Below are 144,179 nucleotides of genomic sequence, written 5' to 3'. Positions count from 1 at the left end.
GTTACAGTTCGCAGCTCCATACGCGAGGTGCATGTCGGCCAGTTCAACGTTTGAATACACGTTCATCCTACTGCCTCGGGAACCTGTTCGCAAATGCTGACTTCCAGCGGGATAACTGTTAACGCGCCCTCCCGTTCGACGTCCTCTACCGCATGACGAAGGCATTTCGGACCCTGCAATGCTATGTGATTCCGATTCGTCTTTGTGCCCCCTACACCTCCTGCAAGTTTGTCGCACTGGTAGTAAATCACCCTGTATATATATATTGTTTTTTTTTTCAGTTGTTTTAATCGTATTCTTTCTTACCTTTGAGAGAAAAAACCATAATCGAGTATTATGAATTATAGAAATAACACTCATTTGGCTCCGTGTTGATTCCACATGCCTAGAATAATAAAAAATAATTGCATAAAAATTGCAAGAAATAAAATCAGTGTTAAAGTAACAAACCATTAATAATAATAAAAAAAAAAAAAAATAGGGGTTCACCCGAACGTTTTTTTCATATACGCAGTTTCTGCAAATTGCGTGTGTTTTCTGGTCGATTTTCCTCTTTTGCTGCATGAAAAACCCCAGCTTCTCGGGGTACAAAACCTTGCTATCTACGCCTGAGACTGACTAATTCAGCCAAGGAGAGAAAAAAAAACCCATTAAAGTTCCACGCTATATCAACGGGATTCGAACCTGGGTCTTTTCTATATGATGTGGGGAGAAAGGTGACAATGGCACTGTGTTACCTGCGCAGACTTCAAGTGACATTCAAATAACTTAAATTTAAAATTTTATACAAAATGTGGACTTTGTTTTTCGCAGTCATCGCGCACAGTAGCTATAATCTGCCAAGTGGAAGAGAAACCGTTTCCAATACCGTCAAAGATGGGAGGACCGTTCTAATGTCTTTTTGCATACTGTAGTTGAGTTAGTTGGTCTTAGGATAGGTCGGTTCCCCCACACGGAAACTAGGATTTTTCTTCAGACAATAAAGAAAACACACAAAATATAGGACACATAAGGAAATTTGTGGGTGGGGTCAATATGATAGATTTTTTTTCTCTTCACATTTTGCATCACAGTTTATTTCTGCCATTTTTAAATTCACATCCATAATCGTTTGAAAGACAATTTTGCCCAAAGAGAGAAATGTAAAACTTAAAGTCTCCTGGAAATTAACAAAATATGCAGTATTTTTTAATGAAACGCATTTTTTTTTCAAAACTGTTTCTTTATCAGACTAGGAGCAGAAACTAAGAATCTCTTCCGTTTTCTGCTACAAAATACTCAAAAATAATAGTAATAAAGTAATGTAGCCTTCTTGATAAATTAAAGGTAGGCAAACGTTAATTGTTCTGGAAGTCACAAATTGTAGTTGTTGTAGGATTTTTAGAGCATCAGCAACTAAGTCCATATTGCTCCATATATACCGTCTGTAAATTGCGTGTGTTCTGAGGATTACATTCTGTTTGCTTCATGAAAAACCAGAGTATCTCCGAGAAAAAACCATGCTACCCTCTACTAACTTAGTCATTGTAAAAAAATACACAAAATTTCTCCATTTATTGCAGAGACTCGAACTCAGGTATTTTCTGCCAGGTGTAGTGACACAGGTGCACTGACTGAAAGGTTTCAGCTGTTGATTATCTTTATAATCTAAAGCTTCTTAACATTGATTATAAACAACTCCCGAAAGGATGGAGCTAATTTTGATATCTATACGAATTTTCCTTCTTTAGTGTTGAAAATTTGAGATTGATCAGAATTTTCTGTGACTAATGATTCTATCTCTCAAATAATGGTTGGATGGGATTATCTCAAGTTTGGCCTTGAAATTGAGAATAGATAATGAACGCTTCAAAGAGCGAAATAGGTGTTTACAGGGGTCACTAACTAAATCATTGCAATAATTATGGGTTTCCACTGTACTGTCCAAGCTATACAGTGAGGTTTTTAAAAATGGTGTTAAGGAAAATTGGAAGGATAACATCATTAATTATGACAGATATGCAAAGCAGAATAATAGGCTTAGAAATAATGTTATTTTTAATGGTGTGCTTTTGATGACGCCTGAACATGATAATAAACTTAAATCTAGAATGAACGCAGAAAAGGCGGTCTCTAATTAATGGAAAATTCGTTTAAAAGGGTACGAATTAGGAGAATGCGAAGACTACGTGACAAGGGCATTGCGATTGAGACTTGAGTCTAACAAGGAACATGAAGATATTTGGACCAATGACCTCATACAGAAATTGAGACTGAATATCACTAAGCCTAAGAAACCTGTTTTGAAAATAATATTGTACGATATAATCAAGGAAATATATAAAGAAGATCTACTTAATGAGTTATATGAAAGAAACCTAATACATATTGGTCTATTCAGAGTGTCGTCAGTGATGAGGTGAAAATACGTTTTTATAATGAAAACAAAAACAAAAACGGAGTGAACTGGATCTTGGAAATATCTTATAGAGTTGAAAAGTTCCTTGATAAACAAACACGATCCTTCATTGGATTGATGTCCTACAGGTAAGGAATTTCATTTAATTTCTATTTTTTATCATTGTCAGGGGTAAGTAAGTGTAAGTGTGTTTAGGGTCAAGTGGCACCAGGGGTTTCCCCCATCTCCGCGTAGTTCACATTGTGGTGTGTTCCAGCACGCTGTAAATGCCTGAGATTCAAACGTGTGTGGGTCTTGGATCGTTTAGTGTCGTGTACCGTTGCTCTTCTGGTCGCTCAGCCGCTAAGCCCCAATTGGGGCCCATTGTTGCCTCACCTACGCCATGTGGAGGCAGACCAGGAACCATGTAGCTTATATGTACCCTGGCAGGTCCTGCCACACAAAAAAAAAAAAAGAAAACGGGGGCACTTAAGTTTAGAAAAGCAAGGAGAGGTTCATATGGTTCAGTTTTCAGTTTAGAAATCGTTAATTTTGATTATTTGTGTGGGGCTCACGCTGGCGTATCAGTCAGAGCAGGGGTAAGAGACTGAAGACGTCGGGGAAAGACAGAAGCATAGGGCCAATAGGGAATGTAACCTCAGGTGGCCAGTAAGGCATTCCCATCCCTCACCAGGCGAAATATATGGGGTGGTAGGGGAGGGACGAAACAGGAAGACCATCTTCTCCTCCCCCCCGCTAGGGATAGGGGAAATGGTACCAGGCAAGGGAGCTGGTAGAGATCGCCATTTGGCTACATGGAATGAGGCTGCAGCAGTCATAGTGTAGTCATAAGATCATGTCCGCTAGTAGAGTCACTCGTGGGACAGTGTCCCGTTCAAGTTGAATGTCTTTGTTTTTGGTTCTCTATCTTCATTTAGTATATTTTTCAGTTTCACTTAGGTCTCATATTTGTTGGTACATAGGCAGGGTTTCTTGGTAGACAGTTAGTGGCTTCCACATAATTATTATTCCGGGGTGTGTCTGAAGGGATGTTTTGATTTCTTATCTGGCTGGTCGTCTTCACTCCTGATGTATTGCATTTAGCGTTCTCCTTCTTGAGAAGTGTTCTTGAGCGAAGTTGGTTAGGGCTCTGTATTCTTCCTCTGAATCCAGTAGGTGAACCTCTTGCCCTCTGCGGAGGTATCTTATACTCGTGATTAGAATGCAGCTGAGATCCTCGTATTGCGGACAGTCGTACATAAGGTCTCCCAAGGTTTCGATCTCTCCACATGTACAGCCTGGGTCCTCTACAAGGGCGAAGTCCATTAACTTGGCGTTAAAGGGGCCATTTCCAGTTAGCAAGTTTGTTGTTTGCAACCCCGGAAAGAACCAAGTAGGGGAATTTGGCTAGATTTTTTCAATTTGCGGCAAGAACTTGTAGGGGATTGCTCCTTTGGTTGTTTCTGCCCACCTATTCTGCCACATCTGCAGCAGGTGAGAATGAAGCCGGATCTTTTCTGCCTTATGGTTGTTTGTTGGGTCTATTGTAAATTCCAGGAAAGTGGTGGTTATTCCCTTAGATAAGTAGTAGAGGAGTCCTGTTCTTGCGATTTCAAGATCAAGTGGAAGTACTGCTGCTATAACCTGAAGCGCTGGGTTATTCACCGTTCTGCAGGCGCGGGTGGTAGTGAGGAGAATGGTGCGTTTAATTTCATCCAGGGTTCTCTTATTTACGACCAAGGCAGTTTTGTCATACCAGATTGCTGAATCGTATGTAATTATTGGGAGGAAGGTTGTCTTGTAGTATAAGGCTAGGGTACGCTTTTTTAGACCCCAGTCTCGCCTTGTGACCCTACCTACCACGGCGGAGCAGTTTCTGATCTGTTGTCTTAGGAATTTGAGATGTGGTTGGAAGGATAAGTTATTGTCCAGTATGACACCCAAGTGTTTCAGTTGACTAGCAAACTTGATAGTTGTCCCATCAATCTAATCTGGGGTGGTCGTCTTCGTTTCAGGGTTCCTTTGAGCAGCGCCGACATGTCTTTGTCGGTAAAATTGTTAAGAAATACTTCTTGGCCCACTGTTGGAGTATCCGCATGGCCTGATTAGCTAGCATTTCCAATTGGGCTCTGGAGTTTGCTTGCACTGTCAAAATCAGGTCATCTGCGAAGGCCTGCACCCCCACTGCGCCTAGGTCCATTCTCAAGAACTCATCAAATACCAAGTTCCAGAGGAGTGGGCCCAATACAGACCCCTGTGGACATCCTCTGTGTATTGTCCTTGAGATAGTTTTGTATGGAATGTTTATCTCAATTTTTCTTTGTGAGAGATAGGTTTCTATGATTTTATAGAGGGTGATGGGTACTTTATCTTTCCTGAGTCTGCCCAAGACGCTCGGCCACCAGAGTTAGTCCAACGCCCCAGCAAAGTCAATCGATATTACGAGGAAATATTTGTTGTCACATTCTTTGACCTTGTTAATTAGGTTTCTGAGGGCTTCTGTTGTGGAGGATCCCGGTTTAAATCAAAACTGATTCCCAGCTAGAAGACCAGCTGCTTCGTAGTGTTGGAGGATTCGTTTGCGCAGTAGCTTTTCAAATAATTTGCTAACTACTGAAAGAAGTGCGATGGGCCTGTAGGATTTCGGGCACTCTGATTTCTTAGTCGGACTCTTGATGATAAGTTTGATATTGGCCGTTTTCCATTTTGTTGGGAATTTCCCTATCTCTAGGCATCTGTTGAACAGGGTCAATAGAAGTTGTGGTGTATATTCTATTACTTTTTTAAGTATTTCGGGTTTTATCATGTCTAGGCCTGGGCATTTTCTCTTTCTTATCCGGGCGGCAGCAGTACTGAGCTCCTCCATTGTGAACGGGGCTCCATGATTTGTGTATTGTAGTTCCGGTTTTCTTGACAGAGATGATTTTGTTCCTGTAGAGTTGGGACCGCCGTTTCCTTGAATATGGCATTCAAGCTGTTGTCCACCAATTTTTCCCAAGTTGTTGTAATTTGACCTTGTGAGGGGTTCGGACACACTTAAAAACGTGTAAAAGTGATATGCCGGTTTGCAGTAATCGTAAACAAGCTGACGCAGCCTAGTGGTCAGGCGCGCGGCTGCATAAGTACACGTGCCTCGAGTGACCGGTGTTCAAGCTCGTGACTGCTGAATACGGTGCTGTTTCTTGAATTCTGTCTATTCTGTGAACTCGTTTGGTCGTCCCGGAGTATAAACAGAAAATTTAATTTTAATGTGATGGGTCATAATTTTAAATTCCCTAAAAATAAAAAATAAAAATGGAAACCTCAGTGTTGTTCCAATTGTAGTTCGAAAAATAGGTCTGCTGCTCATTCGGTTAGAGATAAGAAGTGTCCTGGAATCATACATATTTGCGCTGACAGTTACTAAGGAAAGAACGCTTTACGGTAATGAGCAATAGCATTCTTACCCATAGAAATAATGCGTACGACGAACTAAAGATTTTCGAATTTAATGCGCGGAATGCAAGGTCTGTAGCAGATGAACAAAGATTAGAATGTGAACGTGAAAATAGTCATATTGTTTGTGTTCAGGAACCTTATGTTTATAGAGGTCAGCTAACTGGATATCCCAACACTCTTAGAATTGAGTTAAAAAAACAGTGAAAAACTAAGGGCTGCTATACTAATTTTCAGCTCTGAACTGCCTGTGACCAGTATTGATTCCTTATGTACATCTCATGCAGTCTGTGTTTGTATTGAAGCTAATGGCGGACAATTTTTTGTTATACCAATGTACTATCAGCCTGATGCGGACCTTCATTGTTCTCTTAGCTATTTGGACGAGGCATTATTCAGATTGAAATGCAGAAAAGTGATTATCTGTCTGGATTCATTGCTAAAAATCTTTTATGGCATTCTAGATTTTCAAATGCCAGAGGCAGCTTATTGGAAGTGTTTTATCTTCTTCTAAACTTGAGATCATTAATAACTCTGCTACAGAAACCGACATTTTGGACTATTAATTGTGAGTCTAACATAAATGCAACGTTAGCCAACATACAGCCTTCAGTTTCATTTCTAATTGGGAAGTTGAGCCAGATTTAATTAACCGCGATTACTTTCAAATTAGGCTCTGCTAGAAGTAGATTTATTGAGCCTCATTCTTTAGAATTTCGAATATTCGAGATTAAGCAGTCTGACTGGGGTAAGTTTACCGTCCTCCCCACATCGGGCGGATAAGATCTGGGTTCGAATCCCGTCAATGACGCGAGGAACTTTGGTTGGCTTTTTTCATTTCGTGGCTAGTCGGTCTCAGGCGTAGATAGCAAGGTTTCCACCCCAAGAAACTGGGGTTTTTTTTCGTTCTGTAACACAGGCAAATCGACCAGAGAACACACGCAATTTACACACATGAATACGGGTTAATGTAATTATTTACGGGTGACCCACATAATAATTTGATTTTATTTGACTGGGGTAAGTTTGATCGATTTGTTAGGACAATTTTTGGTGAAATGTCAATAGCTGAGTTGGATAGGATTAATGCATTTGATTTTGGTCAACTATTTACAACAGAAGTTATTTGATGCCTGGAGGGAGTCAAAGAAATTAAAGCAAAGTAAACGTACTCCAGTGCAATGGTGGTCCTCTGATCTTACTGATTTCCGTAGGAGGTCACCAGGTCGCGTAAGAAGTTCCATTTCCAGAAATTGTGGGATAATAAAGAATCTACTACTAGATATAAAACTAAGTATCAATTGACCAAAAGAAAATATACCAGTTTAATAGCTAAAAGGAAACTTTATGCACGTAAAAGCTTAGTGGAAACAGCTGATAATGAAGATCCATGGGTTATTATTTATAAGGTATGCTTGTACAAGTTAAGGCCATCTGGGGATGTGATAAATTCTATGCATTATGGAGATTCTAAAACGGTAGATTGTTTCAGCAGTATCAATGCTATTCTTAATCATATAGTCAATGGATAATGTTGATGAGGTGGACCATTCTGATATTACTGATCGGTTAGATTGTTGTTCTGTTAGTAATATTAAAGAGGAACCATTTTTAATGGAAGATCCTAATTCACCTGTTAACAAAATTCGTAATAACAGGTGTCCTGCTATTGACATAATTGAAGGCGAAGTTATTAAGCATTTCATCAAGCTGTTTCCTGAGCAACATCTTCTTCTTCTTCTTTTTTTCAACAAATGCCTGCTTGAATGAATTTTTTCCCTCGTCTTGGAAGGATGCTCTTCTTAAGGTCATTTTGAAGTCACCTGAAAAACCTAAAACTAAACCTAAATGTGGCTTTACTTCTGGTCGTGGTTCAGAGAATGCTTTAAAATCTACGATTAAATTCATTAGAGATTCAAACGCAAAATATGATCTTGGCATTTTTGTTGATTTTGAAAGGACTTTTGATAACATCTCTTCGGACAGTGTGGTATTGATTCTTGGCCTCGCAAAATTTTACCCATCAGCTTTATAGCGTCTTAGTGTATTATTTCAAGGAAAGATCACCTAAGTTACACAAGGAATATAGTCATGTTTATATAATTGCATATACGGATGGTCAGCCAATATAAGTTGAAGGCACTCCATGGCTACAAATTGAATAACGATCTAATGAAATAATAAAAGATCTGAATGTTCGGTGTGAATTCCATAAATTAATAATATTTAGGTAAAAAACAAAAATATTATTGCTAAAGGGGAACGAATCTCTTTGTAGTGTGCTGATTGTTCTTGAAAGTTAAGTCCGTTAAGAATATTAAATATTTTGGAGTCTTCATGGATAGACGTCATAGATTTGACACGCAGTTTTCTATTTGAAAAGGTTGCAAAATTTGTTAACATGATAGCAAAAAATACTAGACAGGATTGCGGTATTAGAGGGAGGGCACTATCTCATTTTTATGACTGTGTTTCTTTCCTATATTTTTTTTTTTTCTAGAGTATATCTATATATATATATAGAAAATATAGAAAATTAATAAATTACTTATGTAAAGTAAACTAAACAAGAACTGATTAATGCCATCTATACATATCTAGATAGAACATTACATCAGTCTTATTATATATTTTTTGTATAGTTTAAGTACAATTAGTAAAATAGGTAATATATATTTCATATAGGATAAGCTGGTAGCTACTTAACCCTATATAGCCATAACTGGTCCACGAGGCCAAACCTAGTAAAGGATGATCATTAGTCAAAGCAAAAGTAAAAATAAAACAATTAATAAACATAATAATAATATATATCAAGTCAATTATAGGTAACGGGACACATTGAAAGGGACTTTATCGAGGGCTAACCCTTTCAATATGTCCCCCTACAATTAACCCGGCTATCAGTTTCTGATATCATCTGCCTGTTTAACACGGTCAAAAGGTAATTTATGCGATAAATGGATAAGTATAATTAAAGTTAGAAAATAATTGTGTTGTTAACAGGCTGGATTAGTTTAGCCAGACCGATAGCTAAGACAACAAAAGCAAATATAAAGGAAGAAGAGAATTAAAAGAGAACCAATATCCTTCAATTAATATCATATTAACAAGTACAAAAGGAGCAAAAGCTAAAAAAGGAGAACGGATTCAAGGTTTAAGAATAGCAATAGTACCTCAATCCCCCTCGAATTACTCTAATAGTTCATGAGGTAAGAAAAATAGAATATGATAGTAAAAGTTAAAAGTAAAGGAAAAGATATAATGCAAATGTACGTCGGATTTTACCGGGAGCGTAACTTCCTGTCCCTTATAGAAAGAGATCCTGGTATATCATAAGTATAATGAAGCAAAATAGGATAATATAAAATGTATATTATGGAAAAGAAGCGGACGGTGGAGAGGCTAATTCCTACATGCTTAAATCTTGGTATAACAGTACGTTAAGTATAACAAACTAGAGTATATCTACATCTATATATATATATATATATATATATATATATATATATATAGGCAAAATAAAATTTACCAAGAAAATGAACTATAAGAAAGACCACGTTGTAGAACACGTGTTATTTTATATCCAATGTTAGCAGATGCCAGCGCCCTCGCAGTTCTGACATGTAATTAGTTGAGAAATAATTAAATCAAGTAAGCCTAATAGCAAAAAAGGGGCCCAATAGCAAAATTTGGCATATGGCACTAAAATTCAGTATTATATTAAGAGGCGAAAAAAAAAAGAAGTTAGATATAAGGTTCTCAGTAGAAAAAGATCGCTAAGGGGGAAACCAATAATCATCTTAACCAGCATTACAATATATCTAAAGTTTTGCGGCATTAATATTTTAGTCTCCTTATAGGTACTTATTCAACTACAGTATTGTTGAATTTTAGCGGTATCTACAGAGCCTGTACATATGTACATAATTAGGCACTGCCTCAGGAGCAATACTAATATAGCTTACGCTCATTGAAAAAGTTGTACCTATATTTGCTTCTCAGGTAGTAATTAATACGTAATTAATAAGGGAAGCTGTTTAGACTCGATTGAAGAAAGTTTACTTTCAGCCAGCGAGTTGTTGAATACTGGAAGAAGTTGCCTCTGGTGGTAGTTGAAGTTGACAATTTGAAGAAATTCAAAGGTCAACTGGATAGCTACATTGAGAAACGAATCTCTATATTTACTTGTATACTTTTTACATTTTTTTATTATTTTTTTATATATTTATTTTTTCTGGCCGAGGCAGCAAAATCCTTTGCTTTCCTTGCGCTATACCGCTAATATCAATGCTAATAATATATTATAATTAAATATTATGTAGTGTACAGCATTTTCATACTGTAACAGAAAGATATATCTTGAAAGAGTGCGAGTATTTAAACAATGCGTTTTAATAAAATATTTCCATAAAATTATAATTAAATGGGATGTTATTTCGGTTATATATGATTAAATATTTGTGAAGATAATCTGCAGAAATTTATTCCCCCACTGAAGTCGACATTAAGATTCGAACCTATTGACAAGGAATTTCTACAGAGAAGACAGAAATGTTGATATTCATACACAAATATTTAATAATCTGATGTAAGAGCTTTGTATAGAAAACAAATTGAACTTTCATCATTAAACACGATATCGTGTGTCGTCTGTAGATTAATATAATTTTAGAAACGCCAGATGTTCGAATAAACAAAGAATCTAACTTACCAATATTTCCCTAATAACATTTTACTATTTGAATTCACTCCAGTGTTTTCCCCGGAATAGAGGTACTCCATTGCATTCGTTTCATAAATAATGTTTTTTTTGTTCTTTAAAATCAGTCTGCAGTAGTTAATAAAAAATATTCTCGTGAACAATACCTTCTATTTTCAATCGATAGCATTAATATTTACAAATAAACTTACCTTGCCATGTTTGCTCATAATTTTAACAAACTGTTCTTCACTTCTATAGGGATGATCTCTCGATAGATTCTTAAAGAAACAGTTCAAGACCTCTTTCTGCTCCTACAAGTCGTAAATAATCGGTACAATTCATTTATTATTTTGCCGAATTTTTTATCACTAATTTAGGCTTCATAATGTAATGCTGAGAACTACTGGTGTTTGCTTAATGTAAATATAGCACAATTATCTATATTAAATAATTAACATTACATTACTATTTGCATACACTGGTAAGAGTAAAGTAAAAAAAAAAAAAGTTTACAGTAAATTTCCTGTTTCTTTTCCCTGAAAATCAGCATATTACCAACTAGGAATGCTTGCCACAATTTTAAGGACAAAAATAGGGGCAAAAAAATTTCTCCGACATCCAAAACTTAAGTTGAAGATATATCCCATTCAGCGGCCTCACATTTCAATATTGTGAACTGCAAAGTGCTAATTCAAACAAAAAAAAAAAAAAAACAATAATGCCAGTTTCTAGTTTGTTAGAAAAGTCTAAAATGGACCACTTGCCTGAATATTTAGATATTGGCTAACCACTGAAATATCTGCAGCTGGTCAATCTCCAGCACATAGCTGATGTTTAGTATGTAATTTTTGGCAGTCTTTCTTTAAGTATGGAAGAATTAATGACTGGTACCAGAAAACCTGTGGAGGTAGACTTAGAAAAATAGAACTGAACGAAAACGGACCTTAGACTGTCGGAAGAAAAAAAACATGGGTTAAGATCTCCATTCGATGTGGAATGATCTCGAGTCGGCTATTGGAACTTTTCTGTTATTTCTGTTTTAAACAAAGGTTCTTGCCTTATAGTTTTCTCTATGCTAAACGAAAGATGATATGCGTTTCTTTCCACTCACTTCGTAGGAGTGACAAGATGATGTGGTATAAACCGTGTGTTATGAATCAAGTACAGATGGCAGTGTGTATCGTTTATTGATGAGTTCGGTTTTCCTGTTTAAAGTAATTGAAGAAATGCACTAATTTGGAGAATTTTGGCGCATGGCATTTCCTATATACCATGAGTACAAGATATTGTTGCGGTATTCTGGTTAAGAAAACATCTTTTGGATCGAGGTTTCAACAAGAATGAGTTTTCAAAGGGGAAATAATGCCTACAGCCCAAAGCCGAGCTTTAAGTGTGAGAAACTTGGGATACTTTCCGCTCAGAATATGATAGTGATCAACGTTTGCCTCTATCGTTCTCCCAACTCGACTACTCACTTAATTCTTTAAATTCCTCTCTCTCTGAAACTTGACTTTCTCCGCTGTAGCTTTCCTAACAGTGATGTAATTTTTCTTCGTGATTATAATATTCTCAATTCCAGCTGGCTTCCATTTTCTAGTTGGACAGAACCTGCTGGTTGCACAGATTGCTTTAATTTACCTAAAACAGTATCAGACATTGTAGCCACACAGCCAACACGCTTGATCTATTTTTTCACAAACCTTTCAAAGTACATGGTTGAGGAAATTGTTCCTCTTGGCACCTCATATAACAACTTGGTAATTGTATCCTCTTCAGTGGAGCATTTCTTTCTTATTCGTTCTCAACTTAGGGTTGTTTGGCATTATAAGAATGCAAAATGGTTGATCTGCGAAAGTTTTTTCCCTTGGTCGGATTACTGTTTCTTAAATCTTCTAATATCTTTCTCAAATTCTAATATTCTAATGTTTTCTCTGATTGCGTCAGTGAAACTATTCTTGTGGGAATGAAATTCTTTATTCCCAACCTACCTTAAAATCTCGTCCTTTATCTAAACCATGGTTTTCCAATAAATGTGCTAAGGCTGATCACGGTAAGAATATTACATATTTGAATTGGCTTGTATCTAAATCTCTAGGTTTATTTTATGCCTACACCGAAGCTCATAACAAATGTAAAGCAGTTATTACACAGTCTAGAGTACATTTCGGACATGTTAGCAGTATAAAACTTGTTCAAACGGCAGTCGATTATTCTGGCTCTTACCAACGCTATTGGCCGAAACATTTTTCCTATCTCTATTCTCAGCTCAGTTGACATCACATAGTTTTCTTTCTACTTCAGCCAAATATTAAGATGACCAGTTAGCATCCCACTTTTCTTAAAACTCGTGTATTGTAATCTTAATATACCATCTCCTGTCTTTCCCAGGACACTCCGTTGAATTCCTCCTGTTGTCTTCCGTCTTAAGGATGCAAATATGATTTTGAACACTCTTGATGTTTGAAAGCGCCAGGTCCCGATGGTATTTCTCCACTTTTTCTCAAAACCTGTGCTGATTAGTTGAATCCTTTTCTGTTTCGTCTTTTTTCACTTTTTTATTCTACTGGGGGTTTTCTCATCTGCTTGGATATTTTCTCATACCCAGCAAGTTCCTAAAACGTGTGACAAATGACACCCCCATCCCATTATCGTCACATTGCACTTACTTCTATTCTTTCTAAATTAATAGTATGAATCAGAGCTGTAATACTCAATACGTTCTAGGTTGATATTAATATTTGTAAAATAATAAGTTGTCCATTTTTCGTTTTTTCCGTTTTAATTTCTGGAGAGTATCATACGGAAGTGTTCAACGTACTATATTGAGGTAAACTCCTCTTATTATTTTACTTTACAAATATTTCTAAATTAATGGGGAAATCAAGTAACTTCCATGTATTAAACTATATAGAAACCTTCCGTTTAATAAGACCGGCACTATGTATTCCGTTAATGTCGATACTCTGGTTTTTGTTAACCATCTATGGATAAATTAAACAGAAACGTTTGGTGAAACTCAAGCAGTTGCTCTTGACATTTCAAAGACTTTAGATCGTTCTAGGCACAAAGGTCTTCTAAATAATCTCCCATGTTATGGTTTTCCAGCTGTTTTACTTTTGTAAGTGGGTATCCAGTTTTCTCTCTGAGCGGCCACTGCTGGTGCTGGAAGATTGCTGTATATCTTCTAACTTCTCCAATAATGCAAATGTTCCCCAAGTTTCAATTCTTTTTTCCACTCAGTTCAATGTTTATTAGAAAAACGTCCGAGCCTAAAATAGCGAAAATAGTGTACTTGGAGTCGACGGCATTTAGTCTTGTTAAAGGAGATAAACAGGAAGTGAATGGAAGACTAAGGTTAATTATGAGACCATTATTAGAATCGGGAGTAAATTATCTGGATTAGGGAAATGTCTATGTACTGCCAATACATAGGTGATTCTAAAAGGGAAATCAATACACACAGACCGGTAAATCTGACTTCACAGCCAGGAAAAATCATGGAGGTAATAATGACGAATCCAACACAGTATGGTTTTATTAAGCGGGCTTCATCGCATTGAGCAAGAGATTATGCCGATACAAAGAGAGCTCTCAGAGGAAAATAGTCAACCGAATCTTCGATGAGGAAAAGAGAGCGTTCTACAGAAATCTTGGAGGAGTCGAAAACCGTAACCGGTCACCCGAAAACCATCTACCCATATATTTATTATGTCTGTAAATTGCGTGTGTTCTTTGGCCGTTAGGGCGGACGAAAATAACCCATTTTCTGTGGGAAAACCTTGCGATCTACGCCTGAGACCGACTAACTCAGCCACGGAGTGAAAAAAGCCCACTAAAGTTCCTAGCGTCAGCGACAGGATTCGAACCCTAGTCTTTTCCAACCGGTGTGCGGAGGACGGTAACGATACCGCTGTGCTACTTGCGCAGAAGGAGGAGACGGTAAAGACGGAAACGGATCACCCGAGCAGAAAACAATCGAGGAGTTCTGGGGCCTACATCACGAGCCTACACAGATTACCGCGAGCGCTTCGGCTCCCTGCCTCATAGTAATCAGAGACGCTGAAGAACTACAAAGTCCATTCCGTAGTGATAAACTTCGTAGAAGCAAACATGTCGAAATGGAGTACAACCATCACGGCCGATAACATCGCAACCAGACCGATCCCCATCAGGAGAGGAATCTTTCAGGGAAATGCCTTGAGCCCACTGTGATTCTGTCTAGAACTCAACCCACTATCCGCCTTGTTCAACAGCAGAAAGTATGGATAAGTATGGATATAACCTCAAAGAAGGAAGGAAAAAGCTGTACACCCTCTGCCACCTAATGTACGTGAATGAAATCAAGCTCTACGCAGCAACCGAGAAACAACCCCAGCAACGACTCCGGATCACCGAAGAATTCAGCAATGATATCAGGATGGAATTTTGTCTAGACCAATGCAAGGACAACAGATTGCATCAAGAAAAATTAGTCGACCGAATCTGCCAGCTGAACACTGATAACGAGATCGATGCCACAGCAGAGGGAAAGACCTAAATATAGCAAGTATGATGCGGGCTCAGCAGTTATAGCAGCAGGAATCAAGGCCGGACTAACAGAAAAACACCATCAGCCAATCAGAGGCTTGCTGAAAACAAAGCTGAACGGAGGGAACACAGTCAAACCCACAAACACCTATGCATTCCCAGTGCGAACATGCTCCTTCGTCATTATAGTTTTGGACTAACAGCAATCTGGAGGATATCATGAAAAAGACAAGGACAATGTTTAACAAAAGCTGCTAACATCACCCGAATTCAGAGTGGAGACTCACAGTAGCAGGGAAAGAGAGGAGAAGAGGCCTGTCTCACAGAGCAACAGCAAACAGCGTTAGCTGACCTGAAGGATTATTTACAGAAAAGCACAGCAGCATTTACAGCCCGTAAGGAAGTTAGACAAGCGACATACCCACACAACCTAGGCGAGGAGTCCCCTGCCGCCCAGACGGCAAAAAGGAATCTAGAAAATGGGCAAAGAAGACACTCAGTGGCAGACACTGCAATGGCCTCCATCAAAAACACATAGATAAAATGGCTTCCGATGCGTGCTCACGAGTGAGACGCTTTTCCCCGAGACTGATCGATTCATGATCCCCATCTAAGACCAGGTAAACAATATCATAAACTATAGAAAATACATCGCCAAGGAGCCCAGAGTGTGAGATGGCATGTAAATGACTCCATCTGCCCTCAGATACGATCCATCACGTCACGGCCGGATGTAAAGTGATCACCCAGAAAGAGTACACTCGTAGACACGACCCAGTATCCAGGAGAATACATCAGAAGCTGAAGAGAAAATACCAGTTGATCAAAAAAAGTGCACCGTACTACAACTACGAATACCACACAGTACTAGAGACCCCAACCCATAAGCTGTACTTTCACTGCGACATAATAATCACGGATAAGACAATCCAGCACAACAAACCGGACATAACCCTTGTGGACAAGGAGGAAAATGCTGCCATTCTGTTGACATAGCCGTATGAGGAAAAGATCAGTAAGTACACAAACATAAGACATGAAATCAAAGAGATGCGGCATAAGCAAGAAGAAACGACCATCCGGATCATTGTTCAGCTACCGGTATAATGCCAAAGATCCAAGATAACAGCATAGCAGCAATAGGTCTCCCAGCGAACATCATCTTCAAGAAACTCCAGAAACTCGCAATCCTGAACAACTGCAGGATAGTCAGAGTGCTTCTCGACCAAAAATAGCACCAGATATAACAATTCCCCCTTGTACATGGTAGCAGTACTCGTCATTGTGTCAGAACCCCACAATCAGGGAGAAATAATAATTATAATAATAATAACAACTTTATACCAATTAGTTTTATAAAATTGATTTTATTATTAAAGTTATCGTTGACATAATGTAAAAACGTTATCCTAATTTGTAAGCAACTTCAGTCAGAATTAATTTTATAAAATATACGTATTTCATTGACAATAAGACGGAGACAGGGACCTTCTGATGGTGTCAGAGTAACTTTATAAATAATAAAATCTGCTTCTTACTTTAGGAAAGTGGCCACAACTGCAGTCCTTCCAAAGACCAGTGCAGGAGAACTTCACTATATCACGAATGGTGGGCCATCGAACACAGTTATTGCTTTTAACCATGCATCTCGCGTAAGTCTCTAAATACTAAATAAATAACGAGAATAATAGAATAAATAAATGAGGTCTGTATAATATAGGATAAATTTGTAAAATGTAAAACTTAGTTAAATGAAAGCAGAGAGTAAATGTATTAATCAAAGTGAACCCTATCATAGGTCGGTTGTCATTACATTTGCTTTGAACGAAACGTACATATTTATATTCAAGGCAAAATGTATCAATCATAATTACGTAAGGTGTCTTGAACGATGCCCACTCTTGCCTACGAGCCATTCACTATATTCTATTGATAATTATCGGTGTATTTTATATATCATACATTTTTGCATTTATATTAATTAAGTTTTCTTCTTGATGGCCACTTCGTTCTAATAGGAATCATGATATATTTCATGGCACCTTATAAAGCAACTCTGCTGCAACGGCATATATTATGCAGTACAGAGAGTTTAGGGTGAAGCGCCACCGGTGGCGTCCCACAACTTCTGATTTATCGACTCTTTTAATAATTAATAAAAGTTATGCAGCAAAACTTTAATTTGTCTGCAATGTGTGCTGCTTTTTATTTCGCTTTTGGAATCCAGTCTGTTAATTAATTTCACCAAGGCGTTCAACACTTTCGAAATCCTCATTTGAAACGCTTCAAATTGTATATCGCACTTATATGCTAATTTGAGACAGAATTGCACAAAGTTAAATTATAACTAATTTTAGCTGCAAATTTGTTAAATTTAAACCTACAATTTAATTCATACATTTTTTGATTTTTGACCTTTTACGATATAAGATTGCCGGTTATAATATGCCCGTGAAATGGATCCACGAATTTGAGATATTCAGTGCTATTACACAGGCAGGGAAGATCTGCCTCTTTTATTATGCACTAGAGATTTATAGTTGCGTAAATAATATTCCTAAAGGTGGACAAAGTTTAAATCTAATGTAATTGTTCAAAGCAAGTGTCCTGGGATTTTGCTGCGTGTATTAGTTGAACATTTGTCTTCATTTTATCAGGTCATGCATGTATATATTAGAAGGGTAAAGATGACAGTACAAACGTACCAGTTTAAATAGAATGTTTTCTGTCCTTTTTATACAAAGGATGACATTTCCATGCAATACATGTTTAAGACGTATGTAGATGTATGAGACTGACAGATGTATATGAAAGATGCGGCTAGGAATAAAATAAAAATATTTTTAAATCATTTATTATTCAAATTCAACAATTTCAATGTTCAACGTACTCTCCCTTCAAAGTACTCTCCAGCCTTCCCTATAACCCGCTCCATTCCCAATTTTCACGATATAAAACAGCAGCGTTGGTCCCCGAATGATGCCGCCTTTGAGGTGAATTTTAATTTTTGGGAATTGAAAAAAGTCACGCTGCGCCAGGTCTGACTAATAGGGTGAGGGGCTTAAATGTTGTGATGATGTTTTTCGTTAAGAACTCTTTCAGTGCGACAAAGGAATAACAGAACACACTGTCATGATGCATAAACCATTTGTCCGCCATAAATTGGGCCCAGTCTTTCGAATTTTTTCACGATGTCTACCTAAATTCTCAATGTACGGTGTCTGATTAACAACCCGATTTTGGCGGGGAAAATAATGATGAAAAACACGATGACAATAAAAGAAAACGGAGTAAATTGACTTGATCTTCGATCGAGGCAGTCTTTTTTTTTTTAAAGGGGCCGATGAGGGAGTTTGACACTGCATGCTTTGACCCTTGGTTTGTGGCTCATACTGAAAGGATTCATCTCCAGTTATCACTGAATCCAAAAATATAATAAAAATGCTTTGCTAGAAATCACGATAACTGATTTTTCCGCGGAAGGATAAAAATACTAATTCACTTAAAGAGCCCCAGTTTAATCAAAACTTAGCCGAATGCAACGAAACAAAGCCTAATCTATAGAAGAAAAAACAAGCTACAGCAAAATATGAAAGATGTTGACATTCGCAGTAGTACATCTTTGGTAAGAGCGATTCTCCTTTCATTTCAGCAGTATCTTGCAACATCTTATGAACGTGTTTCTCTTTGTCTCGATCACCAATAATCCTTATCGGTGATAAAATTTTCAAAGCATCGAGAGTCTCCGCGCTTCGCAGTTACGAATTCATCGTAACAAATCGTAACAACAGCGGCACAAATCTGGTCTTCAGCTCCCGAAAGCAGTATCAAAGCCTTTCTAGGACTCGAATACTGGCTCTTGAGATGGCTGAACAGAATTTCAGCTAAGCCTTTTACCATCTCAAGAGCTATACTATACTCCAATTTAGAGGTCACACCCTGGAGACAAATAATCACGTCAAGGAACATAATGACCCTCGCTCAGCTGTTAACGGGACGACTGGACGCACCGAAAGCCCGAGTGGATAAAAATACCCGGCGAAAAACCAAGAAGAGTTTGCAGATAAAAAACCACAACTGAAATCAGCATTTACGCAGTTAGATAGCCTCGGAAGATTCTTTCCAGCAACACCATCCAGCTATTCAACAACCTCAATATCAATCCTGAAAAGCTCTGCAATTGCAAATCCTACAGAAAGGAAGTTCTCAGAAACTCTTACTTGCAAATACCGATGTAAGGATACAGTTTCAGCACCTTGTTCGGCCAGACACAAGCCACTGGGCTTTAGGAAACCCGACCTCATCAAGAAATAGATGTCAGGATTGTCCTACCTACACAACTCTAATCCCACAGAAGAAGACGACTGCTGGAAATTTGAACTTTCAATTTTTTTATTTTACTGTATCGCCGTCATTCCTGTTGTTTCATATGCTGTCCGTTGTTTGGCTGTAAATATTTGTGTTTATGTAAATACGGTGAAACTCCCACTTGTGTCGGTTTAAGCAGAAGGTATGCTTCAATTGTCATGGTATTATGTTCTTACCAGTTTACGGTAGTAAAAGCCTTTGCGGGTAATTAATAACTCAAATATTCTATATTCCAGATAATTATAAATCAGATATTATGTATTTCATGTATTTTACAACTGTAACATAGATGTATGTTTTGTAACATAGTTGTAAATGTATGTTCACCCTCTAGCCTGTGGCTGTAACCGGGTGTTCTCCTAAGAGAAATAAACTGATGATAATAATAATAATAATAATAAAGAATTTGAAATAATTTATCTACAAGATCGCGCCTTGTTTCTATTTTATAAAGCTAAGATCCAGCTCTGAGGAAACCAAAGGGAATCTGCCAACCATGTTTATTCCAAATATTCCGTGCCGACATTACACTGCGAGCACCTTATTGCCTGTAATAATTAGCATCACGCGCTGCATCTTGTCTGGTAGTCTATCGACCTCAAATGTGAGCATTGCTTTTTGTATGCCACCCAACTGAGAAGACAATATTCCCCATAAAATAGCTGTTTCAAGATAGTGCAACTGCTGATCTCCAGATTTTGACGTTATAGAGAATTTTTGGAAAAGAAATGTAATCTGCTTATCACTAAAGTATAGTAAGTTTTCTTTCATTTGTCACCTCAAACTATATAGCTTGAAGTGCAGTCTTTCCATATGGCTGTGAAACCTTTGCTTTTAGGACAACGTCCCCCCAGATCCATATCCTTTGAGGGACAGATTCGAGTACCATATAATATGAGCGTTATGGGTGTGGGATTGACCTTTTGGAAGTATGCTAACAGATTTGATTTGGAAGGGTAGATTATTAGTCCGATTTGGGCGAGGACCTCTGTCATTTAGGATAAAGTAGTGGTGTATTTCATTGGTGGAACATGTTGACTGTTGTCACGACTACTGATAGGTATCATCATTTAATATCATCATTTACCTGCGTAGCACAGAATATCTTTTCTGCCAAAGGCGAGTGTCACCAGCAAAGCCGTGAGGAGAGTTCCGAGAGGTATCCTCCCTGTGGAAACCACACTTTGATTTTACAGGTATGGGCTTTACAACGAGTTTTAACAAAAATCATCCTTTCTTGAAGGAGATGTCTGTTTCAAGGTGGAAGTCACGTCTCCTTTAAATCGAATTGTTATATGCAAAGATGGAACACACTGGTGATATGAACAGCCTCAAAACTTCAAGAGATATTTAAATTTGTGACCCATAATATAGAATTTCATAGAAAATTTCTTAGAAATTTTCATTTCTAAGTCTGAAATTGATTGACTTCGGTAGCTGTACATTGAATATTTTTCCCACGTATCTGAAAAATATTTCTTCCAACATAGATATTATGTGCCTTTGCCTCATATTTGCTGGGAGGGTGTTGATAACTGCCATCAGTTGCGTTTTATTGAAACTGCCTTCTCTGAAGATGGAAGGATTAGGATATCACTTACTACGTTGCTTCTGACATCCTTTGATATGCTCAGCCAATCTTAATGCTGCTTCAATTTAGGCATCAGTAGATTGTTGGAGTTTATTGTGCTTTTAAACGTACGGCGTATTTCTTTTCACGAGCAGTGATAGCCAATATTTTCCCTGTAAAAACTGGAGTACCATAGGGCATTGGTACTACACCTGTACCAATTGGTACTACATAGTGAATTGGCACTACACCTGAAAAGTACTGAAGCCTATAACAGCTACAAGGTGATGTGTAATAGAGCCACAGAAAAGGTTCGACAGGCAAAGGCAGTTTATGAGAAATCACTAGCAAACAGAGCAAAGAGGGGGGATAAAGAATTCTTCACATATATAAATGCCAAGAAGAGCAGGACAAACCAGATCGGACCTTTACGTAAGGGAAAGGGGATAGTAATAAATACACTAGCTGCCGTTGCAGATGAACTCAACAGTTATTTTGCATCGATATTTACAAATGAAAAGCCTTTTGTGGCAATGGGAAATTGTGGGAGCGAAGTTAAAAAATATGTAATTAATGATATTGAAATTTCGCAAGATTATTTAATGAAAAACCTTCCGAGCCTACAGACCAGTAAGGCTCCTGGAGTTGATAGAATATACCCTATAATCTTAAGAGGAGTGCATTGAACCATTGAGGCTAATTATGCGAGCATCACTAGACTCTGGGGAGATTCCATTGGATTGGAAAAGTGCAAATGTATCTCCATACATAAGGGTGACTCTAAAAGTGAGGTTGGAAATTATCGACTTGTCAGTCTGACTTCAGTAGTAGGGAAAATCATGGAGGCAATGATCAAGGGTGAAATTCAGAATCATTTGGATCGGATTGAAATTCTCAAGGATACTCAGCATGGTTTTCTAAAGGGAAAATCATGTTTAGCAAATCTGATTCGCTATTTCGAAAGGGTCACTCACGAGCTGGATTTTGGGAATAATTTCGACATTATTTATTTAGATTTTAGCAAAGCTTTTGACTCAGTCCCACATGAGCGGTTGCTTTATAAGCTGGAACAGGTTGGAATCACTGGGAAAATCCTTAGATGGATAGAAGGATGGCTTCAGGGCAGGAGGCAGAGGGTTGTGATAAATGGCTATTCCTCAGATTGGGTTGATGTAAGAAGTGGGGTTCCCCAAGGATCAGTATTAGGACCACTGTTGTTTTTAATTTTCATAAACGACATTGATGAAGGGATAGAGGGCGTGATGTCTAAATTTGCAGATGATGTTAAAATTGGTAGAGTAGTTAATGATTACTGTCAAGCTGCGCTTCTTCAGAGAGACCTAGATAGACTTCAGGAATGGTCAGAAAAATGGCAGCTGTGCTTTAATCCAACAAAGTGTAAGGTATTACACCTGGGAAACAGTAATCCCAAAAAAACTTATTCACTTGGTGGAGTTCAACTAAACCCAGTACTGGAGGAAAGGGACTTGGGTGTTACGATACGGTCAGACATGAAATTCTCTGAGCATTGTAAACAGGTTGCAAGGAAGGCCCATGGTGTCCTATCGATGATCTATCGAACTTTTGCAAGTAGAGATAGAGACGTGATAATCCCATTATGTAAGGCTTATGTTAGACCACACTTGGAATACTGTGTTCAAGTATGGAGACGTACCTAAAGAAAGACATCGAGCTTCTTGAAAGGGTGCAAATAAGGGTAACTCGCCTGGTGAGATCGGCAAAAGGGCGTCCTTATGAAGAAAGACTTCGAATATGTGGGTTGCAGAATTTGGAAACTAGACACCTTAGAGGAGATTTGATTGAGGTGTTTAAGGCTCTGAGAAGCATCAGTAAAATGAATGAGGACAAAATTTCCAAGATTATAAATGATGCTAGAACTAGGGGACATAAATTCAAGTTACGGGGGGGAAATTGAAATGTTTAGATTGGACTGCAGGAAGTTTTCTTTTAGCCAGCGAGTTATAAATTACTGGAATAAGTTGCCTTCATGGGTGGTAGAGGCCGACAGTTTGGGGAAATTCAAAGGTCATCTGGATAGTACTTTTGGGTAAGGGAAGCGCACAGGATGATAGGTTTAATTTCCTTTTTTTTTTTATTAATTATTATTATTTAGTTATTTTATTTATTTATTTATTTATTTATTATTTATTATTTATTTATTTTTTTTTATTTTTTTTTTTTTTGCATAAGCATAAGCCATAGGCTTTCTTGCACCATGCGGCCGTTACTAATACTAATACTAATACTACACTGGGTGTAACCTTTAGAAATAGTGTACCAACACTATTTCTAAAGGTTACAACCACAAAATCAAGCGAAACAGCCTCTGGTGATTTGCATAACTGCGGCTGTTCAGTAGAAAATTGGTGCACATGCAAAAATTTGAATTATGATGAGAGGGCTCACATAAACAGAAGAAAGCAGCAAGCAGTTATGTGCAAATTACCGAATGGTGAGCCGGATTGTTACATACGTTCGATTAGTTTCATACAGTGCTACAGACAACGAAATGGCCAGTACACAACATCTGGAAGACTTTACCAGGGGTTGAATAATTGGGAAGCTCGAGGAAGGTCGAAGTGCGAGTTGTGTGGCTGTCGAGTGCGGTATCACCAATAGCATCGTCTCACGTGCGTGGTCAGCCTTCAGAACGACAGATACAGCTGTTTGAAGAACCAGTGGTGGTCGTCCACGAAAAACAACGCCCAACGATGACCGCTACACGCCAACAAGGACCAACAACTGAAAACGGGATCCATTGAAAACCAGCTGCACATGGGCACATTACGAAGGATATCGCCAATTATTGTGGCCGGACCACTCCACAAATGTGGACAAATGAGCCCGACGGCTTGTACGCTGTGTTCCTTTAACACCTGACCATCGGAGACACCGTTTACACTGATGCATCGAACAAAGGACTGGACAGCAGCGCAGTGGGGCAAGGTACACTTTATTGATGCGTGTAGATTTAGTCTCAGCAGGGATTCTGGACGTCAGCTAATCTGACGAGAGGTTGGCACACGGTATCATCTCGGAAAAATCACCGAAAGGAACCTATGGGATTTAGAACGGTTGAATTAAATCGGTTCGATGGGATTTAGATCGGTTGAATGGGCAGGCCAATCCATACGAACAATGCCCTTACTTTCTAAAAGCATATCAAGAGCTGCAGTGCGATCGGGTGTGGCGTTATCATCCATAAACACGAACTTGGTGCCAACTCCAGATCCTGGAAGGCGTTACGGTAACCAGTGCACGCTATTATACTGAGGTTAATCGTCCCCCATGCGTTTTTGTTCCGAGGTGCCATTGGCCCCGAATTCGTGTTTATGGATGATAACGCCACACCCCATCGCACTGCAGCTTTTTATATGCTTTAGAAAGTGAGGGCATTGTTCGTATGGGTTGGCCTGCCCATTCAACCGTTCAAAATCCCATCGAACACATATGGGACGCTCTAGGGAGACGCCTATCGGCATGTGTACACCCACCGGAAAATGTTCACCAGCTGAAGATGGCGCTGACAGAGGAATGGACGATGTTACGGCAAGAACTTATCAACAACATTGTTCTAAGTATGAACAGGCGATGCAAACCTTCATCGACATTAGGGGGTGCCATACCTCCTACTGAGGAGCATCCCTTCCTTTTGTTCCATCTTTGGTATTGATGCATCTGTATCATGGCAGACAGTGCGATGTTGCCTTTTTTGAATAAAGTCCCTCTGTACCATTTTGTTTCAGTTGTTGTCTCGGTTTTTTCCTTCATTGTTTCTGTACCTCACGACATTCCTTTGGTATGCTTTTCCTTTATACAGGCCACTGCTATGAGAAGCTACATGTGAAAACCTGACTAGTCCTTAAGTTTTGCACACCAATGTATCATCTATTGCAACCTTCCTATATTTTTCCATGTGTTTGAACTGTAAATAAAATTGATTTTGTTCACTGGTTTCAATAGAATAGAAGATTGTTTTTAACTGATTATCTTGCATAAAAAACCACAATAACAGATGACCATTATGCCACTCGGATGCCGCAGTTCAAAAATGTAATTCAGGAAAACAAATTGCTTCTCCATGACAATGCACCTGTGAACAAAGTGCGGTTTCTACACGCTAAACTTTATGAATGATGATTTGAAAAATTAAACCATCCTCTTTACAATTAAGATCTGGCTCTAAGTACTATTATTTTTTGGAAAAGTTCAAATCCCATTTCTTGCAGTTCGCTTTAAAGGTGGCGAATATCTAAAAACAGATATGAAAACTTGGTTTGCTGCACAATTCGAAGAATGTTTTTGATGGATTAAACGCTTTTCAGATTAAATAGAAAAAGAGTATTGAATTGAGGGATGACTACGATTAAAAATAAACATTTAAAAAATTAAACAACAGAATTTTGTACCTATGCCACTTATGCACTATTTACAGAAATTTTGACCTACCACACCACTTATTTCATGATGGAATCCGCTTCTTTTTTTCTTTAAGTATATTTTTCCCCTTAATGTTCAGGCATCCTTGTTATGCACTGGAAATGGATATATATATTATATTCTAAATTTCTGTGTTCTCTGTAGATTGCATTACATTATTTGTTTTGAATTCACCACAAGGTTAAATCTCTCAAGTACCAATCTATTCTGATTTTAAATTCCATATTCAGTTTGTTTATTTTATGAATGAAACTTTCAAGTTTACAAGGGAAAAAATTGTACCACCGTCATTCTGAGATCATATAAAACAACAGGGGTATGAACAACACCTCCCACGAGGACAAAATTTGACCTCAGGCCTACTTCAAATACGGAGTGGAAGGGCAGAGATTGGGCTCATGTTGGTAGCTGTACCGATCTGTTCTAAACTACCTGATCTGAAATGCATCTTGAAAGAAAATAACCATGGAGGAATAGAGCATTCTGCCAATCATTGACATGAGATGTAAGATAAAAAGTTGTTTGCAAATAGCCTAGTGTTAAATGAAATGTCTTCCTGGTTATCATTTGATCGTAACAACAAGAAATACTTTCAGAAATTCATCGAAAGCTATAAAACACATATTTTTCTGTTAACTTACCGCGATATCATCGTCATTATTATCCAAACATAAGAAAAAGTTTCCAGTCCCCCACTCAGAAAGGGCTAAAAGTAAAAATTAAATGTTTAATGAGTAATTGATTTATAAACGCAGAAGATAATACGGATTTATTTTATTTAAAATGCGCATTTAAAATTACACGCAAATTGTATAAGCAACAAAAGCAACGAAAAATTATATAAAGTTTATATAAAAATTATATAAAGTTTATATAAAAATTATATAAAGTTTATATAAAAATTATATAAAGTTTATATAAAAATTATATAAAGCAATCAAATCTCACTTATTTTCGTTTTCGATTAAATGAAGAATGGATCAATTTTAAAAGTGCACTCACCACATGCCTTGCACAGTGAAGTTCCTACGTACTCTAAAATGCCTGTAAATGCACCATGAGGAAACGTTGTGCAGAGGAGAACCTGATAGATCACTATGACATTCATCGTATCTGTTCAACAGTTAGGAATAGAAAATCTAATCTCTGTTTTTATAAAAGGGGAAACGTAATTGATTGGACGGCGAGACTGAAGAAGGTCACAGTAAAGATTGGCCTGTGTTTGTGTAAAGGAAGTGTGCAACGTATTTAGTATCCATTTATCATATTTTATTGAAATTGCAACAGACGTTAGCCTTAAGGAATGCATAATAATTACTCAGATAAATTACCTCTCACCTTCGGTAGACCCATTAATTGTGCCAACGGCTACATCATATGACCTTGCGGATAGCAATGGGGATACGATCAGTATCCCTTCTACCATATGGTAGAACATACCCGAATTAGAATATTGTCAATAAGGATAGGGATTTTTATGGACATGTTCAAAACGTGGCTCAGTTAGATAGCCTCAGAGGAGCGGCTTTCAGGGAGGGGTGCAGTTTTTTCCTCTCAAAAACTCATGTTTCGTGCTCAATGCACGTCCAATCTAAGTGATCTATTCTATTTAATATTATAGATTACATTTTGCTTCTGGCTCATCACTTTTCCGATTATGTTTTTGTTTAAAATTTTAGAACGACACACTCCAAAATGGCAAATAGAAAGTGCTGTAAAAAATCAAAACCTCATTTCCTCATAACATTGGCTCTGTATATATCTGTATCATAAAGGTTTGAAGAAATTTAAATTACCAACTCATGTAATGATGAATCAAAGTTATCTTCATTGAATGGTTCACCAGATGGACCATCAAAGAATTGATGAGTGATGTTTCGAAGAACTAAACTATTTGGAACTGGAATAGAAACTGTAACGTGCCAATCTAGAATATCTGATGGATTCTATCTACATCGATATAAAATCCAAAAAATGAAATGTGCAGATAATTCATTTGCAACCACCAAGGAATTCTTCCACACAGTGCTCTCGGTTAACAACGGCAAGCTCTCGTATTAAAAAGAATATTTTTTATAGAACATAGAAATAATTGAAGACAATAATATGAAGTATTTATCTTTTTATATTCCTACGCCCCCCCCATTAAATAGGCGGTCGGTGCATCCGTATATTTTGATGGCTCTACGAATCCGTATCCTACCCCTAAATGGTTAGCAGCGAGATATACTTACTATCTGATGTGTTCTTATTGATTTTAATACTGATCAGGAAATCCCAGGAAATGAGAATCGTACTCATAATTGTAGATATATATTGAGCAAAATGTGACTATTTCATTAGTACTTAGATGCAGACTTAAGAAATATAAAATAAATCAGTTATTACACAAGTAAAACTATTTATATTTGTATATAATGATTGGCAGTTATTATAATTTAATGTTCAATTTCTTTCTGCATTTAAATTTCAATGATATGATTTACCTTTCTTTCACTAAAGGTAATCTAATATAGTTAGGGAAGGACGTTACGATGTTGTTTTCCATGAAAATTAATTACTATATTTAATAATCACTCTTATACCACGTGAAATTAATAATAATTTATTTTATTAAGTTTATAATCCAAACCTCTATGCATTTAAGGTGTCTGAAACTTCACCTTAAATGTACAGTGGATTCGGTTATAAGGTTAATAGACTATATTATTAATTTCACTTGGTGTAAGAGCGGTTATTAATTATAGTAATTATTCTTCATAAAATGAATTAATTAGATTAAAAATCATGTCTTTTTTTTTAATGAACATCCAAAACAGGAGAAGTATTTGAACCTGCAGTACCTTGCAAGGGTTGAAGGTTGAGAGAATGAAAGAAGAGATTTCTTGACATTAAACTTGAATTACTGTAGATTGTAGTTTTCAGAAATACATATATGAAGGAAAGTTGTTCCGTAAAACGGAAGTTGAACAAATGAATGAGGAAATAGAAAAGTTGGTTGCGTGAGTTTTAAGTTGAACTGTAAAAGGACTAGTTGCGGGTAACTAGTTGTGGCACGTGTTGGCGGATGCTTCAGAAGAGAGAGAGATCGGGAATTACAGAAGCCATTACAGTGCCCATTGAACTAACCAAAGAAAAGGCATGCCGCAGAAAAAGAACGTTTTGAGACAGAGAGTGGAGAGACTCTTTATAGATGAGTCATTAATTAATATTACTGACCTCCTTTAAATTAAATGAATCTAGAAGCCTGAGAGAAGTTTTCGGAGCACTGCCCCAGTTGTGGGAAAAATATGATAGAGCGGATTGCTGTTTCCAAAAAATGAGCAGCGGTTTGGAAGAAGAGTAACACCGAGAGCAAAAGGGAAAACCACGTTTTTTAGATGCAGAAGAAGCAATATTTGTAATGTGCTTATAGCAAGAGAGATCAGAAATCAGGGTAATCCCCAATAGAGATATATCACCTTCCCTAGAAATTGGACTGCTATCAAAGATAAGCATAGGAGCAGAAGAATCCTTTTTTTCGCGATATAAGACAAAACTAAGTTTTAAAAGGATTGAAATCAAATACGATATGTCTGCTCCACTGGAGAATTACTTGAAGTTCAGCATTTAAGGAACTGATAGTGGATGTTCCAGAAGTTGAAGCTGTTTGTGCAGCGTAAGTTTTCTCAATCTGGAAGGTGGAATGCAATATACTACCATTGGCAAACCTATGGATGGGATTTCAGATGATTGAAAGAAGTTTAATAATATACAAGAGGAAACGAGTGGGAGAAAGAACCGAACCGAACCTTGGGGAATACCAACGTTAGTGGAAGTTAGAAGACAGAGTCATCTACCATCACCCACTCTGAACGGTTAAAGAGAAATTGGATACCCAAATAAAAAAAGTGTTGGAAAACAATAAGATGGAAGCTTATTTAGAAGTTTATGGCAAAGTGTTCAAAAGCATTTGAAATTTCAAGAGTTTCTGTTTGAGTTTCAGTAACCCTTTCCATTGATTTTGTCCATAGGTGGCTAACATAAGCCATAATATCACCAGTGAATCTACATTGACGGAATCCATACTGGCACTCATTGATCAGATGGAGTTTTCTAGATAAGTTAAGATGTTTTAACTCATATCACATTTAATATTACAAACACACATTTTTTCTTACATATAATTGTCTGCGCGGGTAGGTAGAATTGTGGTATTCTGGTATGTTCACCATCCATCCCACGCGTGGTGGAAAAGGCCCAGTTTCGAATCCCATCGGTTACGTGAGGAACTTTAATGGTCTTTTTTTCACTCCGTGGCTGAGTTAGTCGGTCTCAGGAGTGGAAAGCAAGGTTTTTCTCCGATAAACTGGGGTTTTTCGTGCAGAAAAACAGACAAATCGACCGAAGCACACATGCAATTAACAGACATAACACACATCACGGCAGATGAATTTAATTATTCGGGTGTCCTAAAAAATAATAGGTTATATATATATTTTTTTACATATAATTCAATTCGCACTAATTATTCCACCAAAGTACAGTTATTTCTTATTTTATTTATTTTTTATACCTATCCCTTTATTATCACCATACCTCATTCTTGTTATGCATATTACATGCCCCGAAGTTGTTGTTATTGTTGGAGGGCTTTAGACGTTTCAGCGTCTTAGCCCGCATTGCACCATGTATATTATGTCTGTAAGTTGCACGTGTTCTCTGATTGATTTGACATGACCCATTCTGGTTATTTATAATCCATTTTGTATTGGATTTCCTCTTTAAAACATGTTCTCTGCTTTGCATTTATTTCACTTTGATCGATTACATTTAGCAGGGTATAATTCGTGGACCTGATATACAGAAGAGAACATGTGGGTGATGACGATAATGATGATAACGATTATAATGATGGGTACATTGCATTTCACTCTATGGAGGTATACGAATACAAAACTTTTTTTTTCTTTTTATTATTTTCAATGTTTCAGACTTGTAAAATTGAAAGCAACTGCTATAGATGAACATTTCGTTATATAAGTCAATTAGAAATGGTTTATTGTTTGAAGCGCTAAATTTACAGTGCGTTTCTCTTTAATTTTATCCAATTAACAACTGCCAAAAATAGCCGAAAATACCAAGTACTTACAGTGATCCTGTTACATTCCTTATTATCGATTATTAAATATATTTTTCTATTCGGATATTTCTCCTTTTTTTCAAAATCGGAAAAGAAATGACAAGGGAACATTTTTTCTTTAAAATAAAGACTTGGTGTTGAGATTTTGGAGATATTTCTCTTGTAATCGTAATTCAATTAAAATAAATTATAGATAAAATTAACAATTAAAGGAATATCAAATTCTGTTCTCCTTGTTGTAGTATTGTCATCGTGTGTTTACCCAGAGAAAATGATGAAAATACGAATGTGTTTTCCTTTTTCGAAAGCGCATATGTGGCCTTATATGAACTCCACATGTCGAAAAGAAAAAGTTCCTTTAGAAATCAAAAGAAACAATGCAGCAGAAATTTCGAAGCAAATGTTAAGTTGCATTTAGATTTTCTTTGAGATTCATTTTTTTTTATTTTGTTTTCAAATTTCAATTTTTCTTCACTTTAAAGCTGATTTAAATTTAAATCACTTTTAAGAAATTTATATCCATATAAAATACTGTATTTATTTTGTCTCTAAATTGCCCGTGTTCTCTATTCGAATTGCCTATTTTCTGGACAATAAACGCGAGTTGTTGGGGGGAAAAAACTTGCCACGGAGTTAAAAAAAAAAAACTGGCGTTTTCGACGTGATTTGAACCCTACTGTTTTCCACGGTGCATGGGTAAGGATGGTGACAATACCACTGTACTACCCACACAGATCATTTTTTCTTGACCATTTCCACATGTCTAAGGTCTCCGCACGATGGTTTCCAAGACTGCTGACGCCTTTGCAGAAGCAATGTCGAATGCAATGTGAGAGCCAATTGTTGGAATTGCGTAATGCGGATGTTGAGAACTTTTTGATCGGCTGGTGACAAATGAAGAATGCTGGGTGTACCAGTATGATCTAGAGACCAAAGACATGTCAAAGCAGTGGAAGTATTTGTACAGAGTGAAGAGCTGTTTGGAAGAAAAGTAACGCCGAGAGCGAAAGAGAAAACCAAGTTTTTTAGATGCACAGGAAGGAATATTTGTAATGTGCTTGTACCAAGAGAGATTAGAGGTCAGGGTAATCCCGAAAAGCGATATATCATTTTACCAAGAAATCGGAGTGCCACTAAAGATAAGCGAGATATAAGACATGACTGAGTTTTAGAAGGGTTGAAATCAACTGAGTTGTCCTTACCCCACTGGAGAATTACCTGGAGATCAGCATTTAAGGAATTGGTAGAGGATATTCGAAAAGTTGAAGCTGATTGATCAGGGCAAGTTTTTCTCAAAATGGAAAGTAGAATACAATGTGCTATCATCGGCAAAACTATGGATAGCAATTCCAGTCAATGGAAGAAGGTCATTAATATACAAGAGGAAAAGAGTAGGGGAAAGAACTGAACCTTGGTGGGACACCGACATTCGAGGAGAAGATAGAAGACAGAGAGCCATTTATCAGCACCCTCAGTGAGCAATCAGAGAGAAAACTAGATAACCAATTACTAAAAAAACTTGGCAAACCATAAAATGGAAGCTTGTTGAGAAGACCTTTATGCCAAACACGATCGATCGAAAGCCTTTGAGATGTCAAGAGCTACTAGTTGTGTTTCACTGAACCTTTCCATTGAATTAGTTCATAAATGGGTAACATTAGCCAGAATATAAAAAGTGGATCGACACTGACGGAATCCATACTGGAGATCGTTGATCAGACGGAAGGTTTCTAGGTACTTTAAGAATTGGCGGTTAATTGATTTCTCTATTATTTTAGAAAGAGTAGAAATAATTGCAATGGGACGATAATTTGATGGGAAGGGTTTTTCACCCATTTTAAGAACTGGCTAGATATGAGCATATTTCCAAGCAGAAGGAAAAACACCTTTAGAATGACAAAGTGAAAAAAGGCGTCAAAGAATAGGAGTAAGTTCCGGAACATAGGTCTTGAGAACAAATGGAGATTTTCCATCAGGACCTGGAGCTTTCTTAGCATCTAGATTCGTCATAATCATTCTAACATCCTTTGGACGGAAGACTACAGGTGGCATTGAATGGAGCGTGTTGGGAATGCTGGGGGCTGTTTTACAAGATCATTAGTACATGAGTGGAAAGAAAAATGGAATGCTAGCAGGTCAGCTTTATCCTTGTCTGAAGTGGCAACAGAACCATCTGGTTTGGACAGAGGTGGGAGAAGAGATGGGCAAAAGTCGCGGCCAATAGCTTTGGCAAGAGACCAGCAGGCTCGGCTACCATTGGGCAAGAAGCAAGTTTTCTTTTCTTAGCCTGTTCAAACTCTACTTTGGACTGATTAATAACTGCTTTACAATTGTTGCGAGATTTGGTGTAGGCAGAAAATGAAACTGAAGGATTAGAAATAAGCCAATTACGATATGCAATATCCTTCTCTTGAACAGCCTTAGCACATTTATTGGAAAATCAAGGTTTAGATAAAGGACGATATTTTAAATTGGAGTGTGGGATAAAGGATTCCATTTCTGCAAGAATAATTTCACTGACACGATCTGAGAAAACTTTGACATCAGAGTTTTGAAACAGTAATCTGACGAAGGAAAAGAAGAAAACAAATCTCGCATGTCATCCCATATTGCATTTTTGTAATGCCAAACAACACGAGGTTGGGAATAACGATGAGATAAAAACTCCATTGGAGAAGAGACAACGACCATGTTGTGATCTGAAGTGCCTAAAGGACCTCTCACTTCGACCGTTTACTTAGAAGGGTTGTTTGTGAGAAAAAGATCAAGCGTGTTGGGTGCATGATTGGGATTGTCCGCTTTTCTTGTAGGTAAATGAACCATCTGTGCAAGGTCATTAGAAATTGCAAAAGCCTCAGCATCTCGACGAGCTGGTTCGGTGTGACTAGAAAATGGAAGCCAGCTGGAGTTGTTAACTTTAAAATCACCAAGGAAAATTACCTCACTGTTAAGAAAGTTGGACTGGAGAAAGTTAAGTTGCAAAAAGTGGAAGTCAAAGAGCTGCAAGTGATTAGTGGAGTTGGGAGAACGGTAGATACAACAGCTGAATTTGATACGAGGTAGAGAGATTTTAAGCCGGAGAAGATCGAAAAGAGGAGACTACAAATTGCCAAGTCTCTGACAGGGAACATTGGAACGGACATATGCACAAGTACCACCTTTGAGGCGAAAGAAATGTTACTACTCATCTGAGATGAGTAGTAGTTGAGTCAACCGATAACTGAGATTCTGACAGAAAAAGTACATGGGGTTTGGCAGACTGCAAGTGGAAATGGACATCGTTGAGATTATAAGTTCTAATAACTCGTTTCATTGTTATAGTTTGGTACACACCATTACACAAAATTTTGTTCTCCTACGTCACAAGTTCCAGGAGTTACAACACATTTTCTAAATGTCCTGTTATGTTATTGTTTGCTATTTGGTTTTTAGGAGCATTAGCAACTAAGGCCATATTGCTCCGGGGATATGCGGTGGTCATTACCGGACCTTTCCGCATACTCCGTATTTGGTGGTCACGGGCTTGAACCCCGGTTAATCAAGAAGAGTGTATACACAGTGCTGCTCCTGCCCATCTGGCTGTCGAGGTGCCCTCTAAATGTTCTGTTAATTATGTCAAGCAGTAAATTTCCTGGCAAAAATAATTTCATTCCTATTATTAATCAATCCTGGTTATAACGCAAAACTGGTGAAAAATTGAACGGCGATCTAAAGCCCTTTCCATATTTCGAACCACCTCAATTTATTTATTTATTTATGTTTTTATCGAGAAGAAACTTCTAATAAAAAAATATATAATGAATATATATTATGAATATGAGATTTCAGATGAATATCAAAAGCGAATATAATTGAATCATGTATATTCCGAGTAGTCCACAGATTCCTATGGACTGTTCAGAACGGAAGTTTGAAGATGTAGTTAAGAACTGTGTGTTAGGGTCACCTGAGAAAACTTACTCATCCGTGTCAGGTTTTTCTATTTTACTGGAAGAAAAACCCACGTTTCCGGGATAAAATAAAATAAAAACGGCCTTGAATTAACTCAGTCACAGAGTGAAAAAGTCCATAAATTTTCCTTGCGTCATAGACGGGTTTCGAGCACAATCTTTTTCCACCGTGTCAGCATATTGGTGATTTTAACTATGCAGCCAGCAATTACTGAATATGGCGATATAAACTATCATATTAATGGCACATCAGAAATACCTTATATATTCATATAAAATATGTCTGTAAATTTTGTATTTTAATGGCGGGTTGCCTCTTCTGTTGGACGAAAAACCCGATTTTCTTGGGGGCGAACTCTTCGGTATCGCCTGATACCGACTAATTCAACCATGGATTGAAAAAAAGCACAAAACTTTCCTGACTCATTGACGTGATTTGAACCTGCACATAATCTACGTGGATTTCGAAGGGGCATTTGATACTGTTTGGTTGGAGGCAGCGATGGCTCAGTTAAGAAACGCTGATTGTTCCAACGAATTATATATGCTTTTCATCAGTTACTTTTCAAATAGATGTGTGCTAGTGAAGTCCAAGCACTTTGAGCTACGAAAATAGGTTGTGAGAGGGTGTCCTCAAGGCTCCGTCTTGGAACCCCTTATTTGGAACCTAGTCTTACAGAATTGGTTGGTTCGCACATTCGCTAATTGTAACCTGCTCGCATTTGCAGATGATCTGACAATTATAATTTTAGTACTATCTCGCTCACTCTTAGAACAGAGAGTTGTAGTGTGCTGACAGACTTAAGTTCCTGCGCTCAAAGCTTTAAGCTTGCTATTAGTCCTTACATAACTAAAGTGATGTTATTTCGGCGAAGTCCGGACGGTCTGTGACAGCCTAATCCTCTGCTTGCACCTTCACGATGGTGGGACTGTTAGTAATCCTGGGTATAACCTCCATGCACAAGTACATGGTGGGGGACCACCCAGGTGTGAACCAACGTAAGCAGGGGTCGAGGTGTGGCGCCCACACCACATGGAGGAATGCCGCCCCTCTATGTTACCAGGCAGTACTAGGTGGTAGATGACTCTCATCAACCGGTGAAATACCATCTCTTTGCTTATTGGAGGCTTGAAGTGGTGGAACCCATGTTTAGTCTCTAGAGCTAAGTTCCGGTCAACCCTTCCCTATCTCTTCCATCATGCAGTATGATTGATGACTTTTGAGGTTATGATGAACGTCGTGGCGAGATCCAATATTCCTTACATATCGAGGGTACAGCTCTAAAACGATTTTCGCAGGCCGGCCGCTAGTTAGTACACCGGACCGAACCCACTGATAACTCTCTAGGAGGCTTCTGGATCAGCTAGTGTATAATCTTGCTACCTCTACTCTGCCAGATAGTGACTGGAGGGAGTCCGAGTAGTGTGTATGCGGGGAGCATTGACGGGGCCACGTTATGTCAAGGATCTGGGTATATTCTTACCACATGTACGCCATATCCAAAAATTTCATTACTTCATACAGCATGTCCCACCCACTTTTTCTTACTATTGAATACACCATGAATTGTCAAACTAATAGAACAAGCTTATCTGCGAAAAGATCTAAACCTCCCAAGGATTTCCTAATTCATTTCACAAATATACGTGGTCTCAATTCTAATCTCAACGACGTCCATTTCCACTTGCAGTCTGCCAAACTCCATCTACTTTTTCTGACAGAATCTCAGTTATCGGTTGATTCAACTACTGCTCATCTCAGATGCCCAAATTATTCGCTGTATGATTCCTTTCGCCTCAAAGGTGGTACTTGTGCATATGTCCGTTCTGATATTCCCTGTCAGAGACTTGGCAATTTGGAATCTCCTCTCTTTGATCTTCTCTGGCTTAAAACCTCTCTACCTCATTGTGTAAAATTCATCTGTTGTCTCTACCGTTCTCCCAACTCCACTAATCACTTGGAGCTCTTTGACTTCCTCTCGTTGCAACTTGACTTTCTCCAGTCCAACTTTCCTAACATTGAGGTAATTTTCCTTGGTGATTTTAATGTTCACAACTCCAGCTGGCTTCCGTTTTCTGGTCACACCGACCCAGCAGGTCGAAATGCTGAGGCTTTTGCAATTACCAATGACCTAGCACAGATTGTTCATTTACCTACAAGAATACCGGACAATCCGAATCATACAGCCAATACGCTTGATCTTTTTCTCACAAACAACCCTTCTAAGTACACGGTCGAAGTGAGAGGTCCTTTAGGCACTTCAGATCACAACTTGGTGATTGTCTCTTCTCCAATGGAACCTTTATCTCATGGCTATTCCCAACCTCGTGTTGTTTGGCATTACAAGAATGCAAAATGGGATGACCTGCGAGACTTCTTTTCTTCTTTTCCTTGGTCGGATTACTTTTTCAAAACTCCTGATGTCAACGGTTGCTCAGATCGTGTCAGTGATATTATTCTTGCAGGAATGGAATCCTTTATCTCACACTCCACTTTAAAATCTCGTCCTTTATCTAAACCTTGGTTTTCCAATAAATGTGCTAAGGCTGTTCAAGAGAAGAATGTTGCATATCGTAATTGGTTTGTTTCTAATTCTTCAGTTTCATTTTCTGCCTACACCAAAGCTCGCAACAATTGTAAAGCGGTTATTAATCAGTCCAAACTTGAGTTTGAACAGGCTAAGAGTAGAAAACTTGCTTCTTGCCCTAATGGTAGCCGAGCATTCTGGTCTCTTTCCAAAGCTATTCGCCGCAACTTTTGCCCATCTCTGCTTCCACCTCTGTCCAAACCAGATGGTTCTGTTGTCACTTCAGCCAAGGATAAAGCTGACCTGCTAGCATCCCATTTTTCTTCCAGCTCATGTATTAATGAACTTGGTAAAACACCTCCCATCATTCCCAACACGGTCCATTCAATGCCTCCTGTGGTCTTCCGTCAAAAGGATATCAGAAGGATTTTGATGAATCTTGGTGCTAAGAAAGCTCCAGGTCCTGATGGTATTTCTCCAGTTGTTCTCAAAATCTGTGCTCCTGAACTTACCCTGTTCTTTGCCGCCTTTTTTCACTTTCTTATTCCAAAGGTTTTTTTCCTTCTGCTTGGAAATTTGCTCATATCCAGCCAGTTCCTAAAAAGGGTGACAAATCCCTCCCATCCAATTATCGTCCCATTGCAATTACTTCTACTCTTTCTAAAGTAATGGAGAAATCAATTAACCGCCAACTCTTAAACTACCTAGAAACCTTCCGTCTGATCAACGATCGCCAGTATGGATTCCGTCAGTGTCGATCCACTATTGATATTCTGGCTTATGTTACCCATTTATGGACTACTTCAATGGAAAGGTTCGGTGAAACACAAGGAGTTGCTCTTGACATCTCAAAGGCTTTCGATCGTGTTTGGCATAAAGGTCTTCTAAACAAGCTCCCATCTTATGGTTTGCCAACTGTTTTTTGTAATTGGTTATCCAGTTTTCTCTCTGATCGCTCACTGAGGGTGATGGTAGATGGCTCTCTGTCTTCTAACTTCTCCACTAATGCTGGTGTCCCCCAAGGTTCAGTTCTTTCCCCCACTCTTTTCCTCTTGTATATCAATGACCTTCTTCCATTGACTGGAAATCCTATCCATAGTTTTGCCGATGATAGCACATTGCATTCAACTTTCCATTTTGAGAAACCTTGCCCTGCTCAATCAGCTTCAACTTCTCGAAAATCTGCTACCCATCCCTTAAATGCCGATCTTCAGGTAATTCTCCAGTGGGGCAAAGACAACTTAGTTGATTTCAACCCTTCTAAAACTCAGTCTTGTCTTATATCTCGCAAAAAGGATTCTTCTGCTCCTATGCTTATCTTTAGTGACACTCCAATTTCTAGGCAAAAGGATATATCTCTTTTGGGGATTACCCTGACTTCTAATCTCTCTTGGCACAAGGACATTACAAATATTGCTTCCTCTGCATCTAAAAAACTTGGTTTTCTCTTTCGCTCTCGGCGTTACTTTTCTTCCAAACAGCTGCTCACTCTGTATAAATCGCAAATCCGCCCTGCCATGGAATATTGTTCCCACATTTGGGGTGGTGCCCCCAAAGCCTCTCTCTCAGGCTTCTTGATTCCATTCAGAAGAATGCAGTTAGGTTAATTAATGATTCAACTCTAACAGAGTCTCTCCACTCGCTTTCTCATAGACGTACTGTTTCTGCTGCATGCCTCTTCTACAGATATTTCCATGGGCACTGTTCTTCTGAATTGGCTTCTATAATTCCCGCTCTCTCTTTCAAAACAGTCGGAACACGTGCCGCCACCAGCCAACATCCATTTACTGTCCAACTTCAAACCCACAGAACCAACTTTTCATCTTCCTCATTTATTCATTCAACTGCCGTTTTCTGGAACAACCTTCCTTCATACGTATTTCCTGAAAATTACAATCTACAGAAGTTCAAGTCCAATGTCAACAAATATCTTCTTTCGTCTTCTCAACCTCCAACCCAAGCACGGTACTAAGTACTATAGGTTCTAATACCTCTCGTGTTTGGGGTTCAGATAAAAAAAAAAAAAAAAAAAAAATTTAAAACAGCTTTAGATATAAATCGACCTCATCAGATTAAGTTGAATGGTACACAGTTACCTATGGTCCTTGATACCAAATACCTGGGAATTATTGTGGACAGTGAGTTGTCATTTCACCAGCACTTATTATATTTAAGCAATAAAATCAGTAAATTTTCTGGTGCTATCATTAGAATTTCAAAGTCTGACTGGGGCCTATCACATAAAACACTATTTCTGTATTACAAGGCAGTATTCCTTCCTATAACTACGTACGCTGCAGGAGCCTGGTTCCATAGAGTTAAAATAGCTATTTTTCGGGCTAAACTAAATTCCATACAACGCATCATGCTTCTTGGTATTCTAAGAGTGGGCAGAACGGTGTCCACTGCCGAGCTGCAGGTGTTGGCCGGAGCGCTACCCTTGGATCTACATTTATTGTATCGTGGTTTTTGCTACCGTATTAAGAAGGAAATTTTTACAGAACTTTTTGGTATAGAGATAAATATTCGCTCTAACTGTAGAGGCGAAAAAACAATGTATGAATGAAATAATCAATTTATGGCAGACAAGATGGGATACCATACCTACTGGAAGAGTAACCAAATTGTTTATCCCGAACGTGACTTTTGTGAATGACAAAAAGGTTCGCAATTGGTTTACACCAAGTTTACAGTCGTCAGTTTTGTTAACAGGGCCCGGGTCAATGAATGAGAAATTATATGCATTAGGACTAAATAACACGTACCTTTGTTTTTGCGGGCCAGGGAAGGCTGGCGGCACATACTATATGAGTGTCGAATATATGACAATGCCAGGACAGCGATACGTGAAATTCTTGAGAGTAGAGCTCCAGGAGAAGAAGCTATATTTTTAAGAGACTGTAGTAAGTTTCAGATGCTCTAGGTATTTGCTACAGAAGTATTTGAACTAAGGAAAAGTATGATTCCAGGTGATACGAGGTTGATCAAATCCATCTGGCTGGTGGCACCTAAGTGTTTTTATGGTGCTGTTCTTACTGGTTGCACAACTGGAAGATCTACTCTTCTCTTTATCTCTCTCTTCCCCCCCCCTGGGTTTTCCCTTTTCACTTTTTGGTATATACATGGTAATTCACTACCAGTGCGACAAACGTGCAGGAGGTGTAGGGGGCACAATGACGAATCGGAATCACATAGCATTGCAAGGTCCGAAATGCCATCGTCATGCGGTAGAGGACGTTGAACGGGAGGTCGCGTGAACAGCGATCCCACTGGAAGTCAGCATTTGCGAACCGTTTCTGTTGAAGAAACCAAGCAGCAAAAGTCCACCGGAGTGGATAATACGCAGGCTCCAATGACTGAAGGCGTTGGAGATGGCATGAACTAATTTCGTTTGTTGACAGTATCCTCCATACAGTGGATTAGGAAATACCCAATCGTTGGCCTATCGCTCGAGTACTCGTACTCAGATTGCCTTCTGAAAGACGTAGGACATTCTCCTCATTGTCTGGCGTCCTCGTCGTTCGCTCTCTATTCATGGTACCTCTCGTGAAACAAACAGTCTCACGTAACCTTCTGTGTACACATGCGAAAATCGTATGTATGTTTGCGTATATATGCTAAAAAACAATGTATATATATATTTATTTATTTTATTTTATTTTTTTATTTTTTTTTCATGGTACCTCTCGTGAAACAAACAGTCTCACGTAACCTTCTGTGTACACATGCGAAAATCGTATGATGAGGAGCACACCTGTGCGGGACACGTTCCTGGTAAAAGCACAGAGCGGTGCGCCCGTTACAGTCCGCAGTTCCATACGCGAGGTGCATGTCGGCCAGTTCAACGTTTGAATACTCGTCCATCCTACTGCCTCGGGAACCAGTTCGCAAATGCTGACTTCCAGCGGGATCGCTGTTCACGCGACCTCGCGTTCAAGGTCCTCTACCCCATGACGAAGGCATTTCGGACCCTGCAATGTTATGTGATTCCGATTCGTCTTTGTGCCCCCTACACCTCCTGCAAGTTTGTCGCACTGGTAGTGAATCACCCTGTATATGTATGTATGTTTGCGTATATATGCTAAAAAACAATGTATATATATATTTATTTATTTTATTTTATTTTTTTATTTTTTTTCATATTTTTTTAATTATTTTTTTGTTATCTTAGTTAATTATTTTTATTCTTTTTTTTTTCTCTTCCTTTCGGGTTTCTTTTTCTATTTTTTTTTTTTTTTTTCACCTCATAGGCCATAACCCTTTCCTCATCCATTATTGACCTACTCCTTTGTGCATTTAATTGCATAATGTTTATATAATCATCCTCACTATGATATTTGGAGACTCCATGTTGCTCAAATAAAAATTCACTATCCATTATTAACCTCCATACTTGCTATTTCCAAAGCTCTAATATACTCTGGACAATTACTGCCCCTATCCGAATGATAGCAACTTTTACCTTTCCTTTTACAATTGACACACGTGGGACTGTTATCTTTATTAATACAGTCAGCAAACACATGCCCTCCTTAGGCAAAATGTCCACATGAAACAGTTTTATGGGAACAATAATTTGCAGAGTGTACAAAACTTAAACATTTAGCTATTACTGTGAATTTTCTAAATTTATGTGACAATAAAAAACCTATCCTCCTGAAAAATAATCTAATACATCTGAAAATCAACCCCAATTACCCAGTTTATCAACTTGCCTTTATTACCAGTATTAAACCTAAATGTTATTCCCTCATTCACTTCCTCCTCAGTATGTCCATAATTTCACAGCTTCTTACAATACAAGTCATTTACAATTCCTTCTTTTGTCATCTCCTTAGGTACATCATAAATTAATAAACTTGGATTAGTCAATTTAATTTTATCTTGTTTAATCCCCTTTTCAATCAGTGCTTCTGGCTCAATAATCGTACTTAAATCCTCCCTGTTGTCTGTTTCAATCAATAAACCTTTATTCCTAATTGTTTTAAATTCCTTATCTTTCGTTCTTTTAAATCATGTTTTAGAGTTGTAATAACAACATCCTTTATATCCTGACGTTGCAAATTTAGTATCATCCTGAGCTCTCAATATAACAATGTTATTTTGGTGTGGTTTCTTACTTTTCATAACCCTTTCTTCAATTTGAGAGTCTTTTAATACCTTAGTATTACCATCTTGTTGGATCAAAGCCTGTGAACATTGAAGTTTCATCATATCTGCATAAGTTTGACGCTGTTGCTGTTGATTCCCGGACAATTAACAGCAACAGCATCAAAGACAGAAATGATTGACCTTTAACTAAATTATCCAATAAAGTATTTCTTGTCTGCAATTCCTCTACCCTTACTTTTAGTCTTTCATTGTATATTAGTAATGCTGTGGTAATTACTTCTAAGTCTATACACTTATCCAACACAAAATTTGAAACTGCCTTTGTTATCTTGTTACTCTCACTTGTATAATCCACTAATAATTTTTATGCTTAGTAATTAAGTCATATGTTGAATTTTCATCCCCCTGCTTATATGTTTGCTCATGAATGTTACTAACAATGATATCACTCTCTCTTACATTGATTCCTGTGCTTCTCCTACTAATATCTCTTTAAAAGCTATCTATATCAACTTCAAAATCCCCTTGTTGAAAATCTGCCTCATCCAATGACTTAGGTCCCTGAGAATATTTGGAGATCTTCAATCCCCTCCCTAATTTCCTATATTTGCGCACCCTAATCAAAATACCGTCTGCTTTTCAACAGGCTGACTAAGAGCTGTAATTAGATTAGATCTACTACTCCCAATTGCTCCTGCACTTGTACAAGCTTCACCACATGATCCACCTATGTTAGCTAACTTAGGATTTATTCCTTTTAGATACTTTGCATCCATTAACTTCTTATTTTGATCTGAATGTAATTTTTGAACCCTAGAAGGAAGTGGGGGGAAAGCGCCAATCTCCTCCTCCTTTTCTTTTCCCCCTTTCAATGTCTTCCTAGTAAGCTTACTTTCCATTTCTTATAGCATAATCTGAGAGAGCACAACAAATAAACCATAAGAAACAATCAAACAAGAACTTACTGTGATCTTCCCACTGTAACGATCAGTATACTGTTTCCAACGATACTTTAGTCTATAATCTAGAATGCACTCAATAATCCGGTATTTAGACCACCAATCAATAAAACACAATCTTCTAATTCCGCAACAAAATTTATTAAACACAGCTCAGCATAAGCTTAAATAACTTCTTAGGCTTCAATATTAAAGTAGGCTCCAATATGGCCGCCTTTGCTAACAGCTGTTAGCAGAAACCTTAAATTAGTAATTGAACACTATTAAATTAATTTAACTGATACAGGAACACAAGAAACAATAAAACTTTACCCATAACAATAGGCGATAAACGTGAATTCAGTAACCCAGGTATCTCCGAGCTTGAAACCTACACGTAGACAGCGTCCGAAGTACGTGCAACATGTAAATGTGTAAATGTTGTAAAACCTATCAGACCTCTTGGGGTGCCAGAACATAATCGCCGAACAGCAGAAAGGATGCCAGCGGCTGAACAAAGGATGCAAGGAGTAATTAATCATAGATGCCGCGGTTAGGGAGCAAGCCTACAAGAATCGCCGCAACATGTACACAGCGTACATCGATTACCACAATGCCTTCGACTCCGTGCCTCATAACTGGCTAATAGAGATGCTGAACATCTACAAAGTCAATCCTATATTGACAAACCTTCTAGGAGAAACGAAGGCAAAATAGAGTACCATCATTAAGGTCGAAAACATCACTACCTGACCAATTCCCATCAGGAGAGGAATCTTTCAGCGGAATGAGCTAAGCCCATTGTGGTTCTGTTTACCACTTAACCTGCTATCCACCATTCTCAACAGTAGCAAGTACGAATATAACCTCAAAAAAGGAAGAAAGAACCTGTACACCCTCACCAAAAGAAGGAAAGAAAAACCTGAACACCCTCACCCACCTGATGTACATGGACGACATCAAGCTCTACGCTGGCACCGAGAGAACCTCCAGCAACTACTACAGATCACCGAAGAATTCAGCAAAGGTATTAGGATGGAATTTGGTCTAGACAAATGCAAGACCCACGGATTTCACCAGAGAAAATTAGTCATCCGAAAGTACTTGCTGCAGACTAGTAAAAAGATGGAAGCTGTGACAGAGGGAGAGGACTACAAATAAATGTATTTTTATTTTCTCTTTACCTTGTTTTGTGTGATCTTCATACTATGAAAATCGGGTCTGTGTACCTTTATTAATAAGTTTTGTTTCTGAATTTCAAAATCAGATTCTCCATCCGTTTGGAAGTATTTAAATATTTAGAAAGCAAAAATAATTTCGATAATTTATTATCTATGACATCATACTAAAATGTATGCGTATCATATTCAAAGGGTAACATTTGTTTCTATACCAGAAAGATCGACATTACCTGTAACTTCTCTTAGCTCTATTTCTGATGTAATTATCTTAATATTTTTTTTTCAAATTCACATTATTAATTGATCCATTAAAATTGGCTTTAGATACTGAATTGGTCAGAATTGAAATTAATATAGAATTTTGTATTAATAATGCTACAAATTTTTCATTTAAGTTTTAAACTAATTGAATTATTAATCGCCAAGAATCATTTAATTTTGATGGATAGTTAATCATGCCATCAAAATTTCGTGTTAATAAAGACAGTTTCTTATACATCTCAACATCTTCACATCTACATTGAGTTGATCTGTAATCCTACCATTAAAAGAAAATAGATTCTGAGAAAGAGAACAGTGTGGAATTGAGATCATAATCTGTGCGTTGAGTACCAGCTATCAAATGATTCTCTTGAAGTATTCATTATGCTTGAATGCTCAGGAAGTACTTTAGATGTTGATTGTTTATTCATTGTATCAGCTTTATTTAAACTACATTTGTAGGAAGTCGACTGGCATGTGACGTTTTGTGATATGACTTGATTCCACTGCATCTAAGACAAATTGATTAATTACAGATCCGCCAATTAAATGGTCGCTATTTTATTTTATACTAATCTTACAAAGTCCACAGCCGATTAGTTTTCCATGATGAAATTTCACTAAGGTAATTATTTCTTTTTCCAAATAAAACTAATTAAAACTCAGTTGTTTAATTCCTTATAAAACCCAATATTCCATAAACGAAAATATACTAATGCGATCATTACTAACTTTTTTTCTAATGAATTTAAATATTAAGTAAATTAAAAAATTAAATCATAACTCGCCTCGGGTGGACGACTCTGATTAAGGTGATTTATTTTAATTAAAACCAATCAAAACTTTGTTTAAAACAAATAATTAAAAGATAAAGCAAACAAATATCCAAAATAGCGGCTATAGACAATTTCGCCTCCTTACTTCCAAGCCGGAGAATGATCGTGAGAATCAGAGCGCCACCTCAGGTTTTTCTCTGATGTCCGTAGATTCACTGTCTATATAATTATTATACAAGAGGATAACAACCAATTTATCCCTGCTAGCAAAATTCCTGTATGTTATTGACAAGATACCATGAGCTAGACAGCTCCTGAAAGCTGTCTGCACTGTAGAAAGGTGTGAACACTACACAAATCTTCTCTTGGTTTCTGTCACAAAAATCAAACCACTGTTCCCAGATGAATATGGTATTAGATATCCACTGGGGTCTACAGATGTTCATTAAATAATCACGCAATTTAGTTGAATGATACCTGAGTGAGATATTACCCGCCATCTTCCGATTGAATTAATAACTGTACATTATTCATTCAATAATCAGTAGCAGTAGGGAAATATTCTACGATATTTCCTTACTGCTACTGATTTACTGAGTGCATAATCGATTTTACAAATGGGCATGTACAATGATTTTTTACAATAAATACACTTAATTTTTTTAAAAAAATTTTTCTGTCGTTCCAGAAATTATTTTATTACTTATAACATTATATGTTAAAACGAACTTTGAAAAATAATCAGTAATGAGCAGTACTTTTTATGTAAAAAAATTCGTGCCGGTACTCATTCTTTGCTATCAGAAAAAATTGAAAATTAAAAGGATATGAAAAATACAGTACTCTAAAAAAAAACCTTTTCTGATATTGTTGCTTTAGTAGTAACGTTTTTGAAATAATAACAACAAATTAAGTATATTAACACAGTTTATTAATCATAAATGTATTATTCAAGTATACAAAAAATAAGAAAATGTGAGTAAAATAAGTAAAAAATAATAACATAAGTAAAAATAATTTCATAATAAAGTTTTTGTAGAATATTCCAAATTTTTATTAAGTTCTCATCCGACACCCTATGCCAGGAGTCGGCAAACTTTTTTGAGTGAAGAGCTAATTTTTATCTAATTAATAGTCCATTTGTGTAGAATTGCAAGGGCAGCCTTTTGCCTCTCCAAATCCTCAATTTCAGTTTTAAGGCATTTAGTCTTGTACTCCACATGTCGTTGATATTTAAGTTTTCTAACTCCCTGTCAAATTGTGCTTCACGTGACCTGTAAAGTTAAAGAGCCGCAGGTTGCCGATCCCTATCCTATGCCCACATCTTTTCTTCCTCTTTTTTTCGGATGCTGAAGGACGTTTCCGAAGCAGCCACGAATCGACATATTTTGCTGGATCGAAGCGGGTCAGCGGCGGGCCTACAATTTTAAGAAACTGTTTTTTCCATCAACGAAGCGCTGGTTGCGCTGGCGATGAGATTCATTTGGGAAAATCCTCGTTCACATCCACTCGATGAAATAGGTATCGTACTCAGAGCGTTCATCAAATGCTTTAATTCTTCTGAAACCTTCTTATCAATTGGATATCTGCGAGTTACATCATTTTCATTTAACTGTAACCTAATTGACAATTTTCTAACTTCACTTTCACCAAATGCCAATAATTCATGTTTAGAAGGTTTAATACCTTCGTTGTCCTCGTTTTCCTTCTCTCGTCATCGGTATTGTCACTAGTTCTTAAATTTGAATTTTTTCTTTTCTTTTCTTTTTTTTTTTTTTTTTTGAAACTGTCCAAAATGTCAGTGTCATTCGGATATTCAGGTACTGTGACCCAGTAAACAGTGATAGGGAAATTTTAGGCAAAAATGTGGATAACGCACTTCTGCGAAACAACAGGTGAGTATTTGTCGGGGTAAAGAAAATCACTTTTCTATTTCTCGAACGGGGCGCTTACGTTTGAGTCACAGAGGTGTCCAACCTACGGCCCGCGAGGAAAGTGAAATAAAACAGCATTTTAAATTTTTCTAATTATCAAAAAAATTTTATCATTATATGTTTTGTTCAGTAAGTGTAATTGTGCATTGTACTTAATAAAAGTTTCGGATATTTTCAATTTTACTTTTACATGCAAAAAGATACGGAAAATATAACTCACTAAAGAAATATAACTCAATTTTTTTGAATATAGCCACTGCACGAGAAAAGGTTGGACACCACTGCAGTAGAAGGTGAACCAGAGCTCATCGCGAATACCCCTTGAACTGCTCACTCTGACTAGCGCGACTCGTCCGTATGTGGTCGGAGCAGCAGGACTAATTGCCTAAATTGCCTGAAGGCCACAAATGCGAACAGTGGGTACCTAGTTAATTCTCTCCTAATCAGTTCGCTATATGATATTAACTACATAGTATGGGTGTAAATACACCATAATTAACCCATAAACGTACGTATGTAGCGTAGAGGGCATCGTTTTAATTTTATCTCATATTGTGGCTGCCTTCACAACGAGATAGCTGCTATTGCATTACTTCAAATAAATAACGCTTCTCTAGTAGAGAAGACTACTGTTATATGTTTTCAGCGGTACCACCACCCAGACTGTCGTTTCGAAGCTATGCGTGAATTTAATGTGAAAAAAAAAAAAAAAAAACCATTGGACCAGATCTATGAAACCAAACAAATGAGTTATAAAATTTAAACCTATATCATGGAACTTTTGATGAGAGCCTAAGAGATCTACATTTTTATCAAGAAAACTGAATTTTGTAATAAACGAAAAAAAAAACCCAGATGCTTTTTTTTTTTTTTTTTTTCAAATAACTAAAACCAGTACTTTATATGAACCTCATCTCCAACCAAACTGCACAGAAGAGGCGGCTCTCCCTACATTTTCAGACACTTATCAGACCCTAAAGACCATTTTTCCAACTGTAAAAACCTTTGCATGGAAGCAGACATTGTTTGTTTCAAGTCCCAAAGAGATCCCCTAAAGGTCCCAAACCTTTTCCGTTTTCGAAGCTTCCACACATGATATTTTGCCTCTGTAATTAAAAATATCGTGAGCATTTTTTTCTTACCCAAGGGATGATCGAACTGCAAGTAAATTACCTCTTCTAGTGTGAACTGAGAAAATCTTATCCTCAAAAATCTACAAATTCTTTTCCAAACTTCCTGCGCGAATCGACAGTAATAAAATAAATGGTACACTGTTTCAATTAGCATATCTGTTGCCTGTCTGATTAAATCTATATGTGATATCGTTCACTGGTATATTTCCGTAACCAACCCTCCACGAAAAATCAATATGCGACGGGTAGTTTCCGCTAATTTTTAGATTTAAAAAAAAAACTGCGCATTATGGTTTCCTAAATTCGGCTTTTCGGGATTTTCTTAGTTAAACAGTGTCCAACAGAGTCGTTTTAAACCACCCTTAAAAGGATCTATATCTTTCTCCCTTAACTGTGTGCACGTATTCCGAAAATTTTTTTTTGTAATATATAGGAATTTTCTCTGCTTTTGGCCCTAGATAATTGCCGCCTTTAATTAAGGCTGTATTAAATCCCATAAAATATTTTATCAGTACCGCTACTGAATGGTTACATTGCACCATATTAGCCACGTTCAGCAGTCTCTTACAACCTCAAATTAATTTTTGGAATACTTATTCCCCCCTCTTCACACGGTAAAAATAAAAAATTCTGCGCTATCTCTTGGCGTTTTCCTCCCCATAGAAACTGAAATGTTGGAACGTAAAATCACCTCATTGTCCTAGCTGTGATTCCTGTTATAAACATCGTGTATAAGATTATAGGAAGAATCTAGTGGGCTTCATCATCATCATCATCAATACAACAAGCCATCACAGTTGCAAAGTTATATCCACAATATGAGAGATGCCAAAAGGGTGTTTTGGTAATGTATTTCGAAAATGAAATGCACAGGGCATAATTCTTATTGGTTTTGAAAATTAACTATATAGTATCGCCATATGATATGAAAATTTTCTTCTCTCAACGTGTTTATGTAATTTCCAAAGGGAATTCCAAGGGGAATACTGTTTTTATATATCTTCCAAGAAGAGTTCAAAATAATTCGCTATAAAAGGACTTCGTTAAACAGAGGCTCGACTGAGTAATTTAGAATTATAAAAATGTTATACAGTTTTATATAGAAAATATCTTAAAGAGAGACAGTAAAAAATGCAAATTTAATTAAATTATTTTAAGCTTATTTGAATAGTAGGTGAACATGTGAGAAAACATTTACGAAATATTACAAATTTTGAAGTGCACTGCATTCAAATGTCACACGTCACTGTTAATAAAGGTGCCGGTACGCCGTACCGTTGCGTACCGTCCCAAAAAAAGCACTGGTAATGACATATTTCAAAGGGTATAAAACTGTGCAGCTCTTTTACATAAAATAAACAAATAAAACTATTAAACTGTTTATCACTTTTTATTTTCAATAATTTTCTGAAAAAAAATCAAAATATCTGCATTAGATTGACTACTGCGCTAATAGTAAATTATAAAAATGAAATATTTTAATGTTAAATTTACTTGCTTAAAATATATTAGAAATGTGAAAAAATGTAATATAATCCAAAACAATTTCGTCGTCCATAGTACCATTCTTATAACAAAAGCTCCAGCTAAGTCTATTCTTCTCTATTCCGATATTTCTTCCTTTTTCATATCTGATAAAAAAAAAATTAGATTACCTAATAATGAAAATTAAATCATGGGTAAATAAATATTTGTGTGCAAATCAGTATTAATTTTTTATTATATACCTTCTTCAGTTATTTTTTTTTTCTATTTAAAAGGCCAAAATTACTAAATCGTTACATAGTGAATTATACAAGAACTGAAATATATATATATATATTTTTTTTTTTCAGGTGTTTTAATCGTATTCTTACCTTTAAGAGAAAAAAATCATAATCGAGTATTATGACTTAGAGAAATAACACTCTTTTGGCTCCAGGTTGATTCCACATGCCTAGAATAATAAAAATTAATTGTATAAAAAATTGCAAGAAATAAATTCAGTGTTAAAGGAACAAACTATGAATAATAAAAAAAAAATAGGGTCACCTGAACGTTTTTTTCATATACGCAGTTTCTACAAATTGCGTGTGTTTTCTGGTGGATTTGCCTGTTTTTCTGGACGAAAAATCTCAGCTTCTGGGGGTGTAAAACCTTGCTATCTATGCCTGAGATTGACTACCTCAGCCAAGGAGAGAAAAAAAAGCCCATTAACGTTCCACGCGACATCAATGGGATTCGAACCTGGGTCTTTTCTACCAATATGGGGAGAAAGGTGACAATAGCACTTTGTTACCTGCGCAGACTTCAAGTGACATTCAAATAACTTAAATTTAAAATTTTATACAAAAGATGATCTTTGCTTTTCGCAGTCTTCGCGCACAGTGGCTATAATCTGCCAAGTGGAAGAGAACCCGTTTCCAATACCGTCAATGATGGGAGGACCGTTCTAATGTCTTTTTGAACACTGCAGTTGAGTTAAGTAGTCTCAGGATTGGCCGCTTCCCCCCCACACAGAAACTAGGATTTTTCTTCAGGCCATAAAGAAAGTATACAAAATATAGGACACATGAGGTAATTCCCGAGAGGGCTTAATATGATAGTTTTTTTTGTAGTTGGTGTAGGATTTTTAGAGCATCAGCAACTAAGTCCATATTGTTCCGTACATACTATCTGTAAATTGCGTTTGTTCTCAGGGTGACATTCTGTTTGCTTCATGAAAAACCCGAGTATCTCGGAGAAAAAACCATGCTACCCTCGACTGAGACCGACTAACTCAGTCATTGTGAAAAAAGAAACAAAATTCCTCCAGTTATTAACGAGGCTCGAACTTAGGTATTTTCCACCAGGTGTAGAGACATAGGGGTACTGACTAAAAGATTTCAGCTGTTGATTATCTTTATAATCCAAAGCTTCTTAACATTTATTCTGAACAACTCCCGAAAGGATGGAGCTAATTTTGATATCAATACGAATTTTCCTTCTTTAGGTGATGAAAATTTGAGATTGATCAGAATTTTCTATGACTAATGATTCTTTTTCTCAAATATTAGTTGGATGGAAAGTTGGGAAAGTTTGGCCTTGAAACTGGGAATAGGTAATGAACGCTTGAAAGAGCGAAATAGGTGTTTAGAGGGGTCACTAAATAATAATTGCAATAATAATGGTTTTCCAGTTTATTGTTCAAGCTACACAGTGAGGTTGTTAAAAATGGTGTTAAGGAAAATTGGAAGGAGGGATATAATGTTAGTTTTAAAGGTGTACTTTTGATGACGCCTGAACATGATAATAAACTTAAATCTAGAATGGATGCAGAAAAGAAGATCTCTAATTAATGGAAAATTCGTTTAAAAGGGTAGGAATTAGGATAATGCGAAGACTACGTGACAAGGGCATTGCGATTCAGACTTGAGTCTAACAAGGACCATGAAGATATTTGGACCAATGACCTCCAGAAATTGAGATTGAATATCACTAAGCCTAAGAAACCTGTTTTAAAAATAATATTGTATGACGTAATCAAGGATATAAATAAAGATCTACTTAATGAGTTATATGAAAGAAACCTAATACATATGGTTTTATGCAGAGATGTGTCAGTGATGAGATGAAAATACGTTTTTATAATGAAAACAAAAAGAAAAACGGAATTAACTGCATCTTGGAAATATCCTATAGGGTTGAAATGTTCCTTGATAAACAAACACGGATCTTCATTGGATTGATGTCGTACAGGTTTTAGGAATTTCATTTAGTTACTATTTGTTATCATTGTCAGGGGTACGGACACACTTCAAAGACGTGTAGAAGTGATACGCCGGTTTGCAGGCATCGTAAACAGGTGGCCGCAGCCTAGTGGTCAGGCACGCGGGGGCATAAGTACACGTGCCTCGAGTTACCCGGGTTCAATCCCGTGACTGCTGAATACGGTGCTCTTTCTTGTATTCTGTCTTTCTTGTGAACTCGTTTGGTCGTCCCGGAGTATAATACAGAAATTTTAATGTGACGAGTCATAATTTTAAATTCCCTAAAAATAAAAAATAATGAAAACCTCAGTTTTGTTCCAATTGTAGTGCGAAAAATAGGTCTGCTGCTCATTCGGTTAGAGATAAGAAGTGTCCTGAATACATATGTATTTGCACTGAAAGTTACTAGGGAAAGAACGCTTTACGGTAATGAGCAATAACACTCTTACCCATAGAAATAATTAGTACGACGAACTCAAGGTTTTAGAAATTAATGCGCAGAATTAAAGGTCTGTTGCAGATGAACTGAGATTAGTTTGTGAACGTGAAAAGAGTGACATTGTTTGTGTTCAGGAACCTTATGTTTATAGAGGTCAGCTAACTGGATATCCCAACTCTATTAGAATCGAGTTAAAGAATTGTGAAAAACTAAAGGCTGCTATACTATTTTTCAGCTCTGATCTGGTTGTGACCAGTATTAATGCTTTATGTACATCGCATACAGTCTGTATTGGTATTGAAGCTAGTTGGGGGAAAATGTTTCGTTATATCTATGTACTGTCAGCCTGATACGGACCTTCCTTGCTCTCATGGCTATTTGGAAGGCATTATTCAGATTGAAATGCAGAAAAGTGATTATCTGTCTGGATTCAATGCTAAAAATCTTTTATGGCATTCTAGATTTACAGATGCCAGAGGCAGCTTATTGGAAGAATTTTATCTTATCTAAACTTGAGATCATTAATAAGTCTGCTACAGAACCGACATTTTGGTCTACTAATTGTGAGTCTAACATAAATGCAACGTTAGCCAAGAGTACAGCCTTCAATTTCATATGTAATTGGCAAGTTAAGCCAGATTTAATTAACAGCGATTACTTTCAACATAGGCTGTGCTAGAGGTAGATTTATTGAGCCTTATTCTTTACAATTTCAAAGATTTCAGATTAAGCACGCTGACTAGGGTAAGTTCACCGTCCTCCTCACACCGGGTGAAAAGGTCCGGGTTCGAATCCAGTCAATGACGCGAGGAATTTTGGTCGGCTTTTTTCACTTCGTGGCTGAGTTATTCGGTCTCAGGCATAGATAGCAAGGTTTATCCCCCCAGAAACTGGGGTTTTTTTCGTCCAGCAACACAGGGAAATCGACCAGAGAACACACGAAATTTATAGACATGAATACGGATAACCCTAACATAATAATTTGATTTGATTTGACTGGGGTAAGTTTGACAGATTTGTTAGGGCAATTTTTGGTGAAAGTCATTAGTTCAATTGTATAGGATTAATGCATTTTATTTTGTTCAACTGGTACAACAGAAGTCATTTGATGCCTCGAGGGAGTATTTCAGCAGTATCAATGCTTTTCTTAATCACAGTCAATGGATCATGTGGATGAGGCGGACCATTCTGATAGTACTGCTCGGTTAGACTGTTGTTGTGTTAGTCATATTAAAGAGGAACCATTTTCAATAGAAGATCCTAATTCACCTGTTAACAAAATTCGTAATATCAGGTGTCCTGGTATTGACCTAATTGAAGGGTAAGTTATTAAACATTTCATCAAGCTGATTCCTGAGCAACTTCTGCTTCTTCTTCTTTTATTCAACAAATGCCTGCTTGAAGGAATTTCCCCCCCCCCCCCCCCTTGGAAGGATGCTGTTCTTAAGGTCATTTTGACTCACCTGAAAAACCTAAAACTTAGCTTAAATGTGGTTTTCCTTCTGGTCGTGGTACAGAGAATGCTTTAAAATCTTCGATTAAAATCATTAGAGATTGAAATGAAAAATATGTTCTTGGCATTTTTGTTGATTTTGAAAGGACTTTTGATAACATCTCTTCGGACAGTGTGGTATTGATTCTTGGCCTCTCAAAATTTTACCCATCAGCTTTTAGCGTCTTAGTGTATTATTTCCAGGAAAGATCACTTTAGTTACACAAGGAATATAGTCATGTTTATATAATTGCATATACGGATGATCAGTCAATATAAGTTGAAGGCACTCTATGGCTACAAATTGAATAACGATCTAATGAAATAATAAAAGATCTGAACGTTTAGTGCGAATTCCATAAATTAATATTGAGATAAAAAAACAAAAATATTATTGCTAAAGGGGAACGTATCTGTTTGTAGTGTGCGGATTGGTCTTGAAAGTTTAAAGTCCGTTAAGAATATTAAATATTTTAGAGTCTTCATGGAGAAACGTCATAGATTTGACACCCATACCAGATTTATATTTGAAAAGTTTGCAAAATTTGTTATGATGAGAGCAAGAATTACTAGAAAAGATTGCGGTATTACAGGTAGGACACTATCTCTTTTTTATGACTGTGTTTCTTCTCTCTCTCTCTCTCTCTGTATATATATATATATATATATATATATATATATATATATATATATATATATATATAAGTGTCATCGATGAAAGTAAAATAAAATAAAATAAAAATAAAAATAGATGGAGAAGTTATTAAACACAAAATGCCGAGCCTAGTTGAAGAAAAAAAGAAAAAAGAATGTTAAGAACCTATATAAAATTAAGTAGAATTAAATCTGAATTAATGCCGAATTAACAGGCCAATCATATGTACAAAAGCTGAAAGAAAAGGAAGGGAGGGTAATAGAGATAAAAATTATAAAATAAAAATTAAAGAATTAAAAATTAAAAATTGGTACATAGATCAGGTATTTCATCAGGGGGCTACACCTGATCATGTACCAAACACTGTGTTTCTATGCAAACTCATGCTGATGGAGAAGCTGTAGAAATGAAATGGATATATAAAAAAAAAAAAAATTAAATTAATTTTTTCAATTTTTTTAAATTTTTTAAGACTCCACAAACATGAGTGAGGTAGCCCCAACGCAGTGTATTTAGATTAATAAATTATGTAACGTAGTGTATTTAGAAATAAATTGAGTCGATAGTATGTAAGAACGCAAACGCAGTGTGTTTAGTAAATTAAGTGTGTAAGAACGTAAGTTTAAATCAAAAGTATGTAAGTTAAATAATAATGAATAACAAGATAACAAGAAAGCGGTATAGAAAAAGGAAGTAATGCAAGGTAGGGGAGGGAAAAGAAGTTAAAAATACAGAGGCGAAGATAGTGAGAAAGAGGAAAGTGAGAATGTCCGAATCACCCTCGTATTACACTAATAGTTCAACGGACGGAAAAACGAAGATCAGAAAGTAGAAAGATGTAAAGAGAAGGAAAAGAGTTTAAAGGATACTAGGCAAGCTGGGTGTGTAAGTACCCAACCTCATAGAGAGGGCCTTGGCTATGAGAGTGTTAGTAGAAGTGGAAATTAATACCGCTAGCTTGTAGTGTATGTTTTGAGTGATAGACATGAAATATAATAAAAAATATGAAGAGGAGAAAAATTAAAAATATGAAGAGGAGAAAAATTAAATACCTATGATATTTGGCAGAAATAGGTTGAGTGAGATATAATCAAGAAATGAAGATACAAATTTGCGATCATGATTAATAAGATACAATTATGCGAATATGATTAATAAGAATGGAATGTACACAGAGGGAAAACTATGACAACGATGGTGGAGTTGCTCAGAAGAGAAGAACTGTGGGAGCCCTCTGTGGTTAAAATAGAGAAAATAAGATTTTATTTATTTAAGAAACATAAATAAATACTGATATTAAATTACGAAAAATGAAAAGAAAAACTTAGGAAGTGAAAGAACACGAACATCGTTCTAATAGAAGTCATAATGTGTGATCACTTTCCAAGCAGTGGAAATACCACCATTCAAATGTACAACTATACAACTATACAGGTATCGAATTAACCCTAATCAAGGTGGAGCAAGGTGAAACCGAATTTTTCTTTAATGAAATCAGAGAGATTTTTTATAATAAAATTTAAAAAAAATTCAATATATAAACAATATATAGACAATTTATAAACTTATATATATATATATATATATATATATATATATATATATATATATATATATATATATATATATATATATATATCTGTGTATATATATACAGTACTCTAGAAAATAAAAACACTGACTGGAAAATTAATTAGAATTACAAGATGTGCATGGGGCACTAAGCCCCATTGAAATGCATTAAAATAACAGTAAAATAACATTAAAATGCATTATGGAAACATATTTTTAGCTACAGTGTGCTATTCAGTAGGTGCATGGGGCGCTAATATTAGTAAATGCCTGGTAAAAAGTATTTTATGCAAGCTCAACTGTAGTTTTTATTAGCGACATTAAGAGCATGTCGTACAATTTCGACATCAGCTCTCCAGGTACTAAGAGGTAAATTGCCCATTCATTTGAAATAATATGTAATTACTTACAGTATTTTAGGCCGAAGGATCTACATGCTGTTATTGACCACTACATACTTAATCTAGATTCATGAATTAAGGAAGATGTGCAGAGAATTCGAAATCAGTTCTTTGAAGATTGGCAGGATGAATGGTCTAATGATACTAAAGGTAGAATAACTAACTAATAAATCCAGGCATAGGATGATAGAATTAAGTAAACGAAATCTGCTTTAGTTTAATCGAAGCTTAAATTTAACTTTCTTGATTTAGGTCAAGGAAGTTTATATTTTCAATTACATACTTTTGGCTTTGCTGCTTCTCCACTCTCTAACTGCAGAAGCCTGAAACAGTACCGCATTTAATCTTTGAATATAACTGTTACTTAGATTATAGAACTGACTTGAAAATATTGACTAATATTTACGAGGAGAAGGACCTACCTAGATTTCTTGACAGTAAATAAAATTACTTTTCTTTCGCAGAATTTGCAGTTAAGATTTTTAGGTGTAGGAAAAGTCTGATCAGAACTGATCCCTAGCAAAACCACTTGTGTTCCTTGAGAACAATAAAATGTTCTCTATTATGTTGTACGGAGCACAGAACTTGCACCTGGTATTTTGATTCCTCAAAAGGCTTGGGAAAAATTAGGAATAATGTAAAAATTTAGAGACTGTTTTAATTAGAAATTAATGGGAAAAATTTTCATTGCTGACGTTTATAGCAATTTCTAGCATGACTTAACTAAAGAAAAGATTGGATCAAGTCAACTAAAGATTGGTGACAGTAAAATGTGTTAAAAAAAGTATGTATGTTTTTAAATAATGAACTTTTGAAGATTATAAAATGACTACCTTGTGGGTTCGGCCAGTTGGCCTTTGCGTTCTTTGTTTTCTTGTGTTCTGTGTGGCTCCGGGTATAATTGTCGAACTGACTTCCCACATGGGATGACAGGTTTTGGAAATTTAATTTTGCCTTGCAGCTTCGTAATGCTGAAATCTCAGATTGGTTGTAATATTTTGAGTGTAGTATATTATCTGATTTACTGTTCTTTTTGTTGTGAGCTAACGATTTCTCACTTTTTTAAATTTAAATCACTGTGAAATTTTGTTCGATAAATATTGAGTTGTTGGATGAAGAATTTTTAATCTTAGGTTGAGATTAAAGTTCACTAGAGTTGACCTGTACTGATGGGGATAAAGAAGTTAATCAATTATCACGAGACAGTGATACAGTGATAATTCACTGTATCACTGTCTTGTGATAATTGAATAACCTTTGCACGGTCTTGTGTTAATTTTACGTCTGGGGTGTCTTTTTGTTTCAAACAAGTCAATTGCAAATCATGTTTTGGTATCTGATTGTCGCAGTTCTGACATGTTAATTTTCTTGATACTGCTGCCAAGTAGGCAGTTATTGTTCTAAAATTAAGATTAATTATATTATTTAATAATTGACTGTCTTTTCCACTAATATCTTTTCTCTTTTCTACTTACTTTGATTCTTTTCCGGGAATGCCTTTTTCTCTCATCCCCTTGCTTTCTGTCCACTTTCATTCCCTCCATTACTCATACTACTCCCTCTATATCCCATTTCCTTTTTTTAAACGCCTTGGGGCTCTTAGCCTTGCCTGATAGCTCCAGTAAGTCTCAGCTTCCCTGGCGCGCCTCCACGTGGCCGAAATTGGGAGTCAGGGGACAGAGGATCAGGTGTCCACTGCCCGCTGGCTGTAAAGTCGCGAGATTCCGGCACTCAACACATAACGTAACACATTCTTACACACCATACATATACTTGACGGCCTTGGCCTTTTTGCTTTTCAGATGCTGTAGCGATATATAGGAGCAACCCGGGAGACTGCAATTAAAACAAGCACATTTTGACCTTGACCTTGTTATAAAAAAATCCAGAACTAGGGGATAATAAATTGATATTATAAGGGAAGGTGTTTAGACTCGACTGAAGAAAGTTTTCTTTCAGCTAGCGATTTGTTGAATACTGGAAGAAGTTGCTTCTGTAGGTATTTGAAGTTGACAATTTGAAGAAATTCAAAGGTCAACTGGATAGTTACATTGAGAAACGAATCTCTATATTTAATTGTATAATTTTTACATTTTTTTAATATTGTAATTTATTTATTTTTGGCCGAGCCAGCAAACGTCTGTGCTTTCCTTGCACTATACGGCTAATACTAATGCTAATAATATATTATAATTAAATATTAAGTAGTGTACAGCATTTTCATACTGCAACAGAAAAATATATCTTGAAAGGGTGCAAAATATTTCCATTAAACTATGATTCATTGGGATGTTATTTCCGTTATATATGATTAAATATTTGTGCAGATAATCTGCAGAAATTTCTTCCCCCAATAAAGTCGACCTTAAGATTCATTCCTATTTAAAAGGGGTTTCTACAGAGGAGACAGAAATGTTGATATTCATACACAAACATTTAATAATTTAATGTAAGAGCTTTGTATAGAAACCAAATTGAACTTTCATCATTAAACACGATATCGTGTGTCGTCTGTAGATTAATATAATTTTAGAAACGCCAGATGTTCGAACAAACAAAGAAACTAACATACTAATATTTCCATAATAATATTTTGCCAATTACATTCACTCCAGTGTTTTCCCCGGAATAGAGGTACTCCATTGCATTCGTTTCACAAATAACGATATTTTTGTTATTTAAACTAAGTCTGCAGTAGTTAATCATAAATATTCTCGTTACCAATACCTTCTCTTTTTACAAATAAACTTACCTTGCTATGTTTGCTCATAATTCGAACAAGCTCTTCATCACTATGTGGATGATCTCTCAATATATTCTTAAAGTAACACTCCATGACCTCTTTCTGCTCCTACAAGTCGTAAAAAATTCGTACAATTCATTTATTATTTTGCCGATTTTTATCACTATTTTAGGCTTCATAATGTAATGCTGAGAATTACTGGTGTTTGCTTAATATAAATATAGCACAATTATCTATATTAAATAATTAGTATTCCATTACTATTTGCATACACTGGTAAGAGTAAAGTAAAAAAAAAAACAGTTTACAGTAAATGATGCGTTTCTTTTCCCTGCAAATCAGCATATTACCAACTAGGAATGCTTGCCACAATTTTAAGGACAAAAATAGCGGCAAAAAAATTTCTCCGATCAGAACATCTAACAACTATGTTGAAGATGTATCCCATTCAACCGCCTCACATTTTAATGATGTGAACAGCAAAGTGCTAATTCGAACAAAAAAAAAAAACAATAATGCGAGTTTCCAGTGTGTTAGAAAAGGCTAAAATGGACCACTTGCCTGAATATTTAGATATTGGCTATCCACTGAAATATCTGCAGCTGGTCAATCTCCAGCATATAGCTGATGTTTAGTGTGTAATTTTTCGCAGTCTTTCGATAAGTATAGCAGAATCAATGACTGGTACCAGAAAACCTGCGGAGGTAGACTTAGAAAAACAGAACTGAACGAAAACGGACCTTAGTCTTTCGGGAAAAAAAACATGGATTAAGATCTCCATTCGAAGTGGAAGGATCTCGAGTCGGCTATTGGAAATTCTGTTATTTATGTTTCAAACAATGGTTCTTTGCCTTATGGTTTTCTCTATGCTAAACGAAAGATAACATGCGTTTCTTTCTAATCACTTCGGAGGAGTGACAAGATGATGTGGTATTAACTGTGTGTTACAAATCAAGTACAAATGACAGTGTGTGTCGTTTAATGATGAGTTCGGATTTCCTGTTTAAATTAATTGAAGAAATGCACTAATTTGGAGAATTGTGGCGCATGACATTTCCTGTATACCATGAGTGCAAGATATTGTGGGTGGTATTCTGGTTTAGAAAACATCTTTTGAATTGATGTTTCAACAAGAATGGGTTTTCAATGCGAAGGTAATGCCTACAGCCCAAAGCCGGCCTTTAAGTGGGAGAAACTTCGGATACTTTCAACTCAGAATATAATGATCAACGTTTGCCTCTATCGTTCTCCCAACTCCACTAATCACTTAATTCTTTGACTTCCTCTCTCTCTGAAACTTGACTTTCTCCGCTCCAGCTTTCCTTATAGTGATATAATTTTTCTTCGTGATTGTAATATTCACAACTCCAGCTGGCTTCAATTTTCTAGTCTGACAGAACCATTTGGTTGTACAGATTCTTCACATTTACCTAAAACAATACCAAACATCCTAGACACACAGCCAACACATTTATTTCTTTTTTTCACAAACCCTTCAAAGTACATGGTCGAGGAAAGTGTTCCTCTTGGCACCTCATATAACTTGGTAATTGTATCCTTTTCAGTGGAGCGTTTATTTTTTATTCGTTCCCAACGTCGTGTTGTTTGCCATTATAAGAATGCAAAATGGTTGATCTGCGAAAATTGTTTTCCTTGGTCGGATTACTGTTTCACAAATCTTCTAATGTCTTTCTCAAATTCTAATATTTTAATGTTTTCTCTGAATGTGTAAGTGAAATTATTCTTGTGGGAATGAAATTCATATTCCAAACCTACCTTAAAATCTCGTTCTTTATCTAAACCATGGTTTTCCAATAAATGTGCTAAGGCTGTTCAAGATAAGAATATTACATATTTGAATTGGCTTGTATCTAAATCTCTAGGTTTGTTTTATGCCTACATCGAAGCTCATAACAAATATAAAGCAGTTATTACGCCTCTAGAGTACATTTCGAACATGTTAGCAGTATCAGTATAAAACTTGTCCAAACGGCAGTCGATTATTCTGGGTTCTTACCAAAGCTATTGCCGAAACATTTTTCTTATCCCTATTCTCACCTCTGTCGACATCACATGGTTTTCTTTCTACTTCAGATGACCAGTTAGCATCCCACTTTTCTTAAAACTCGTGTATTGTAATCTTATTCTACTGCCGAAAAATCACAATTACACTCCATACATGGCATAGAGGATTAATCGCGGGTCAGCCATTATTTTAAAATCCAACATTGAAGTTATTAATACCTACAACTGCTGTTCCTACAACGTTGAAGGAATTTCTCTTCTGATCCAAGTTAAAGATTCACTACTTCAAACATATAAAATTTATATTCCGCCTGGACCTTCTGATGATATTATTAACGAGTAATAACCTGGATCATCACTGTTCATAAGTCTCAATTTAACATGATTATAATGGGTGACTTTAATCTCCCCCTGCCCAAATATAATTTATAAATGACGTTTCTGTCCGAATCCTTATTAGTTCTAGGATCTAAAAATATCAACGTGCCTGCTACAAGAGGTACTGAAGCTCTTGATCTTGTTTACTCTAATCTTCAACTTCAAGAAAAACGTAGCAGCAACATTACATTTAGATCTGACCACAGAAGTATAGAACTGCAAACAGCAATTTGCTATGGAAATCCTCGCCCCACCTCAAGAAATCACTAAAAGAATATAATCAATTAAATTCCTTCAGAAAGAAAAGTTTTTACAGCTTTCAAAATACTATCCATGGGATTCTCTTAAAAATATACCTATTCAAAACGCAACGTTTCTAATAACAAATGGATAAATCAATTAAAAACAGAGTCGGCATCCAAACTTTCATTTCTAATCTAAAATCATACTTTAAAAGGAAACAAAAATGCCACAGGCAGTGGAAGAAGTACGGCACTTCATCAACGTACATAAAGTATAAAAAGAGCAGATCATTGTTTCATCTCAAAAAAATTCAGGCGTACAAAAATTATTTAACGTTCAGGCTCAAGCATAATAAAATAGCACTTTCTTCAAAAATAAGAGCTATCTTGCAGCATGACCAGATTTTGGAATGGATAAAATTCAATATGGAAACATGCAATTTTGACATCTGCAATGAAGATAAGCAAAACAGATTTAAAGAATTCAATTCTTATAAACACGCAAATAGTGTGCAACATGAAATGCTTCCTAGTCAAGTCCTGCTAATCAACCAACTTGTAAACAAGAAAACAGTTCAGAAAATTATTAACCAATTATGAATTGATAGTAGAGAAACCTCTCACAGCATCCCTAGTTTTATTTTTAAAATGTCCAGTACATTCATCATTGATTCTTTAGTACATATTATTTCCAGATTCATCTCCCAGCGATTCCTTCCAAGACTATGGAAAACATTTAGAATTACCCTCATTCCAAAACAGGCTAGTAGTAATAACCATATAAGCTATCATCCAATTGCTGTATCGCCAAAAATCGCTAAAATTATTGATGAGATCAGACTGCCATATCTACAGGATGCGACCTTCGCTAATGCACCTGTAAACATGCATTTTGGCCTACTGGGCGCTCCACAACAACAAGCCTAGGCGACATTGATCACCAAAAAGCCATTGAAATACTGAAAAATCATTTCCTCTTTAACACAATGGTTATATCCTATCTACAGTACAGGCGAAATCATAGAAATCTCATCTTCCCCACTAATACTGATAATATTCTCGTCACAACCACAACAGGCATTCCTCAAGGAGGTGTTCTTTCCAGTGTTATAGTTTCAGCATCTCTACAACCACTTCTACAAGAAAATGCAAATCTGCTGGCTTATGCCGATGATTTAAAGTTGTTTATTAATTCCAAATCCTGTGATGACATTTCCAAGGTTAGCCATGATGCGAATTTACAGATGTGCCGAATAATCCAGAATCTGAAGAATCTCAATCTTACTATAAATACAAACAAATCTGCTCAAATAACGTATTCCTTACAGAAGCAACCAAACCACATAGAAATTAAAATTGCAAATGTTTCATTTCCCAACGTATATGCTCACAAAGACCTAGTAGTTGTTTTTGACAAAAATCTTTCATTTAATTCTCACTATGTATATGTTGTTAAAAAAAATTCAAAAATCAAAATGGCTGATCAAGCAAGAAACTGCGGCGATTCAAGATAGAAAAACAGTCATAAACCATGTTCAGAGATGCATTTTCCCATTCTGTCTTACGCCTCCGAAATCTGGTCTGTCATTCCTCAAGGTACCGTAAAAAAATTCCTTGCCCTAGAGTATTGGGTTCTTAGATGGTTGAACAATAAACTTCGTTTTCCCCATACAATATCCAGGCAAGAGCTTTATAAAAACTTAAAAACAAAGACTCTGCTACAGACGGTCAACGAGTCTGGAGTCATGCTTCTTACAAAGTAAATTACTTCTGCAACCAATTCACCAAACCTAGCCAACGTAATAGCTCCCACCAACAGAGGAAACTCAAGAAACCAACAACAATTCAAATCCAAACTCTCCAGACTAAAACAAATGGACAGAATGTCCCCAATGCATCCCTTCACCTGATAAATTATCACAACATTGATTGTAAGAGGTTGCTCAACTCAGAAGTTTACAGGAGTCTCATTTCCAAACAGATTATGAGAAATACAAACCGCTGCCTGCTTGTAACCTAGTAACTACATCCGAGAGCCAAATGTGATGTTCTGCAATATATATTTTTGATCATTATAATTCATATTCGTTGTTAATTTATATGTAGAATATGCTACGTATTTTTATATATATATATATATATATATATATATTTTTTTTTTTTTTTATAATATATATAGCTGAATTCCATTTCTCTTTCGTCGTTTTTCACTTTCTTATTCTACTGGGGGTTTTCACTTCTGCTTGGAATTTTTTTTTTATATCCAGCAAGTTCCTAAAACGTGTGATATATGACTCCCCCATCCCATTATCGTCACATTGCACTTCTATTCTTTCTAAATTAATGGAGAAGTCAAGTAACTGCCATGTATTAAACTATCTAGAAACCTTCTGTCTATTCAAAGCCCGCCACAATCGATTCCGTAAATGTCGATACACTGGTTTATGTTAAACATCTATAGATAAATTAAACAGAAACGTTTGGTGAAACTCAAGCAGTTGTTTTTGACATTTCAAAGAATTTAGATCGTGCTTGGCACAAAGGTCTTCTAAATAATCTCCCATGTTATGGTTTTCCAGCTGTTTTACTTTTGTAAGTGGGTATCCAATTTTCTCTCTGAGCAGGCACTGCAGGTGATGGCAGATTGCTGTATATCTTTTAATTTCTCCATTAATGCAAATGTTCCCCAAGTTTCAGTTCTTTTTTCCGTTCAGTTCATTGTTTACTACATTGAATAAACTCTCTGAGCAGGCACTGCAGGTGATGGTAGATTGCTGTATATCTTTTAATTTCTCCATTAATGCAAATGTTCCCCAAGTTTCAGTTCTTTTTTCCGTTCAGTTCAATGTTTACTACATTGAATAAACTAGCCTAAACGAGCCTAAAATAGCGCAAATAGTGTACTTGGAGTCAACAGCATGTAGTCTGGTTAAAGGAGATAAACAGAAAGTGAATTGAAGACGAAGGTTAATTATGAGAGCATCCTTACAATCGGAAGGAAATTATCTGGATTAGGGAAATGTCTATGTACTGACAATACATAGGTGATTCTAAAAGGGAAATCAATACCTGCAGACCGGTAAATCTGACTTAATGACTTAAACACAGAAAACAGGTAATAATGATGAATGCAACACAATATGGTTTTATTAATGTGGCTTCATTGCATTGAGAAAGAGACTATGCCGATACAAAGAGAGCTCTCAGAGGAAAATAAACTACCGAATCTTCGATGAGGAAAAGAGCCTGCTACAGAAGTCTTGGAGGAGACGGTAAAAACCAAATTATCATATTAGGGTCGGATCACCCGTAAACCAGCTACCGATATATTTATTATGTCTGTAAATTGCGTGCGTTCTTTGGCCGTCAGAGCGTACGAATATAACCCATTTTCTTTGGGAAAACCTTGCTATCTACGCCTGAGACCGACTAACTCAGCCACAGAGTGAAAAAAAACCCCTAAAATTCCTAGCATCAGCAACAGGATTCGAACCCTGGTCTTCTCCAACCGGTGTGAGGAGGACGGTAACGATACCGCTGTTCTACTTGCGCAGATGGAAGAGACGGTAAAGACGGAAACGGACCACCCGAGCAGAAAACAATCGAGCAAATCTGGGCCTACATCATGATCCAACACCGATTACCGCGAGCCCTTCGGCTCCGTGACTTATAGCTATCAGAGACGCTGAAGAACTACAAAGTCAATTCCGTAGTGATAAACTTCGTAGAAGCAACCACGTCGAAATGGAGTACAACCATCACGGTCGAGAACATGCCAGACCGATCCCCATCAGGAGAGGAATCTTTCAGGGAAATGCCTTGGGCCCACTATGATTCTGTCTAGAACTCAACCCGCTATCCGCCTTGTTCAACAGCAGAAAGTATGGATAAGTATGGATATAACCTCAAAAAAGGAAGGAAAAAGCTGTACACCCTCTGCCACCTAATGTACGTGAATGAAATCAAGCTCTACGCAGCAACCGAGAAACAACCCCAGCAACGACTCCGGATCACCGAAGAATTCAGCAATGATATCAGGATGGAATTTTGTGTAGACCAATGCAAGGTCAACAGATTGCATCAGGAAAAATTAGTCGACCGAAACTGCCAGCTGCACACTGATAACGAGATTGGCGCCACAACAGAGGGAAAGGTCTACAAATAAAAAGTATGATATCCTGAAAAAAGGCCTCTGAGGTTGGGCAAATTCATATTTTAGCATAAAATCAGCTCACACACCAACCATAAGAATACGTATTTACTGTAACTAAATTATTTACAAATTAAAATAAAATAAAATATACAAAGCTTCCTCCAGCATATGGACGTGCTGCAGGAAGCTTTGTTACTGCTGAGGAAGGAAGCCGATGTTTCCGAAAGCTCCAGAGATTTTTATCGCTTTTAATCCGGTTCATTTCAGTGTATTTTATCTCAAGGATTTTATCACAGTTTTAATGTTTTTTGCGTGTATATAATTTAATTTAATATAATAGCAGTTTTTGTAAATATTTATTTTATTTTAATTTATAAATATTTTAGTTACAGTAAATACTTATTTTTATGGTTGGTGTGTGTGAGTTGATTTAATGCTAAAAAAAAAAAAAAAAAAACAAGTATGATGCGGGCTCCGCACTTATAGCAGAAGGAGTCAAGGCCGGACTAACAGAAAAATACCATCAGCCACTCAGAGGCCTGCTGAAAACAAAGCTGAACGGAGGGAACACAGTTAAAGCCATAAACACCTATGCATTCCCAGTGCGAACATGCTCCTCCGAAATTATAGTTTTGGACTAACAGCAATCTGGAGGATATCATGAAAAAGACAAGGGCAATGTTTAACATTGTGAGCTGCCAACATCACCTAAAGATAGCCGTGGAAACTCACAGAAGCAGGGAAAGAGGGGAGAGGGGACTGTCTCACTGAGCAACAGAAAACAACGGTAGCTGACCTGAAGGATTACTTCCAGAGAAGCACAGCAGCATTCTACCAGGCCATAAAGAAGATAGACAAGCGATATACCCCACACAACCTAGGTGAGGAATCCCCTCTCGCCCAGACAGCACAAAGGAAGTTAGAAAATGGGCAACGAAGACACTCAATGGCAGGTACTACAATGGCCTCTATCAAAATCACATAGTTAAAATGGCTTCCGATGCGTGGCTCACGAGCGAGACGCTCTCTTCCGAGACTCATCGATTCATGCTCCCCATCTAAGATCGGGTAAACAATATCAGAAACTATAGAAAATACTTCGCCAAGGAGCACAGAGTGTGAGATGGCATGTAGATGACGCCATGTGGCCTCAGATACGATCCATCACGTCATGGCAGGATGCAAAGTGATCATCTAGAATGAGTACACTCGTAGACATGACCCAGTATCCAGAATAATACATCAGAAGCTGGCAAGAAAATACCAGTTTATCAAAGAAGGTGCACCGTACTACAACTACGAATACCAGGAAGTATTAGAGACCCCAACCCATAAGCTGTACTTTCACTGCGACATAATAAACACGGATATGACAATCCTGTACAACAAACCGGACATAACATTTGTGAACAAGAAGGAAAATGCTGCCATTCTAATTGACATAGCTGTATGAGGAAAAGATCAGTAAGTACACAAATATAAGCCAGGAAATCAAAAAGATGTGGCATATGCAAGAAGTAAGGACCATCCCGATCATTGTTCAGCTACCGGTATAATGCCAAAGATCCAACCTAACAGCCTAGCAGCAATAGGTCTCCCAGCGAACGTCATTTTCAAGAAACTCCAGAAAGTCGCAATCCTGAACAACTGCAGGATAGTCAGAGTGCTTCTCGACCAAAAATAGCACCAGATATAAAAATCCTCCTTGTACATGGTAGCAGTACTCGTCACTGTGTCAGAACCCTACAATCAGGGAGAAATAATAATAATAATAATAATAATAATAATAATAATAATAATAATAATAACTTTATACCAATTAGTTTTATAAAATTAATTTTATTATTAAAGTTATTGTTGACATAATCTAAAAACGTTATCCTAATTTGGAAGCCACTTCAGTCAGAATTAATTTTATAAAATATACGTATTGCATTGAAAATACGACGGAGACAGCGTCACCTTCTTATGGTGTCACAGTAACTTTATAAATAATAAAATGTGCTTGCTTACTTTAGGAAAGTGGCCACAACTGCAGTCCTTCCAAAGACCAGTGCAGGAGAACTTCACTATATCACGAATGGTGGGCCATCGAACACAGTTATTGCTTTTAATCATGCAACTCGCGTAAGTCTCTAAATACTGAATAAATAACGAGAATAATAGAATAAATAAATGAGGTCTGTATAATATAGTATAAATTTGTAAAACTTAGTTAAATGAAAGCAGAGAGTAAATGTATTAATCAAAGTGAACCCTATCGTAGGTCGGTTGTCCATTTGCTTAGAACGAAACGTACATATTTATATTCTAGGCATATATGTATCAATCATAATTACGTAAGGTCTCTTGAACGATGCCTACGAGCCATTCACTACATTCTATTGATAACTATCAGTGAATTTTTTATATCATAAATTTTTGCATTGATATTAATTAAATTTTCTTCTTAATGGCCACTTCCCTCTAATAGGAATCATGGTATATTTCATGGCACCTTATAAAGCAACACTGCTGCAACGGCATATATTATGCTGCACAGAGAGTTTAGCGTGAAGAGGCACCAGTGGTTTCCCACAACTTCTGCTTTGTTCACTCTTTTAATAATTAAGTTATGCAGCAAAACTTTAATTTGTCTACAATGTGTGCGGCTTTTTATTTCGCTTTTGGAATCCAGTCTGTTAATTAATTTCACCAAGCCATTGAACACGGTCGAAATCCTCACATGAAACGCTTCAAATGGCATATTGTACTTATATGCTAGTTTGAGACAGAATTGCACAAAGTTAAATTATAACTAATTTTAGCTGCAAATTTGTTAAATTTAAACCTACAATTTAATTCATACATTTTTGATTTCTTGACATTCTACGATATAAGGTTCCCGGTTATAATATGCCCGTGAAATGGATCCACGAATTTGAGATATTCAGGGCTATTACACAGGCAGGGAATATCTGCCTTTTTTAGTATGCACTAGAGATTTACAGTTGCATTATTATATTCCTAAATGTGGACAAAATTTTAAATCTAATGTTATTGTTCAAAGCAAGTGTTCCTGGCTTTAGCTGCATATATTACTTCTATATTTTCTCTTAGTTTTATCAGATCATTCATCTATATACAATACAGTCTTGTCAAAAAATTTCACAATTTATGTCAAGTATAATAGAAAGGTAAATATGATATAATAGAAAGGTAAAGATGACAGTACCAACGTACCAGTTTAAATAGAATGTTTTCTCTCCTTTTTAAACAAAGGATGATATTTCCATGCAATACATGTTTAAGACATATGTAGATGTATAAGTCTGACAGATGTATATGAAAGATGCGGCTAAAAATAAAAGAAAAATATTTTTAAATCATTTATTATGAACGTGTTTCTCTTTGTCTCGATCTCCAATAATCCTTATCGGTGATAAAATTTTCAAAGCATCGAAAATCTCTGCTCTTTGCAGTTACGAATTTGAAATTATATATCTAGAAGATCGCGCCTTGTTTCTATTTTACAAAGCGAAGATCCAGCTCTGAGGAAACCAAAGGGAATCTGCCAACCATGTTTATTCCAAATATTCCGTGCCGACATATTGCCCTCCGAGCACCTTATTCACTGTAATAATTAGCATCACGCGCTGCATCTTGTCTGGTAGTCTATCGACCTCAAATGTGAGCATTGCTTTTTGTATGCCACCTAACTGAGAAGACAATATTCCCAATAAAATAGCTGTTTCAACGTAGTGCAACTGCTGATCTCCAGATTTGGACGTCATAGAGAATTGTTGGAAAAAAAAATCTATTACTAGCGTTTGTTTATCACTAAAGTATTGTAAATTTTGTTCCATTTGTCACCTCAAACTGAATAGCTTGAAGTGCAGTCTTTCCATATGGCAATGAAAAGGTTGCTTTTAGCACAACGTCCCCCACCGAGATTCATATCCTTTGAGAGACAGATTCGAGTGCCATATATATTATGAGTGTTATGGGTGTGGGGTTGTTCTTGGGGAAGTATGCTACCAGAATTGATTTGAATCGGTTGATTATCACTCCGATTTGGGCGAGGACCTCTTTCATCTAGTATAAAGTTGTGGTGTATTTCATTGGTGGAACATGTTGACTGTTGTCTCGGCTACTGATAGGTGTCATCATTTAATATCACCTCCGTAGCACAGAATGTCTTTTCTGCCAAAAGCGAGTGGTACCAGCAGAGCCGTGAGAAGGATAGTTTTATGGTACCGGATCGATTATAAATCCCATAGTGGATATATGCTGGCTGCTTGTTAGACAAGAAATGACTAATTATTGCTGTTAATATATATTTTTTAAGAATTTTCAACAAGAGAAGTATCTTATCAATTGGACTAAAATTGATTGGCCTCGGTAGGTGTTAAATTGAATATTTGTTCCACGTATCTGAAAAATATTTCTTCCAACATTGATATTATGTGCCTTTGCTGGGAGGGTGTCGATAGCTGCAATCAGTTGCGTTTTATTGAAACTGGCTCCTCTGAAAATGGGAGGATTGGCTATTACTTACTAGGTTGCTTCTGATATAACCTTTGCTATGCTCAGTCAATCTTAATGCGGCTTCAACTTAGGTATCAGTAGGTTGATGGAGTTTCTTGTGCTTTGAAACGTACGGCGTGTTCCTCTTTTACGAACAGTGATAGCCAATATTTTCCCAACAAGTCCAATATTTTCCCTTTAAAAACTGGAGTACCCTAGGGAATTGGTACTACACTGGTGTGCAAAATTTAAGGACCAACACTATTTCTAAAGGTTACAACCACAAAATAAAGCGAAACAGCCTGTGGCGATTTGCATAACTGTAGCCGTTCAGCAAAACGGTGGTGGACTGCAAAAATTTGAATCGTGATGAGAGGACTCACATAAACAGATAAAAGCAGCAGTTCAGCAGTTATGTGCAAATTACCCAATTGTGAGCACGATTGTTACAGACTTTCGATTGATTTCATACAGTGCTACAGACAACGAAATGGCCAGTAGACAACATCTGGATGACTTTTACCGGGGTCGAATAATTGGGAAGCTCGAAAAGGTAGAAGTGCGAGCAGTGTGGCTGCAGAGTTCGGTATCGCCCATGGCATCGAATCACGTGGGTGTTCGGCCTTCAGAACACAGGTACAGCTGCTTGAAGGACCAGTGTGGTGGTCGTCCACGAAAAACAACGCTCAATGATGACCGCTATATACTCCTACAGGCCAACAAGGACCGACAGACCATAAGCAGACAGCGGGATCCATTGCAAACCAGCTGCACAGGACGAAGGATATGGCTATTTACTCTATTCAAGCGACTCCAGAAAAGTGGACTGTTTGTCCGACGGCCAGTAGGCTGTGTCCCTTTAACACCTGCCCATCGGAGACACCGTTTTCAGTGGTGCATCCAACTTAAGGACTGGATAGCAGCGAAATGGGGTAAGGTAATCTTTACTGATGAGTGTAGATTCAATCTCAGCAGCGATTCTGGCCGTCAGCTAATCTGGCGAGAGGTTGGCACACGGTATCATACCGCAACCATCACTGAAAGAGATCAAAATGACGATTAAGGTGTTCTCGTCTGGGGAGGCGTTTCCTTAGATGGACGTACACAACTCCAAATACTGGAAGACCGTTCTGTAACCAGTGCACGCTACGGTACTGAGGTAATCCTTCCCCATGTGCGTCTGTTCCGAGGTGCCATTGGCCCCGAGTTCGTGTTTATGGATGATAACGCCATATTATGTTTTGCCTTATCCCATCGCACTGCAACTGTTAATATGCTTTTGGAAAGAGAGGACATTGTTCGAGCGGATTGGCCCGCCCGTTCCATCGAAATAAATCCCATCAAACACATATGGCAAGCTCTGAGGAGAAGCGCAGCGGCACGTCAATACCACCAGAAAATGTTCGCCAGCTGAAGATGGCTCTGACAGAAGAATGGACGATTTTACCGCAAGAACATTTCAACAACATTGTTCTAGCCTTACTCGTACTCAAGCCGAGTGTATCAACCTACAATGCCGAAGAAACCTGAAATCCACAATTGCGGCCCCCTCACTGCTAACATTACAACCATCCTGGGCGGACGTTGTAGCTGCACCTCCTCCTACACTTGTGGCCCAGGTTACTGCAGTAAGCCTCGCCACCCTGAAGAGGGTAAAATGGGAACCCCAAATGTACTAAAGAGAAGGCGATCATTTAAAATGGGCACCTCGGCCACCTCCAGGCTTCAGGCGATGAATCCACCAACTGTCCGTCTTCGACGAAGTCTATTCGTTTCCCGACTGGCCCCAAATACAACTCCAGATGATATCGAGTCATACATAATGCATGAGCTGCACTTGACTGTGTCTGTCACACTTCTTAAGAAAACACCCCTGCATACATCGTTCAAAGTTGAGTGCGATGCACAGAATTTCAGCTCCATATCAGCGACTGCTCTCTGGCCGTCTGAATCACTACTCAGGACATACTATGAACCTAAATCCAATATCACCCCACGTCTAGCCATGGCTAATGGGCTATCCCACCAAGACTGCTCCCAAGCGTGACGGTTTTATAGACATTCCTATTCTCAGAAGCCCCAAAACCAGGAATCAGGGTCACACGATGATGAGCCCTATACATACCCCGATGACAAAACCTCTGATCAATCTCTGCAATACCACAGCTACAATGAAATCCACCCTCAGCTTATACCAACTATTGTAACCAACCGTGCTAAAAAGCCAACAAAGAAAATAAATAATGTCCTCGAATCAGCACTCGTGAAGGTCTCGTGTCACCTTACACTCAAGATTTTTTATCAAAATGTTCGTAGTATTCGGAATAAGCTCGAGACACTTGAGCAGATGCTTCTGTCCCAAATGGCTGATGTCATCTGCAAGTCTGAAACCTGGCTGGAACCACAACAAGAATCAATTGCCTCCACCCAAGCTGCTGGTTACAAATCTTTCTTCACCTCCCGCTCTCATACCTGTGGTGGGGGCGTTGCTGTTATCATAAATGCCAGTAGATTTGAGTTCGCACATGTAGTCTCCAGCAAATCCAATTTATTCGAAGCATTGATAGTAACGGTCAAGATCAACTCCTGCTTATTAGATCTCGGTGCAATATATACACCCCCAACCCCCGATGTTCAGACAATCAATGATATTGCATCCTGGCTAATAAATACGCTTCACACATCTGCTATCCACCTCATCTGTGGAGATTTTAACTTACCACCAAATCTCCAACATCTCCATGAGTCACTTATGGCTAAGATTGCACCTAGTGGCCTCAGGATCATAAATGAAGGCCCAACTAGAGGTCTTCATCGCCGGGATCTCATATTATCGTCTGGTTCCTGTAGCGTCGACATTAAACCCGAAACTCACTTTGAATCCGATCATGAACCCATCGTAGTCCTATTGCAGCTCCCAACGCCCAACTTTAATGTCTCCCACTACGTCAAAAAGAAGATAATCATCTCTCCCACCTTCCTACAACCGAACAGATGCCTTTATGCAACAAGATTAATTCCCTGGGAAGTTCTCGAATCAGGAGATCCGGAACTGGCACTAGACATTTTAACTAGATGGTTGCACACTGTTACCATGTTCTCAGCAGCTAAACATGTCAGTATATCCGCTAGAACTAATGCTTGGTGGTCTTCGGAGCTAAATTACAGTTTCAAGTGCAAACAGTCCCTCCATAAACAATGGAAACAGTCTAGTACAGCATATGACCGAACTCAGTACTCCAAAGCTAGAGCACTGTTTAACAGACTGAAATCGCAAGCCATTAAAGAATATACTGACAAGACCTTATCCAAAGGCAAAGTGCCATATACCCGTAACTCTGAACCAGATTCCAATTTCAGTCCAGTTGAATGGATCAACTATGTAGCCAGATTCCAAGACAACATCACACAACCATATGATTACCAACCAGACCCCATTTCTAGTCCAGATGATGAGCTGTTTTCTATTCAAATCGATCAACAGCAGCTTCGTCAAGCCATCAACTCGCTGCGTCCGTCATGCACCGCTGGCATCGATAAAGTCCCGCATTTCATCGTAAAGTGCCTCAGTCCATATATCCTTGATCCTCTGCTCTACTTGTTCAACTCCATCCTCTCTCATACAGTGTTTCCTGCATCCTGGAGCAAATACAGTCTTGCCCCACTACCTAAAGTTCAACTACCAAGCCAGCCGAAGCACTATAGACCGATATCCACTGCATCCACGCTCCTAAAGCTACTGGAAAAAGTCCTTCTTCCGCATATAACACGCCATCTTCTTCCACAATCATCAAAACAACTCCATTATGTTCTCCCTAATAGATCAACTGTCTCCAACCTTCTGGCAGTCCAAACGGAAATTTTAAATGCATTTGAGGCCAAATCGGAAATGGCGGTTGTTTATGCCGATATTGAAGCTGCTTTTGATAGCCTCAACATCTCAGCCCTTCTGAATCTCCTAACCAATTTCTTTCGGATCAAAGGTGACGTTTTCGCTTTTCTGCACTCGCTCCTCCGGAATAGAACAGTGTACCTCACTCATCGTAACCTATGCTATACCCGATCCATCAATGCTGGTGTGCCGCAAGGTGGTGTTTTATCGGGGTTACTTTTTACCGCCCTCCTTATTCCGTTTGTGTGTAACAGAGATGATGTCATTACCTACGCCGACGATATAAAGTTCCTAACGGAAATACCACCATCAGCCGACAGGGGAGTGATCACATCGGAAATCTGTAATAAGATCACAGCTTTCTCTAGCCATCTCAACCATTTCGGTCTCAAACTGAACCCCCAAAAATCCGTTATTATGGTTTTTTCTCTGAAGAAGTGTCCCACATCCATACAACCCTCACTGCAGGGTGCAGTTATTCCAAGTGTTACTAAACACAAAGATCTCGGTGTAACCTTCGACCCAAACCTTAGGTTCAACTGTCACATCAAATGTGTTCTACGCAAGATCAACCGAATGTGCTGGATTGCCCGTCAACATCTTCTTCATAACACAGACGCAAGAACCACAATCAGATATCTGGAAACCATTGTGTATCCTACCTTTCTGTATGCCTCTGAAATATGGGCATCCGCAGTACCTTCTCTCATGAAGCCCATCTTCGCCAGTGAATACTGGATATTGAAGTGGGCAACCCACAAACATCGACTACCCCCTCAGCAGAGGACCACCAGCATGGCCGACCAACTCCAAATCCCGCGGCTGCCTCAAATAATCAGCATGAGGAGAACTGTGACCACAGTCAAAATGCTGGTTGGCAAAATCAATTCCCCTGACTTCTGGGATACATGCCAGTGGCATGTTCCACTTCCTTCCTTACGAGCCACCCCTCTTCTTCAGCTACAACGGAACAGGCTGAAGATCAGTGACAGATTCCTACCTCTACAAGTACTTCCTACAGTACAAGCCCTGCTAATGATCGGAGTTGACCTCCAGAAATTCGCTTCTGATCGCAATTACAGGCGCTCGTTGGCCGAACTTGTTCCCCTTTTGTTTGGCCCCTGATGTCGACTCATACTGATATCTCCATCTGCTATCTCCTATGAAGCGCATAACGGCACGTCGCAGGCAAATGGACGAACTGTCTCACAAGAAAATGCAATACCGAACATCAATTTGGCACTGTGAAATATTCTGACTTGTGTGAATATGCTTAAATATGTGCTTTGTACATATGAACGTGTACATACCTTGGTGTACTGTCTGCCTCACAACTATGTACATACTCATATCTATTGAATGGCTAATGCTACGTTTTTAATTGTTATGTAATCTTTTATACTGTACAAATTTTTATACTGTACATATTTTTATATTACCCTATATCATTGTCAAGCCCCTGGCCTACTGGCTGTGGCGGACACATTATTGTATCTGTATCTTTACTGTACAATAAAGATTTTCTTCTTCTAAATTCTAAGTACGGACAGGCGGTGCAAAGCCTGCATCGACATTAGGGGTGTCTATATCTCCAACTGCGGACCACCTCGTCTCTGTGTTCCATCTTTGGCAGTGATGCATCTGTAACATGGCAGTACCATGTTGCCATTTTTGAATAAAGTCCCTCTGCACCGTTTTGTTTCCGTTATGTCGGTATTGTTTCCTTCATCATTTCTGTACCTCGCGAGGTTCCTTTGGTATGATTTTCCCATACCCAGGCCACTCCTATGAGAAGCTACAGATGAAAACCAGACTGGCCTTTAAGTTTTGCACACGAGTGTTCCATTTATTGCAGACCTTCCTAGATTTTTACATGTCTTCGAACTGTGTAATAAGTTGATTTTGTTCACTGGCTTCAATACAATAGAAGACTATTTTTAACTGATTGTCTTGAACAAAAAAACACAATAACAGAGGATCATTATGCCAACCAGATGCCGAAGTTAAAAACTGTACATCAGAAAAACAAATTGCTTCTCCATGACAATGCACCTGTGAACAAAATGCGGATTCTACAGGCTAAACTTTACCAATGATGATTTGAATAATTAAATCATCGTCTGTACAATTAAGATTTACACTAAGTACTAATATTTGTTCGAAAATTTCAACTCCCATTTCTTGCAGTTCGCTTTAAAGATGGAGAAGAGCTAAAAACAGATATGGAAACTTGGTTTGCTGCTCAATTAGAAATATGCTTTTGATGGATTAAACACTTTGCAGATTAAATACAACACGAATATTGAATTTCGGGATGAATACGATGAAAAATAAAAATTTAAAAAAAAATAAACAACACAGAATTTTGTACCTATGACGCTTATGCACGATTCTCAGAAATTTTGAACAACCACTGCACTTATTTCATTATGGAATTCGCTTCTTTGTTTTCTTTAAGTATATTTTTCCCCTTAAGAGTTCATGCATTCTAGTTATGCACTGGAAATGGATATTCATTATATTCTAAATTTCTGTGTTCTCTGTAGATTACATTACATTATTTGTTTTGAATTCACGCCAAGGTTAAATCTCTCAGGTACCAATCTATTCTGATTTTAAATTCAATATTCGGTTTCTTTATTTTATGAATGAAACTTTCAAGTTGAAAAGGAAAAAAATATACCACTGTCATTCTGAGATCGCATAAATCCACAACGGTATGAACAACACCTCCCACGAGGAAAAATTTGAACTCGGGCCTACTTCAAATACGGAGTGGAAGGGCAGAGATTGGGCTCAGGTTGGAAGCTGTACGGACCTGTTCTAAAGTACCTGATCTGAAATGCATCTTGAAAGTAAATAATCATGGAGGATTAGATTCTGACAATCATTGACATGCGATGTAAAATAAAAATTTGTTTACAAATATCGTAGTGTTAAATGAAATGTATTCCTAGTTATAATTTGAGCGTAACAACAAGAAATACCTTCAGAAATTCATCGAAAGCTATAAAACACTTATTTTTCTGTTAACTTACCGCGAAACCATCCACATTATGATTCATACATGAGTAAAGGTTTTCAGTCCCCCTCTCAGAAAGGGCTAAAAGTAAAAATTAAATGTTTAATGAGTAATTGATTTATAAACGCAGAAGATAATACGGATTAATTTTATTTAAAATGTGCATTTAAAATTACACACAAATTGTATAAGCAACAAAAGCAACGAAAAATTATATAACGTTTATATAAAAATTATATAAAGCAATCAAATCTGACTTATTTTCTTTTCCGATTAAATGAAAAACGGATCAATTTGAAAACGGCACTCACCACATGCATTGCACAGCCAAGTTCCTACGTACTCTAAAGAGCCTGAAAATGTTCCATGAGGAAACGTTGTGCAGAGGAGAACCAAATATATCCCTATGGCATTCATCGTATCGGTTCAATATTTCGAAAGAGAAAATGAAATCTCTGTTTTTATAAAATAGGAAACGTAATTGATTGGACGGTACGACTGTTGAAGGTCACAGTAAAGATTGGCCTGTGTTTGTATAAAGGAAGTGTGCAACGTATTTAGTATCTATTTATCATGTTTTATTGAAACTGCTACAGAAGTTAGCCTTAAGGAATGCATAATAAGTACTGAGATAAATTACCTCTCACCTTCGGTAGAACCATTAATTGTGCCGACGGCTACATCATATGTCCTTGCGGATAGCAATGTGGTTACATTCAATATCCCTTCTATTCGTGTCTTTTCCACCATATGGTGGAAAAGACACGAATTAGAATAATGTCAATGAAGATAGCGATTTTTATGGACATGTTCAATACGTGACCGAGTTAAGTCTCAGAGAAGAGGCTTTCAGGGGGGGCTGCATTTTTTTCTCTCGAAAACTCTGCTTTTTCTCTCAGCAAAAAAAAACACAGACTGGCGCCTGAGCGATGTTTGGTGCTCAATGCACATCCAACTTAAGTGATCTATTCTGTTTAATATTAGAGATTACATTTTGCTTCTGGCTCATCACTTTTCCGATTATGTTTTTGTTTAAAATTTTAGAACGACACACTCAAAAATGGCAAATAGAAAGTGCTGTAAAAAATCAAAATCTCATTTCCTCATAACATTGGCTCTGTATATATCTGTATCATAAAGGTTTGAATAAATTTAAATTACCAACTCATGTAATGATGAATCAAAGTTATTTTCATTGAATGGCTCATCAGATGGACCATCAAAGAATTGATGAGTGATGTTTCGAAGAACTAAACTTGTTAGAACTGGAATAGAAACTGTAACGTGCCAATGTAGAATGTCTGATGGATTGTATCTACATGGAGTTCAAATCCAGATAATAAAGAAATGTGTAGACAATTCATTTGGAACCACCAAGCAATTCTTCCACACAGTGTTCTGAGTAAACAACGGCATGCACTCGCATTAAGAAACATTTTGTTTATAGAACATAGAAATAATTGAACACAATAATATGAAGTATTTATCTTTTTATATTCCTACACCTTCCATTAAATAGGCGGTCAGAGCATCCGTATATTTTGATGGCTCGACGAATCCGTATCCTACTCCTAAATAGTTGGCTGCGAGATATACTTGCTCTCTGATGTGTTCTTATTGATTTTAATACTGATCAGGAAATCCCAGGAAATGAGAATCGTACTCATAATTGTATATATAGAACAAGATGTGACTGTTTCATTAGTACTTAGATGCAGACTTACGAAATATAAAATAAAACATTTATTATACAAGTAAAACTATTTACACTGATATATAATAATTGGTAGTCATTATAATTTAATGTTCAATTTCCTTCTGCATTTAAATTTCAATGATATAATTTAACTTTCTTTCACTAAAGGTAATCTAATATAGTTAGGGAAGGACGTTACGATGTTGTTTTCAATGAACATTAATTACTATATTTAATAATCACTCTTATACCACGTGAAATTAATAATAATTTATTTTACTAAGTTTATACTCCAAACCACTATGCATTTAAGGTGCCTGAAACGTCACCTTAAATGTACAGTGGTTTGGGCTATAAGGTTAATAGATTATATTATTAATTTCACTTGGTGTAAGAGTGGTTATTAAGAAGAGTAATTATTCTTCATAAAAATAATTAATTAGATTAATAATCATGTCTTTTTTTTTATGAACATCCCAAACAGGAGAAGTATTTGAACCTGCAGTGAATAATACCTTTCAAGGGTTGAAGTTCGAGAAAATGAAAGAAGATATTTGTTGACATTAAATTTAAATTACTGTAGATTGTATTTTTCAGAATTACATATATGATGGAAAGTTGTTCCGGAGAACCGAAGTTGAACAAATGAATGAGGAAGTAGAAAAGTTGGTTGCGTGAGTTTTAAGTTAAACAGTAAAATTACTAGACTAGTTGCGGGTAACTATGTGGGGCACGTGTTGTGGGCTGCTTCAGGGGAGAGAGAGAGAGAGAGAGAGAGAGAGAGAGAGAGAGAGAGAGAGTTACAGAAGCCATTAAAGTGCCCATTGAACTAATCATAGAAAGGCATGCAGCAGAAAAAGAACGTTATGTGACAGAGAGTGGAGAGGCTCTTTTAGAGATAGTCAATTAATCTAACTGACCTCTTTTTAAAGGAATATAGCAGCTTAAGAGAAGTTTTGGGGGCACTGCCCCAGATGTGGGAACAATATGATAGAGCTGATTTGCTATTTCCACAGAATGAACAGCGGTTTGGAAGAAAAGTAACGCGGAGAGCAAAAGGGAAAACCACGTTTTTTAGATGCAGAAGAAGCAATATTTGTAATGTGCTTATAGCAAGAGAGACAGAAGTCAGGGTAATCCCCAATAGAGATATATCACCTTGCCTAGAAATCGGACTGCTATCAAGGATAAGCATAGGAGCAGAAGAATCCTTTTGTTTCGAGATATAAAACAAAAATCAGTTTTAAATGGCATGAAATCAAATACGATATGTCTGCTCCCCTGGAGAATTACCTGAAAATCAGCATTTAAGGAACTGATAGTGGATGTTCCAGAAGTTGTAGAAGTTTGTGCAACGTAAGGTTTCTCAAACTGGAAGGTGGAATGCAATATACTACCATTGGCAAACCTATGGGTCGGATTTCAGGTCAATGAAAGGAAGTTTATTAATATAAAAGGGGAAACGAGTGTGTGAAAAAACCGAACCGAACCTTGGGGAATACCAACGTTAGTGGAAATAAGAAGACAAAGAGTCCTCTACCATCGCCCACTCTGAGCGGTTAAAGAATTGCATACCCAAATAACAAAGAGTTGGCAAACAATAAGATAGAAGCTTATTTAGAAGATTATGCCAAAGAGTTCAAAAGCCTTTGAAATGTCAAGAGCAACTGTTTGAGTTTCAGCAACCCTTTCCATTGAATTTGTCCATAGATGGCTAACATAAGCCATATCACCAGTGAATCTACACTGACGGAATCCATACTGGCAATCATTGATCACATGGAAGTTTTCTAGATAAGTTAAGATGTTTTAAATCATATCACATTTGCAATTACAAACACATATTTTTTCTTATACATAATTGTCTGCGCGGGTAGGTAGCATAGTGGTGTCGTCACCGACCTCCACACGCTGAATGGAACAGACCCAGGTTCAAATCCGGTCGGTGACGTAAGGAACTTTAATGGTCTTTTTTTCGCTCCATGGCTGAGTTAGTCGGTATCAGGCGTGGACAGCAAGGTTTTTCTCCCAGAAAGTGGGGTTTTTCGTCCAGAAAAACAGACAAATCGATCGAAGCACACATGCAATTAACAGCCATAACACACACCACGGCAGATGAATTTAATTATTCGGGTGTCCTAAAAAATAATAGGTTATATATATATTTTTTACATATAATTCAATTCGCACTAATTATTCCACCCAATACAGTTATTTCTTATTTTATTTATTTTAATACCTATTCCTTTATTATAACTATACCTCATTCTCATTATGCATATTACATGGCCCGAAGTTGTTGTTATTGTTGGAGGGCTTTAGACGCTTCAGCCCGTATTGCACCGTGTATATTATGTCTGTAAATTGCACGTGTTTTCTGATATATTTGACATGACCCATTCTGGTTATGTTCACTTTAAAACATTCCACTTTAAAACATGTTCTGTGCTTTGCATTTATTTCACTTTGACCGATTACATTTAGCAGGGTATAATTCGTGGACCTGATATAAGGAAGAGAACATGTGGGTGATGATGATAATGATGATCAAGATTATAATGATGAGTATATTGCATTTCACTCTATGGAGATATACGAATACAAAACTTTTTTTTTTCTTTTTATTATTTTCAATGTTTCAGACTTGTAAAATTGAAAGCAACTGCTATAGATGAACGTTCCGGTATAAGTCAATTAGAAATGGTTTATTGTTTGAAGCGCCAAATTTACAGCACATTTCTCTTTAATTTTATCCACCAATTAACAACTGCCAAAAATAGTCGAAAATACCAAGTACTTAACAGTATTCCTGTTACAATTATTATCATCCCTCATTAACCATATTTTTCTATTCGAATATTTCTCCTTTTTCAAAATTGGAAAAGAAATGACAAGAGAACATTTTTTCTTTAAAATAAAGAGTTGGAGTTGATCTTTTGGAGATATTTTTCTTGTCATCTTAATTCAATTAAAATAAATTATAGATAAAATTAACAATTAAAGGAACATCAAATTCTTTTCTCCTTTTTGGAGTATTGTCATCGTGTGTTTACTCAGAGAGAATGATGATAATACGAATGTGTTTTCCTTTTTCAAAAGCACATATGTGGCATTATATGAACTCCACATGTCGAAAAGAAAAAGTTCCTTACGGAATCAAAAGAAACAATGCAGCATAAAATTCGAAGCAAATGTTGTTGCATTTAGATTTTCTTTGAGATTAATTATTTTTTTCTTTTGTTTTCAAATTTCAATTTTTCTTCATTTTCAAGCTGATTTAAATCACTTTTAAGAAATTTATATCCATATACTGTATTTATTTTGTCTCTAAATTGAGCGTGTTCTCTGGTCGAATTGCCTATTTGCTGGACGAAAAACACGAGTTGTTGGGGGGAAAAAACTTGCTCTCTACGCCTGAGATAGACAAACTCAGCCACGGAGTAAAAAAAAAAAACCACATTAAAATTCCTGGCGTCTTCGATGGGATATGAACCGGGTTTTCTCCACATGGTATCGAGGAGGATGGTGACAATACCATTGTACTACCCACGCAGACCATTTCCCGTGACCATTTCCACATGTCTAAGGTCGCTGCACGATGGGTTCCACGATTGCAGAAGCAATATCGAATGTAATGTGAGAGCCAGTAGTTGGAATTTCGTAATGCGGAGGTTGAGAACTTTTTTGATCGGTTGGTGACAAATGAGGAAAGCTGGGTGTACCAGTATGATCCAGAGACTAAAGACATGTCAAAGCATTTGCACAGAGTAAACAGCTGTTTGGAAGAAAAATAACGCCGAGAGCGAAAGAGAAAACGAAGTTTTTTAGATACAGAGGAAAGAATTAGAAAACGAAGTTTTTTAGATACAGAGGAAGGAAGAGAGATTAGAAATCAGAGTAACTTCCAAAAGCGATATATCATTTTGCCTAGATATCGGAGTGTCACTAAAGATAAACATAGGAGAAAAAGAATCCTTTTTGCGAGATATAAGACAAGACTGAGTTTTAGAAGGGTTGAAATATACTAAGTTGTCTTTGCCCCACTGGAGAAATACTTGGAGATCGGTATTTACGGAATTGGTAAAGGATATTCGAGATGTTGAAGATGATTGAGCACGGCAAGTTTTCTCAAAATGGAAAGTAGAATGTAATGTGTTGTCATAGGCAAAAATATGGATAGGATTTCCAGTCAATAGAAGAAGGTCATTAATATACAAGAGGAAAAGAGGAGGGAAAGAACTGAGCCTTGGTGGGACACCGGCATTAGTGGAGAAGTTAGAAGACAGAGAGCCAACTACCATCACCCTCAGTGAGCGATCAGAGAGAAAACTGGATAACCAATTACTAAAATTACTTGGCAATCCACAAGATGGAAATTTGTTTAGAAGACCTTTAGGCCACACACGATTGAAAGCCTTTGGGATGTGAAGTGCAACTACTTCTGTTTCATCGAACCTTTCCATTGAATTAGTCCATAAATGGGTAACATAAGCCAGAATATCACCAGTGGATCGACACTGACGGAATCCATACGGGCGATCGTTGTTCGGACTGAAGGTTTCTAGGTAGTTTAAGAGTTGGCGGTTAATTGATTTCTCCATTATTTTAGAAAGAGTAGAAATAATTGCAATGGGACGATAATTAGATGGGAGGGATTTGTCACCCTTTTTAAGAATTGGCTGGATATGGGCATATTTTCAAGCAGAAGGAAAAACACCTTTAGAATAAGAAAGTGAAAAAAGGCGGCAAAGAATTGGAGTAAGTTCAGGAACACAGGTCTTGAAAACAAGTGGAGAAATATCATCGGGAACTGGATCTTTCTTAGCATCAAGATTCGTCAAAATTATTCTGACATCCTTTCGATGGAAGGCCACAGGAAGCATTGAATGGAGCGTGTTGGGAATGGTGGGAGCTGTTTTACCAAGATCATTAGTACATGAGTTGGAAGAAAAATGGGATGCTAGCAGGTCAGGTTTATCCTTGGCTGAAGTGACAACAGAACCATCTGGTGGACAGAGTTGGGAGCAGAGATGGGCAATAACTTGCAGCCAATAGCTTTGGCAAGAGACCAGCATGCTCGACTACCATAGGGCAAGAAGCAAGTTTTCTACTCTTAGCCTGTTGAAACTCTACTTTGGACTGATTAATAACTGCTTTACAATTGGTGGGCGCTTTGGTGTAGCCAGAAAATGAAACTGAAGGATTAGAGAGAAGCCAATTACGATACGCAACATCCTTCTCTTGAACAGCCTTAGCACATTTATTGGAAAACCAAGGTTTAGATAAAGGACGAGATTTTAAAGTGGAGTGTTGGGATAAAGGATTCCATTCCTGCAAGAATAATTTCACTGACACGATCTGAGCAAATGTTGACATCAGAAGTTTTCAAAGAGTAATCTGACCAAGTAAAAGAACGAAAGAAATCTCGCAGGTCATCCCATTTTGCATTCTTGTAATACCAAATAACACGAGGTTGGGAATAGCCGTGAGATAAAGGCTCCATTGGAGAAGAGACAATCAACAAGTTTTGATCTGAAGTGCCTAAAGGTCCTTTCACTTCGACCGTGTACTTAGAAGGGTTGCTTGTGAGAAAAAAATCAAGCGTGTTGGATGCATGATTAGGATTGTCCGGTGCTCTTGTAGGTAAATGAACAATCTCTGCAAGGTCAGTAATTGCAAAACCCTCAGCTTCTCGACCAGCTGGGTCGGTGTGACTCGAAAACCGAAGCCAGCTGGAGTTGTGAACATTTAAACGACCAAGGAAAATTACCTCACTCTTAGGAAAGTTGGACTGGAGAAAGTGAAGTTGCAAAGAAAGGAAGTCAACGAGCTCCAAGTTATTAGTGGTGTTGGGAGAACGGTAGAGAAAACAGATGAATTTTACGCAATAAGGTAGACAGAGTTTAGGCCAGAGAAGACCAAAGAGAGGAGGTTTCAAATTTCCAAGTCTCTGACAGGGAATATTGGAACGGACATATGCACAAGTACCACCTGTGAGAAGAAAGGAATCATAAAGCGAATAATTTGGGCATCTGAGTTCAGCAGTAGTTGAATCAACCGATAACTGAGATTCTGTCAGAAAAAGTACATAGGGTTTGGCAGACTGCAAGTGGAAATGGACATCGTTGAGATTAGAAGTTCTAATAACTCGTTTCATTGTTATAGTTTGGTACACACCAAATATATAGTGGTACCAAAAAATTTTGGTACCACTACAAAAAATTTTGTCCTGCTTCTTCACAAGTTGCAGCAGTTACCTCACATATTCTAAATGTTCTGTTATGTTATTGTTTGCTTTTTGGTTTTAGGAGCAAAAGCAGCTAAGGCCATATTGCTCCGGGGATATGCTTTGGTCATTTCCTGACCTTTCCGCATCCTCTGTACTTCGTGGTCACGGACTTGAACCCCAGTCTAATCAAAAAGCGTGTGCTACGCACAACTGCTCTTGCCCACCTGACTACGGAGGCGCCCTCTAAATGTTCAGTTAATTTTGTCAAGCAGTAAATTTCCAGGCAAAAATAATTTATTTCCTATTATTAAGAAATCTTGGTGATAACGCAAAACTGGTGAAAAATTGAACGGCGATCTAAAGTCCTTTCCGTATTTGGAACCACCTCAATTTATTTATTTATGTTTTTATCGAGAAGAAACTTCTAATAAAAAAAAAATTAATGAATATATATTATGAATATGAGATTCCAGATGAATATCATCGGAATATATTTGAATCATGTATATTCAGAGTAGTCCATAGATTCCTATGGACTGTTCAGAATGGAAGTTTGAAGATGGAGTTAAGAGCTGTGTGTTAGGGTCACCTGAGAAAACTCACTCATCCGTGTATCTCTGTCAGGTTTTTCTATTTTACTGGAAGAAAAACCCAAGTTTCAGGATAAAATAAAAAAAAACAAAACGGCCTTGAACTAACTCAGCCACAGAGTGAAAAAGTCCATAAAATTTCCTTCCGTCATAGATGGGATTCGATCTCAGTCTTTTACCATCGTGTCAGACTATTGGCGATTTTAACTGTGCAGTCAGAAATTACTGAATATGGCGATATAAACTATCATATTAATGGCACATCAAAATTACCTTATATATTCATATAAAATATGTCTGTAAATTTTGTATTTTGATGGCGGGTTGCCTCTTCTGTTGGACGAAAAACCTGATTTTCTTGGGGGCGAACTCTTCGGTATCGCCTCATACCGACTAATTTAACCATGGATTGAAAAAAAGCACAAAACTTCCCTGCCTCATTGACGTGAATTGAACGTGCACATAATCTACATGGATTTCGAAGGCGCATTTGATACTGATTGGTGAGAGGCAGCGATGGCTCAGATAAGAAACGCTGATTGTTCCAAGGAATTATAATGCTTTTCAACAGTTACTTTTCAAATAGATATGTGCTAGTGAAGTCCAAGCACTTTGAGCTAAGAAAACAGGTTGTTAGAGGGTGTCGTCAAGGCTCCGTCTTGGGACCCCTTATTTGGAACCTAGTCTTACAGAATTGGTTGGTTCACACATTGCCTAATTGTTATGTGCTGGCATTTGCAAATGATCTGACAATTATAATTGCAGGACGATCTCGCTCACTCTTAGAACAGAGAGCTAGCAGTGTGCTGACAGACTTAAGTTCTTGGGCTCAAAGTTTAAGCTTGCTATTAGTCCTTAGAAAACTAAAATGATGTTATTTAAAACAGCTTTAGATATAAATCGACCTCCTCAGATCAAATCGAATGGTGTACAGTTACCTATGGTCCTTGATACCAAATACCTGGGAATTATTGTGGACAGTAAGTTATCATTTCACCAGCACTTATTATATTTAAGCATTGAAATCAGGAAATTTTCTGGTGCTATCATTAGGATTTCGAGGTCTGACTGGGGCATATCACATAAAACACTGTTTCTGTATTACAAGGCAGTATTCCTTCCTATAACTACGTACGCTGCAGGAGCCTGGTTCCATAGAGTTAAAACAGCTACTTTTCGGGCTAAACTAAATTCCATACAAGGCATCATGCTTTTTGGTATTCTAAATGTGTGCAGAATGTTGGCCCCGCTGCAGGTGTTGGCAGGAGCCCTACCGTTGGATCTATCTACATTTGTTGTATCGTGGTTTTTGCTACCGTATTAAGAGGGAAATTCCTACAGAAATTTTTGGTATAGACATAAATATTCGCTCTGACTGTAGAGGCGAAACGAAAAGATGTATGAATGAAATAATTAATTTATGGCAGAAAAGATGGGATACCATACCTACTGGAAGAGTGACCAACTTGTTTATCCCGAACGTGACTTTTTTGAATGATAAAAAGTTTCGCAATTGCTTTACACCTAGTTTACAGTCGTAATTTTTGTTAACAGGGCACGGGTGAATGAATGAGAAATTATATGCATTAGGCCTAAATAAAAATAATTAATTTTTATTTAGGCCTAACGGACCTTTGTTTTTGCGGACAAAACAACGGACCTTTGTTTTTGCGGGGCGAGGGAAGGCTGGCGGCACATACTATATTATTGCCGAATATATGACAATGCCAGGACAGCGATACGTGAAATTCTTGAGTGTATAGTTCTAGGAGAAGAAGCTATACTTTTAAGAGACTGTGGTAAGTTTCAGATGCTCTAGGTATTTGCTAAAGAAGTATTTGAACTAAGGAAAAGTATGATTCCAGTGATACGAGGTTGCTCAAATTCATCTATCTGTTGGCACCGAAGTGTTTTTATGCTGCTGTTCTTACTTGTTGCACAAATGTAAGATCTACTCTTTTCTTTATCTGTCTCTTCCCCCCCCCCCCCTTGGTCTTTCCTTTTCACATTTTGGTATATATATGTATGTATATTTGCGTATATATGCGAAAAACCAATATATATACTTAGTATATATATTTATTTTATTTTATTATTATTTTTATTATTTTTTTGTTATCTTAATTAATTATTTTTATTCTTTTCTTTCTCTTCCTTTCGGGTTTCTTTTCCTTTTTTTTTTTTTCTCTCTGTGGAGTGGGCCCCAGAGAAAGATTTTTTTTTTGTCTCATACTCTGAGACCATAGGTGTCCCATCTACTGGAACTGGTCCACCTTCCCGTGGTGTCGACGAGTACCCAGAATCATCTGTCCAGGTGATTGATGCTTCTGGGTAGCCAAGCGGCCAGAACATAACAACAGAACACACATATAATACACACAAACCGACGTCACACACATATCTGGCCCATTTGTAGTGATATTGTTCTTCACGGAGATACGAGGTGGTGTTGAACTGACGTTCTAGGAGCCGCCCCTTACATAAACACATGCCCACATTAACCTGCACATTTTCTGATCAGTGGGGTGGATAGCGGTTATAAACACTGTGCTACTCACGAAAGCACATAAGATGGAGCTAACAAAGATGACAGTGGTGGGTCATTTGTATTCTGAGGAAGCTCACAAAGAACACTGTTTATACAAATATTTGGGATACTTGGGTATCAAACAAGGATGGCTTACCTTAAGTTTATTACAAGTAGAGAGAACACAGCTTTAAATAATTTTCTTCTTTGCAATAGGATGCAAAAATCTATATTTGAAAGATTATTATTATTATTATTATTATTAAAATCAGTTTATTTCCCAAGAAACCTTGGATCACCCAGGGACGGTTCTGTACCAGAAGGGTGTGAATATTTACAGACTAAGGTGCGAGGAACACATGCACAATAAACAAGAGTACATGGGTGCTCGACTCGAGACATTTTCAGCATTAAATATACAAAATATACAGTAATATACAAAATATATAATTGCATGAAGACAAAAAGTCTTTGTCAAATGCAAATAGGCAAGTTAAAAAACAACAAACAAACAAACAGTCAGTCATGTCCAGGAGCAGGTGAATATTAGAGATACATTATCTGGTAGCAGTTCTCTTTTCTTTTTGGCAGCTAACAGTAAAGCTCTGTACAGAGCATTTTGCACATAAAATGCATGTTGAACAGTATTCGAACTGTTTAATTGACTCAAAATATTATCATCAAAAGATATTTCTAAAGAATACGCAAATTTATTTCCATTTAATCCTTTTATACCAAAATCTTACATGATCAAATCCCAAATTTCTATCTAAATGGAGATCAGTCAGTAAAACATGAATCAATATGGCCCTGTGGTCACTGTTGATGCCACCAAGCACCACATCCGAATGACAAACTCTCCTGGTAAGTTGCTGATTTGCAATGATAACATCAATATTAGAACTTCCATGTAAGTTTTGAAATGTGGAGGATTCCCCCTCCACATTGAGAACGTTTAAATTATGGTTTAGATAAATTCTACCAGCATGCTACCTCTGCGGTCAATTATGGAACTGTGCCACAGTTTTGATTTGGCATTTGCATCAACAGCAAAGAAAAGGTTTCCACTACGCACAATTTCCATAATTGATTCCAGACAATGCAATATATTCTCAATATCATGAGAGGGGGACAGAAAATTTAAGCTAAACAGAATGATATCACTGGAGTTGGTAGGTGCACAGAGATAACATTCTGTGTGCACATACCAGAAATAAGTGACATTAATGCACTTATTAAAAATAACAATTGCTGATTTAGCTTTATCATTTTCTATATGCATTGCCATTGCTGTAGCAAGACCAGTCACTTTGTCTACCCCTCAAAAGCGACCAATATATGACTCTTGGAAACACACAATATCTAAATTCATCTCATAGGCCATAACCCTTTCCTCATCCATTATTGACCTACTCCTTTGTGCATTTAATTACATAATGTTTATATAATCATCCTCACTATGATATTTGGAGACTCCATGTTGCTCAAATAAAAATTCACTATCCATTATTAACCTTCATACTTGCTATTTCCAAAGCTCTAATATACTCTGGACAATTACTACCCCTAACTGAATGATCACAATTTTTTACTTTCCTTTTACAATTGACACACGTGGGACCCTTATCTTTATTAATACAGTCAGCAAACACATGCCCTTCTTGGGCAAAAATGTCCACATGAAACAATTTTATGGGAACAATAATTTGCAGAGTGTCCAAACCTTGGACATTTAGCTATTACTGTGAATTTTCTAAATTTATTTGATGAATTTTCTAAATTTATGTGACAATAAAAAACCTATCCCACTGAAAAATAATCTTATACATCTGAGGATCAACCCCAATTACCCAATTTATCAAATTGCCTTTATTACCAGTTTTAAACCTAAAAGTTATTCCCTCCTTCACTTCCTCCTCAATATGTCCATAATTTCACAGGTTCTTACAATACAAGTCATTTACAATTCCTTATTTTGTCATCTCCTTAGGTACATCATAAATTAATAAACTTGGATTAGTCAATTTAATTTTATCTTGTTTAATCCCCTTTTCAATCAGTGCTTCTGACTCAATAATCGTACTTAAATCCTCCCTGTTGTCTGTTTCAATCAATAAACCTTTATTCCTAATCGTTTTAAATTCCTTATCTTTCGTTCTTTTAAATCATGTTCTATAGTTGTAATAACAACATCCTTTATATCCTGACGTTGCAAATTTATTATCATCCTGAGCTCTCAATATAACAGTGTTATTTCGGTGTGGTTTCTTACTTTTCATAACCCTTTCTTCAATTTGAGAGTCTTTTAATACCTTAGTATTACCCTCTTGTTGGGTCAAAGCCTGTGAACATTGATGTTTCATCATATCTGCGTAAGTTTGATGCTGTTGCTATTGATTCCCGGACAATTAACAGCAACAGCATCAAAGACAGAAATGATTGACCTCTAACTAAATTATCAAATAAAGCATCTCTTGTCTGCAATTCCTCTACTCTTACTTTTAGTCTTTCATTGTCTATTAGTAATGCTGTGGTAATTACTTCTAAGTCTATACACTTATCCAACACAAAATTTGAAACTGCCTTTGTTATCTTGTTACTCTCACTTGTTGTATAATCCACTAATAATTTTTATGCTTAGTAATTAAGTCATATATTGAATTTACATCTCCCTGCCCATATTTTTTGCTCATGAATGTTATTAACAATGATATCACTCTCTCTCTTACATTGGTTCCTGTACTTCTCCTACTAATATCTCTGTAAAAGCTTTCTATATCAACTTCCAAATCCCCTTGTTGAAATTCTGCCTCATCCAATGAGTTAGGTTCTGAGAATATTTGGAGATCTTCAATCCCCTCCCTAATTTCCTATATTTGCGCACCCTAATCACAATACCGTCTGCTTTTCAACAGGCTGACTAAGAGCTGTATTTAGATTAGATCTACTACTCCCAATTGCTCCTGCACTTGTAGAAGCTTCACCACATGATCCACCTATGTTACCTAACTTAGGATATATTCCTTTTAGATACTTTGCATCCATTAACTTCTTATTTTGATCTGAATGTAATTTTTTGAACCCTAGAAGGAAGTGGGGGAAAAGCGCCAATCTCCTCCTCCTTTTCTTTACCCCTTCGCTATGTCTTCCTAGTAAGTTTACTTTCCATTTCTTATAGCATAATCTGAGAGAGCACAAGAAATAAACCATAAGAAACAACCAAACCTGAACTTTCTGTTATCTTCCCACTGTAACGATCAGTATACTGTTTTCAACGATACTTTACTCTATAATCCAGAATGCACTCAATAATCCGGTATTTAGAACCACCAATCAATAAACCACAATCTTCTAATTCCGGCACAAAATTTATTAAACACAGCTCAGCATAAGCTTAACTAACTTCTTAGGCTTCAATATTAAAGTAGGCTCCAATATGGCTGCCTTTACTAACAGCTGTTAGCAGAAACTTTAAATTAGTAATTGAACACTATTAAATTAATTTTAACTGATACAGGGAACACAAGAAACAATAAAACTCTACCCATAACAATAGGCGATAAATTGTGAATTCAGTAATCCAGGTATCTGCAAGCTTGAAACCTACACGTAGGACAGCGTCCGAAGTACGTGCAACATGTAAATGGTGTAAAATGTTGTAAAACCTATCGGACCTCTTTGGGGGTGCCAGAACATAAAGGCCTAACAGCAGACAGGATGCCAGCCGCTGAACAAAGGATGGCAAGGAGCAATTAATCATAGATGCCGCGGTTATGGAGCAAGCCTACAAGAGCGCCGCAACATGTACACAGCGTACATCGATTACCATAATGCCTTCGACTCCGTGCCCCATAGCTGGCTAATAGAGATGCTGAACATCTACAAAGTCAATCCTATAGTGACAAACCTTCTAGGAGAAACGAAGGCAAAATAGAGTACCACCATTAAGTTCGAAACATCACAACCTGATCAATTCCCATCAGGAACGGAATCTTTCAGCGGAATGCCCTTAGCCCATTGTGGTTCTGTTTACCACTTAACCTGCTATCCACCATTCTCAACAGTAGCAAGTACGAATATAACCTCAAAAAAGGAAGAAAGAACCTGTACACCCTCACCAAAAGAAGGAAAGAAAAACCTGAACACCCTCACCCACCTGATGTACATGGACGACATCAAGCTCTACGCTGGCACCGAGAGAACCTCCAGCAACTACTACAGATCACCGAAGAATTCAGCAAAGGTATTAGGATGGAATTTGGTCTAGACAAATGCAAGACCCATGGATTGCACCAGGGAAAATTAGTCAACCGAAACTACTAGCTGCAGACTAGTAAAAAGATTGAAGCTGTGACAGAGGGAGAGGCCTACAAATAAATGTATTTATATTTTCTCTTTACCTTGTTTTGTGTGATCTTCATACTATGAAAATCGGGTCTGTGTACCTTTATTAATAAGTTTTGTTTCTGAATTTCAAAATCAGATTCTCCATCCGTTTGGAAGTATTTTAGAAAGCAAAAATAATTTCGATAATTTATTATCTATGACATCATACTAAAATGTATGCGTATCATATTCAAAGGGTAACATTTGTTTCTATACCAGAAAGATCGACATTACCTGTAACTTCTCTTAGCTCTATTTCTGATGTAATTATCTTAATATTTTTTTTTTCAAATTCACATTATTAATTGATCCATTAAAATTGGCTTTAGATACTGAATTGGTCAGAATTGAAATTAATATAGAATTATGTATTAATAATGCTACAAGTTTTTCATTTAAGTTTTAAACTAATTGAATTATTAATCGCCAAGAATCATTTAATTTTAATCGATAGTTCATCATACGATCACATTTTCCTGTTAATAAAGACAGTTTCTTATACATCTCAGCATCTTCATCATCTACATTGAGTTGATCTGTAATCATACCATTAAAAGTAAATAGATTCTGAGAAAGAGAACAGTGTGGAACTGAGACCATAATCTTGTGCGTTGAGTACTACCTATAAAATTATGCTCTATATGATCCTCAGAAAATCGAATATCAGTAGATGTAGTGGAGTCTCATGAAGTATTCATTATGCTTGAAGGCCCAGGAAGTACTTTAGATGTTGATTGTTTATTCACTGCATCAGCTTTATGTAAACTACATTTGTACGAAGCTTAACTGGCATGTGAAGATTTGCGATATGACTTGATTCCACTGCATCTAAGACAAATTGATTGATTACACATCTGCAAATTAAATGGTCGCTATTTTATTTTATACTAATCTTACAAAGTCCACAGCTGATTAGTTTTTCCATGATGTGAAATTTCACTAAGGTGATTATTTCTTTTTCCAGATAAAAGGAATTAAAACTCAGTTGTTTAATTCCTTATAAAACTCAATATTCCATATATACTAATGCGATCATTAGTAACTTTTTATCTATTGAATTTAAATATTGAGTAAATTAAAAAAAATGAATCATAACTCGCCTGTGGTGGACGACCTGATAAAGCTGATTTATTTTAATTAAAGACCAATCAACACTTTGTTTAAAAAAAAACAAACAATTAAAAGATAAAGCAAACAAATATCCAAAATTGGCGGCTATAGACAATTTCACCTCCTTACTTCCAAGCCGGAGAATGATCATGAGAATCAGAGCGCCTACTCAGGTTTTTCTTGATGTCAGTAGATTCACTGTCTATACAATTATTATAGTAGAGGATAATCACCAATTTATCCCTGCTAGCAAAATTCCTGTATGTATATTGACAAGACACCATGAGCTAGACAGCTCCTGCAAGCTGTCTGCACTGTAGAAAGGTGTAAACACTACACAAATATTCTCTTGGTTTCTGTCACAAAAATCAAACCACTGTTCCCAGATGAATATAAATAATAAATAAATAAATATGGTATTAGATACTCAACTAGCTCTACAGATGTTCATTAAATAATCATGCAGTTTAGTTGAATGATACCTGAGGGAGATATTACAACGCCATCTTGCGATTTAATTAATACCTGTACATTATTCATTCAATAATCAGTAGCAGTAGGGAAATATTCTACGATATTTCCTTACTGGCTACTAATTTTTCTGAGTGCATAATCGATTTTACAAATGGACACATACAATAATTTTTTACAACAAATACACCTTAATTTTTTCAATCGTTCGAGAAATTAATTTTATTACTTATAACATTATAGGTTAAAACGAACTTTGAAAAATAATCAGTAATGAGCAGTACTTTTTTATGTAAAAAAATTCGTGCCGGTACTCATTCTTTGCTATCAGAAAAAATTGAAAATTAAAAGGATATGAAAAGTACAGTACTCTAAAAAAGCATTTTCTGATATTGTTGCTTTAGTAAGTAACGTTTTTGAAATAATAACAACAAATTAAGTATATTAACACAGTTTATTATTCAAGTATATAAAAAAAATAAGAAAATGTGAGTAAAATAAGTATAAAATAATAAAAGTAAAAATCTAATTTCATAATAAAGTTTTTGTAGAATATTCCAAATTTTATTAAGTATATCATCCGACATCCTATTCCAGGAGTCGGCAAACATTTTTGAGTGAAGAGGCATTTTTGATATAATTAATAGTCCATTTGTGTAGAATTGCAAGGGCAGCCTTTTGCCTCTCCAAATCCTCAATTTCAGTTTTAAGGCATTTTAGTCTTGTACTCCACATGTCCTTGATATTTAAGTTTTCTAACTCCCTTTCAAATTGTGCTTCATGTGAGCTGTAAAGTTAAAGAACCGCAGGTTGCCGATACCTATCCTATGCCCACTTCTTTTCTTCCTCTTTTTGTTCGGTTGCTGAATGACGTTTCCGAAGCAACCACGAATCGACATATTTTGCTGGATCGAAGCGGGTCAGCGGCGGGCCTTCAATTTTAAGAAACTGTTTTTTCCATCAACGAAGCGCTGGTTGCGCTGGCGATGAGATTCATTTGGGAAAATCCTCGTTCACATCCACTCGATGAAAATGTCAGTGTCATTCGGATATTCAGGTACTGGGACCCAGTAAACAGTGATATGGAAATTTTACGGAAAAATGTAGATTAACGCTCTTCTGCGAAACAACAGGTGAGTATTTGTCGGGATAAAAGAAAATCACTTTTCTAATTCTCGAAAGGGGTTACTTTTGATTCTCAGAGGTGTCCAACCTACGGCCCGCGAGCAAAGTGAAATAAAACAGTATTTTAAATTTTTCTAATTATCAAAAAAATTTTATCATTATATGTTTTGTTCAGTAAGTGTAATTGTGCATTGTACTTAATAAAAGTTTCGGATATTTTCAATTTTACTTTTACATGCAACAAGATACGGAAAATATAACTCACTAAAGAAAAATAACTGAATTTTTTTGAATATAGCCACTGTACGGAAAAAGGTTGGACACCACTGCAGTAGAAGGTGAACCAGAGCTCATCGCGAATACCCCTTTATCTGTTCACTCTTGACTAGCGTGACTCCTCCGTATGTGGTCGGAGCAGCAGGACTAATTGCCTAAATTGCCTGAAGGCCAGAAATGCGAACAGTGGGTACCTAGTTAATTCTCTCCCAATCAGTTCGCTATATGATATTAACTATATAGTATCGGTGTAAATACACCATAATTAACCCATAAACGTACGTATGTAGCGTAGAGGGCATCGTTTTAATTTTATCTCATATTGTGGCTGCCTTCACAACGAGATAGCTGCTATTGCATTACTTCAAATAAATAACGCTTCTCTAGTAGAGAAGACTACTGTTATTTATTTTCAGCGGTACCACCACCCAGACTGTCGTTTCGAGGCTATGCGTAAATTTAATGTAAAAAAAAAAAAACCCATTGGACCAGATCTATTAAACCAAACAAATGAGTTATAAGATTTAAACCTACATCATGGAACTGTTTTGTTGAGAGCCTAAGAGATCTAGATTTTTATCAAGAAAACTGAATTTTGTAATAAACGAAAAAAAAAAAAAACGCGGTGCTTTTTTTTTTTTTTTTTTCAAATAACTAAAACCAGTACTTTAGATGAACCTCATCTCCAAACAAACTGCACAGAAGAGGCGGCTCTCCCCACTTTTTCAGAAATTTATCAGACCCTAAAGGCCATTTTTCCAACTGTAAAAACCTTTGCATGGAAGCAGACATTGTTTGTTTCAAGTCCCAAAGAGATCCCCTAAAGGTCCCAAACCTTCTCCGTTTTCGAAGCTTCCACACATGATATTTTGCCTCTGTAATTAAAAATATCGTGAACTTTTTTTCTTGCCCAAGGGATGATCGAATTGCAAGTAAATTACCTCCTCCAGTGTGAACTGTCTTATCCTCAAAAATCTACAAATTCTCTTCCAAACTTCCTGAGCGAATCGACAGTAATAAAATAAATGGTACACTGTTTCAATTTCGGTACAAAATTCGCATAATCTGTTGCCTGTCTGACTAAATCTATACGTAATATTTTAGATTTAAAAAAAAAAAAAACTGCGCATTATGGTTTCCTAAATTTGGCTTTTCGGGATTTTCTTAGTTAAACAGTGTCCAATAGAGTCGTTTTAAACCACCCTTAAAAGGATCTATATCTTTCTACCTTAACTGCGTGCACGTATCCCGAATTTTTTTGTAATATATAGGAATTGTCTCTGCTTTTTAGCCCTAGATAATTGCCGCCTTTAATTAAGGCTGTATTAAATCCCATAAAATATTTTATCAGTACCGTTACTAAATGGTTAGATTGCACCATATTAGCCACATCCAGCAGTCTCTTTCAGCTACACCTCAAATTAATTTTTGGAATACTTATTCCCCCATCTTCCCACGGTAAAAATAAAAATTTCTGCGCTATCTCTTGCGGTTTTCCTCCCCAAAGAAACTGAAATGTTCGAATTTAAAATCGCCTCATTGTCCTAGCTGTGATTCCTGTTATAAACACCGAGTATAAGATTATAGGAAGAATCTAGTGGGCTTCATCATCAGTGGGTGGCCAGGTACCCAGCTAATACAACAAGCCGTCACAGTTGCGAAGTTATATCCACAATATGAGAGATGTCAAAAGAGTTTGGTGGTAATGTATTTTGAAAATGAAATGCACAGGGCATAATCCTTATTGGTTTTGATAATTAACTATATAGTATCGCCATATGATATGAAAATTTTCTTCTCTCAACGTGTTTATGTAATTTCAAAAGAGAATTCCAAGGGGAATACTGTTTTTATGTATCTTCCAAGGGGAGTTCAAAATAATTCGCTATAAAAGGACTTCGTTAAACAGAGGCTCGACTGAGTAATTTAGAATTATAAAAATGTTATACAGTTTTATATAGAAAATATCTTAAAAAAAGACAGTAAAAAATGCAAGTTTAATTAAATTATTTTAAGCTTATTTGAATAGTAGGTGAACATGTGAAAAAAACATTTATGAAATATTACAACTTTCGAAGTGCACTGCATTCAAATGGCACACGTCACTGTTAATAAAGGTGCCGGTATGCCGTACCGTTGCGTACCATCCCAAAAAAAGCACTGGTAATGACATATTTCAAAGGGTATAAAACTGTGCAGCTCTTTTACATAAAATAAACAAATAAAACTTTTAAACTGTTTATCACTTTTTATTTTCACTAATTTTCTGAAAAAAATCAAAATATCTGCATTAGATTGACTACTGCGCTAATAGTAAATTATAAAAATGAAATATTTTAATGTTAAATTTACTTGCTTAAAATATATTAGAAATGTGAAAAAATGTAATATAATCCAAAACAATTTCGTCGTCCATAGTACCATTCTTATAACAAAAGCTCCAGCTAAGTCTATTCTTCTCTATTCCGATATTTCTTCTTTTTTCATATCTGATAAAAAAAAAAAAAAAATTACATTACGTAATAATGAAAATTAAATCATGGGTAAATAAATATTTGTGTGTTCATCAGTATTAATCTTTTATTATATACCTTCTTCAGTTATTTTTTTTCTATTTAAAAGGTCCAAATTACTAAATCGTTACATGGTGAATTATACAAGAACTGAAATATATATATATATATATTTTTTTTTTTTTCAGGGGTTTTTAATCGTATTCTTACCTTTAAGAGAAAAAATCATAATCGAGTATTATGACTTAGAGAAATAACACTCTTTTGGCTCCACGTTGAGACCACATGCCTAGAATAATAAAAATTAATTGTATAAAAAATTGCAAGAAATAAAATCAGTGTTAAAGGAACAACTATGAATAATAAAAAAAATAGGGTCACCTGAACGTTTTTTTCATATACGCAGTTTCTACAAATTGCGTGTGTTTTCTGGTCGATTTGCCTGTTTTTCTGGACGAAAAACCTCAGCTTCTGGGGGTGTAAAACCTTGCTATCTACGCCTGAGACTGACTACCTCAGCCAAGGAGATACAAAAACGCCCATTAAAGTTCCACGCAACATCAATGGGATTCGAACCTGGGTCTTTTCTACCAGATATGGGGAGAAAGGTGACAATAGCACTTTGTTACCTGCGCAGACTTCAAGTGACATTCAAATAACTTAAATTTAAAATTTTATACAAAAGGTGGACTTTGCTTTTCGCAGTCTTCGCGCACAGTGGCTATAATCTGCCAAGTGGAAGAGAACCCGTTTCCAATCCCGTCAATGATGGGAGGACCGTTCTAATGTATTTTTGAAAACTGTAGTTGAGTTAAGTGATCTCAGGATAGGTCGCTTCCCCCACACCGAAACTAGGATTTTTCTTCAGGCAATAAAGAAAGTATACAAAATATAGGACACATGAGGTAATTCCCGGGAGGGCTTAATATGATAGTTTTTTTTGTAGTTGTTGTAGGATTTTTAGTGCATCAGCAACTAAGTCCATATTGCTCCGTACATACTGTCTGTAAATTGCGTGTGTTCTCAGGGTGACATTCTGTTTGCTTCATGAAAAACCCGAGTGTCTCGGAGAAAAAACCATGCTACCCTCGACTGAGGCCGACTAACTCAGTCATTGTGAAAAAAGACACAAAATTCCTCCAGTTATTAACGAGGCTCAAACTCAGGTATTTTCCACCAGGTGTAGAGAAATAGGGGCACTGACTAAAAGGTTTCAGCTGTTGATTATCTTTATAATCCAAAGGTTCTTAACATTTTTTCTGAACAACTCCCGAAAGGATAGAGCTAATTTTGATATCAACACGAATTTTCCTTCTTTAGTGATGAAATTTGAGATTGATCAGAATTTTCTATGACTAATGATTCTTTCTCTCAAATATTAGTTGGATGGAAAGTTGGGAAAGTTTGGCCTTGAAATTGGGAATAGGTAATGAACGCTTGAAAGAGCGAAATAGGTGTTTAGAGGGGTCACTAAATAATAATTGCAATAATAATGGTTTTCCAGTTTACTGTTCAAGCTATACAGTGAGGTTGTTAAAAATGGTGTTAAGGAAAATTGTAAGGAGGGATATAATGTTAGTTTTAAAGGTGTACTTTTGATGACGCCTGAACATGATAATAAACTTAAATCTAGAATGGATGCAGAAAAGAAGGTCTCTAATTAATGGAAAATTCGTTTAAAAGGGTAGGAATTAGGAGAATGCGAAGACTACGTGACAAGGGCATTGCGATTCAGACTTGAGTCTAACAAGGAACATGAAGATATTTGGAACAATGACCTCATACAGAAATTGAGATTGAATATCACTAAGCCTAAGAAACCTGTTTTAAAAATAATATTGTATGATGTAATCAAGGATATAAATAAAGATCTACTTAATGAGTTATATGAAAGAAACCTAATACATACGGTTCTATGCAGAAATGTGTCAGTGATGAGATGAAAATACGTTTTTATAATGAAAACAAAAAGAAAAGCGGAATTAACTGCATCTTGGAAATATCCTATAGGGTTGAAATGTTCCTTGATAAACAAACACGGATCTTCATTGGATTGATGTCGTACAGGTTTTAGGAATTTCATTTAGTTACTATTTGTTATCATTGTCAGGGGTACGGACACACTTCAAAGACGTGTAGAAGTGATACGCCGGTTTGCAGTCATCGTAAACAGGCCGCCGCAGCCTAGTACTCAGGCACGCGGGGCATAGGTACACGTGCCTCGAGTTACCCGCGTTCAATCCCGTAACTGCTGAATACGGTGCTGTTTCTTGTATTCTGTCTTTCTTGTGAACTCGTTTGGTCATCCCGGAGTATAATACAGAAATTTTAATGTGACGAGTCATAATTTTAAATTTCCTAAAACTAAAAAATTAATGAAAACCTCAGTTTTGTTCCAATTGTAGTGCGAAAAATAGGTGTGCTGCTCATTCGGTTAGAGATAAGAGGTGTCCTGAATACATATGTATTTGCACTGAAAGTTACTAGAGAAAGAACGCTTTACGGTAAGGAGCAATAGCACTCTTACCCATAGAAATAATTAGTACGACGAACTCAAGGTTTTAGAAATTAATGCGCAGAATACAAGGTCTGTCGCAGATGAATTAGATTAGTTTGTGAACGTGAAAAGAGTGATATTGTTTGTGTTCAGGAACCTTATGTTTATAGAGGTCAGCTAACTGGATATCCCAACTCTATTAGAATTGAGTTAAAGAACTGTGAAAAATAAAGGCTGCTATACTATTTTTCAGCTCTGATCTGGTTGTGACCAATATTGATTCCTTATGTACATCGCATGCAGTCTGTATTGAAGCTAGTTGGGGAACAAAGTTTCGTTATATCTATGTACTGTCAGCCTGATACGGACCTTCGTTGCTCTCTTGGCTATTTGGACGAGGCATTATTCAGATTGAAATGCAGAAAGGTGATTATCTGTCTGGATTCAATGCTAAAAATCTTTTATGGCATTCTAGATTTACAGATGCCAGAGGCAGATTATTGGAAGAATTTTATCTTATCTAAACTTGAGATCATTAATAATCTCGGACTAAATTAACAGTCCGACATTTTGGACTATTAATTTTGAGTCTAACATAAATACAACGTTAGCCAATAGTACAGCCTTCAATTTCATATCTAATTGGCAAGTTAAGGTAGATTTAATTAAAAGCGATTACTTTCAACATAGGCTATGCTAGAAGTAGATTTATTGAGCCTTATTCTTTACAATTTCAAAGATTTCAGATTAAGCACGCTGACTGGGGTAAGTTCACCGTCCTCCTCACACCGGGTGAAAAGGTCCGGGTTCGAATCCCGTCAATGACGCGAGGAATTTTGGTGGGCTTTTTTCACTTCGTGGCTGAGTTATTCGGTCTCAGGCATAGATAGCAAGGTTTTTCCCCCCAGAAACTGGGGTGTTTTTCGTCCAGAAACACAGGGAAATCGACCAGAGAACACAGGGAAATCGACCAGAGAACACACGCAATTTATAGACATGAATAGGGGTAACCCTAACATAATAATGTGATTTGATTTGACTGGGATAAGTTTGACAGATTTGTTAGGGCAATTTTTGGTGAAATGTCATTAGTTCAGTTGTATAGGATTAATGCATTTCATTTTGTTCAACTGGTACAACAGAAGTCATTTGATGCCTCGAGGAAGTATTTCAGCAGTATCAATGCTTTTCTTAATCACTTAGTCAATGGATCATGTGGATGAGGCGGACCATTCTAATAGTACTGCTCGGTTAGACTGTTGTTGTGTTAGTCATATTAAAGAGGAACCATTTTCAATGGAAGATCCTAATTCACCTGTTACCAAAATTCGTAATATCAGGTGTCCTGGTATTGACCTAATTGAAGGGAAGCTTTAAGCATTTCATCAAGCTGTTTCCTGAGCAACTTCTGCTTCTTCTTCTTGTTTTCAACAAATGCTTGCTTGAAGGAATTTTTCCCTCGCCTTGGAAGAATGCTCTTCTTACGGTCATTTTGACGTCACCTGAAAAACCTAAAACTTAGCCTAAATGTGGCTTTCCTTCTGGTCGTGGTACAGAGAATGCTTTAAAATCTTCGGGTAAAATCATTAGAGATTCAAATGCAAAATATGTTCTTGGCATTTTTGTTGATTTTGAAAGGACCTTTGATAACATCTCTTCGGACAGTGTGGTATTGATTCTTGGCCTCGCAAAATTTTACCCATCAGCTTTATAGCGTCTTAGTGTATTATTTCAAGGAAAGATTACTTAAGTTACACAAGGAATATAGTCATGTTTATTTAATTGCATAAACGGATGATCAGCCAAGGCCTGACGTAGCCCAGTGGTCAGGAGCGAGAGTGCATCGCACGCGTTTCTTGAGTGGACCGGGGTTCAAGCCCGTGACTACTAAATACGATAAATATTTGTATTGACGATTTATTGTAAACTCTACTGACTTGGTTGTCGTGCCGGAGTATAAACAGAAAATTTATTTATTTTAAGTTGAAGGCACTCCATGGCTACAAATTGAATAACGATCTAATGAAATAATAAAAGATCTGAACGTTTAGTGTGAATTCCATAAATTAATAATATTCAGATAAAAAACAAAAATATTATTGCTAAAGGGGAACGTATCTGTTCATAGTGTGCTGATTGGTCTTGAAAGTTTAACGTCCGTTAAGAATATTAAATATTTTAGAGTCTTCATGGAGAAACGTCATAGATTTGACACCCATATCAGTTTTATATTTGAAAAGTTTGCAAAATTTGTTATCATGATAGCAAGAATTACTAGAAAGGATTGCGGTATTAGAGGTAGGACACTATCTCTTTTTTATGACTGTGTTTCTTCTCTCTCTCTCTCTCTCTCTATATATATATATATATATATATATATATATATATATATACTCTAAAAAATAAAAACACTGACTGGAAAATTAATTAGAATTACAAGATGTGCATGGGGCATTAAGCCCCATTAAAATAACAGTAAAATAACATTAAAATGCATTATGGAAACATATTTTTAACTAGAGTGTGCTATTCAGTAGGTGTATGGGGCGCTACTATTAGTAAATGCCTGGTAAAAAGTATTTTATGCAAGCTCAACTGTCGTTTTTATTAGCGACATTAAGAGCATGTCGTACAATTTCGACATCAGTTCTCCAGGTACTAACAGTTAAATTGCCCATTCAGTTTGAAATAATATGTAATTACTTACAGTATTTTAGGCGGAAGGATCTACATTCTGTTATTGACCACTACATACTTAATCTAGATTCATGAATTAAGGAAGATGTGCAGAGAATTCGAAATCAATTCCTTGAAGATTGGCAGGATGAATGATCTAATGATACTAAAGGTAGAATAACTAACTAATAAATCCAGGCATAGGATGATAGAATTAAGTAAACGAAATCTGCTTTAGTGTAATCGAAGCTTAAATTTAAGTTTCTTGATTTCAGGTCAAGGAAGTTTGCATTTTCAATTATATACTTTTGGCTTTGCTGCTCCTCCACTCTAACTGCAGATGCCTGAAACAATGCAGCATTTAATCTTTGAATATAACTGTTACTTAGATTACAGAACTGACTTACAAATATCGACTAATATTTACGAGGAGAAGGACCTACCTAGATTTCTTGACAGTAAATAAATTTACTTTGCTTTGGCAGAATTTGCAGATAAGATCTTTAGGTGTAGGAAAAGTCTGATCGGAACTGATCCCTAGCAAAACCACTTGTGTTCCTTGAGAACAATAAAATGTTCTCTATTATGTTACACTGAGCACAAAACTTGTGCTTGGTATTTTGATTCCTCAAAAGGCTTGGGAAAAATTAGGAATAATGTAAACATTTATAGACTGTTTTAATTAGAAATTAATCGGAAAAATTTTCATTGCTGACGTTTATAGCAATTTGTAGCATGACTTAACTACAGTACAGATTGGATCAAGTCAACTAAAGATTGGTGACAGTAAAATGTGTTAAAAAAGTATATATGTTTTTAAATAATGAACTTTTGAAGATTATAAAATGAGTACCTCTTCGTCCAGTTGGCCTTTGTGTTCTTTGTTTTCTAGTGTTCTGTGTGGCTCCGGGTATAATTGTCGAACTGACTTCCCACATGGGATGACAGGTTTTGGAAATTTAATTTTTCCTTGCAGCTACGTAATGCTGAAATCTCAGATTGGTTGTAAAATTTTGAGTGTAGTATATTATCTGATTTTCAATCGATAGCATTAATATTTACAAAAAACTTACCTTGCCATGTTTGTTCAAAATTCGAACAAGCTCTTCATCACGATATGGATGACCTCTCGATAAATTCTTAAAGTAACACTCCATGACCTCTTTCTGCTCCTACAAGTCGTAAATAATCGGTACAATTCATTTATTATTTTGCCGAATTTTTTATCACTAATTTAGGCTTCATAATGTAATGCTGAGAACTACTGGTGTTTGCTTAATATAAATATAGCACAATTATCTATATTAAATAATTAACATTACATTACTATTTGCATACACTGGTAAGAGTAAAGTAAAAAAAAAAAAAAAAAAAAACAGTTTACAGTAAATGTTGTGTTTTTTTCCCTGCAAATCAGCATATTACCTACTAGGAATGCTTGCCACAATTTTAAGGACAAAAATAGCGGCAAAAAAATTTCTCCGATCAGAACATCTAACAACTTAGTTGAAGATGTATCCCATTCAGCCGCCTCACATTTCAATGATGTGAACAGCAAAGTGCTAATTCGAACAAAAAAAAAAAACAATAATGCGAGTTTCCAGTGTGTTAGAAAAGGCTAAAAGGAACCACTTGCCTGAATATGTTTAGATATTGGCTAACCACTGAAATATCTGCAGCTGGTCAATCTCCAGCACATAGCTGATGTTTAGTGTGTAATTTTTCGCAGTCTTTCGATAAGTATAGCAGAATCAAAGACTGGTACCAGAAAACCTGTGCAGGTAGACTTAGAAAAACAGAACTGAGCGAAAACGGACCTTAGACTGTCGGAAAAAAAAAACATGGGTTAAGATCTCCATTCGAAGTGGAAGGATCTCGAGTCGGCTATTGGAAATTCTGTTATTTATGTTTCAAACAAAACCATAAGGTTCTTGCCTTATGGTTTTCTCTATGCTAAACGAAAGATGATATGCGTTTCTTTCTACTCACTTTGGAGGAGTGACAAGATGATGTCGTATAAACTGTGTGTTACAAATCAAGTACAAATGACAGTGTGTGTCGTTTAATGATGCGTTCGGATTTCCTGTTTAAATTAATTGAAGAAATGCACTAATTTGGAGAATTATGGCGCATGATATTTCCTGTATACCATGAGTGCAAGATATTGTGTGCGGTATTCTGGTTTAGAAAACATCTTTTGGATCGATGTTTCAACAAGAATGGGTTTTCAAGGCGAAAGTAATGCCTACAGCCCAAAGCCGGCCTTTAAGTGGGAGCAACATCGGATACTTTCATCTCAGAATATAATGATCAACGTTTGCTTCTATCGTTCTCCCAACTCCACTAATCACTTAATTCTTTGACTTCCTCTCTCTCTGAAACTTGACTTTCTCCACTCCAGCTTTCCTAACAGTGATATAATTTTTTTCTTCGTGATTATAATATTCACAACTCCAGCTGACTTCCATTTTCTAGTCAGACAAAACCATTTGGTTGTACAGATTGTTTTCATTTACCTAAAACAATACCAGACATCCTAGACACACAGCCAACACATTGATTTCTTTTTTTCACAAACCCTTCATAGTACATGGTCGAGGAAAGTGTTCCTCTTGGCACCTCATATAACTTGGTAATTGCATCCTCTTCAGTGGAGCGTTTCTTTCTTATTCGTTCTCAACCTCGGGTTGTTCGGCCTGAGAAGAATGCAAAATGGTTGATCGAAAATTGTTTTCCTTGGTCGGATTACTGTTTCACAAATCTTCTAATATCTTTCTCAAATTCTAATCTTTTAATGTTTTCTCTGAATGTGTAAGTGAAATTATTGTTGTGGGAATAATTTCACTTACACATTCAGAATGTGTAATAATTCTTGTGGTTCAAGATAAGAATATTACATATTTGAATTGGCTTGTATCTAAATCTCTAAGTTTATTTTATGCCTACACCGAAGCTCATAACAAATATAAAGCAGTTATTACGGCTCTAGAGTACATTTCGAACATGTTAACAGTATAAAACTTGTCCAAACGGCAGTCGATTATTCTGGGCTCTTTCCAAAGCTATTGCCGAAACATTTTTCCTATCCCTATTCTCACCTCTGTCGACATCACATGGTTTTCTTTCTACTTCAGATGACCAGTTAGCATTCCACTTTTCTTAGAACTCGTGTATTGTAATCTTATTCTACCGCCGAAAAATCTCAATTACACTCCATACATGGCATATAGGATTAATCGAGGGTCAGCCATTATTTTAAAATCCAACATTCAAGTTATTAATACCTACACCTCCTGTTCCTACAACTTTGAAGGAATTTTTCTTCTGATCCAAGTTAAAGATTCACTACTTCAAATATACAGGGTGTTTCAGTTAAACGTTTCAGAACTTCTAAGAGGGGTAGGGTACATCCTGACAACTCGAAATCATATAGCAATGTGGGGTCGGAAATGCTTTCCTGAAGCGGTGTTGTACACAGAAGCACCATAAAGAAAAGAGACCGTAAATGAGAAACCGTTTTAATAATACATGAAAAGAAGCAAAAGGTACATGGATTAAAGTAAGTGTTCGAAGTTTCTTCAACCTCGTATTGCTTTCGCACAGTGGTACCTTGGAAAATGTGCTACAAATCTCCTTTTTCCTGCTGAAGTGTTGTTTTACGATGAGGCATCCTTCACAAGGGAAGGAATTTTCAACACGCATAACGAGCATATCTGGGCGGTCGAGAACCCGCATGCGATACGACGCCGTGCAGCACAGAATCGATTTTCGGTCAATGCATGGGCCGGTATTATGGGAGATCACCTCATCGGACCTTACCTGTTACCGTGTCGTCTAACCGGACCTATCTACTTGATATTTCTGCAGCAAGTATTGCCACAACTTTTGAGAGATGAACAGATTTCTGCATCGACGCAACAGACAATGTGGTTCCAACACGATGGAGCCCCTGCCCATTATAGCGGAGATGTTCGTAACTACCTGGATGTCACATTTAGTCAACAGTGGATCGGACGTGGTAGTCCCGTGCGTTGGCCTGCTCGGTCACCCGACCTATCATGTCTTGATTTTTATTTCTGGGATCAGGTCATATGAAATCGCTAGTTTATGACACCCCTGTTGACAATGCTGAGGAGCTGGTTGCAAGAATCGCAGTAGCTGCCGAAGAAATTCGAAATTCGCCTGGTGTATTCCAGAATGTTCGGATGTCCATGCGTCGGAGATGTGAGGCGTGCATTGTAGTCCGTGGAAGAAACTTCGAACACTTACTTTAATCCATGTACCTTTTGCTTCTTTTCATGTATTATTAAAACGATTTCTCACTTACGGTCTCTTTTCTTTTTATGGTGCTTCTGTGTACAACACCGCTTCAGGAAAGCATTTCCGACCCCACATTGCTATATGATTTCGAGTTGTCAGGATGTACCCTACCCCTCTTAGAAGTTCTGAAACGTTTAACTGAAACACCCTGTATAATATTTATATTCCGCCTGGACCTTCTGATGGTATTATTAACGAGTACTAACCTGGATAATCACTGTTCATAAGTCTCAATCTAACATAATTAAAATGGGCGACTTTAATCCCCCCCTGCCCAAATATAATTTATAAATAACGTTGCTGTCCGACTCCTTATTAGTTCTAGGATCTAAAAATATCAACGTGCCTGCTACAAGGGGTACTCAAGCTCTTGATCTTGTTTACTCTAATCTTCAACTTCAAGAAAAACGTAGCAGCAACATTACATTTAGATCTGACCACAGAAGTATAGAACTGCAAACAGCAATTTGCTGTGGGAATCCTCGCCCCACCTCAAGAAATCACTAAAAGAATATCATCAATTAAATTCCTTCAGAAAGAAACGTTTTTGCAGCTCTTAAAATACTATCCATGGGATTCTCTTAAAAATATACCTATTAAAAACGCCACGTTTCTACTAATAAAATGGATAAATCAATTAAAATCAGAGTCGGCATCCAAACTTGTAAGTCTTTCTTTTCAATGCAAACCGTGGTTCAAATCTCATCTAAAATCATACTGTAAAAGGAAACAAAAATGCCACAAGCAGTGGAAGAAGTACGGCACTTTATCAACATACATAAAGTATAAAAAGAGCAGATCATTGTTTCAGCTCAAAAAAATTGAGGCGTACAAAAATTATTTAACGTTCAGGCTCAAGCATAATAAAAGAGCACTTTCTTCAAAAACAAGAGCTAACTTGCAGCATGAGCAGACTTTGGAATGGATAAAATTCAATATGGAAACATGCAATTTTGACATCTGCAATGAAGATAAGCAAAACAGATTTAAAGAATTCAATTCTTATAAACACGCAAATAGTGTGCAACATGAAATGCTTCCTAGTCAAGTCCTGCTAATCAACCAACTTGTAAACAAGAAAACAGTTCAGAAAATTATTAACCAATTATGAATTGATAGTAGAGAAACCCCTCATGGCATCCCTAGTTTTATTTTTAAAATGTCCAGTACATTAATCATTGATTCTTTAGTTCATATTATTTCCAGATTCATCTCCCAGCCATTCCTTCCAAGACTATGGAAAACGTTTGGAATTACCCTCATTCCAAAACAGGCTAGTAGTAATAACCATATAAGCTATCGTCCAATTGCTGTATCGTCAATAATCGCTAAAATTATTGATGAGATCATGCTGCCATATCTACATGACGCGATCTTCGCTAATGCACCTGTAAACATGCATTTTGGCCTACTGGGCGCTCCACAACAACAAGCCAAGCAGACACCATTGTGCGCATCCAAACTGCTTTTCAGGATAAAGCACAATGCGATGTCTTTTACTTAGACATCGAAGGTCCTTTCGACAACATTGATCACAAAAAAGCCATTGAAATATTGAAAAACCATTTCCTTATTAGCACAATTGTTATATCCTATCTACAGTACAGCCCAAATCATAGAAATCTCATCTTCCCCACTAATACTGATAATATTCTCGTCACAACCACAACAGGCATTCCTCAAGGAGATGTTCTTTCCATTGTTATAGTTTCAGCATCTCTACAACCACGTCTACAAGAAAATCCAAATCTGCTGGCTTATGCCGATGATTTAAAGTTGTTTATTATTTCCAAATCCTGTGATGACATTTCCAAGGTTAGCCATGATGCGAATTTACAGATGTGCGGAATAATCAAGAATCTGAAGAATCTCAATCTTACTATAAATACAAACAAATCTGCTCAAATAACGTATTCCTTACAGAAACAACCAAATCACATAGAAATTAAAATTGCAAATGTTTCATTTCCCAACGTATATGCTCACAAAGACCTAGTAGTTGTTTTTGACAAAAATCTTTCATTTAATTCTCACTATGTATATGTTGTTAAAAAAAATTCAAAAATCAAAATGGCTGATCAAGCAAGAAACTGCGGCGATTCAAGATAGAAAAACAGTCATAAACCGTGTTCAGAGATGTATTTTCCCATTCTGTCTTACGCCTCAGAAATCTGGTCTGTCATTCCTCAAGGTACCGTAAAAAAATTCCTTGCCCTAGAGTATTGGGTTCTTAGATGGTTGAACAATAAACTTCGTTTTCCCCGTACAATATCCAGGCAACAGATTTATAAAAACTTAAAAACAAAGCATCTGCTACAGATGATCAACGAGTCTGGAGTCATGCTTCATACAAAGTTAATTACTTCTGCAACCAATTCACCAAACCTAGCCAACATAATAGCTTGTGGGGGGTTGGAATAATTAACTTGATGATATATATATTTCATATTTATTTTAATTATTATTTTGTTTTTATTTGTTCCCTTATAAGGGTTGTTGTCCACCTTATTTTAATTTCCCCACTTACACATCTGACTTTACCTTACAGGAGAATTCCAGATTCAAGGGAACTTCTCAATTATTTATAATTCCCTTCGGACAGGCTGAGTGTTCAAGAATGACAAACAACACACACATTAATATATAACATAACATTTTATTTACACTTATTTACACAATATAAAAATTATCAACTCTCAAGCACATATTATTATTACTCAAATTTGCCTATGTATTATCAGTTATATATGGCAATTAAATACAGTGGTTTTACTCTAAACAAGGTTATCCACTTCAATACAACTCAATCAATATCATTACATAAACTTATTTTAGTTTCTTCTTTCTCCACACATGAACAATAATTACTTAAGAGGTTTAGTTCACACTCTTTCTCTTATGTAAATCTTATTCTTACCTTATAACTTGATTTAGGAATTTCACTCTTAATTTCTACTTTAATTAGTGCCCCATTTTGTCTTGGGGAATATAACTTCACAACCTTCTCTAATCAAGACAGATAGTACATTTGACATCAATTTCTGGACTAATGCTGGTCCCAAGGGTTAGCTACATTCATAAGGCTAATTCTTTCTCTGTATTTCTCTACCCTTCCCTTCCAAAATATATCATACCTATATGTTAGACAATAACAAATATCTAATTTCCTTCCATTATCTTCCTACTCATGTCTAATTATACATTACTCAAAACCCAAAACTATCGTCTGACTTATCTCTATATTTATGTATATACAAGTATTTATATCTTTTTATATCCTTCCCTTAACATCTTTCTAAACATTATACTAATCTGATATTAGAGTTCCAACAGTCCTTTATTTGTAAGGGAGAATACTATATGATTAGTCACTTACTTAATTTTTCGAATCGGATTTCCCGTTTTGGGGCCTTCAGCTCCTTGTCTGGGAAAGGCATCATCGTTTGCCAACTGCATTCATCTCAGAACTTCTAGTTTCTCCATGGGCTGTAGTCTACGTCTGGATAGGGCATCATTGTGTCTTTTAGGAATTTATGGGCTCGTCTTCGATACTGCTACTTAACCTTCGGTTCAGCTATTCTGGCGGACTAGGAATTACAACTTTATCTTCTCAGCTCACTTATCTGCGCCTTGCCTTTATCACTGCCTTCAGATGATCGACTAGGGTTATTTTTCTCCTTACACTACTTATTTTCACGCTGGCCACTTCCACTACCTTCCTATAACGGACAGGTTTATTTCTCCATACACTCCAGTCGTTTGCATACGGGCCACTACCCTTGCCTTCCGATAACGAACTACTCGACTGTTCTCTTCTGTTATGAAACTCCTCTAACTTTTCTTAACTTACTGACTGCACTAAACTTATCTAACCCTTCACTACTCCATCTTAACTTTGTCAGATCTTTCCCAACTCGCTGACAGGACAGGACTTATCTAACCCTACACAACTCATTTTCCCACTAACACTGTCAAAAACTCAACTTTGTCCTTCCTTACTCATCTTCACCAAACATCAACAAAAAACTCCTTCGAAGCTCACAGCACAGCACTTTTTCCATCCCGTTCTTCCTTTTTGTCCATCTCAATTACGTACAGCCTCCTTATGTCGGGCCTGCCTTTTTTTCCAGATTTTAACCAATCTTCTCCTTTTTATCAACTTTCATTATCTCCTATTCGTGCATTTTAACTTTTCCTAAACTGTATCTTCAGAGCTCATTTTAATAAATTTGCAGATTTTCCCAGGCTGTCCGCTGCTTTGAAGTTCGCCGTCATCTTCGCCACCCCTCGTTAAACTTAGCAGATTTATTTTACATGATCTAATAACCTTGCCATTGCCGACAGTCAGACGCCAATGTGATTGCTAACCGGAGCAATTTGACCTGTATTTACTACCTGGCTGGACTCTAGGAGTGCTCGATCAAAAGGGATCTCCGACAATGTTCAGTCTACACCCCTTTGTTCTTTCAGAGCCATAGTTATTCACACCTGCTCGCCAGTAGTTGCTGCCACCATTCCCGTTGTTATTGTTTGTTCTTTGCCATGGTGGGAACTGAAATGTACCCCTAATTGCTAATAGCTTACCGCTCCCTTCTCTAATTCAACCTTGTCTAATTTTAATTCCTTGTGAGTGACCTAGAATAATATTAGTGACTGGTAATGTTTACTGTCCTATTTTGCTATTTCCTAAGCTTTATTTTAAATAAATCTCCCTCATTTCTAAAATATTAAACATGTAAGATTTTACATCTTACAAGCTCCCACCAACAGAGAAAACTCAAGAAACCAACAACAATTCAAATCCAAACTCTCCAAACTAAAACAAATGGACAGAATGTTCCCCAATGCATCCCTTCACCTCATAAATTATCACAACATTGATTGTAAGAGGTTGCTCAACTCAGAAGCTTACAGGAGTCTCATTTCCAAACATATTATAAGAAATACAAACCGCTGCCTGCCTGTAACCCAGTAACTACATCCGAGAGCCAAATGTGATGTTCTGCAATATATATATTTGATCATTATAATTCATATTCGTTGATAATTTATATGTAGATTATGCTACGTATTTTTTATATATTTATATTTATATTATATTTTTATATTATATATAGCTGAATTCCAGTTCTCTTTCGTCGTTTTTCACTTTCTTATTTTACTGGGGGTTTTCCCTTCTGCTTGGAAATTTTTTTTGATATCCAGCAAGTTCCTAAATCGTGTGAAAAATGACTCCCCCATCCCATTATCGTCACATTGCACTTCTATTCTTTCTAAATTAATGGAGAAATCAAGTAACTGCCATGTATTAAACTATCTAGAAACCTTCTGTCTATTCAAAGACCGCCACAATCGATTCCGTCAATGTCGATCACCCGTTAACCATCTATGGATAAATGAAACAGAAACGTTTGGTGAAACTCAAGCAGTTGCTCTTGACATTTCAAAGACTTTAGATCGTTCTTGGCACAATGGTCTTCTAAATAATCTCCCTTGTTATGGTTTTCCAGCTCTTTTACTTTTGTAAGTGGGTATCCAGTTTTCTCTCTGAGCAGCCACTGCAGGTGATGGTAGATTGCTGTATATCTTCTAATTTCTCCATTAATGCAAATGTTCCACAAGTTTCAGTTCTTTTTTCCATTCAGTTCAATGTTTATTACAAACACGTCCGAGCCTAAAATAGCGCAAATAGTGTACTTGGAGTCAACAACATGTAGTCTGGTTAAAGGAGATAAACAGAAAGTGAATTGAAGACTAAGGTTAATTATGAGAGCATCATTACAATCGGAAGGAAATTATCTGGATTAGGGAAATGTCTATGTACTGACAATACATAGGTGATTCTAAAAAGAAAATCAATACCTGCAGACCGGTAAATCTGACTTAATGACTTAAACACAGAAAACAGGTAATAATGATGAATGCAACACAATATGATTTTATTAATGTGGCTTCATCGCATTGAGAAAGAGACTATGCCGATACAAAGAGAGCTCTCAGAGGAAAATAAACAACCGAATCTTCGATGAGGAAAAGAGAGCCTTCTACAGAAGTCTTGGAGGAGACGGTAAAAACCAAATTATCATATTAGGGTCGGATCACCCGTAAACCAGCTACCGATATATTTATTATGTCTGTAAATTGCGTGTGTTCTTTGGCCGTTAGAGCGGACGAAAATAACCCATTTTCTTTGGGAAAACCTTGCTATCTACGCCTGAGACCGACTAACTCAGCCACGGAGTGAAAAAAGCCCCTAAAATTCCTAGCATCGGCGACAGGATTCGAACCCTGGTCTTTTCCAACCGGTGTGAGGAGGACGGTAACGATACCGCTGTGCTACTTGCGAAGATGGAAGAGACGGTAAAGACGGAAACGGACCACCCGAGCAGAAAACAATCGAGCAGTTCTGGGGCCTACATCATGAGCCAACACCGATTACCGGGAGCCCTTCGGCTCCGGGCCTTATAGCTATCAGAGACGCTGAAGAACTACAAAGTCAATTCCGTAGTGATAAATTTCGTTGAAGCAACCATGTCGAAATAGAGTACAACCATCACGGTCGAGAACGTCACAACAAGACCGATCCCCATCAGGAGAGGAATCTTTCAGGGAAATGCCTTGAGCCCACTTTGATTCTATCTAGAACTCAACCCGCAATCCGCCTAGTTCAACAGCAGAAAGTATGGATAAGTATGGATATAACCTCAAAGAAGGAAGGAAAAAGCTGTACACCCTCTGCCACCTAATGTCCGTGAATGAAATCAAGCTCTACGCAGCAACTGAGAAACAACCCCAGCAACGACTCCGGATCACCGAAGAATTCAGCAATGATATCAGGATGGAATTTTGTCTAGACCAATGCAAGGCCAACAGATTGCATCAGGTAAAAATTAATCGACCGAAACTGCCAGCTGCACACTGATAACGAGATCGACGCCACAACAGAGGGAAAGATCTACAAATAACAAGTATGATATCCTGAAAAAGGCCTCTGAGGTTAGGCAAATTCATATTTTAGCATTAAATCAGCTCACACATCAACCATAAGAATAAGTATGTACTGTAACTAAAATATTTACAAATTAAAATAAAATAAAATATAGAAAGCTTCCTCCAGCATGTGGACGTGCTGCAGGAAGCTTTGTTACTGCTGAGGAAGGAAGCCGATGCTTCCGAAAGCTCCAGAGATTTTTATCGCTTTTAATCCGGTTTATTTTAGTGTATTTTATCTCAAGGATTTTATCACAGTTTTAATGTTTTTCACATGTATATAATTTAATTTAATATAATAGCAGTTTTTGTAAATATATTTTTTATTTTAATTTGTAAATATTTTAGTTACAATAAATACTTATTCTTATGGTTGGTGTGTGAGCTGATTTAATGCTAAAAAAAAAAAAAAAGTATGATGCGGGCTCAGCACTTATAGCAGAATGAGTCAAGGCCGGACTAACAGAAAAATACGATCAGCCACTCAGAGGCCTGCTGAAAACAAAGCTGAACGGAGGGAACACAGTTTAAGCCATAAACACCTATGCATTCCCAGTGCGAACATGCTCCTCCGGAATTATAGTTTTGGACTAACAGCAATCTGGAGGATATCATGAAAAAAAAAGGACAATGTTTAACAACAGCTGCCAACATCACCCAAAGCTAGCCGTGGAAACTCACAGAAGCAGGGAATGAGGGGACTGTCTCACTGAGCAACAGAAAACAGCGGTAGCTGACCTGAAGGATTATTTCCAGAGAAGCACAGCAGCATTCTACCAGGCCATAAAGAAGATAGACAAGCGATATACCCCACACAACTTAGGCGAGGAATCCCCTCTCGCCCAGAGAGCACAAAGGAAGTTAGAAAATCGGCAAAGAAGACACTCAATGGCAGGTACTACAATGGCCTCTATCAAAATCACATAGTTAAAATGGCTTCCGATGAGTGGCTCACGAGCGAGACGCTCTCTTCCGAGACTCATCGATTCATGTTCCCCATCTAAGATCAGGTAAACAACATCAGAAACTATAGAAAATACTTCGCCAAGGAGCCCAGAGTGTGAGATGGCATGTAGATGACGCCTTCTGGCCTCAGATACGATCCATCACGTCACGGCAGGAGGCAAAGTGATCATCCAGAATGAGTACACTCGTAGACACGACCCAGTATCCATCAGAATACATCAGAAGCTGGCAAAAAAATACCAGTTTATCAAAGAAAGTGCACCGTACTACAACTACAAATACCAGGAAGTATTAGAGACCCCAACCCATAAGCTGTACTTTCACTGCGACATAATAATCACGGATATGAAAATCCTGCACAACAAACCGGATATATCCCTTGTGAACAAGAAGGAAAATGCTGCCATTCTAATTGACATAGCTGTATGAGGAAAAGATCAGTAAGTACACAAATATAAGCTAGGAAATCAAAGAGATGTGGCATATGCAAGAAGTAATGACCATCACGATCATTGTTCAGCTACCGGTATAATGCCAAAGATCCAACCTAACAGCCTAGCAGCAATAGGTCTCCCAGTGAACATCATCTTCAAGAAACTCCAGAAAGTCGCAATCCTTAACAACTGCAGGATAATCAGAGTGCTTTCGACCAGAAATAGCACCAGATATAAAAATCCTCCTTGTACATGGTAGCAGTACTCGTCACTGTGTCAGAACCCTACAATCAGGGAGAAATAATAATAATAATAATAACAACTTTATACCAATTAGTTTTATAAAATTAATTTTATTATTACAGTTATTGTTGACATAATGTAAAAACCTTATCCTAATTTGGAAGCCACTTCAGTCAGAATTAATTTTATAAAATATACGTATTGCATCGAAAATAAGACGGAGACAGAGTCACCTTCTTATGGTGGCAGAGTAACTTTTTAAATAATGAGAACTGCTCGCTTACTTTAGGAAAGTGGCCACAACTGCAGTCCTTCCAAAGACCAGTGCAGGAGAACTTCACTATATCACGAATGGTGGGCCATCGAACACAGTTATTGCTTTTAATCATGCACTCGCGTAAGTCTCTGTATGCTGAATAAATAAAGAGAATAATAGAATAAATAAATGAGGTCTGTATAATATAGGATAAATTTGTAAAATGTAAAACTTAGTTAAATGAAAGTAGAGAGTAAATGTATTAATCAAAGTCAACCCTATCGTAGGTCGGTTGTCCATCACATTTGCTTAGAACGAAACGTACATATTTATATTCTAGGCATATATGTATCAATCATAATTACGTAAGGTCTCTTGAACGATGCCCACTCTTGCCTACGAGCCATTCACTATATTCTATTTATAATTATCGGTGTATTTTATATATCATACATTTTTGCATTTATATTAATTAAGTTTTCTTCTTGATGGGCACTTTGCTGTAATAGGAATCATGGTATATTTCATGGCACCTTATAAAGCAACTCTGCTGCAACGGCATATATTATGCTGTACAGAGAGTTTAGCGTGAAGAGCCACCAGTGGTTCCCACAACTTCTGCTTTGTTGACTCTTTTAATAATTAAGTTATGCAGCAAAACTTTAATTTGTCTACAATGTGTGCGGCTTTTTATTTCGCTTTTGGAATCCAGTCTCTTAATTAATTTCACCAAGCCATTGAACACGGTCGAAATCCTCATTTGAAACGCTTCAAATGGTATGTTGTACTTATATGCTAGTTTGAGACAGAATTGCACAAAGTTAAATTATAACTAATTTTAGCTGCAAATTTGTTAAATTTAAACCTACAATTTAATTCATACATTTTTTTGATTTCTTGACATTTTACGATACAAGGTTGCCGGTTATAATATGCCCGTGAAATGGATCCACGAATTTGAGATATTCAGGGCTCTTACACAGGCAGGGAAGATCTGCCTTTTTTAGTATGCACTAGAGATTTACAGTTGCATTATTATATTCCTAATGGTGGACAAAATTTTAAATCTAATGCTATTGTTCAAAGCGTGTTCCGGGCTTTAGCTGCATATATTAGTTCTATATTTTGTCTTAGTTTTATCAGATCATTCATCTATATACAATACAGTCTTGTCAAAATATAACAATTTATGTCAAGTATATTAGAAAGGTAAATATGACAGTACCAACTGTGAGACTGATAAATTCTCAGCTCACGACGATCGGATAGATCTCATTCTTTGTTCAATAAATAAAACCGATATTCAGGATATTAGGGCGAAATTATCGAAAAACAGTTTTCAATTAGAATTCGTAATATTCAAGTTAGGGAAAGCCAAACCGAAAGTATTAAAGAGAAGATGTGAGTGAGCCAATGAGAAGGCAAGAGCCCATGACTAACACAAACTTACTTTCGCTCTGAACAGGGGATCGTAACGGGGGTAGAAAGAGTCAGCGAGAACTTCGGCCCCGCGCTAACGATAATAAACAAAATAGAAGGTTTAGGTTGATAGCAAAACCAGGCTCACACCTGCCTGTGACGCAGACTTGGGCAACTAAAAGAACAGGACTCTGTCATATTTATGACTTTCCCCACTGTCATTGGGAGGGAGCGAAGAATTCCTCATTGTTGAGTAATCAACGAAGAAAAAAGTTAAAGAGGGAAAGTAGCGCTCAAGTCCGAGATATATACAGGAGGGCTGAGTCAGAAAGGAGAGGAGGACGACGACGGCGGTTACGACGGAGAGAGGACACCGAAGAGAGGAGAGTTGGCTCTTCGCAGATGAACATCTAGTCGAAAGATTGCCAGAGCAGCGAGAGACAAAGGCCGAGAAGGAGCAGAGCGGCCACCAGAAAAGTCGCCCGAAAACCAGTAGAGGACCCCGCCTAGATTTCGCTGAAGAGAAGGAGGCCGTACCACTGAATTCTAGGAGTGAGCAAATTAACTGGTAAGCAATTATATTATTCGTGTGAATGTAACAATCCGAAACCGAAACCAAAATGATAACCTGTTCAATGCTTCTTTCCTAACCACAAATGAATTACATGTTAATACACTATAGGTTAAACGACCAGAATGCTCTCATAGACACGAAAATCCCCATCCTGATGTTCACAAGAAAATGCAACATAATCGAGCGTGATCAAGCGCTAAGCTCCGAATGATGATGAAGGATGCACTGAGAGATAACTAGCAGCCAGGAGAACTAAACACACCCACTCGCGTTTAGCCTCAGAATATGAGGAGTACCAAAAAGGGTCTATAACATTCTGGACGATTAACCTAGAATAGTCTAGTACACTACCAAAAGGTAAGAATTGTGAGGAGTTAATGTTGCAAGAGAAATTACAGAATTTCTATGAAAAGCAGATTGTACTAGCATAATACCTGATTCACACATTGACATTATGAAATGTAACTTATGCCTGAATGCCACTATTTAAACTGATCACTTAAGTAGAGTGCAAGTGTTGTATATTTAGTTTTGTTATGTGTTAATAAATATTGTTATGTGTTTTACTAAGTCTCATCCTCTCTGCCCATATCCAATCACACCAGCACAGGTAAGAACCATCTAAAATAAGTTATTGCGGGGAATCGAACCAACGCATCGCGATTGGTCGATTCTTTAACACAGCGCTAATTCTTTGCTGCAGTCACAGGGGTTATATAAACTTCTGGAGACCGAGGGCGGGAATTTTGTCCTAAAAGATAGTGAGTTGAGTGACTAGACAGAAAAAGGGCGTCGCCCCACAGAGGAGAGGAAACAAGATGGCGCCTTGAATCAGCAAGAGAACCAACCCAATCAAGACGTGCCACGTAACCAAAGAGAACAGGGCCATCCACAAGATGAAGGCGACACCCTACAAAATGGTGTCCGTGACCAAGGATGAAATAAAGATGAGATTTATAGAAATTAAACAATGATTGCTGGTATTATTGGAATGTTGGCAGAATAAAATACTATATTATTTTTACATTTCCTACATTCAATAACGCTATATTGTTGATGTCATTATTAATATTATTTAAGTACGCACAGCAAGAAGTAGCAACTGTTTCATAAACCAGTCTAGAGAAGACTAACCAAAAGATAGAAAATAGGTAAAATTTAAGTTGCTGCTTATTGCTAGCATAAGCATTTTATACTATGTCTTTTAATGAATTTTAATGTGAGTATTAATATATGTATTTAATATATATGTATGCGAACTTCAAAAGGTAAGGCTCAATTTTGTGTTGATGATATGAGTGTAGCTTAAAAATATTTGTTTTGATATAGTGAAATATTACAGGTGCTTTTTTTTTTTTTCAGTGGGAAGAATTATATTGTAAAGTTAAGGTTTTGTTTGTACAAATAACAGTAAAATTAAAAATTTAACTGAACATGGAGAGCCAGAATATAGATGGGGCAAGTTTAGCTACATCTGAAACATTGTTCCCAACGCAACCAGAGCCACCTCAAGAACAAGTAAGGGTTCAACCAGCCTCGATCGCGGCTTACCTAAACCTAATACCGATCTATCTAGGTAAAGATGATGAAGGACCTCCTGTATCCTTGTTTTTTGAATCTGTAGAAGAGATATCCGAAATTGCAAATTGGTCGGATCGCGAGAAATTAGCAGTAATTCGGTCTAGACTTAAAGGGCCAGCGGCCGAATTTTTCTCACATTCGCTCGAGTTAAGAGCGGAGAAAAATTATGAACGCTTTAAAGAAGCCTTCGTTAAACGCTTTGAACGACCAATACCTTTAATTTCTCAATTACAATTATTTAGCACCGCTAAACAGGAGGCAGGCGAGGCTGTAATACAATTTGGAACACGTTTAAGAAATTTATGCAGGGCTGCGTTCAAAAGTCGAAACGAAACACAAGAAGTGGCAGTATTAAGAGACCAAACTTTACTGGCCCAGTTCATAAACGGGTTAAGCATCAAATTGAAAGGATTAGTTTTGAGCCAGAATCCAACTACTTTTCAACTGGCTCTGGAAGTGGCGATAAGAGAGGAGGAAAATGAGAAGTTAACACATGCAAGGCAACATGTTACTATTAATTTGGCAGATGCCACTCATAAACAATGTAAACAGAATGAGACCCCCATGGAAGAGAAAATCTCTTCTTTACAACAGTCTTTTGATCGTTTGTCAACTAATGATGTTAATTTTAATGCTTTAGAAAGGCACTTGTCTTCCCTTGATAGCAAATTTCAAAATTACGCAATGGGAATAGATCGACAACTAAAAGAAATAAGACGCGATCAACGCGAACCTTGCTCTTCCTACTCGCGTCCGCCCGAAGTTAGTGGACACACAGCTGGGAGGCCAATACGAGGGAGCGCTTCGCAGGGAGAACGCTATAGCAGACAGGGAGACAGCTACGGTCAGAGAGTATCACATGACCTAGATCACCACAGGGGGCAAGCGTCGTTTCAGGGACTGGAAAGCAGCGACGTTAGCGATTATTTGGCAGGCAGACGACGCACTTTTATACCGAGGAGAGGCAACTTTTATCGGCAGAGAATAGCGGGGAGAAACGTGTACACTCCCTCACCAAAAGTTGGGAGGTATTTTTATAGTAGAAATAATAACTGTGTTCCAGCTAGAATAAATGCAAATAATTTTAACACAGGATATAGGGAAGCATTCCAGGGTAGATATACGGAATATCGACAACCTAGGGGAACGAACCTGAGACAAATAAATCATTTGGGAATCTCTTCACGTTGGCAGAGTAGGGATAGGTCAAGTTGACAACAAAAATTTTTTCGAATGGGTATGAGAAGGAGTAGGGCAGAACACGGGGTATATACAGCAGATAATGACACAGATTTACCCCTGGTGGAAGGTTTTATACAGGGCATGAAAACAAGGTTTCTCATTGATAGTGGAGCGTCAGTTACCCTTCTTAGTGCAGGAATGTTTGACAAAATCAAACATAATAGATATTTAAGACAGAGGCCTCCCGATATTACTGTTTGTGGGATTGCTGGGAATATTGTGCCTCTCAATACAAAGATTACTGTAGAGTTAACTCTGGATGGGAAATCTTTTAAAGTAGATGCTTTTGTAGCTCTTGATAGATTAAGTCCGCGATACGAACTTATCTTAGGCTCTGATGTTTTAAGGAAATTTTCGTTTGTACTAGACGCAGGGAAAAGAATTTTAAAGTCAGTACCACTTGGGATTTGCATAAGAGAAATGGGAGTGAGAGAACGGATTATGGGCAACCAAAAGCCCTGTGTCGGGAAACTGACCTCCAAACACATTATTCCACCCAACACAGAAACGGTTTTGACCGTTCAGTGTGCAAACACATACCACCCAGGACAGTTGGTTCTTGCTGAACCCAATTATGATCTCAATAGCAGTGAATTAGCAGTTGGGAATTCTTTGGACAAGTTGTCCAAAGACAGGAAGGTGGCTATTTCAGTAGCCAACACGTCCTCTGAGCCGTTACATCTCGCAGCGGGAATGGCATTAGCGAAAATTGAGCCTATTAATATGCGCAAAGTTAATTTTGCAGGTGAACAAAGAAGGGCTGAAAGATCATCTCCGGTGACAATCGAAGATTTCGAGCTAGAACATTTAACTGTTACTGAACATCGAGAACTGGTTAAACTGTTGCATAAATATAATGATGTGTTCGCCAAGTCACCTAGCCAGTTGGGTCGATCCAATGTTGTGCAACATAGAATAAAATTAGATTCTAGTGTTCCAATTAAGCAATCTGCTTATCGCACTCCCTACGCCTTAAGATCTCAGGTAGATCAAGTCAACGAACTTTTGGACGCTAATATAATCACACCTAGTTTCTCGCCTTACTCAGCGCCCATTGTGATGGTCAAGAAAAAGGATGGTAATTTACGTTTTTGTGTTGACTACCGTAAATTGAACGCCCACACAGTGGCAGATTGTTTCCCTATCCCTCAAATTCATGAGATTTTGGACATCCTTGGGAAAGCTAGATATTATTCCACTTTGGACCTACAGGCGGGCTTTTGGCAGATTCCAGTCCACCCTGCGGACCGACACAAAACAGCTTTCACTACTGGCCAAGCTTTGTACGAATTTCGACGTCTCCCATTTGGTTTAAAAAATAGTCCAGCATCGTTCGTGAGAGCCATGTCTATTGTCCTTGAAGGATTGAAAAGACAATCCATCTTTTGTTACCTGGATGACATAATCATAGCAAGCTCCGACCTCAAAAGTCACATGGAAAGAGTGGAAATGGTCTTTCAACGATTGAGACAATACGACCTTAAACTCAAGCCATCAAAATGTGAATTTCTAAAGCAGGAAATATCTTATTTGGGTCATAGAGTCAATTCAGATGGAGTTCTTCCAGACGCAGAGAACGTGGCGGCCATCAAAAAGTGCTTGGCACCCAGAACCGTTAAGCAAGTGAGAAGATTTTTAGGGATGACTGGGTTTTACAGAAAGTTTATTAAGGATTATGCAGAAATATCTCGTCCATTAACTAATCTTACGAAGAAGGATACTCCTTTTGTCTGGAATGAAGCGACGCAGGCGGCGTTTGAAAAGTTAAAAACAGCATTGATATCGGAACCGTTGTTAATCTATCCAGACTTTTCTCAGATGTTCTATTTGAGTTCTGATGCGAGTGATTTTGCGATTGGGAGCGTATTGGAACAGATTACAAAGGATGGCTCCAGGCAGCCGATTGCATACGCAAGTAGATTGCTGAAGCAGGCTGAGAAATCATATAGCACTGTTGAAAAGGAGAGTCTAGCTGTTGTGTATTCAATCTCGCAGTTCAGACCTTACTTATATGGCAGAAAGTTTGTCATAATATCAGACAACGCCGCATTGAAGTATTTACTTCAGTTAAAGAACCCTAATCCCAGATTAACTAGATGGAACTTGATGCTGCAAGGGTACGATTTTTCAGTGGAATACCGTCCAGGTCGCCTACACTCAAATGCAGATTTCCTATCTCGACCAGTGCTGGAAGAGGAGTCTGAGCCTAAGTCACGCAGGAGAAATGTCACAAAGACAGTTGCACCCTTATCAACTGAAATCACCCTAGAAGCATTAGTGATGCCAAAAAATGCTACTAAAGATCTGGTGAGATCGTTACAGAGAGAAGATGACAAATTAAACCTCTTAATCACACAACTAGAGAATAATACTCAATCATCAGTGAAGATTCCAGATTCATACTATCTGAACGATGGAATACTATATCATTATACTCTTCCTGATGCAAGATCTACTAGAGAGGGACCTTTAGAACAATTAGTTGTTCCACATGCATTAAAATTGGAAATCATGAGAGCATGCCATGATCTTCCTCAGAGTGGTCACCTGGCGTTTGATAAGACATTACAAAGAGTTAAAAAAGATTTTTTCTGGCTGAATATGTTTACTGACATAAAAGGTTATGTAGACACCTGTGCCTCATGTTTGGAGAGAAGAGGATATAATCCTAAAGCAAAGGCAAGCCTTATGCGAGTCCCTGCTGAGGCAGCACCTTGGTACAGGGTAAGCATGGACATACTTGGGCCATTACCTACGAGTCTAGATGGGGACAAATATCTTCTAGTAGTCGTAGATTTCTTCACAAGATACGCTGAAGTGGTACCCTTGAAGACACAAAAAGCTGAAGAAGTGGCAACTGCATTTATTAATTCTGTTGTGGCAAGACATGGAATTCCACAAGTACTGTTAACAGACCGGGGTAGTAATTTTTGCAGTCAACTAATGGAAAGTATTTACAAACGCCTTGGGATTAAGAAGCTCGAGACAACTCCGTATCATCCGCAATGTAATGGCAAAGTAGAACGTCTGAACAAGACACTGGCAGCAATTCTGTCGCACGTGGTCAATACCACGCAGTCAGATTGGCATCTGTGCATCCCGCTAGCCGTGGCAGCCTATCACTCTGCTGTTCACTCATCTACACAGGAAACGCCTAATTTTTTGTTATATGGCAGAGATTTGGTCCTACCTCAACATATTTGGACATCTCAAGACCAGCCGACTTATGCTTCTTTAGAACATTACTCCGAACAAATGGTGGCAAGAATGCAACGCACATACGATATTGTTGAACAACATCTTCAAGAGGCAGCAGAAAACCAAGAACGTTATCGCTCCACCAGAGCTGTGGATAAACAGATCAGAGTAGGCAGTGTTGTATATTTATATACACCAAAAGTTAGACCAGGTCATACACGCAAATTGGCACGGCAGAGTACAGGACCTTATAGGGTAATAGCACAAACCTCTCCTGTAAATTATCAAATTCAACACATTTATAAGCCCAAGGATAAACAATTGGTTCATGTAGATAGGCTTACTAAGGTAACAGATCGTAGACCTTTTCCAGAGCTACGGATCGAGCGCTCTGAAGCTGATACTCCTCCAGGCTCAACCTTGGAACAAACTAAACCAAAACAGTTATATGAGGAAATTGAAACTGAAGAAGAGCCATGGGATGATTCGATGGATACCTCATTTGCGGTCCCGAGGCTCCCTGTTTCTATACCGTTGAGATATTTACCAGACAAGGGACAAAAATTTCAGTCAGTAGTAAAACAGGATAAGCAAGCAGAGATAGAGCAGACCAGGGGTCCAGTTGAAACCGCCCACACACCAGTCCACTCACATGGTTACAATTTGCGTAGCCGGAGTCATGCAACCCATACTCCTCAAGTAGTAACGATTGTTCCCCCCACACATGATGAAATGTTGGTTCCCGAATCAGCTTCCGATGTAAAAGAAGAAATAGGGCAAAGTAATCCCTCCAGTGAAATGCAGGCGCAGAGAACTGAACCTCCAGAGCAAAATGTGGAAGTACAGGGAAATACAGATCAGGAGCAACAACCAGATAGGGCTGAAAGAACGTTACAGTGGATGCTTGGACCACTTGCTTCGAGAATGGATTCACGAGACAATGACAGAGGTTTTGATTTAGCAGGTATTATTAGAGACGCTTGGAGAGATTGAGAAAAAAAAATAATAATAATCAGGTTCTTGGTTATTTGTTGGAAGGTCGTTCTGTTTAACTGAAGCCATTGTCACCTTGGAGCCCTATTTCCCAGGTCGTGACTACTTTTTAAGAAGAGAATGAGCTTCAAAACTGATACAATATATTTCAGAAAAATAGGCCTTTCTTGCCCTTTGCAGGTTAAGAAGGTAAATGAGGTTATTTAGTAGAAAGTTTGAGATGAAGATTGACATGAGAAGAGCACTGCTGAGACATTGTGGTTAGCAGAAATAGGATTACAGGTCGTTTGAAAAAAAAAAAACCGCCGATTATATCCTATAAAGTGTAGTTGTAACCATTAAAAAGGAAGATACAACCTATGTACAGGGGGGGGGGGAGCAGAAGCACCAACCCCCACACTCAGATAACCTGGGTTTAGTGGAAAAGATTTGTAGGTTGTGTCACAACTCCTGATAATGAACAAACACAGGAAGGAAGTTCAGAACGAAATTGGGCGAATGATGGATATGATTATATTGTTAGGTTGATAGTGCATTAAAATGAGCTTATGGTTAAACCGCAAGAATTAGCATTTTCTTGTGTTGTCCTTACTGGCTTAATATGGCACTGTGCATCAAGAAGGTTACTTTAGTGGAAAGAAAGGAGAAAGGATAGATCTCATGGGACTCTATCATTATGTTTTGTCAACAGTTATGTTATTGCATAGATCAATGAGCAAAAAGTATCAAAATGGTGTAGTTAGAAACACAGGGAAGACGATTCAATTTATCATAACCGTAGATTGCAGGCAGAAGCATAAATTATTCTTCAAAAAAAAAAAAAAAGAGATTAGTGCCAGAACTTTTAATTAACTGTTATTGAACAAACACTATTATTGAGCAGATATCAATCTTTTTCCCCTCAAAATATATTTTGAGTATACCAGATTAAAGTTAGAGAGGAAGGATGCGATTGGTCTAGGGCTTCATGGGTACCCCCCTAGTTCCCTTTTGTTCTCTCTCTCTCTCATTGCATGTCTAAATTCAAGTTCAAGGAGAGGATCTAGTGAAAAAAAAAAGAAAGGAAAAGTAATATTTGTTTTTGGAGATGAGAAGAGGCAATTAGCCTGGGGACGGCTGGTTCCTCCCAGTCACTACTTGTTTCTATCATTCTCTTTAAAGAAAAGAAAAAAAAAAAAAAAAAGGGGAAATTGAGATAACATCTGAATTCCAAGGTCCAAATACGAAGATTCTCTTCTTGTGTTATTTCGAAAAAAAAAAGAAGCCCAAATTTTAATCTCGAATAGAGGTTTGGAGCGATCTAAATCAGAACTTTAGTCCTACAAATAATTTTCAAATAGAACTTTATCTACTAACTCTATCACGTAGGAAATTGAAATCACAGAGTTATTGATATTGCATTAGCATATGAAGGTCAAGACAGAGCAATTACATGACTATTAAATAAATAAAAAAATAAATAAATAAAAGAAAAAAAGAACGAAAGTAGCTCAGGATCTGGATACTTATACTGTGTTCATACTATACCACAAAAGATATTTACTATTTCACCTCTTTCTTACCCTCTGATAGGCCAGAGAAGAACAGGAAAAAAAAAATCAAAGGACGTTATTAGCCAGAATGGAGATAGCTATAGGAATTCCGACAATCTTGCAAATCATGATAGTTGCACTATTGTTTCAAAGCTCAATTCTATACTCGGGACTTTTTGTTCGGCAACCACTAGATAAAGAAGCAATAGCAGGACAAACCGTTACTCTCCCATGTAAATTGGTAACAAATATCACCGCTACGGTAAAATGGGTTTTTGATGGGAAGAATATTGACAGTTACTACAGACCACGAGGTCTTCCAGATTATAAAATCATAGGATCGTCTAAAGAAAATGACTATGCACTACAAATCTCTCAGGTACAATTAATGGATGAAGGGAAATATTACTGTCAAGTACAAACCACAGATGCACATCAATACCAATCCAGTGTAGCTACATTGACTGTTTACGCAACACCGTTGCCACCTTTAATAGGAGAAGGGCCTTTCCTGAGCGGAATCGAGGGGGATCAAGCCACTCTCACGTGTAAATCCCTAGCAGGAAAACCACCCGCCATATTGCGCTGGATTAGCTTTGATGGAAACTCGGTAGTAAGATCGACGCAATCTAGTCAAGATCTATGGTCAGACCAGATCAGAATAAATACGTATCTAAAGTGGATCTTTACATTTTCGCCAGAACACGACAAAGAAGCAGTTACTTGCATAGCAAATCATGTTTCATATCCTCATCCAATGATGGTTTCTATAAGGATAATAGTAAAGTACAGACCCAGAGTTTCCTTGGAAACGACTTCGAAAGTTATTAGGGAATTCGACCGATGCAAATTGAAATGCGAAGCGTATGCAAACCCAGATGTGTTTCTTTACCAATGGTTTAAAGATAATGAACAAATAACGAAGGAAGGGAATAGTACTTTGGTAATTAGAAAGGTTCTCCGTAAAGACCATAATAGCAATTATACTTGTGTGGTTCGAAATGAATTTGGTTCAGCCCAAGCCTCATTAGTAATAGCAGTATCATATGGTCCCACGCTTCAAACGGCACTGACCGACATGGCCACGACCAAAGGAAACCCAGTGCAGTTGAAATGCGATGTAAAGGGAAATCCCCTTCCCGTGATAAAATGGTATTTTGAAGATCGGCTAATTCAAAGTAGTGTCAATTCCACTTTTTCAATTAAAAACATATCCTACGAGACATCAGGTCGTTACACATGTATAGGAGAAATCTCTGGATACCCCATTGTGAAAAGTGAATCGTTAGTCTTTGTAGAGGGACCGCCAAAAGGAAGCTGCAGTTCATCTACAGCACATTTGAGAGACACAGTTCAAGCGAAGTGCATTTTTAAACACGTACCACCATTGGGAAATGTATCTTGGAAAGGCCCAATAAAGAAGGAATTATTTGGAAAATACACCGAGGAATGGAATCCCAGAGAAGTCAGTACTACGTTAACCATTACTTCGATTCAGGCGAATCAATTTGGCTCATATGAATGCCATGCATGGAATGCTTGGGAAAGATCAATATTAACACTTCAAATTGAAAGGAATTGGTCCAAAGAGATCATGTATGCTATTCTAGGAATACCTGCTGTCTTCCTAATCGTAGCGATATTAGGAGGAGTGATCTGGAACTTATGCTCTGAAAAATTTAATAACGCAAGTGACATGGATACCTCATACAATACCTACCAGGTATATTACAACGAAAATCTGTACGAAGATGACGTCGATCATGTAGAATAAGAAAAGAAGAGATGATCAGATTCTCCTCACTATAACCCTTGAAACATCCAAGCTCTTAAATATAGTGCCTACAGTAATTCATGTGTGTGTTGTGTCTATTTCTGTGTGCAGTGATACCAGTGCGCGTTGCCAAGCTGCGATCTTCATGTTTATTCACCTGAAGTTTTCGACACCAAAGTGAAATATTCAACAGGAGATTCGCCAACCCATAAGGAAACACCCAGATTATCACATCCTCGATGAGATCGATAGTACGGGAAACAGTTTCCCTGGGAGGATGCAGAGTACTGCAGAGGGGTAGCCTTTCAGATGGAGGCCCATTTGAAGTGGTTCAATGCACCAGAAGAAAAAGAACAATGGACAGTATAGTACCAAAATATAATAGAAGTTCTCAGAATCGATGTTATGTAGAATTAGCTTAGAATTATTTGATAAAGTGAATGTTTTTGTGATTATCAATGCCTATATGAATGTTATCTGTAGTTTTAGGATTGTATGTAGCTTTGACACATATTAACCTTTGTATACCTTAGAGAATTGAAATATAACTTGTTAGATTGATTTATGCTTATATATTTAGCAAAATGATAAGAATATAGACTAATACATTTATTCTTATTTCATGTCTACTCCCGGGAACACCCGGAGAAATTTGTAAAAATGAAGAACATGTGCACCTGTGTCAGGAATTCATACCAGGAAAGAGAAAGTGTTATACCCCATCAGTTAAGAGCTAGCGAAGAACGAACTTTGTGTATCACAGCTAGAAAAAGTGCAGATGGGATCACACATACTCTATTTGAACTTACTCCAGTGCACAGGCATTTATCCATTAATCAAATATGTATCACATATAGTATTGTAGCATTTATATTGTTAACGTAATTTTCACTTATATTCTAGAAGCATGTTCTTTTTATATATCAGGCAAATATACATTAGCGCCTATAATAATCAAGTATTTATCTTATGTGTTGTTAAAGTTAAATGTGTTAAAGTGTTTATCTTGTGCTATATGTATTCCAGTGATTTATATACTCAGATTACTCTAGATTAGTTTTTCTCAATATTATACACGATGGTAATAGGCTTAGTTTATTACTAGCCTGACACCTTTAGTATTTTTGTGTGCACACCTTATGTTACGATAACACAGATAATTTGGATTACAGTTTGTAAAGGAAAGAAGCATGAGGAAATTTTAAGTCGATGTCTTCACGTCCCACGAACAGAATCTCCGGATGCGAAGCCATTGTCCCGGATCCGGCGATTCTGTTGGTGAGAGCAGGGGAGAATGTGAGACTGATAAATTCTCAGCTCACGACGATCGGATAGATCTCATTCTTTGTTCAATAAATAAAACCGATATTCAGGATATTAGGGCGAAATTATCGAAAAACAGTTTTCAATTAGAATTCGTAATATTCAAGTTAGGGAAAGCCAAACCGAAAGTATTAAAGAGAAGATGTGAGTGAGCCAATGAGAAGGCAAGAGCCCATGACTAACACAAACTTACTTTCGCTCTGAACAGGGGATCGTAACGGGGGTAGAAAGAGTCAGCGAGAACTTCGGCCCCGCGCTAACGATAATAAACAAAATAGAAGGTTTAGGTTGATAGCAAAACCAGGCTCACACCTGCCTGTGACGCAGACTTGGGCAACTAAAAGAACAGGACTCTGTCATATTTATGACTTTCCCCACTGTCATTGGGAGGGAGCGAAGAATTCCTCATTGTTGAGTAATCAACGAAGAAAAAAGTTAAAGAGGGAAAGTAGCGCTCAAGTCCGAGATATATACAGGAGGGCTGAGTCAGAAAGGAGAGGAGGACGACGACGGCGGTTACGACGGAGAGAGGACACCGAAGAGAGGAGAGTTGGCTCTTCGCAGATGAACATCTAGTCGAAAGATTGCCAGAGCAGCGAGAGACAAAGGCCGAGAAGGAGCAGAGCGGCCACCAGAAAAGTCGCCCGAAAACCAGTAGAGGACCCCGCCTAGATTTCGCTGAAGAGAAGGAGGCCGTACCACTGAATTCTAGGAGTGAGCAAATTAACTGGTAAGCAATTATATTATTCGTGTGAATGTAACAATCCGAAACCGAAACCAAAATGATAACCTGTTCAATGCTTCTTTCCTAACCACAAATGAATTACATGTTAATACACTATAGGTTAAACGACCAGAATGCTCTCATAGACACGAAAATCCCCATCCTGATGTTCACAAGAAAATGCAACATAATCGAGCGTGATCAAGCGCTAAGCTCCGAATGATGATGAAGGATGCACTGAGAGATAACTAGCAGCCAGGAGAACTAAACACACCCACTCGCGTTTAGCCTCAGAATATGAGGAGTACCAAAAAGGGTCTATAACATTCTGGACGATTAACCTAGAATAGTCTAGTACACTACCAAAAGGTAAGAATTGTGAGGAGTTAATGTTGCAAGAGAAATTACAGAATTTCTATGAAGAGCAGATTGTACTAGCATAATACCTGATTCACACATTGACATTATGAAATGTAACTTATGCCTGAATGCCACTATTTAAACTGATCACTTAAGTAGAGTGCAAGTGTTGTATATTTAGTTTTGTTATGTGTTAATAAATATTGTTATGTGTTTTACTAAGTCTCATCCTCTCTGCCCATATCCAATCACACCAGCACAGGTAAGAACCATCTAAAATAAGTTATTGCGGGGAATCGAACCAACGCATCGCGATTGGTCGATTCTTTAACACAGCGCTAATTCTTTGCTGCAGTCACAGGGGTTATATAAACTTCTGGAGACCGAGGGCGGGAATTTTGTCCTAAAAGATAGTGAGTTGAGTGACTAGACAGAAAAAGGGCGTCGCCCCACAGAGGAGAGGAAACAAGATGGCGCCTTGAATCAGCAAGAGAACCAACCCAATCAAGACGTGCCACGTAACCAAAGAGAACAGGGCCATCCACAAGATGAAGGCGACACCCTACACAACGTATCAGTTTAAATAGAATGTTTTCTCTCCTTTTTATACAAAGGATGATATTTCCATGCAATACATGTTTAAGACATATGTAGATGTATGAGTCTGATAGATGTATATGAAAGATGCGGTTAAAAATAAAAGAAAACTATTTATAAATCGTTTATTATGAACGTGTTTCTCCTTGTCTCGATCTCTAATAATCCTTATAGGTGATAAAATTTTCAAATCATCGAGAGTCTCTGCTCTTTGCAGTTATGAATTTGGAATTATTTATCTACAAGATCGCGCCTTGCTTTCAATTTTACAAAGCGAAGATCCAGTTCTGAGGAAACCAAAGGGAATCTGCTGCCAACCATGTTTATTCCAAATATTCCGTGCCGACATTACCCAGCGAGCACCTTATTCACTGTAATAATTAGCATCACGCACTGCATCTTGTATGGTAGTCTATCGACCTCAAATATGAGCCTTGCTTTTTGTATGCCACCCAACTGAGAAGACAATATTCCCCATAAAATAGCTGTTTCAACGGAGTGCATCTGCTGATCTTCAGATTTTGACGACATAGAGAATTGTTGGATAAAGAAATCTATTACTAGCGTCTGTTTATCACTAAAGTAATGTACATTTTGTTCCATTTGTCACCTAAAACTGTATAGCTTGAAGTGCAGTCTTTCCATATGGCTGTGAAAAGGTTGCTTTTAGTACAACGTCCCCCACCCAGATTCATATCCTTTGAGAGACATATTCGAGTGCCATATATATTATGAGTGTCATGGGTGTGGGGTTGTTCTTGGGGAAGTAGGCTACCAGAGTTGATTTGAATGGGTTGATTATCACTCCGATTTGGGCGAGGACCTCTTTCATCTAGGATAAAGTTGTGGTGTATTTCATTGGTGGAACATGTTGACTGTTGTCTCGACTACTGATAGGTGCCATCATTTAATATCACCTCAGTAGCACAGAATGTCTTTTCTGCCATAGGCGAGTGGTACCAGCAGAGCCGTGAGAAGGATAGTTTTATGGTAGCAGATCTATTATAAATCCCATAGAGGATATATGCTGGCTGCTTGTTAGACAAGAAATGACTAATTATTGCTGTTAATATATATTTTTTAAGAATTTTCAACAAGAGAAATACCTTATCAATTGGACTAAAATTGATTGGCCTCGGTAGGTGTTAAATTGAATATTTATTCCACGTATCTGAAAAATATTTCTTCCAATATAGATATTATGTGCCTTTGCTGGGAGGGTGTCGATAGCTGCAATCAATTGCGTTTTATTGAAACTGGCTCCTCTGAAGATGGAAGGGTTGGCTATTACTTACTAGGTTGCTTCTTATATTACCTTTGATATGCTCAGCCAATCTTCATGCGGCTTCAACTTAGGTATCAGTAGGATGATGGAGTTTCTTCTGCTTTGAAACGTACGGCGTGTTCCTTTTTTACGAAGAGTGATAGCCAATATTTTCCCAACAAGGCCAATATTTTCCCTTTAAAAACTTGAGTACCTTAGGGAATTGGTACTACACTGGTGTGCAAAATTTAAGGACCAACACTATTTCTAAAGGTTACAACCACAAAATAAAGCGAAACAGCCTGTGGCGATTTGCATAACTGTGGCCGTTCAGAAAAACGCTGGTGCACGTGTAAAAATTTGAATCGTGATAAGTGGACTCACATAAACAGATAAAAGCAGCAGTTCAGCAGTTATGTGCAAATTACCCAATGGTGAGCACGATTGTTACAGACTTTCAATTGATTTCATAAAGTGCTACAGACAACGAAATGGCCAGTAGACAACATCTGGATGACTTTAACCGGGGTCGAATAATTGGGAAGCTCGACGAAGGTCGAAGTGCGAGCAGTGTGACTACAGAGTACAGCTGCTTGAAGGACCAGTGGTGGTCGTCCACGAAAAACAACGCCCATTGATGACCGCTATATACTCCTACAGGCCAACAAGGACCGACAGACTATAAGCAGACAGCGGGATCCATTGCAAACCAGCTGCACAGGACGAAGGATATGGCTATTTACTGTATTCAAGCGACTCCAGAAAAGTGGACTGTTTGTCCGGCGGCCAGTAGGCTGTGTCCCTTTAATACCTGCGCATCGGAGACACCGTTTGCAGTGGTGCATCCAACTTAAGGACTGGATAGCAGCGAAATGGGGTAAGGTAATCTTTACTGATGAGTGTAGATTCAATCTCAGCAGCGATTCTGGCCGTCAGCTGATCTGGCGAGAGGTTGGCACACGGTATCATACCGGAACCATCACTGAAGGAGATCAATATGACGATTAAGGTGTTCTCGTCTGGGGAGGCGTTTACTTAGATGGACGTACACAACTCCAAATACTGGAAGACCGTTCTGTAACCGGTGCACGCTACTGTACTGAGGTAATCCTTCCCCTTGTGCGTCTGTTCCGAGGTGCCATTGGCCCCGAGTTCGTGTTTATGGATGATAACGCCATATTATGTTTTGCCTTATACCATCGCACTGCAACTGTTGATATCCTTTTGGAAAGAGAGGACATTTTTCGAACGGATTGGTCTGCCCGTTCCATCGAAATAAATCCCATCAAACACATATGGCACGCTCTGAGGAGACGCGCAGTGCCACGTCAACACCACCAGAAAATGTTCGCCAGCTGAAGATGGCTCTGACAGAAGAATGGACGATTTTACCGCAAGAACTTTTCAACAACATTGTTCTAAATTCTAAGTATGGACAGGCGGTGCAAAGCCTGCATCGACATTAGGGGTGTCCATATCTCCAACTGCGGACCACCTCTTCTCTGTGTTCCATCTTTGGCAGTGATGTATCTGTAAAATGGCAGTATTATGTTGCCATTTTTGAATAAAGTCCCTCTGTACCTTTTTGTTTCCGCTATGTCGGTATTGTTTCCTTCATCATTTCTGTACCTCGCGAGGTTCCTTTGGTATGATTTTCCCATACCCAGGACACACTTCTATGAGAAGCTACAGATGAAAACCAGACTGGCCTTTAAGTTTTGCACACCAGTGTTCCATCTATTGCAGACCTTCCAAGATTTTTACATGTCTTTGAACTGTGTAATAAGTTGATTTTGTTCACTGGCTTCAATAGAATAGAAGACTGTTTTAACTGATTTTCTTGAACAAAAAACCACAATAACAGAGGATCATTATGCCAACCAGATGCCGAAGTTAAAAACTGTACATCAGAAAAACAAATTGCTTCTCCATGACAATGCACCTGTGAACAAAATGCGGGTTCTACAGGCTAAACTTTACAAAAGATGATTTGTATAATTAAATCAACGTCTGTACAATTAAGATATGACACTAAGTACTAATATTTGTTCGAAAATTTCAACTCCCATTTCTTGCAGTTCGCTTTAAAGATGGCGAAGAGCTAAAAACAGATATGGAAACTTGGTTTGCTGCTCAATTAGAAATATGCTTTTGATGAATTAAACACTTTGCAGATTAAATGCAACAAGAATATTGAATTTCGGGAAGAATACGATGAAAAAAAAAAAATAAAAAAAAAAAATAAACAACACAGAATTTTGTACCTATGACGCTTATGCACTATTCTCAGAAATTGTGACCAACCACTCCAATTATTTCATTATGGAATTCTCTTCTTTGTTTTCTTTAAGTATATTTTCCCCTTAAGTGTTCATGCATTCTAGTTATGCACTGGAAATGGTTATACATTATATTCTAAATTTCTGTGTTCTCTGTAGATTGCATTACATTATTTGGTTTGAATTCACGCCAAGATTAAACCTCTCAGGTACCAATCTATTCTGATTTTAAATTCAATATTCGGTTTGTTTAATTTATGAATGAAACTTTCAAGTTGAAAAGGGAAAAAATATACCACTGTCATTCTGAGATCGTATAAATCCACAACCGTATGAACAACACCTCCCACGAGTAAAAATTTGAACTCAGGCCTGATTGAAATACGGAGTGGAAGGGTATAGATTGGGCTCACGTTGGAAGCTGTACGGATCTGTTCTAAAGTACCTGATCTGAAATGCATCTTGAAAGTAAATAATCATGGAGGATTAGATTCTGACAATCATTGACATGTGATGTAAAATAAAAAGTTGTTTACAAAAAAGCGTAGTGTTAAATGAAATGTCTTCCTAGTTATCATTTGAGCGTAACAACAAGAAATACCTTTAAAAATTCATCGAATGCTATAAAATACTTATTTTTCTGTTCACTTACCGCGAAACCATCCTCATTATGATTCATACATAAGTAAAGGTTTTCAGTCCCCCTCTCAGAAAGGGCTAAAAGTAAAAATTAAATGTTTAATGAGTAATTGATTTATAAACGCAGAAGATAATACGGATTTATTTTATTTAAAATGCGCATTTAAAATTACACACAAATTCTATAAGCAACAAAAGCAACGAAAAATTATATAACGCAATCAAATCTGACTTGTTTTCTTTTCCGATTAAATGAAAAAGGGATCAATTTGAAAACGGCACTCACCACATGCATTGCACAGCCAAGTTCCTGCGTACTCTAAAGAGCCTGAAAATGTTCCATGAGGAAACGTTGTGCAGAGAAGAACCAAATATATCCCTATGGCATTCATCGTATCGGTTCAATATATCGAAAGAGAAAATGAAATCTCTGTTTTTATAAAACAGGAAACGTAATTGATTGGACGGTAAGACTGTTGAAGGTCACAGTAAAGATTGGCCAGTGTTTGTATAAAGGAAGTGTGCAACGTATTTAGTACCCGTTTATCATATTTTATTGAAACTGCTATAGAAGTTAGCCTTAAGGAATGCATAATAAGTACTCAGATAAATTACCTCTCACCATTGGTAGACCCATTAATTGTGCCGACGGCTACATCATATGTCCTTGCGGTTAGCAATGCGGAAACAATCAATATCCCTTCTACCATATGGTGGAAAAGACACGAAATAGAATCCTGTCAATGAAGATAGGGATTTTTATGGACATGTTCAATACGTGACCGAGTTAAGTCTCAGAGAAGAGGCTTTGAGGGGGGGCTGCATTTTTTTCTCTCGAAAACTCTGCTTTTTCTCTCAGCAAAAAAAAAAACACACACACACTGGCGCCTGAGCGATGTTTGGTGCTCAATGCACATCCAACCTAAGTGATCTATTCTGTTTAATATTATAGATTACATTTTGCTTCTGGCTCATCACTTTTCCGATTATGTGTTTGTTTAAAATTTTAGAACGACACACTCAAAAATGGCAAATAGAGAGTGCTGTAAAAAATCAAAACCTCATTTACTCATAACATTGGCTCTGTATATATCTGTATCATAAAGGTTTGAAAAAAATTAAATTACCAACACATGTAATGATGAATCAAAGTTATTTTCATTGAATGGCTCATCAGATGGACCATCAAAGAATTGATGAGTGATGTTTCGAAGAACTAAACTTGTTGGAACTGGAATAGAAACTGTAACGTGCCAATCTAGAATGTCTGATGGATTGTATCTACATGGAGTTCAAATCCAGAAAATAAAGAAATGTGTAGACAATTCATTTGGAACCACCAAGCAATTCTTCCACACAGTGTTCTGAGTAAACAACGGCATGCACTCGCATTAAAAAAATTTTGTTTATAGACCATAGAAATAATTGAACACAATAATATGAAGTATTTATCTTTTTATATTCCTACACCTTCCATTAAATAGGCGATCAGTGCATCCGTACATTTTGATGGCTGTACAAATCCGTATCCTACTCCTAAATAGTTGGCTGCGAGATATACTTGCTCTCTGATGTGTTCTTATTGATTTTAATACTGATCAGGATATCCCAGGAAATGGGAATCGTACTCATAATTGCATATATAGAGCAAGATGTGACTGTTTCATTAGTACTTAGATGCAGACTTACGAAATATGAAATATTTCGTAAGTCTGCCCCTTACATAAACACATGCCCACATTAACCTGCACATTTTCTGATCAGTGGGGTGGATAGCGGTTATAAACACTGTGCTACTCACGAAAGCACATAAGATGGAGCTAACAAAGATGACAGTGGTGGGTCATTTGTATTCTGAGGAAGCTCACAAAGAACACTGTTTATACAAATATTTGGGATACTTGGGTATCAAACAAGGATGGCTTACCTTAAGTTTATTACAAGTAGAAAGAACACAGCTTTAAATAATTTTCTTCTTTGAAATAGGATGCAAAAATCTATATTTGAAAGATTATTATTATTATTATTATTATTATTATTAAAATCAGTTTATTTCCCAAGAAACCTTGGGTCACCCAGGGACGGCTCTATACCAGAAGGGTGTGAATATTTACAGACTAAGGTGCGAGGAACACATGCACAATAAACAAGAGTACATGGGTGCTCGACTCGAGATATTTTCAGCATTAAATATACAAAATAAACAATAATATACAGTAATATACAAAATATATAATTGCATGAAGACAAAAAGTCTTTGTCACATGCAAATAGGCACATTAAAAAACAACAAACAAACAAACAAACAGTCAATCATGTCCAGGAGCAGGTGAGTATTATAGATACATTAACTGGTAGCAGTTCCCTTTTCCTTTTGGCAGCTAACAGTAAAGCGCTGTACAGAGCATTTTGCACATAAAATTCATGTTGAACAGTATTCAAACTGTTTAATTGACTCAAAATATTATCATCAAAAGATATTTCTAAAGAATACGTAAATTTATTTCCAGTTAATCCTTTTATACCAAAATCTTACATGATCAAATAACAAATTTCTATCTAAATGGAGATCAGTCAGTAAAACATGAAACAATATGGCCCTGTGATCACTGTTGATGCCACCAAGCACCACATCCGAATGACAAACTCTCCTGCTAAGTTGCTGATTTGCAATGATAACATCAATATTGGAACTTCCATGTAAGTTTTGAAATGTGGAGGATCCCCGATCCACATTGAGAACACTTAAATTATGGTTTAGATAAATTCTACCAGCATGCGACATCTGCGGTCAACTATAGAACTGTGCCACAGTTTTGATTTGGCATTTGCATCAACAGCAAAGAAAAGGTTTCCACTACGCACAATTTCCATAATTGATTCCAGACAACGCAATATATTCTTAATATCATGAGAGAGGGACTGAAAATTTAAGCTAAACCGAATGATATCACTGGAGTTGGTAGGTGCACAGAGATAACATTCTGTGTGCACATACCAGAAATAAGTGACATTAATACACTTATTAAAAATAACAATTGCTGATTTAGGTTTATCATTTTCTATATGCATTGCCATTGCTGTAGGAAGACCAGTCCCCTTGTCTACCCCTCAAAAGCGACCAATATATGACTCTTGGAAACACACTATATCTAAATTCATCTCATAGGCCATAACCCTTTCCTCATCCATTATGGACCTACTCCTTTGTGCATTGAATTGCATAATGTTTATATAATCATCCTCACTATGATATTTGGAGACTCCATGTTGCTCAAATAAAAATTCACTATCCATTATTAACCTTCATACTTGCTATTTCCAAAGCTCTAATATACTCTGGACAATTACTGCCCCTAACTGAATGATCACAACTTTTAACTTTCCTTTTACAATTGACACACGTGGGACCCTTATCTTTATTAATACAGTCAGCAAACACATGCCCTCCTTGGGCAAAATGTCCACACGAAACAGTTCTTTGGGAACAATAATTTGCAGAGTGTCCAAAACATAAACATTTAGCTATTACTGTGAATTTTCTAAATGTATTTGATGAATTTTCTAAATTTATGTGACAATAAAAAAACCTATCCCCCTGAAAAATAATCTTATACATCTGAGGATCAACCCGAATTACCCAGTTTATCAACTTGCCTTTATTACCAGTTTTAAACCTAAATGTTATTTCCTCCTTCACTTCCTCCTCAACATGTCCATAATTTCACAGGTTCTTACAATACAAGTCATTTACAATTCCTTATTTTGTCATCTCCTTAGGTACATCATAAATTAATAAACTTGGATTAGTCAATTTAATTTTATCTTGTTTAATCACCTTTTCAATCAGTGCTTCTGACTCAATATTCGTACTTAAATCCTCCCTGTTTTAAAATTCCTTATCTTTACTTCTTTTAAATCATGTTCTAGAGTTGTAATAACAACATCCTTTATATCCTGACGTTGCAAATTTAGTATCATCCTGAGCTCTCAATATAACAATGTTATTTCGGTGTGCCTTCTTACTTTTCCTACCCCTTTCTTCAATTTGAGAGTCTTTTATTACCTTAGTATTACCCTCTTTTTGGGTCAAAGCCTGTGAACATTGATGTTTCTTCATATCTGCGTAAGTTTGATGGTGTTGCTGTTGATTCCCGGATAATCAACAGCAACAGAATCAAAGACAGAAATGATTGACCTCTAACTAAATTATCAAATAAAACATCTCTTGTCTGCAATTCCTCTACCCTTACTTTTAGTCTTCCATTGTATATTAGTAATGCTGTGGTAATTACTTCTAAGTCTATCCACTTATCCAACACAAAATTTGAAACTGCCTTTGTTATCTTGTTACTCTCACTTGTTGTATAATCCACTAATAATTTTTATGCTCAGTAATTAAGTCATATATTGAATTTACATCTCCCTGCCCATATTTTTGCTCATGAATGTTATTAACAATGATATCACTCTCTCTCTTACATTGGATAGACTTCGATAGTTCATCATACCATCAAATTTTCTTGTTAATAAAGACAGTTTCTTATACATCTCAGCATCTTCATCATCTACATTGAGTTGATCTGTAATCCTACCATTAAAAGTAAATAGATTCTGAGAAAGAGAACAGTGTGGAATTGAGATCATAATTAGGGCGTTGAGTACTAGCTATCAAATTATGCCGTATATGATCCTCAGAAAATCGAATATCAGTAGATGTAATGGAGTCTCATGAAGTATTCATTATGCTTGAAGGCGCAAGAAGTACTTTAGATGTTGATTGTTTATTCATTGCATCAGCTTTATGTAAACTACATTTGTACGAAGCTTAACTGGCATGTGAAGATTTGCGATATGACTTGATTCAACTGCATCTAAGACAAATTGATTGTGTGGAGGATGGAAAACAAAAGATGATGAATGATTGTTTATATATTTATTTATTTATTTTATTGTTCTTATTTTTATTTTGTTCCCTATTATGGGTTTGTCCACTTTATTCTTATTTCCCCCACTTACGCATCTGACTTTACTTCCTAGGAGAATTCCGGATTCAAGGGAACCTCTCAATTAAATATAATTCCCTTCGGAAAGGCTGAGTGTTCAGGAATAACAACTCACAAATTAACAAACAACAAAGTTTATTTACATATACAGGGTGTTTCAGTTAAACGTTTCAGAACTTCTAAGAGGGGTAGGGTACATCCTGACAACTCGAAATCATATAGCAATGTGGGGTCGGAAATGCTTTCCTGAAGCGGTGTTGTGCACAGAAGCACCATAAAGAAAAGAGACCGTAAGTGAGAAATCGTTTTAATAATACATGAAAAGAAGCAAAAGGGGATTTGTGCTACAAATCCCCTTTTTCCTGCTGAAGTGTTGTTTTCCGATGAGGCATCCTTCACAAGGGAAGGAATTTTCAACACGCATAACGACCATATCTGGGCGGTCGAGAACCCGCATGCAATACGACGTCGTGCAGCACATTCGATTTTCGGTCAATGTATGGGCCGGTATTATGGGAGATCACCTCATCGGACCTTACCTGTTACCGTGTCGTCTAACCGGACCTATCTACTTGATCTTTCTGCAGCAAGTATTGCCACAACTTTTGAGAGATGAACAGATTTCTGCATCGACGCAACAGACAATGTGGTTCCAACACGATGGAGCCCCTGCCCATTATAGCGGAGATGTTCGTAACTACCTGGATGTCACATTTGGTCAACAGTGGATCGGACGTGGTGGTCCCGTGCGTTGGCCTGCTCGGTCACCCGACCTATCATGTCTTGATTTTTATTTCTGGGGTCATATGAAATCGCTAGTTTATGACACCCCTGTTGACAATGCTGAGGAGCTGGTTGCAAGAATCGCAGTAGCTGCCGAAGAAATTCGCCTGGAGTATTCCAGAATGTTCGGATGTCCATGCGTCGGAGATGTGAGGCGTGCATTGTAGCCCGTGGAAGAAACTTCGAACACTTACTTTAATCCATGTACCTTTTGCTTCTTTTCATGTGTTATTAAAATGATTTCTCACTTACGGTCTCTTTTCTTTATGGTGCTTCTGTGTACAACACCGCTTCAGGAAAGCATTTCCGCCCCACATTGCTATATGATTTCGAGTTGTCAGGATGTACCCTACCCCTCTTAGAAGTTCTGAAACGTTTAACTGAAACACCCTGTATATATACAACATAATATACAATTGAATAAAAAAACATGTAATATGCATACAAGGTTAAGTCAAGGATACCTTGACATAACCTTGTATATACCTTGCATTGTATATAACCTTGATAACACCTTGCATATATTATTCTTATATTAACCATCAATATGCTATTTTCATCATTATAATCATTATAATCTGTGTTTCATCATTATAATCTGTGTTCTCGCCATTCTGTTACAATACACTGAAGACTAGTCTTAACTTTCCTAAAGCCTCTATTTTTATTAGTCTTTCAGTTAGATCAACAATTCTTCATCAATACAAACACTATATTCAATTGTCTTTCCTTAGAATATTCAAATATTCTCACATAAAATTTACTATATTCATTTATCTATCTTTAGAACATTCCAAGATTCTCACTATAAACTTTATTATCCTTCTAACATATTATAATCATTTCAACAACAATTTAATCTATTACTCATCTTCCGTTTCTTTTGCATTTTACAATAACCTTTTTGAATTATTTAACTCTGTTAGTATATATATAATTTACTTAAGAGATAATTTATTTATCCATTTACGTCTAGTATTATCTCTGTTTTTCATTAATTAATCACTGTACTGTTTTACTAACAGTCTTTGTTAACTTACAGTACTTACTATTATCTTTTTTCTTTCTTTCGCTTTCCGGGGCGGTTTTAATCTTTCATTTTTGGCTCACTGAGGATCTCCTTCATCTGCTTTCACCTGAATTTGCTACAGATAATTTTTTTAGGAACTTTTGGCTGCATGGGACTGGCGTTCTTTCTCCACCTTATTCGGGCTACCATCCATTCGCTGCTTCCTTCCTTCTGATCGAGCTACTAATTTCGCATTTTCGCTCCTTTCTCTCGAACTACTGATTCTGCGGATTTCGCTCCCTTTCTCTCCACCTTATTAAAACCTATCACAAGGAAATTCATAGGGCATCTCACTCTAACCCTTCTCCACTCCACTTTATTAAAACTTATCACAAGGAAAAACTCATAGGGTGCTACCCTCGTTTTACCGCTCCACCTATTAAGAACTCTTTCAAGAAGAAAACTTCTCAGGGCGCTATCCTCCTCTTTTCCCACCACGACCAAACACTCCACTCTTAACTGACACATATTTCCTACTACAACAGAATCCTCAACTGTCCATGTTACTAACTCGTTTTACTTATCTCGACGAAAATCTCGACTGCTGTGTCCGCTGACTATTTCATTTTCCCTAGCACCAACAAAAATTCAACTTAGAATCCCACTAACTCATTTTCCTAAACACCCACATAACTCAACTCGGGGTATGACTGTTCCCTCCCTGTTCACTCGCTTTTTCTCATCTCAACTTCTGTACCGCCTACATATGTCAAATGGCGCCTTATTTTCTGATTAACCAATCTTACTCATTTTATCAACTTTCTCTCTCTTCTTATTCGCTAATTTTAATCTTTCTCACGCTGTTTCCTTATTGCTCGATCCAACTTCTTATTTTAAGAAGTCCGCAAACTTTCTCAGGCTGTCTGTACCCTTGAAGTCAGCCGCTTATAG

The 144,179-nt window shown here is 37.2% G+C and overlaps 2 protein-coding genes and 1 long non-coding RNA gene across 4 annotated transcripts; 1 reads left to right on the top strand and 2 right to left on the bottom strand.

Moving 5' to 3' along the window:
- Positions 1–49,654: 49,654 nt before the first annotated feature.
- LOC150089782 (uncharacterized) lies at positions 49,655–136,823 on the bottom strand. 2 transcript variants are annotated; one of them, XR_016546683.1, is made up of 6 exons: positions 136,717–136,823; positions 136,444–136,508; positions 116,960–117,087; positions 104,796–104,894; positions 98,760–98,838; positions 49,655–50,009 (listed from the first exon to the last, which is right to left on the bottom strand). It is a non-coding gene; the product is annotated as an uncharacterized LOC150089782 (long non-coding RNA). The 2 variants fall into 2 exon arrangements; XR_016546682.1 differs by lacking the exon at positions 49,655–50,009 and adding an exon at positions 98,265–98,525.
- Positions 50,235–78,046, bottom strand: LOC150089784 (uncharacterized). The gene is made up of 5 exons (XM_090368806.1): positions 77,938–78,046; positions 77,643–77,707; positions 68,220–68,348; positions 59,418–59,516; positions 50,235–50,314 (listed from the first exon to the last, which is right to left on the bottom strand). Exons 1-5 carry the CDS (start codon positions 78,041–78,043, stop codon positions 50,264–50,266), a joined length of 450 nt encoding a protein of 149 aa, XP_090224932.1. The 5' UTR covers positions 78,044–78,046; the 3' UTR covers positions 50,235–50,263.
- LOC150089783 (irregular chiasm C-roughest protein-like) lies at positions 127,559–129,244 on the top strand. Its single transcript, XM_090390100.1, has one exon. It carries the CDS (start codon positions 127,559–127,561, stop codon positions 129,242–129,244), a length of 1,686 nt encoding a protein of 561 aa, XP_090246226.1.
- Positions 136,824–144,179: the final 7,356 nt, after the last annotated feature.

The sequence above is a fragment of the Mastigoproctus giganteus genome, chromosome 2 (assembly GCF_048544385.1).
Source record: "Mastigoproctus giganteus isolate SK-2022 chromosome 2, ASM4854438v1, whole genome shotgun sequence".
Classification (NCBI taxonomy): Eukaryota; Metazoa; Arthropoda; class Arachnida; order Uropygi; family Thelyphonidae; genus Mastigoproctus; species Mastigoproctus giganteus.
This window is presented reverse-complemented; position numbering and strand designations above follow the sequence as displayed.

Bases quoted from the DNA above. Each gene is read 5' to 3' on its own strand.
- LOC150089783 (XM_090390100.1), top strand. From the start codon at position 127,559: ATGGAGATAGCTATAGGAATTCCGACAATCTTGCAAATCATGATAGTT.
- LOC150089784 (XM_090368806.1), bottom strand. From the start codon at position 78,043: ATGAATGCCATAGGGATATATTTGGTTCTCCTCTGCACAACGTTTCCT. The intron at 77,708-77,937 runs GTGAGTGCCGTT...TTTTACTTTTAG, and splicing joins TTGGCTGTGCAATGCATGTG to CCCTTTCTGAGAGGGGGACT. The intron at 59,517-68,219 runs GTAAGCAAGCAC...TACGACTTGTAG, and splicing joins GTTGTGGCCACTTTCCTAAA to GAGCAGAAAGAGGTCATGGA.